The sequence below is a fragment of the Lissotriton helveticus genome, chromosome 2_1 (assembly GCF_964261635.1).
Source record: "Lissotriton helveticus chromosome 2_1, aLisHel1.1, whole genome shotgun sequence".
NCBI lineage: Eukaryota > Metazoa > Chordata > Amphibia > Caudata > Salamandridae > Lissotriton > Lissotriton helveticus.
In genome coordinates this window covers 319,114,833-319,259,011 of record NC_136059.1, presented here as the reverse complement: position 1 = coordinate 319,259,011, position 144,179 = coordinate 319,114,833, and positions in this window count along the sequence as shown.

Below are 144,179 nucleotides of genomic sequence, written 5' to 3'. Positions count from 1 at the left end.
CCATGAGTGTGGAAGGGTATGCTCAGACATGAGTCCCTTGCTCATTGCACCATCAGGATTCAAGCAAGCCGGGCCGAAGACGGCTGTAATGCCAGAAACCGGTCCCCGGAAGCTTGTTTCCTTTCCAGTGAAGAATTGGCTTGGTAGTTTGGTCTGCCCTGTTCCCATGATGCACTGGGCCAGGGACAGACTAATTTGCATATAGCCAGGTTCTGAACTGGGATGGTGCGGTGAGCTAAAAAACGGTGATGGATCAAGCCCTGATCTGTTGACTGGGTAGGAGTGTTCTGATTAACTCAGATACTCTGTCCATCACCACCCCCTTTTTGTAATTATTTTGGCCACCATGAGTGTGGAAGGGTATGCTCAGACATGAGTCCCTTGCTCATTGCACCATCAGGATTCAAGCAAGCCGGGCCGAAGACGGCTGTAATGCCAGAAACCGGTCCCCGGAAGCTTGTTTCCTTTCCAGTGAAGAATTGGCTTGGTAGTTTGGTCTGCCCTGTTCCCATGATGCACTGGGCCAGGGACAGACTAATTTGCATATAGCCAGGTTCTGAACTGGGATGGTGCAGTGAGCTAAAAAACGGTGATGGATCAAGCCCTGATCTGTTGACTGGGTAGGAGTGTTCTGATTAACTCAGATACTCTGTCCATCACCACCCCCTTTTTGTAATTATTTTGGCCACCATGAGTGTGGAAGGGTATGCTCAGACATGAGTCCCTTGCTCATTGCACCATCAGGATTCAAGCAAGCCGGGCCGAAGACGGCTGTAATGCCAGAAACCGGTCCCTGGAAGCTTGTTTCCTTTCCAGTGAAGAATTGGCTTGGTAGTTTGGTCTGCCCTGTTCCCATGATGCACTGGGCCAGGGACAGACTAATTTGCATATAGCCAGGTTCTGAACTGGGATGGTGCAGTGAGCTAAAAAACGGTGATGGATCAAGCCCTGATCTGTTGACTGGGTAGGAGTGTTCTGATTAACTCAGATACTCTGTCCATCACCACCCCCTTTTTGTAATTATTTTGGCCACCATGAGTGTGGAAGGGTATGCTCAGACATGAGTCCCTTGCTCATTGCACCATCAGGATTCAAGCAAGCAGGGCCGAAGACGGCTGTAATGCCAGAAACCGGTCCCCGGAAGCTTGTTTCCTTTCCAGTGAAGAATTGGCTTGGTAGTTTGGTCTGCCCTGTTCCCATGATGCACTGGGCCAGGGACAGACTAATTTGCATATAGCCAGGTTCTGAACTGGGATTGTGCAGTGAGCTAAAAAACGGTGATGGATCAAGCCCTGATCTGTTGACTGGGTAGGAGTGTTCTGATTAACTCAGATACTCTGTCCATCACCACCCCCTTTTTGTAATTATTTTGGCCACCATGAGTGTGGAAGGGTATGCTCAGACATGAGTCCCTTGCTCATTGCACCATCAGGATTCAAGCAAGCCGGGCCGAAGACGGCTGTAATGCCAGAAACCGGTCCCCGGAAGCTTGTTTCCTTTCCAGTGAAGAATTGGCTTGGTAGTTTGGTCTGCCCTGTTCCCATGATGCACTGGGCCAGGGACAGACTAATTTGCATATAGCCAGGTTCTGAACTGGGATGGTGCAGTGAGCTAAAAAACGGTGATGGATCAAGCCCTGATCTGTTGACTGGGTAGGAGTGTTCTGATTAACTCAGATACTCTGTCCATCACCACCCCCTTTTTGTAATTATTTTGGCCACCATGAGTGTGGAAGGGTATGCTCAGACATGAGTCCCTTGCTCATTGCACCATCAGGATTCAAGCAAGCCGGGCCGAAGACGGCTGTAATGCCAGAAATCGGTCCCCGGAAGCTTGTTTCCTTTCCAGTGAAGAATTGGCTTGGTATTTTGGTCTGCCCTGTTCCCATGATGCACTGGGCCAGGGACAGACTAATTTGCATATAGCCAGGTTCTGAACTGGGATGGTGCAGTGAGCTAAAAAACGGTGATGGATCAAGCCCTGATCTGTTGACTGGGTAGGAGTGTTCTGATTAACTCAGATACTCTGTCCATCACCACCCCCTTTTTGTAATTATTTCAACTGACAGGACGGGCATTGGAATATCTCGAATGACCTCCGCATTCTCTTCCACTGTGTACTGTCCCATCGAAGTATAGACCTCCTCGTAGTATCGGGAAAACTCATCCACTATAATCTGTGGATCCGTCGTGACACCCGAGCCCGCAAGCTGCAGCTCAGGCACCAGACGCGACCCCCAGTCACCCTTCTCCAACCACGCAATCAATTTCCCAGCCTTATCACCATGTTCATAAATTCTACTTTGTGTGTTAGCATGTTGCTCCCTCCCCCTATCACGGACCAGGTGTTTGTATTCGTCTCTGAGGAGACCGAGGCGGTGTACCGCCCCCGGGTTCCCCCTCAGTGGAGACCTCCCTTTCCAAGGCCGATAGCTCCGCCTCAATCCTGTCGATTTCCGCCCTACTCCTCTTTTTCTGCCCAGAAATTAGGGAGAGCACCTCCCCCCTGATTACAGTTTTGTAGGCATCCCAGAGGGAGCAGCCAGAGTCGACTGTCCCCGCGTTCTCTCGGAAGTAGCTATCCGTAACACGTACTATCTCCTTTTTGGTAGTAGGGTCTCTCAACCGCCAAACGCTAATTGTGGCTATCCTAGCCACATTACTTTGTCCAATTTTCAGTTGAAGCCAAATCGGCGAATGATCAGATACTCCTCTAGCCAGATGACTCACTTCCTGAACAAACATCGCCTGCGACGCAGGCACCAACACATGATCAATCCTGGAGAAAGAGTGATGTGCCGCAGACACATGTGTGTACTCCGAGTCACCGGGGTGCCGGAGTCTCCACCCATTATCCATGCCAGTTGCGGAGACAAAATCCGACAACCATCTACGAGAGGGCAACAACACACGGGAGGGGTACCTGTCCAGCTCACCATCCATCACAGCATTGAAGTCTCCCCCTAACACCATGATGCCGATGGGCAATGACAAAAACAACCTGCTCAGGTCGCGAAAGGTGTCTGTCTGCAGTGCGGGGGGAACGTATATTGGAGAAGTGTGGCACACCGGTTAGAAGCGGCAGACCCTGAAGCAGGGGTCGGCCCGAGACCAGGGTTCAATTCCCGACGCGGCAGGGTCTTGGGTCAATGTCCGCGGACTCGATAATTCTCGCTTAGATGCCTACGCTAACCATGGGTCCCACTCTGCAACTCTGGGCAATAGCTTGCTTAATCTCCACAACGGCCCCAGCAACGCCGGGGATGCCTGGCTTCACTTTGGGGTGCCCTCTCACATGGAAAGCCAGGACGGGTTCCCCAGCGGTATACAGCGCCAGGACACCACGTAACGAGGTAACAGTGCGCTTTACAAGTATACATACATTACAAAGGAACGTGATAGGCCTACCCTCCCAGAGCCCCAAGATGCCGACATATCGGCCTCGGTTATCAGACCAAGTCGCCTGTATAGTGAACGGAAAGGAGTTCTTCACTAAAATCCCTACCCCTCTAGAACCTGTGGTAAAACCCGCATGGGCCACCAATTTATACCCTCCCCAGTGCAGCTCCATACATCGCTTACCCATAAGATGGGTCTCCTGTAACAAAACCACATCTGGCGATCGTCGTCTGATTAGCTGCCCCACCATGTTATGTTATGTTATGTTAATGATTTTATAAGCGCAACAGCTGCCCCAGCAAAGAGGCGTCCCGGCGCTGCTAGATCAAAAAATGTACTGAACAACAAAGGCTAGCCAACCAGGTCATACATCCCTATGATGACAGAAACAAGAAGGTTTTGATGGCTTTCCGGAAGGCAAGCAAATTCTTCATTCCGCGGATGCCGACCGGCAAGGAGTTCCAGAGCTTGGCTGCCAAAACCCGGAAGGAGCGGCCACCAATACGGCAAAGTTTAGTCCGAGGTACAATCACTTGATGTTGTCCTAGTGAACGCAGACTACGCTGGGGAACATATGAAGTCAGGAGTGGACACAGGAGTTCTGGGCTCCCGGATTTAAGGATCTTGAACGCCATGCAGAGAGCTTTAAACTGGATTCGGGAATTAATCGGAAGCCAGTGCAGCTTTCTGATCGTAGCTCTGGCCGAACACCTACGAGGAAGTCCTACCAAGGTCCTTGCTGCCGAGTTTTGGACTCGCTGGAGACGCGCAATCTCTGCTTTATTTGCGCCCAGGAACAACACACTGGCGTAGTCCAGGCGTGATAGAATGGTGGCTTGGACAATGAGCTGACGCACCTTAGAGTCAAAGAACTTCAGAATAGGATTAAGGCCCCTTAACAAACCCACACAAGTAGCTGCCACTCTCTTAGTGTGAGTCTGAAAATTAAGCGAGGAGTCCATCCAGACGCCCAAGTTCTTAACTAGTGACTTAGACGCTGGCATAATGCCCAGCGAGGCCGGCCACCAGTGCTCATTCCAGAGGGTGGTGTTCTTCCCTACAAGCAGAACCTCTGTCTTGCCTGCATTAAGCTGCAGGCAGTTGTCAGTCATCCATTGGGCTACTGCTGCCATCCCGTCTCTGAACCTCATGGCCGATGCCGATGGCCCTTCAGCTAGGGTAATAACCAGCTGAGTATCGTCAGCATATGATACCAACGTGAGGTCCCACTCTTTTGCCACTGCCACAAGCGGCTGCACATAAAGATTAAATAGAGACGGGCTGAGTGCAGAACCATGAGGGACTCCCTGGCCGATGTAATGGGGCTGAGAAAGGTGCGGTGGTGCCGATACCCGGAAAGACCTATCTTTCAGAAATGATCGAAACCATTCTAAAGCTAGTCCAGTGATCCCAGCTACCTCCAGATGATGTAGCAAGATGTCATGAGACACCGTGTCAAAGGCAGCGCTGAGGTCTAACAGAATCAGCGCTGCACTCTGACCAGTGTCGAGAATCGTCCGGAGATGTTCGGTCGTGGCCAATAGGGCAGACTCAGTGCTGTGACCAGGCCTGAACCCATTTTGAGATGGATCTAGAATGCCGTTAAGATGCATGAACTGAGATAGCACATTATTCACATGGGCCTCCGCAATCTTGGCCACCCATGGGAGGAGGGAAATAGGTCTAAAGTTTTCCGGTTTTGACGGATCCAAGGTGGGCTTCTTAATGATAGGAGATACCCAAGCCTGCTTCCAGGCCATAGGAACACTGGCCATGGAAAAGGACAGGTTGAGTATGAAGCCCAGAGGCTGCTGGAAGAATGTCAGGGATTCAATGAATTGTGCCGGCCTCATAGGGTCCGACGGAGATCAAGATTTCACTCTCCTGCAAAGTTTTAACTAGCTCTTCACTAGTGATCTCTGGTATAGTTGTCAGGGTGGCACCCTCCACCTTAGTATTGGCGGAAGAGTGTTTGCTAGGGAATGTTGCGAGAATGACATACATTTTTTGCACCTTTTCCACAAAAAAAGTTATGCTGGATACAGTAGTTCTATTGCTCTGTAGTTCCTGGACAATTTTAAAAATACATTTGGTGGGGTTAGAACTAACTTTGATTTCTTCCGCATAGAATGTGGCGCCCACGGAACAGATTGCTTTGTGATAAAGCTTAAGTTTAGCCAGATAGGTCACTCTGTCCCCCTCTGTATAGTCCCTTCTCCATGCCCGCTCCGCTCTCTTGCAATCCTTTCTCATGGATCTCAAGGCATCATTATACCAAGGGTTAGAGGTAGATCTACGCCCCTTAGTCCATTTGGGCGGAATAAGGGCGTCCAGTCCCCCCACAATCCAATCGTGGAAGGTAGTGTATGCCGTATCAGGATCCGCCATGTCCCCACAGGGAAACATCCCTAGGGAGGCATGGAAGTCCTTCAATTTAAGTTTATGCCATGGCCTCTTAAAAACCCGATTCACCCCATTCACCTTAAATGGCTCAGCGACCTCCATACTGGCTTTGACCAGATAGTGATCTGTCCACCCCATAGGTTTGGGCGCATCAGTGTTCACTACCCGGATATTGGAGAACAGTGGGTCCAATATATGCCCTGCCAAATGCGTAGCGACTTGAATTAATGAGTCTAGCTGTAAGGCCGCTAGATCCGCCAGCAGATTCCGTATGGTCACGTTGTGAATCTGATCAAAATGGAGATTTTAATCCCCTAGAATCGTGAAGTTAGCCGATCCCACTACCAAGGAGCTAACCACCTCTAGCATAGACTCAATAAACTTAGACGCAGGTCCCGGGGGACGATAAATGTATAGTCCTGAAAGTGTAAAATGTGGGCTAATTACAATCCTGAAGCGGGCACATTCACAACCCCAAATGTCTTCCTTAGTGAAGGAACAGGGGTATTGTGCTTTATGAATTACCGCTATGCCGCCACCCCTCGAGACTCTATTTACAAGCTTGATCAGATAGCCTTCCGGGAGAGTGAGGTTGGGTAAACTAGTCATGTCATCCCGCAACCAGGTTTCACACAGAAAGAAGACATCAGGGGATTCTTCCACAATGAGTGTCTGTATCTCCAAATAATGCTTAACAAGCGATCTTACATTTAGTTGGAGGACAGTGAGCTGTACTTGTTTTTCAGACCCCGGGACTTGTCCCACCAGGCATGGCCTAGGTGCAGCGAAATTGCAATTATCGCATTTCAAACCTGTCTCCCCTAGTTTCGCCGGCAGTTCCCCGCAAATCTGGCCACATGGATTCAATGTTAACAGTGCCTCTTTATCATAGTAACGGTGATCCCGCAGACCTCGACAAGGGTACTGGCGAGAGGCGATGTCCTGGCGATGACGGGCGCAGACGGGCTTACCTTTGGCGCGCCTTCAGCGCGTCGCCGGCGCGCCCGCTGCGTCCGCATGCTGCGCGGACGCCTGACAGATGCCATTTATAGGGTAGAAAGAAGGGGGAGATGCGTCTCTGAACAACTAGAGCGCCACCACAAACTAATCCCAATATGGCGTCTAGGCCCGCGTGAATCCCTGGGCAGCACCTATTCGGCTACAGGGTTCACGGTGGTAGTGCGGGTATTAATGAGCCCCATGCAAGATAAATACAGGACAGTGCAGAACAGGCACGCTTGATCTTATCTCCCAAGCCATTCACATTCCAACTGAGGACGGATATACCCAAGCCCAACCTAACGGAAGCCATACTCATCCCCCGAGAATTCTGATGCATTCCGTGACACCCATAGCAGACACAGGTCATAAACAAAACACAAACCAACAATCAAAAAACCCCTAAACCCAACTCTCCAACCCCCCTCCCTACACCCCTGCATGCAATGTATGCACATCCCCAACTAGCAGTGTGCCTGTCTCCACAAGACTAACTACAAAATCTAAACATAGAAAACGGAGGATGACCTTACAACAGGCCACCAACCTCCACAATCCCAACCCGCGATCAAACCCCATCAAGAATGTTCAATAAAAATCCAAAAATGTTAAATATATCGATGGGGGAAAGAAATCGCCCCAGTCAAACCTGCACCCCCACCACCATAGTCAAATCGACACGAACAGAAAGAAAGTCACTGTTCCTCGTTTTCCGCCCGGGTGTCTCCCTCCGTATCTGGCACCTGAACACGGTCCAGCCAGTCCACAGCAGCCTCAGGATTGCCAAAAAACCAAGTTTTTCCGTCGTGCTCGATCCGAAGGCGGGCCGGGAACAGCATGGAGTACTTGATTTCCGAGGCCCGCAGCCACCTTTTAATTGCCATAAAACCCTGCCGTTGTTTCTGGACTGTCTGGGTGAAGTCAGGGAAAAAGAGCAAGGAAGCGTTCTCAAATGCCAGAGGTCCGGAGGATCTAGCCGTCTGCAGGATGGCGTCCCGATCCCGAAAATTCAGTATTCGTGCGATCATGGGACGAGGGAGCGCCCCTGTCTTCGGGCGTCCGCCGGGAACTCTGTGGGCTCTTTCCACCGTGAAAAAGTTACTAAGGCCCTTCGGTTTCAGGTGGTTCAGGATAAGATCCTCCACAAAGAGATCCGGGGCCTGTCCCTCCGACCTCTCCGGTACGCCTAGGATGCGGACATTATTGCGCCTCGCTCGTCCCTCATATTCATCCAGCTTTTGGTCACATTGAGTCCGAGACGCCTTCAGGTATCTCACCTCCCGCTGAAGTTCCGACACGTCATCTATGAGGCTCGATGTTTTAATCTCAAGTGTCTTGACCTTCTCCATGGTTTTGGTTAGGTCCGCACGGATGAGGCCCACCTCGATAGTCACCATGTCCAATTTGGAGTCCATCCTACCGAGGGAAGACTGGACCCCGGTGATCCCTGCCATCAGATCCTTCATCGTCGGGTCCTCTCCGGAGGGGTTACCCTCCTGGCCACCCGCTTGAGCGCACTTCTCGTCCACCGGGTAACCCTTGGAAAAACTGTACTTTTCCAGTCTATTGAACTGAACCAGTCTGGTAGCCCTCGATGTTTTCGGCGGTGGCTTTTCGGGGTCCCCTCTTGCCGCCATTCTCAACCCCTATCCGGACACCACCTCCGCCGATCGAACAAGGCCGAGCCAATGTGTCGCCAAGTCAATCAAAGCCTGTTGATCGCGGGTTGCTCATCCCGGCAGGGGAGCACAGTGTAAACAAGTCTGACAGGGGGACCCGGAGGCACCGCAGATGCGACACGACTTCCGTGGATCGGGTGCCACCGAGCACTTCCGGTCCCACTCGCCATTGTTGTTGAACTCCAGAGCGGGCAGTGTCACACGCGGGGTCCCGGTGTCGTTTCCAGAAGGCCCCAAAATTCCAGACGACGGTATTAGGTCATCGGAGCACCCAAATCATTCAAAATTTCACCTGAGCCACCAGGTCCCCCACCCGATGGTAGGGATGGGGCTCAGGATAATGTGCCGGATGGCAAGTCAGGATGTGGCGGCCGGTGGAGCCGATGCTCAAGCGGCCATCTTGGTCGCTGGCGCGGCTCCTCCCCCTTTTTCATTGGCTTTAAGCATAAATACTGCCTTATAATTGGTGCTTGTCTTCTTAGTCCCACCCCTGACGCCTATGTCATCATTTTGATCCTTCCGAGGCAGTGGCGGCTCTCCTATTGGGGCAAGGGGGCATTGCCCCGCTGCTTTCTCACGTTGCGAGAAGGCAGAAACATAAATAGTAATAACTTCCATTTGTTTCTGCCTTCTCGCACGGCGAGAAAGCAGAAGTGCCTGATTGGGGGTGGGCGGTCCTGCTCGAGGGCAGGGGGGAGTGGCTTGCCCACTGTTGTGCATACGGACTATTTGGGCAGCCTGAGGCCGCCCAAACAGTCAGTATTCACAACAGTGGGCAAGCCACCCCCCCTGCCCTCGAGCATGAGGGCCAGGGCTCGAGTCGGGGTACCACGCGGGTGGACGGCGTCCCCCCACTTATTTTTCCGGGGGGACACCGTCCCCCTGCCAAACAGCTGAACTTCACTCTTTGGCCTCTCTGGGACGAGGAGCTCGGCACCTTTTGTGACGTCACTTCCTGTCGTGACATCACTTCCGGTGACAGAGTCCCCCCACTTCTTTTTTTAGGACTTGTGCCCTGATGACGGCCCACTCTCCCTGCTTTCTCTATGTAGAGAAAATGACCGGCCTGTGGGACGCTCACCGATGCGGGTCACCCTCACAATGCTGCCATTGCAGCGTTGTGATTGGCGGAGGGGAGGGAGGGAGGAGGCTGCCTGCTGGCTCATGACGATGCAGGAAATGAATTCTGAAAAGGCAGGACGGCGGGAGTTGGAAGTCGGACTGTGGACCCATCCAGACTGCGGCGCAGGAAGGTAAGTTAAGTTTGATATTATTGTATATATATTTTTAATTAAACAAACTCTCCCCCGATCCTGAGACGACTCCATTTCCACCCCCTCCACCCACCCGTCAAGCCGGCCGTGACTGCATTCTTAACATCCATATGGACGAGATGTGACTCGTACTGTACACCCTGGAGTCCTTATTGGCCTAAGTAACACTTCCTATACAATGATTTACATACTTGCATTGATTTCATTGCTTCTGTATATGTGCGTGATTTAAAGCGCTCGGCCACTGTAAGTTACGATGAGTAGCGATATCTGTTCCACGTACGTCACTCGTGTACTCTGAATTCCTTTTTCAGCCCTAAAGTAGTCGCAGACCATGTTTGTTCTCTTTGTAAGTGTCCAGAAATAAGACATCACAGTGTCTATCAAGTGCAAACAACATGTGAATTTACTCTTTAAAAATAACAGTGTATTTATTAATTAATAGTTGCCAAACGTAATGCTTGTTTGAGTACAGGTTACATTTCTACTTTTTTCCTCCTCGATTTTGAAGCACAATGTGCTTTATAAAGGGTGACTCCGGGGAAGAATGTTCGATTCAAAATGTCTGCTGTGCTTTCAATTAAAAAATACCTTCCAGTGCCACTGACTGCCAATGTAATAAAGGAGAGAAGAAGGCTTTGCGTTGGCTCGGTTCAAGCGATTAGCACCTTTAAAGGACTACTGCGGCTGGCAACTGTGCAGAGATTTGTGGGAGGCACGTCTGTTTTCCGCGGTCAGCGCGACCCAGCACGGGAAGGCGCCAACCTTGACATGGTGGCAAGCAGGCCCTGAAATGAAGTTCTAAATTGATGACGTCTCTCAACACCGGTCCTGCTTTGTATTAGAAGTGCCATATGCAAAAGAGTCAAAGTTCAAATGCATCGAAAAGAGCGAGGATCATATGTAGACAAGTCATTTCCACTTAAAGTGCTTTCCTTTCAATCACTGATTTCAGTTTGAGGCTGAAAATGCTTCCATGCGCTTAAACTTAGCTGAAACGAATACATGAGAGAGAGGGGGCTAAGGAGAGATGAGGGCGCCACTGAAGGGTGATACAGAATCCGTGGAGGAGGTAATTGCGCGTGAGGGGAGGGGTGCTAATCCAGACTGTCGTCCAGGGCGCCACCAATGGAAAAGTCGTCATTGGGGTCACTGAACCCCGTGCATCCGAGCTCTGCATATGCTTATTCATTCCACACTTTTGCTTTTTGGGGATCTCTGTTCAGGCTTTACATCATTGCTCTCTTAACAATCCCTGTGGCTCATTTTCAGTTTTCGGGCCCGAGGCAGACCCAGCTCTGCCTGCCAGGCCTCGTGCTCACTTGCTGCACATCCTGCACGTGGCTGTGCACTTTACTGCCAGTAAACAGCTGGTTGACCCGCCCAGCCACAGGGTGTACAGCTTATTATTTCAAAGTGATGGAAGTGAAAAATAACATTAATTTGCCACCTCTTTTATGCATTCTTGCAATGCTCGTTTCTGCGCTTTGTAATAATAATTATAGCGCTCCCTTGCCAGGTTCTCAACTTGTAGACAGCTGCAAGTGTCATTCAGCTCACTGTGCTACCAGGGCACTTCTCTATTATCCAGACTGGAGCCTCTCTGCCTAGGAGGCGTGCGTTTATTTCCTTTCTACTCAGGCGATTGCGGGATGCCTGAATTTCTCTTTACTGCTGTCTGTGTTCTAGGTTTCAGGACAGTTGCGGGAAAGTTAGTACCAGGGTGGGTTTTGATTACCACCAGCTGCACTGTGATTGGTAGTGGCTATTTTAGCAGGAGGAAAGAAGAAACATGCTACGAAATATGAATCGAACATAATTCATAAACTGTAATGCGTAAGCAGTTTTACTTGGAACATAACGCCCGGAATGCATAACTAAGAGACGAAGACAAACGTAATAATAAAGCCACACTTCACACCAGCCTAATGTTCCCCTACAGTCAGTGCTGCTCTTGAAGCTACACGCAGTGCCGTCTCCTGACCCTAACACTGCTGTTAAACCCAAGCCCTGAATGTCAGTAAATAAAGACACCATATTTGTTATGTTATGTTAAATTGGCTCTTCTATAGCGCACGGCTACTCGGAGGAGTGTCCTGGCGCTTTGGCGAAGAGTGAAACAAGGAGAGGTACAGCATAACAGAGCTCCAAAAAAGACACAGATTACAGAGTGAAAAGCCAGGTCTTTAGCTCCTTTCTAAAGGCTAACAGATTGGTCATCAGTCTTAAGGATCGAGGGAGATCGTTCCAGCACCGAGGCGCAAGGTACCGAAAGGAGCGACCTCCGATTCGAGAGCGCCTGATGGAAGGAACCACGGCTTTGGCCTCGAAGGCAGACCTGAGAGCTCTTCTGGGGACATAGAAGGCTATCCGCTTACGGAGATAATTAGGACCAATTCGGTGGAGCGCCTTAAAAGCCAGAGTCAAGGTCTTAAACGTGACTCTCTTGGCAATCGGAAGCCAATGGAGTTGCTCCAAAAGCTCCGAGGCCCGCGCCCTCCGGGGCAGTCCAAAGATGGCTCTGGCCGCTGAGTTCTGCACAACCTGCAGACGGGCCATCAGATATTTAGGAAGGCCCAAATAGAGAGCATTCACGTAATCGAGGTGTGATCCTATCAGGGCCTGCACCGTAATTCTTTTGTGGTGAAAGGACAGCAAAGGGAGGAATTTCCGTAGAATCCTGAGGATGCCGAAACATTTCCCCGTCAGCCCGATGATCTGAGGTCTCAGGGAAAGGTCGACATCGCACAAGAAGCCAAGATTCTTCACCTTTACTGAAACCGTGCTAGGTGGAGACATATCACACGGCCACCATGACCTCCAGGCCGGGTCGGGAGGGCAGCCGAAGAAGAGCAACTCAGACTTGTCTGAGTTGCACTTCAAACTGTGTCCCTGAAACCACTCAAAAACGGCCTCCAGGCAATCCTGAATCCGCCCGCCGTCGAAATCTTCCCCCTTGCCACACGAGAAAAGAAGCTGGGTATCATCCGCGTAGGAGATGATCTGGGCACCAAAAGACTCCGCCACCGCCGCAAGAGGGGCCATATAGATATTAAAAAGGGTGGGGCTCAGGATGGACCCCTGAGGAACACCCACCTCGAGCGGCGGCATTTCGGCGGAGAACGGAGGTGCCCAGACCACTTGCCGGCGGTTGGTCAGAAACGACTTAAACCAATTCAACACCGACCCACGAAAGCCTATCTCCCAGAGTCTTAAAAGGAGACCGGCGTGGGGCACGGTGTCGACAGCCGCCGACAAGTCCAGCATGACCAAGATGGCTTTTCCCCCTCCATCCAGTATCTCACGAATGGCATCAGTGATCTCGAGGAGAGCCGTCTCCGTGCTAAAATTAGCCCGGAAGCCCGACTGAGAGTCGTGCAGAATGTTATTACTCTCTATAAAGGTGGAAATAGAGAGATGCACGTGCTTCTCGATCACTTTAGCCAGCGAAGGGAGGAGGGAGATTGGTCTATAGTTCGCATGTGCAAGGGGGTCTAGAGATGGTTTCTTCAGCAGCGGGAGGATAAGGGCGTGCTTCCAAGCATTAGGTACCTCTCCGGAAGACAGGGAGGCATTAAGCATAGGATTGAGCAGAGTGTTAACTGCCGGTGCAATTTTCCCCAAGCACTTAGCAGGGCAGGGGTCAAGCGGCGAGCCCGATTTAAGCCGAGAGAGCAGGTTCAAAGAGGAAGCATGGGAGATAGACGGAAAGTTCCAGAGCAAAGGACCCGCCACCTCTACAGCTGAAGGCCTAGATGCTGGGGGGTCGACCAAAGGAGAAGGTGCCGGGAAAGAACCCTGGATGAGTTTAATTTTATTGGTAAAAAATTCACCAAGTTGGCTAATCCAGGCTGCACTATGAGCATGAGTAGGTGTGCCGGATACAGGTGACACAAATTCCCGCACAACTTTAAAAATTTCCTTGCTCATGCATTCAGCGGCATCAATTCTGCGCTCTAAGTACACCTTTTTTGCCTCAAAGATGTGCTTATGATAGACACAGATAAGCTCCTTATATTTGCTCTTGTCTTCTAGATCATATCTCCGTCTCCAAGCCCTTTCAGCCCTCTTACAGTCTTGACGCATTGTGGCCAAGAGTGGCGTAAACCAAGGGGCCGATATCTGTCGACCCGCATCCTTTCTCGGCTTGCCTGGGGCAAACTCCTCCAGTCTCATGGACAGCCATTTCTGAAACAGTTCCAGGTCCTGTTCCAGGAAACCCGTGAGCTGGCAGGGATACCGACCAAGAGCATCGGCTAGCATGTCCGCCATGACTCGATGGAAAGGTCGGGACAGTCTTGTTGCGTCACTCACCCCTCTGGAGCCAGATGTGACTGCAGCTAAGATGCAGAATTTGATCAGATAATGGTCGGTCCACAGGACTGGCATAGGGGGAAATGCCTCTATGATCCTAGTAGAAAAAATCTGATCCAACACATGGCCTTTGACATGAGTAGGACTAGCCACATAAGGGATCATCCCAAATGGACACACAATGTCGGAAAGCTTGATGGTATCGGCGTCTAAGGGCTTATCCATGTGTAGATTAAAGTCTCCCAGAAGGATACAGTGCTCAGATCTGAGACACGGCACAGAAAGAGCAGCCTGCAGGTCATCGAAAAAGGTGCCCAGCGGGCCAGGAGCCCTGTAGATAATAATCCCTGAACAGGTTTGGCGGGGAGACAATTTAAGGGTGAAGCCAAGGGCCTCGCAACCAGCAATGGTCTCCACCGCGAAAGTCAGGCAGGGGATGCTGTTATCCACTATAATTGCTACTCCACCACCTCTGCCGTCATCTCTATCTCTCCTGAAGATGGTATAATTAGGAGGGATAGCAGCGGCAACATCGGGGGCGGAGCTATCACTCAGCCATGTCTCAGTGAGAAACAGACACAAGATTTTAGAGTCTGTTAACAAATTCCAGATGTCCGTGGAATGCTTGCTGAGTGATCTGGTGTTGAGCAGATAACAGGGGTACTGGAGGGAATTACATCCGGAAGCACCATCTTCCTTAGGGAGTAAATTCCATCCACAGCCCGAACAGCCCTTCTTAAGCGACCGACCGCCCGGGAAGACATGGTGGCAAGCAGGCGCAGAATGCCTGAGCGCAGATAACTCACTAGATGAATAACGTAACATAACAGCCTGTATCAGAAACAGTGCTGACACACAATATATTAAAAACACCAAACAAGATAAAAAGCCTACCACGCCGCCTCGCCGCCCTCCGAGACGCTGACGAGCGCAGACGGGCAGGACTCTGGCACGACTCAGGCACAGAAAAGGCACGCCCGCTGCGCGTCACCGCTGCGCGCCATGAGGCGAGCTTTAAATAGGCAGCTCCCCCAGTCCACGAGCGTGAGGACGCTCAAAGATGGCGCTCAGAGATACACACCACTGCAAGATGGCGCTCCCCGCCCTCTGCCTCCCCGGAACCGGACCCGCTCAACAGCGGTGGGTTTACAGATAATTAGAGTGCGGGTGAATGGCCAGCGACCCTGAGATTAAAACCAGGGGGAAGAGAAAATAAAATTAAAGTAAATAAAAAACGGGAAGTTAAAATCCAAAGTAGCGCTGAGAGAGCGCGCGTGGGCTGCAGCAAAGCGCTGCTGCAATCCTGACCTCAGGTCCAATTCGCCAGGCTGACCCTAAGGCGGCTCCGCCTTAAATAGGCAGCTCCCCCAGTCCACGAGCGTGAGGACGCTCAAAGATGGCGCTCAGAGATACACACCACTGCAAGATGGCGCTCCCCGCCCTCTGCCTCCCCGGAACCGGACCCGCTCAACAGCGGTGGGTTTACAGATAATTAGAGTGCGGGTGAGTGGCCAGCGTCCCTGAGATTAAAACCAGGGGGAAGAGAAAATAAAATTAAAGTAAATAAAAAACGGGAAGTTAAAATCCAAAGTAGCGCTGAGAGAGCGCGCGTGGGCTGCAGCAAAGCGCTGCTGCAATCCTGACCTCAGGTCCAATTCGCCAGCATTTATATTTATTTATTTACACAGGATTTGTAAAGCGCATGGCTGCCTCAGCGACGAGGCATCCCAGCGCAACCAGAAACCGGCAGAGAGAGACAGGGAGACTTACCAGCACCAAATATTAATGAGTGGGGAACAACCCTGTTTTTAGCGATTTCCGAAATGCCAGAAGATTGGGGGTGGCTCAAATGCTAGCTGGGAGGAAATTCCAAAGTTTGGCTACCAAGAAGCCCAACGAGCGACCACCAGCCCTTGCTTTCCTCACTCGAGGGACACAGACCAAACCATGGTGTGCGGAACGCAGAGCGCGCCTGGGCAAACAAGGCTTCAACAGGCCTGATAGCCCAATGGGGGCTTGATGACTCAGGATTTTGTGCGCACTGCACAGCACCTTAAACGGAATTCGGGCTTCAATCGGCAGCCAGTGCAATTTCAAAAGCACTTGTGCAACTGATTGAGATCTTGGAAGTGCCACTAGCATGCGTGCTGCCGCATTTTGGACCCTCTGTAGGCGTTTGATACATGCCTTATTAGAACCTAGATATAAGGCATTGCCATAGTCAAGCCTCGCAAGAATGGAGGCTTGCATGATGGTTTGGCGGACTCTAGGCGGAAAGAGACCAAGCAGAGGTCTCAATCCTCTCGGAAGCCCAAAACAAACAGCAGCAACAGCTCTTGTCTGCTTCTCAAATGTTAATCCGGAATCAAACCAAACACCCAAATTCTTTACCGACTCCTTCGGTAACCGGGCAGGTTTCAGATGCTCAGGCCACCACTGCTCAGACCAGAGCTCCTGGTCCTTCCCATATAGTAGAATCTTGGACTTGCTGGCATTTAGTTGAAGGCAATTAGCCTTCATCCAGTCTGAGATAATAGACAGATCCTCTTTGAAAGTCTCCAGGTTGGCGCGACATTTGTTTGAAAAAGCGATCACCAGCTGGGTGTCGTCTGCATACGACACCAGGGACAGCCCCCTGCCTCTGGCCACCTCTGCTAAGGGTCCCACATACAGGTTGAATAAAAGTGGACTCAGGATAGAGCCTTGAGGTACTCCCCTACACAGGGCATAATCCTGCGAATGGAATGGTGGCACAGATACTTGGAACGATCGCCCAGTCAGGAAGGATCGAATCCAGTCCCAGGCCTCATCTCTAACTCCAATTGCCCAAAGACGTTGAAGAAGGATCACATGGGACACCGTGTGGAAAGCGGCACTTAGATCCAACAGGACCAAGGCCGCAGAGTCACCTTCATCCAACCGACTTCGGATAGTTTCCATAACAGCGAGGAGAGCTGATTCAGTGCTGTGGCAGGGGCAAAACCCATGTTGGGAAGGGTCAAAGATAATATGCTCGTCAATGTATCTAGACAAGATGGAATTTACATGAGCCTCCACCACCTTCGCCATAAAAGGAAGCTGGGATATGGGGCGGTAATTACCAGGATCGTCCGGGTCAAGTGAGGGCTTCTTTAGTAGTGGAATGATTTTAGCATGCTTCCACGCCCTTGGAACAGAGGCTGATTTCAATGAAAGATTGACCAGTTCGGGAGCCACGGGGGCAATAAGTGGTTGGAGCTGGTGAAAATAAGTCACCACCATTAGATCAGCTGGCAAGCCCGACTTGATTTTTGCACTTAAAATCTCGAACTCCTGGGGCGACAGCAGTGGAAAAAATGTCAGGCCCTTATTCATCCTAGTATGTTATGTTATGTTATGTTATTGATATTTGTTATGCGCACAGCTGCTCCAGCGAAGGAGCGTCCTGGCGCAGTGACAAGGTAGGACATAACATAACAGGAACTAAACAGGTAAGACCACTAGGAAGACAGACTAAAATAAGAAAGTTTTAATAGCTTTCCGAAAAAGCATAAGGTCCTCCAGCAGGCGGATTTCAGCCGGAAGGGAATTCCAGATGGTTGCAGCTTTAACACTGAAAGAGCGTCCACCCGCCCGGCAGAGCCTGAATCTAGGGACCACAGCAAGAGCCTGGCCTTGAGAACGGAGGGTGCGTGTAGGTACGTAGAAGGACAGGAAATTCGACATGATTTGGGGGCCTATACCTTTCAGAATTTTAAAGGTCAAACAAAGGACCTTAAAATGAATTCGCTTCCTCACTGGAAGCCAGTGCAGGGAGCGGAGGACATTTGACACAGGACAAAATCTGGGCAGGCCAACAATTGCTCTAGCCGTAGCATTTTGTACCCGTTGTAAGCGGGTAATTTCTGTCAGGTTAGCCCCCACCAGGAGAGAGCTGGCATAATCCAGGCGGGAGATGACAGTGGCCTGGATTACCAGCTGCCTGGTTGGGGCATCAAAAAATTTAAGGACAGGTCTTAAACCCCTAAGGAGGCCAAAACAGCACGCCGCTGTTTTCTTAGTGTGGCCCACAAAGGTAAGACCAGCATCCAGCCAAACTCCCAGATTTTTCAGTTCCAATACCGGAGTTGGAGTTGGTCCCAATTCTGCCGGCCACCATTGATCACCCCATAATTCCACTCTCTTTCCGACAATCATAACCTCTGTCTTGGTGGCATTAAGCTGGAGACAGGGAACTGTCAACCAGCTGGCCACAGCCTTCAGTCCATTCTGGAACCTGGGGGCATCTTGTTCCGCATCTCCGCTGAGAGTAACCGCCAGCTGTGTGTCGTTGGCATATGAGACCAAGGTCAGGCCCCACTGCCTAGCGACCTCAGCCAGCGGTCTCACGTACAGATTGAACAACGTGGGACTCAGCGAGGATCCCTGCAGAACCCCCATGGCCAGCGGCTGGAAATTGGACTTGAAGGGAGGGATGGCCACACAGAAGGAACGACTGTCGAGGAAGGAGCGGAACCACTGCAGAGCCTGGCCCCCGACGCCAATCTCCTCGAGCCGGTGCAATAGGATGCTATGGGAGACCGTGTCAAAGGCGGCGCTGAGATCTAATAATATCAGCGCCGCCGTCTGACCAGCATCCAACCCCGCTCGTAGATGCTCTACCATCACGAGGAGGGCGGTCTCCGTGCTGTGCCCAGCACGGAAGCCATTCTGCGTGGGGTCAAGGGCATTAGTCCGGACAAGATGTTCTGACAGGGCCAGATTGACATGAGCCTCCGTTATCTTCGCCGGCCAGGGTAACAGTGAAATCGGGCGGTAACTTTCTGGCTTTGAGGGGTCCAAGGTGGGCTTCTTGATGATTGGGGAAACCACCGCCTGCTTCCATTTCGTTGGAACCACACCTGAATCCAGTGAGAGGTTGACTAAGGAACATACAGCAGAGCGTCCCAAGAAGGCCTGATCTCTAAAAAGAGCAGGTCTTACTGGATCCAACGGAGAGCCAGATTTGACCTGCAAGTTTGTCAAACCCCTCCGGAAGTAGGAGAGGAAAAGAATGCAAGGTAAGGTGGCTTGAAGCCCCATCTGAAACTCCCAGGTCAGTCCCTGTACTAGGGAAGACCCGGTAAATAGCCTGGACCTTTTCCAAAAAGTAAGAGGCCAGGGACTCACAATGGGAGGTAGACCCCAAATCCACAAAGGAAGTCCGCTTCGCCAAGAGATCTTTCACGGCCTTGAATATGGTCTTTGACGGGTTTAAGCTGTTACGGAATTCAGCGGCATAAAATGCCGCACGAGCCCGACAAATGGCCCGGTGGCAGATCTTGACGGAGGCAACATATGCGGCTTTCAAATCAGCCTCATAAGACTTCCGCCACGCTCTTTCCGTCCGTCTACAGGTTCCCTTCAAGGCACGTAGAGCACTGTCGTACCAGGGACTCGACTCTCTGGTGCTAATTTTACTCGAGACAATGGGAATCAGAGAGTCCAAGGCCCTGGAAATCCAAGTGCAAAAATGGTCATAGCCCGCTTCCACATCATTCAATGGGCCCAGCGGCTCTACCGCTAGGAGACGGTGAAGATCATCAAGCCTAAGTTTATTCCAGTGTCTCCTGGATACCCTTCTGACCGAGGGGATGGAGGGGATCACATGTAAAGGGCATTGGATGGTTGCCAAAAAATGATCTGTCCATCCTAGCGGGGAGATGGATATAACCTTAGTCTCAACCAGATTGGTAAAGAAGGGGTCCAATATATGTCCCCCTACATGAGTGGGCTGAGATACCTGCTGGGAGAGCTGAAGAGCCTCTAAGTCAGCCAGGATGCTGCGTACCGTCGGTTTAGTTGGAATATCGAAATGTAGGTTCAGATCACCCAAGATAGAATAATTAGCGCAGCCCATAGCTAATGTGCTGACAGCATCGGGGAATGAGTTTCTGAACACCACATCGCTACCCGGAGGACGGTAGACAACCATCCCAGAGAACGTAAACTGGGGGCTGACTGAGATCTTAAAAGAGGCGCTTTCACAACCGGCGATGTTGAGGCCGCTCCACACGCAGACAAAACAGGACCTGACTATAAGGGCTATACCCCCACCTCTCGATGATCTATTTAGGGTGTACATAGAATAATCAGGGGGGCAAGCTAGATTGATAATAGCTGCGTCCACATCCTGAAGCCAGGTTTCTGTAATAGCAAAAACATCGGGGGCTTCGTCATAGATCATAGATGTCTTGATGGTGTTTCGATACCGATCTGACATTCAGATTCAATACCCGCAAAAAGGGTGGCAAGCCCTTAACACGGGGGGCAGCTGGCGTGCCCCTCCGGAGGATAGACCCCGGGAGGTCGAGCACCCATCCATTACAAGGGCAATGGAACGGGCCGCAAAGAGGGTGAACAGGAGGGAACCTGCACCGATGAATGGCCTGGCCGATAGAGCATAAGCTCTCTCTGGAGTATGTGAGCATCGCGGCGCACGTAAAGATGTCTAGCCTACCACAAGCCACTTACCCGCAGCGCCCCGCACGGCCTTAGCGGCCACGCGAAGGCATGCCCGCTACGCGATCCCGCTACGCTAGGGGAGGAGCATTAAGTAGGCGTTCCCTCGCTGGCACATGCGCAGTAAAGCTCTGGCGGATGTTAGCGCCTCTACCCCACTCCAAGATGGCGGCCCACCCCAGGCACCGGTATCTTACCCTGCCAGCACAACATCCTCACTAGGGGGGTTCCCTATAGAGAGGCCCTGATCAACTCCACTTTCTTCACAAAGTGGATTGCTAAAACCTCACAGTGATTATTTGAAGCTACGGGGGAAATGTTAGTCGAACCTGCACTCTTCATGTTTTTAGGCAACAAGAAGATGGTTTTGGTCGGGTTGGAACTGGTCAAGATTTTATTAGCGACAAACTCTGCCCGTGTTTTGAGGAGGAGCTTGTGGTAATCCTTAACTGCCTCTTGATATATTGCTTTAGCAGACGGCTCATAGGAGTGGCGCCAGGCACGTTCCAACTGCTTGCACACCTTCTTTGCCTGCATTAGTAGATCTGTGAACCAAGGATTAGATGGCCCACGTCTCTTACCTCCCCATTTTGCTGGAATGCAACTATCCAGGCCAGCTACTAGCCAGTCATGAAAGCGCTCTTGCGCCTCCTTGATGTCTGCAGGGAGCTAAGGTCTGAACTCTGCCAACCGGGTGGTGAGCAACTCCTGATCTAACTTATGCCAGGGCCGTTTAGCCACAACTACAGGATGAACCACTTCAGCTCTACCCTGCCACAGCAGAGAGAATGGAATCACTGAGTGGTCAGTCCAAGTCAGCGGAACCGGGCGAAGAGTTATTAAGCACTCGAGGTTGGAAAAAATGGGATCAAGTAGGTGCCCAGCCACATGTGTGCCCTCCAAGACCAGTTGCGGCAGCTGAAAAGCTTCTAGGTCCGCTAAGAAGTTAGAAATCTCAACCTTTCCTTCAAGCTCGAGGTGGAGATTAAGATCTCCCAAGATAGTAAAGTTAGCTACTTTACTAGCTATTGGCCCGATTTTGTTCACTAGGTCTTCGCTGAAAATCCCAGACGGCCCAGGAGGTCTATAAATTAAAAGGCAGGACATAGTCAGATTGCAACTAAGCTTTATTCTAAATAGAGCACTCTCACAGCCCGCTATTTCCGCCTTCAACAGGCTGACAGCAAACGCCACTTTGGCTATTACCTTATACCTGCCTACCTCGACACCAAATGCTAAGCATTATGCCTAACTCTTGCTGTTATCGTGAGTCCACTGCTAACACTCACCCCATACTTTATACTAACATTCATTTTTAATTTTGGTATGGCTATGGTTGCATACATTTCACGCAGAAGGTGCCTGTATGTGGCTATGGTTGCGAACATTTTATGCAGTAGGGGGCCTGATGTATCAAAGGGTTTTACCCATTCTGTTTCTATGAGAAATTGTGTTCATATATAAGGCCCTTGGTGGTTGGATTTGGCTATGATTGCATACATTTCATGCAGAAGGTGCCTGTATGTGGCTGTGATTGCGAATATTTCATGCAGTAGGTGGCTCGTTGTGGCTATGGTTGCATACATTTCATACAGAAGGTGCCTGTATGTGGCTATGATTGCATACAATTGACGCAGAAGGTGCCTGTATGTGGCTCTGGTTGCATACATTTCAACCAGAAGGTGTCTGTATGTGGCTATAGTTGCATTCATTTCACGCAGAAGGTGCCTGTATGTGGCTGTGGTTGCATACAATTCACGCAGCAAGTGGCTGGATGTGGCTATGGTTGCATTCATTTCACGCAGAAGGTGCCTGTATGTGGCTGTGGTTGCATACATTTCACGCAGCAGGTGGCTGGATGTGGCTATGGTTGCATGCATTTCACGCAGAAGGTGGCATAAGAACAGTGATGGATTAAACCCAGATCGTTTGACTGGGTGTGAGTGTTTGATTGGTTCAGATGCTCCGTCCATCACCACCCCCTTTTGTACTGCTTTGTTTGCCATAAGTTGGCATGGTATGCTCAGACGTGAGTCCCTTGCTTACTTTGCCACTGGACTCAAGCAAGCCTGGCTGAAAACGGCTGAAATGCCAGAAACCAGTCCTAGGAAGCTTGTTTCCGGTCCAGGGAAGGCATGGCTTGGCAGTTCGGGCTTGACTGTTCCCATGAGGCACAGGGTCAGACTGATTTGCATATGGCCATGTCTGAACTCGGGTGGCAGAGTGGGCTAAAGAACGGTGATGGATTAAACCCGGATCTTTTGACTGGGTGTGAATGTTTGATTGGTTCAGATGCTCCGTCCATCACCACCCTCTTTTTTTCACTGCTTTGTTCGCCATAAGTTGGCAGGGTATGCTCAGACGTGAGTCCCTTGCTCACTTTGCCACTGGATTCAAGCAAGCCTGGCTGAAGACGGCTGAAATGCCAGAAAACGGTCCTAGGAAGCTTGTTTCCGGTCCAGGGAAGGCATGGCTTGGCAGTTCGGGCTTGACTGTTCCCATGAGGCACAGGGTCAGACTGATTTGCTTATGGCCATGTCTGAACTGGGGTGGCAGAGTGGACTAAAGAACGGTGATGGGTTAAACCCAGATCTTTTGACTGGGTATGAGTGTTTGATTGGTTCAGATGCTCCGTCCATCACCACCCCCTTTTGTACCGCTTTGTTCGCCATAAATTGGCAGGGTATGCTCAAACGTGAGTCCCTTGCTCACTTTGCCACTGGATTCAAGAAAGCCTGGCTGAAGACGGCTGAAATGCCAGAAACCGGTCCTAGGAAGCTTGTTTCCGGTCCAGGGAAGGCATGGCTTGGCAGTTCGGGCTTGACTGTTCCCATGAAGCACAGGGTCAGACTGATTTGCTTATGGCCATGTCTGAACTGGGGTGGCAGAGTGGGCTAAAGAACGGTGATGGATTACACCCAGATCATTTGACTGGGTGTGAGTGTTTGATTGGTTCAGATGCTCCGTCCATCACCACCCCCTTTTGTACCGCTTTGTTCGCCATAAGTTGGCAGGGTATGCTCAGACGTGAGTCCCTTGCTCACTTTGCCACTGGATTCAAGCAAGCTTGGCTGAAAACGGCTGAAATGCCAGACACCGGTCCTTGGAAGCTTGTTTCCGGTCCAGGGAAGGCATGACTTGGCAGTTCGGGCTGGACTGTTCCCATGAGGCACAGGGTCAGACTGATTTGCATATGGCCATATCTGAACTGGGGTGGCAGAGTGGGCTAAAGAACGGTGATGGATTAAACCCAGATCTTTTGACTGGGTGTGAGTGTTTGATTGGTTCAGATGCTCCGTCCATCGGCACCCCCTTCTGACCGCTTTGTTCGCCATAAGTTGGCAGGGTATGCTCAGACGTGAGTCCCTTGCTCACTTTGCCACTGGATTCAAGCAAGCCTGGCTGAAAACGGCTGAAATGCCAGACACCGGTCCTTGGAAGCTTGTTTCCGGTCCAGGGAAGGCATGACTTGGCAGTTCGGGCTGGACTGTTCCCATGAGGCACAGGGTCAGACTGATTTGCATATTGCCATGTCTGAACTGGGGTGGCAGAGTGGGCTAAAGAACAGTGATGGGTTAAACCCAGATCTTTTGACTGGGTGTGAGTGTTTGATTGGTTCAGATGCTCCGTCCATCGGCACCCCCTTTTGTACCGCTTTGTTCGCCATAAGTTGGCAGGGTATGCTCAGACGTGAGTCCCTTGCTCATGTTGCCACTGGATTCAAGCAAGCCTGGCTGAAGACGGCTGTAATGCCAGAAACCGGTCATAGGAAGCTTTTTTCCGGTCCAGGGAAGGCATGGCTTGGCAGTTCGGACTGGACTGTTGCCATGAGGCACAGGGTCAGACTGATTTGCATATGGCCATGTCTAAACTGGGGTGGCAGAGTGGGCTAAAGAACAGTGATGGATTAAACCCAGATCGTTTGACTGGGTCTGACTGTTTGATTGGTTCAGATGCTCCGTCCATCACCACCCCCATTTTTTACAGCTTTGTTTGCCATAAGTTGGCAAGGTATGCTCAGACGTGAGTCCCTTGCTTACTTTGCCACTGGACTTAAGCAAGCCTGGCTGAAAACGGCTGAAATGCCAGAAACCAGTCCTAGGAAGCTTGTTTCCGGTCCAGGGAAGGCATGGCTTGGCAGTTCGGGCTTGACTGTTCCCATGAGGCACAGGGTCAGACTGATTTGCATATGGCCATGTCTGAACTCGGGTGGCAGAGTGGGCTAAAGAACGGTGGTGGATTAAACCCGGATCTTTTGACTGGGTGTGAATGTTTGATTGGTTCAGATGCTCCGTCCATCACCACCCTCTTTTTTCACTGCTTTGTTCGCCATAAGTTATGTATATGGTTGCATATATTTAATGCAGAAGGTGCCTGTATGTGGCTATGGTTGCATACATTTCACGCAGAAGGTGCCTGTATGTGGCTATGGTTGCATTCATTTCACGCAGAAGGTGCCTGTATGTGGCTGCGGTTGCATACATTTCATGCAGCAGGTGGCTGGATGTGGCTATGGTTGCATACATTTCACGCAGAAGGTGACTGGATGTGGCTAGGGTTGCATACATTTCGCGCAGAAGGTTGCTGTATGTGGCTATGTTTGCATACATTTCACGCAGAAGGTGGCTGGATGTGGCTACGGTTGCATACATTTCACGCAGTAGGAGATTGAATGTGGCTATGGTTGCATACCTTTCATGCAGAAGGTAATTGGATGTGGCTATGGTTGCCTACATATCATGCAGAAGGTGGCTGTTGTGCCTATCGTTGCGAACATTTTATGCAGCCGGAGGTTGGATGTGGCTATGGTTGCATTCATTTCACGCAGAAGGTGCCTGTATGTGGCTGCGGTTGCATACATTTCATGCAGCAGGTGGCTGGATGTGGCTATGGTTGCATACATTTCACGCAGAAGGTGGCTGGATGTGGCTAGGGTTGCATACATTTCGCGGAGAAGGTTGCTGTATGTGGCTATGTTTGCATACATTTCACGCAGAAGGTGGCTGGATGTGGCTACGGTTGCATACATTTCACGCAGTAGGAGGTTGGATGTGGCTATGGTTGCATACCTTTCATGCAGAAGGTAATTGGATGTGGCTATGGTTGCCTACATATCACGCAGAAGGTGGCTGTTGTGCCTATGGTTGCGAACATTTTATGCAGCAGGAGGTTGGATGTGGCTATGGTTGCATACATTTCACGTAGCACGTGGTTGGTTGGATGTGGCTATGGTTGCATACTTTTCATGCAATAGGTGGTTGGCTGTGGCTATGGTTGAATACATTTCACGGTGGTTGGATTTGGCTATGGTTGCATACGTTTCACGGAGCAGATGGCTGGATGTGGCTATGGTTGCATTCATTTCACAAGTCAGGTGGCTGGATGTGGCTATAGTTGCATACATTTCACGGAGCAGGTGGTTGGTTGGATGTGGCTATGGTTGCATACGTTTCACGGAGCAGTTGGCTGGATGTGGCGATGGTTGCATACATTTCTTGCAGTCGGTAGCTGGATGTTATTATGTTTGCATACATTTCAAGTGCCGGACTGGCCATAGCGGGCACCGGGCGTTTCCCCGGTAGGCCGCTAGAGTGGGGGCCGGTTTTGGGTCCCTGGGGTGCCGTTTTTGTTACCGGGGGTCGGCAATGTCGGCCCCGGTAATAAAATCGTCCGAAACCGGCCGTCGCAAACTGCTCAGCTGCACTCACCCTGACCCCAGGGGGGGCCAGCTGAGCAGTTTGCCAGGGCCGGTTTCTGTTCTCAGTCCGGCCCTGAGTAGGTGGTCTGAAGACAGGCGCTGTGATTCCGATGCCGGCCTCACCCGGTGCAGATTTAGAAGAGACTCGGTACCCACTGAAAAATGTAGGCCCTGTGAGATGCGCCAGCCGCCGCTCCTTACCTTTCATACAGCTGTGTCTGCACCCGCCACAAAGACATGATGTTAGCAAAGCTTCCCTTTGCTCAGAGAGTGCCCTGGGCAAAACCAAATGTAGTGCCCCCTTCCACTAGGTCTCTTTAATTGTCTGTGTATCGAAAATTTGGAAGGAGTAGGAGAGAGGTGAAGGGGCAAGATTCAGGAGCGCCATGAAAAGTAGATAAAAAAACAACAGACAAGGGCAACAGCAGCCTTCATAAAAAGTGTTTAAACCCACTTTTCTTTGGACCTAAGCCGTAGGGAGAGTACCGCAGGGTGCTCCAGCCCCCCACTGGAGGTTGGAGCCCTGGGCGTGAGCCCAGCGTGCACGTTTAAAATAAAGAACAGCCCTGCATATTAGAGGCCCCGACCTGTTGAAAACCATGGGGCATATTACCTACAAGTGCGTTAGAAAACGCACATCGCACATCTTCATATCGCCGGATTTTGTCGCCGTGATAGCGCGCAATTATCAATGCGCATCACGTAGGCGAAATGAAATCCGGCGATAGTCGGCGATATGGCACATTAGCGCATGAAAACAAACGTTGTTTTCATGCGCTAATGTGTGCATTGATAATATGGGGGGTGGATTCAGCTTTATGATCCACACCCCCATGTTATCAATGCCCTAACACCTGGTCAGAGCAGGTGTTGGGAGACCTGCGATAAACGAGTTTATCGCAGGTCTGCCTCTCCCAACGCCTGCCTTGGTAATAGGGTGTTCCCACCTCCAACCACATTTTACATGTGGTTGGACGTGGGAACGCCCACTTTGCATGTCATTAGCGATGTTTGTCGCCGACATGCAAAGTGGGCTTGAGGCAGGCGTTAGAATGCCCTTGTGGATAGGGCTCTAGAAGTATCGCCGCTTTCTCGGTACAATTCGCCGAAAAAGCGGCGATACTTCCCCTTGCTAATATGCCCCCATGCGGTTTCTCAGCAGGGGAGCTTGTCTTGCCTCTTCTGAGAGTAACATATTATGTGGAAATATAGTTATAACAAACATAGCTACCTCTCACAAAAGCAGTCTGTCTTGACAAATTAACCTCCAAAATATAGAATTTGAGAACAGATCCATGGCTTGTACATAGGGTGACCAGACGTTCCAGATTTACCCCAGACAGTTTCAGTTTTCAGAGGACTGCCTTGCGCCCGACACTTTAAAACATTTTGAATGCATGTCCCGGTTTTTGTGATATATGTCAACTTACCCTTGAAAGCAGAATTGAAAGGTTTGCATGGCGTCACATAATTGATATTTTTGTTTCAGGCAGCACAGGAGGTCAGCTGCGTGCTCCCAGCAGAAGGGAGTCAGATTGGGACACAGGTCCTGCCATCGCTAAAGCTAAAAGTTATGTAAGCGTAGTATTGTATGTATTTAAATGAGACTAAGTTTACATCGTACCACCTCTTGCGCTGTCTGAAATACAACTAAATTATATTAGTAATTTCAGATAATTCTGCCTTGCGGGAGGAGACCATCGATGGTTCATTTGCTGATTCTTTACTCCCCAAATTATTTTGTGCTAGATTTAGTTATATTCTGGATGAAAAACGTAGGCAATTGCTGGAGCTCCTGGCTAGCCTGGAGAAGTGTTTGGCTGCAGTTTGTACCTGCCCCCACCCCGCCCCCCACCCCCGTTAGAAGTCAACAGGGGTGGGGGTCAAACAGCTCACGACTTTCCATCACTTCCCACACCCAATGGGCAGACTATAGGGGCATATTACCAAGGGTGGCAAAAGGCAATTATTGCCGGTTTAGCGGCCGTTTTCGGCCGCTAAGCGGCGATAATTCTATTGCTCTATTAGCAAGCTGTCGCTAACTGATGTTAGCGACAGCTTTTAGGCGATAGCGAGCGGTTTGCGGCGCGCTCTGCATGTCAGCGATATTTATCGCTAATGACATGCAAAGTGGGCGTACCCAACCTGTTAGCGACTGAAAGCAGTCGCTAACGTCGCTATCGCCTATTAGCAAGGCAGGCGTAGCGATAGAAATATTCCAGCTATCGCCAAAAACGAACGCCTGCTCAGACCAGTTCTTAGCCATGTTATCCAATGGAAGGTGGATAACATGGCTAGGAGCATTTCGTCGCTAATGCGTGAATATCGCTGTATTCTCAGCGATATTCACGCATTTCGCCGCTATCGCTGGATATTTTAGCACAATGGAGAAAAACGTTGCTAATAGCATGTTTTCTCCGCTAACATATCCAGCGATAGGCAGCGATAAAAAAATCATCGCTAAGCCTATTTAGCAATAAATATCTCTACTTGGTGGTAATATGCCCCTCAGTTCTTTCTTCAACTCGCAGTGTGGAGACAACAGTTCAGCAAGAGCAACAAAGAGCGGCTCAGCCTGATAAGCAAATTATTGGAGGGTCTGGAGTATCAGCTGCTGCCACGAATACCAAGCAGAAGAAAGCCTGGTCTAGTAACAACCAAGGAGCAAGATCAAAAACTCCCTTGATCGTAGCTATACAATCGGTCCCAGGGGTGTAATAAAGTATGTGCCCAACAAGGATCGACTGTACTTGCCACTCCCAGCTTGCCCCTATGTATAGGGTGACCAACCGTCCGTAAATTTCACGGACCGTCCGTAATTGGGACCTCACGTCCGTTGTCCGTGAGGATCCCTTTTACGGACGGCTTTTGTCCGTAATTTTGGCCTCTGGGGAACAGCACTGCTCCCCTGTGAGAATCCTCTACCCCTGATGGGGCGCCAAGCACTCCTCTGAATGCAAGAGCAGCCCCGCCCGCACATTGTCATTCTAAATGAGGCAGATTGCCACATACAGAATGACAACGGGCACGTCTGGATTGAAAAGCATGTGTGGGCCTCCTCCAGCCTCGGGCCTCTTTTCAGAAGGAAGACATGTAGGATAACACCCTTACTGCTGAGAATCCAGTTAATCAAAATAAGGTGGTGAAAGAAGTTTAAAAAAAAGCGTTATAGTTTTTTCACAGTATCCTCATTTTAGAACTGATGCATTTTTAATATTCTATTCAAGGAAGTTCCTGTTTGCTGTTTTTTTATTTTATGCAACTAACAACCATTGACAAAGCCTATAGTTCTGGCTTGTTGCAGCTGTAACATTACATGTTGAATTATATATCTGAATTTAATGACAGAAACAGCAAAATACCAGTCGGGCGGAACACTATGCTAAGCACAGATTTTTAGCTTAGGTGCTTTAAGCTACGCCCTTAATTACATCGAACACCCCCTTTGGAAAAACACCCCTGTTTTATCATCCCACTTAATGCCCTGGAAACACAATCCATGCCACAATCACCTCACGACCTGGCACTGTGCATCATGCATGACTCATGACGTCCAAGGTTTCAGATTGACTATGTCCAGGGGCATCCTCCCCTTTGCTTTAGGAACTACAGCGGGGGGGGTGTACGTTCCTGATGGGTCTCTTCTGTCTGCAACTCTGCAGACAAGGGCTCAGCTCGCAATTAATGTAAAAAGGTGGGTGAGAGAATAAGTGAAGGAATTGGTGGATGGCTGGATGGATTAGTGAAAGGGTGAATGGATGAATGAAAGGGTGAATGATGAGAGAAAGAATGGGTGGATGGATGAGTGAAATGATGGATGTATTGATGAATTGATAAGTGAAAGGATGACTGGATGGACAGATATGTGAAAGGCTGGATGTAAGGATGGATGAGTGAGTGAAAGGGAGTGTACATGGGCAAAAGGTTGGATTGATGAGTGAAAAGGTGGATGGATGAGAGAAAAGATGGATGGATGATTGAAAGGATGGATGAGTTATAGGGTCAATGGGTAGATTCATGAGTGGATGAGTAGATGGATAGTTGGGTGGATGGAAGGAAGGATGGATGGCTAAGTGAAAGGGTCGGTGGAGAGAGAGAGGGAGGATGGATGTGTGGATGACTGAAAGGGTGAATGTGTGGAAGGATGAGTGACTGGTTGGGTGGATGAGTAAGTGAAAGGGTGGCTGGATAGGTGAAAGTGTAAATGGTTGGATGGATGAGTGAATGGATGGATGGGTGGGTGGAAGAGTGGATGGATGAGTGTGTGGATAGATAGGATGAAAGGGTGGATGGATGGATAATGGATGGATGAGTAAAAGAGTGGATGGAGGGATGGATGAGTGAAATGATGGATGGAAGGATACATGATGATTATGTTTGCAAATGGTTGAATATGTTTGGATCTGGATTAGCTGCATCTTATGCTTGCCACTTTACATCTCACATTATCTATCCGGGCAGATCTTCCCAACCATTTCTCTCTCCAAACACGCCTGCTCAGGACCATGAATTGTAAACAAAATATCAGATTGGACAACCCAGTGCTGTAACCATATATAGATTATTATCATATGAAATACTACAAAAAGACCTGCACAGTTGATCAAAGCTGCATGCATACTGAAAAACCGTGAAGTATACGATTGTTTCAACCTAACTGTGCTTAATTTGTAAAATATTAAGTGCCAGGGCTCAGACAAGGAGGCCACTACAGCTTGCACCACCCATCGCCCTTGTCATCGCTGCCAAAACAACTACAAACCATCTCTCTTGCATGTAAATGCACCAATTCAGATTATTCTAGGTTCCCAAAGCTAAAGGAATGGCTGTGGAGGTAGGTATTAGCATTTTTAATGGGTATTGTATAACTCTGGGTGGGTCCCTCCACTCTGCCAGCAGATGTTGCGGGGATTTGCGTTCGACGCGATCCGCGGCGAACGCGTAGTAGGCCAAAAACTCAGCCTCCGTGGCGGAGTTAGCTGCTCCCTCCCCCTCCCAAAGCCCTTTAAAAATGTTTAAAAAGCCACTTACCTGTTGTCTGCTGCCTCCCTTGCCTGGCGGCTTCCCGTCCTGCTCCTCGTGTCTTCTGTAATAAAAAAAACACTACGTTCTACGTCTGACATGCATGCTCAAGCGCATCAGACGTAGAAGGTAGTGTTTTTTTTATTACAGAAGATGCGAGGAGCAGAACGGGGAGCGGCCAGGCAGTGGATGCGGCAGACAACAGGTAAGTGGCATTTTAAACATTTTTTAAGGACTTTGGGAGGGGGTGTAGCAGAGCGTAGCATATTTTCACAGAGTTTTTTGTAACTTCGTGGAAATACGCGTTGAGGCACTATGCCTGCTACGCCCAGGGTTCTTAAACAACCCTTGTTCTGCGCATCTCTAAATCAGATGAACAGCACCACCATGTGGTAGACTGTTTTGAGTATGGTGTTGACATTCAGGTGCCGTGGCAGAGCACCGGAAACCAATTAAGTGAGGGTGCTGAGCACCGGCTTAAATTAAGCACTGCAACCTAATATAAACTTATTTTGACTAGTGCTTAAATGGTTGTCTATTTACTTACTGATACTATTGCGCACCCTCCTCTGATGAGTCTGTAAAACACCTTTTGTCCAGATGTTTTGTCCTGAATTTTGACCTCCTGTCCTGAATTTTTGTCCTGAATTTTGACCCTTTGTCCTGAATTTTTACACTCACCGTCCTGAATTTGCACCCATGCCAGTTGGTCACCCTACCTATGTATTAGTCTTAACTGGCCTGGCATGCCTCCTTTGAGGGACTCACAAAGTGAAACCTGGGAGGAGCTTTGGAACAAGTGTATAGACTGGCTCAGTAAACATAAACATTTTAATCTCATAAACTGCAATGAAATACTGATGGCACTGATGGGGTGGGTATGTCGCTCTAAAAAAGACATTGAAGGGCACTGCATTGCCGCCAATTTCTGTAATCCACCGAGCATGCGTAATATATGCAAGTTCAACAGCAACAGCAAGTCCACAGATTAGTCCAGATCTGTACTCAACACTTTGGCAAATGTATCAGGAGATATGGGAGACACATGAAATATCTGTGGATGGCTTTGTATGTTATCACAATTTTGCAACTTCCTCTAGATCAGGTCGTGCAGTAGGCGGGCAGCTATATTGGTGAATATTAAAGCAGGAGGAAGCATGAAGACACTAGAGATTGTTGACAGTATTTTCCAGGTAGTGAGGTTCAAAAGAGGTTCAACAATATAATTTTTATCATAACAATTATCCTAATGTGTCCAATACTAAATTTCCAATTTTGTTTGAATATATATCTTCCCTAAAAAGTGCCACTGGTGATAATAGAAAGTTTGCTGTTGTTAGGTTTCGCCTAGGCAGCGAATGCGCTGTCTCAGGGAAAGATGCTGTATACACTATAGTGGGGAAGCTCCGCCCACTTTCCGCCCATACTTTTGATTGGCTTAAGTCATAATTCCTGCTTTGTGATTGGTGTTTGGCCTGTTAGCCCGGCCTCCTGACGTCTATGTCGTCAATTTTCTCCCTCCGAGGCTATCAGCCCCTTTACTGGAACACTGTTTGCTGCCCTGTGTCGTCCCCTCCGCCCCCTCCCGCAGTTCGCAGTTTTTTCACCCTCCCCTCACTCCCTCCACCCCTGTTTGTGCCTTCTTAAACTCCGAAGCTCCCATTTGTAATGCAATACATCTCAAGTAAATACGAGTTGTATTGCATTGCAAATGCTTTGTTTGAAAAGAGTGCGCAGTAACAAGCACGCCCACCTCGGGAAAAGGAAACCCAAAGACCGGAAATCAGGTGCCTTTCTCTCCAGCCCTGAGCACCGAGTCTTCTGATAAAATTGAAAGTGACAATAGCCGTTAGGACTCCAAGGGGAAGCGGTCTCATGATATGCGAGTTGATGTAGCAGTTGTTTCCACATAGTCAGTGAATGGGTTAAGGAGTCAAGCGGAGATGGGAGGTGCCTGCTCTGCTTCAGCTGCAGGCAAAGGAAGTTTACAAATGGGGTCGAACTGCCGCTGTAGCGGGTGCTCTTGCCATGAGAGTGCACCTCACCTGGTATGGCTCCCCCAGCTCCCCCCGCTGTCTCCTCTTTCCTCACACCACATATTTAACCCTTGAGAGGACGGCAGGGGGCCAAGGACCCCCCCGCCTGCTCCTGTCTCACCCCCCGGAGGAGGCGCAGACTCTATGGATGGATGGAGTGTGAGTCTGAGGGGCTGTAGTGAGCAGGTCTGACCCCCTCCAGCCGGGGCCCAGGCCAGGGGTCGGACCCGCCCTCGCACCCGAGGTACCAGCCTTACCTCATCCCCCCGACCGATCTCCAGCGGCAGTAGGAATGAGGAATAACCCGGCGGGTTCAGTGTCTCCCCTCGGCACATGCACGGTTATTCCATATTCTGGGCTTTAAATGCTCACAAAGCCCCCCCCCCCGCCGCCAGGAGATGTTCATGGCCCCGGCTGTGTGCCCAGGGATGCCCGAGACTCTGCCACCAGCATCTGCACATCAGCTCCCTGCCCGGGAGGAGCTGGAATCAGGTGAGAGCCATTACGGGCGGAGGGCACAGCATCATCTGCACAGGATCACACCCCCTGCTCTGGAGGAGCTGGGATCAGGTGAGAGCCATCACCGGGGGAGGGCACAGCATCATCTGCACAGGACTACACCCCCTGCCCTGGAAGAGCTGGGATCAGACACTGGATCGCAGCCCCGGCCCGTGGAGGGAGTTTCGGTGGGGCGGAAGGCGGGGCGGGGGAGGGGCAGGGTGGGGGATGCTAAAAACCGGAGTATGGATAATTGGAGGTAAGTAAACAATTTAATTAATAAAACAAATTTCGTAGCGCGCCCTGCATCGCAGAACATCAACATTCATAATGTGGAGAGCGCGGAGTCAGTCGCCCTGGCCGCGGTGCCACACCTCTTCCACTATATCTGCTCTATGCAAGTGCAACTCTGACTGCAGTTGCCCAAGCTACACTTGATTGGATGCTGCTGCTGCCTTTGTTGTAGCTGTAGTGTGTGAAGGAAGCTTGCAGTCTCTGGTCTTTATTTCCTTATTTAATTACTATGCGATCATCAAAGCCATTTTTTGACAGTGCTTGTGCATATCCTCGGCAGTCTTCGAAGACGGGGTCTTCAGTTACTGTATTCTAAGCCGGACTGTTCTCCCACCCTCCCACTTCCATTCCACTTCGCAACTGTACACACGCACATGAAACAGAAAAGAGCAAAATATAAATAAATAAAAACTACAGAATCCACGATATCCAAGAGTTTTCTTTATTTGCCTTATTTTGAGTTAGAAATGGCAAGTTCATAGACCATGTAATGTGCCCCTCAATGTAAAAAGAAAAAGGGGAAGCTAAGTGGAAGTGGTCATTAGGTGGCATCAAATGTTATGTTTCTTTGAAACAACCCTTAGTAAAGAGCACCCCATATAAGTACATTGATTTTTTCCTGTGTAAACCCACATAGATATTGAGGCGTGTTAGGCATATGTTTTTTATAATTTGCATTATCTTCGTGCCTCTTAAAAGCCCAAGCAAAGTATTTCCGTTTACCCAAGTTTTCTAAAATCGTCACTTTGGCATGCGGTGCAGATGTTAAATGGATAGAAATCTTAACTGGCCTTTGCTTTAAGGGGGAGTTGCTCTTATTTCTCTGAAAAAGGTAGTTTGAAGACAACAGTGTTTATCAGTGTATCTTTCACACAGTACTCCATTAGCTCCTGTCATCACTCTTGTGCTCAACTTAGATGCAAAACTACTCGGGTGATTCACAAATAGTTTTTACTTCTCTTGCGTTTTCTACACAACTTTCTTTTTAGGTCGAGCCTGCCAAAAAGTACAGCTGTTTTGTTGTGAAATACCTATTTGGGCTTACTGAGAGCATACATGGGCTTGGAGCCCTCCATGTTGAGATCTCCTGTCTTCCACCCCGTTGCTTTCTCGCCTGTGTGCTTCACCCCTGCTTACTCCACTTTTCTATCTCGCTTGTTGTTTCTTCTCCCCACCCTTGCCTCTGCAAACTCCTTCTCTGTTACCCGTTGCTTCTCCACCCCACCCAACCTCTCTGTGTTGCTCCACCCATCTGCACCCTCTGTGATACTAGCCCCTTCCACATCCTCTGTATTGCTCCCCACCCCTCACTTTATCGGAGATGCTGTACAGCACGACTTTAAAATATTGACTACGCCAAAAGTTCTCAAAGCTAGACCTGTTGGCTTTGCCAGTGTTTGTTTGTCTTGACTGTGCTGGTGAGTCTATTAAAATATATATTACGAGCCCTTTCTTGCTCTCCCGTATTGCCATCTGGTTGGGAATAACTGCACCACAGACAGGACCTGAAGATTTACATTTTCACAAGGGGATCCCGCGTGCATGTTTCTTTGTTCACCAAAATCCCTACTCATACGCTTCCAAAATTTCCAGCCATATTCCTGTTTCTCCCACCTATCAGCAGGCAGAGTAAAGTATTTTCATCTGATGCTCTGTTCTTTTAGAAAGTGGATTATTTCAATTCTGATTTTACTTTGACTTGATAAAAATAAACAAAATAACAATCCCACAGAGACCTGCCTATCCTGGCTTCAAGCTTTGCTATTAGTTTTTGACGGTTGATTCACACATGGTCTCTATCTCCCTTGTATGGAAATGTCATTCTGTGAGTTCATGTTAATTGTATTTTGGTATATAGCTAAAGTCACTGAGCATTAAACTTGTGAACATAGGCCCGCTACTGCATGGGAACCATAGACTTCATGAACAAAAGTTACATTTAAGTAATTGGGAAATAGGACAGGCACATCACCTCTTTTGGACCTGCGTATAGGTACCAGTGTGAGAGTTGCCTCACCTGTTCTATGATCCATTAAGCCCCACTCCTGAGCAGACCTTCTGGGCAAATGTACATGTGAGTATTTGTGGTTGAAAAGCAGGAGATTAAAGGACCTGGCTTCCATGATATCTGAGGACCTTTTCAAACACGATAAGGGTATTATTAAACTGCAGAGAGGTTGTTTCTTCATCAGGACTCAACTAAACTCTTTTTTGATTAGAATTTCACAGCCTAAGTCTTTCACAGGTTGATTAGTTGCTGGGGAATTGCCCTTCCGTTATTGGCCGAGTGCAACAACCTCCATGGTCCTGGTACATTGATACCAGAATTGCCTGATTTTGGTATGGTAGTCTGAAAAAAAGAAGCCTTTGACCAGTACAAATACATGGGAACATTTCAGTGAGAGAGGGGAGAGGGCTTCTTTTCCTCTGGTGTGGTATTTTATACTAGATCCCTCTTTGGGTGCTCCTCATTCTGTGCCTCGCACAGAGCTCAAGGCCAAGGGAAAGAGAGAAAAGAGCAGCAGGTTTGCAACACTGCTTTTCGGATCTTTACCCATCCTAAGGATGCATGTTTTTTCGACCTGTAAAGCAAGATACCGTCTTTAAAACTGTATGTTTTTTCCCTGGACCATCTCAGTATTTGCATGTTGCAGTTCTTGGAGAAATCCTTAGCACCTGCTATTTACAGCTCTTGACCACCTCGGAAATGCAATGTACAGGCACTGTATAAAAACTGTCATGGTAGTAACGTTCATCTTTTTGACACTTTTCTTTATTAGATTTCAAAGTATAAGGTAAACGTTTATGCATTCCATTAACAAGGGTAGAATACAAATATATAACCAGATGTTTATTACAGCGCCCAGCCCCACAGAACCAGTTCAAGCTGTGTAATAAATCTTTTGTATACACTACTAGTTTGTTTGATTGGCCAACAATAGAACAAAATGCGTTATCAGCCCTATCTATTCATGCCAGCGGCATGGCTCTCTAAGGGAGCATTATGTAGAGAAGGAGTCGTCACAAAGTGGACAAAGAGGAGGTTGGAGGGAGAATGGTTTGAATAGCTGTAAGTCTAAAACTTGGTCTTCATTGTCCAGCCGAAGAGACCAGATCACATTAAATTTGTCCATTTGGTCTTGGGTTTTATAAGGAAACTTTCTAGTATGTGGCATTTTGTATGATTATTTATAAGCATGTGTTCACATATATTCCCAGGTACTTGTGCCATAAGATCATCTATTATTAAGATTGAAGCACGAGCGGTCAAGCAAGACATCGTCATGGCTAAGTTCTTCCCACAATTGATTTTGTAACTTGAAAAACTCGCAGAGCTGTTGGTCAAGGAAAAAAGTCCTGGTAGCAAGGAGCGGGGTTCTGCTAGCCGGAGTTAGATGAACCCTTGAAGCAAGAGTCATTTTCTGTTGATAGTTGGGACCCACAAGACAGCCATTTCATGAAGCCACCATCTCCAGGGGTGCATAACTCTCAGAAGGACCAACGTACAGGGCCCGCACAGGTATCCCAAAGGTGCATACTGCTAAGTAGTCTTGGTGCTTCTCCATGGCTCTGCCCTCGCCCTCTCTGAGGCTGGAGTCAGATGACAAGACAACTACAAGTGGGCAAGGGTTCCCCTCCCGCCCTGTCTGAGCCACGCATGTGTCATTGGAATGCTTTTCATAATACACTAATATGGGGAAACCAATTGGCATGGCCAATGCTTGTTTGTTTATTGCTGGAGCCGCTGGATGCATCCATGCGAATCCCTTGTTAGGTTTTGATGATAAGTATTGTTCTTGTAGGAGAATTGCAGTAATAATAGATATTATTTATTTCATTATTGGAATCTTTGGAGGCATGCTTCACACTGATTTTTGTCATTAATATTTGTGTCTTATGAACTGTGGGTGCTATGAGTCATGTATGGTTTACGGGATCTGGTGCTTCTCAATGTGGGGGGGGGAGAGAGAGAGAGAGAGAGAGAGAAGAACATGTTATAGGAATTCATTAGGCTTTTTGTTGATGGTTCCAAGAGATCATCGTGCTTTGGCTGGCATTTCATAGGTAGAATATTCTTTACTTCTTGTGTTAACTGGTTGTAAGAAGTAAGGAGGTGTCATGGAATTCGGTATTTGCCTCTAGGAATGATTGCCATAGAATCCGAATGAGAAAGCCCGAAAGGTAATGGAGGAGTGGTCTACAGAAGCAGGGGTGTCAGGATCAATACCGGTGGAGGTCACGGGGTGGGACTTCTATATCATAAGTGTTAGTAGGGCTATATAAGTACTTTGCAACTCTCCTTGTTGTATTGCGTTCCTCAGCTTTGTTGTTTTGTTTCCCTTCTTAGTTCCCTCAGTTTGCTGACCTTTTTGCCTGAACTCTGACTTGCCGTCTGGATTACAGTTCGGTATTGTTTGATAATGAGTTGCCTGAACTCTAACTTGCTACTTCGATTACGATTTGGTTGTGAACGAAGAACGATTGCCTGAGCATTAACTTAGCTTTGGATTATGTTTTGGTATTGGTTTCTGTGCATGTTCTCTTTCTTCCGCCCTGAATTATAGGGTTGATTTCGTCCGTGGCGGCTTCTACTTAACGGACGTGGTGGGCAGGGGAATGACATTTTTTAAAAAATGACTTACTTGCGGGTCAGCCATTGCCTCTTGATCCTCTTCGGCTCTTCGGTTGACTCCAGGATTCCAGGAGCAGGAAGCACACGGGTTCCCAGACTCCCTTAGCCAATCACAGCCTTATGTGACAGCAGCGTTGTGAATGGTCTCAGCACCGTGGTGCAGCACTCAAACAGGAACTGGGAACCTGTGCATGTTCTCCACCCAGGCTGTGCAATACAGCCTGGTGGAGAACATGCTAAGTGCTCAAGACTGTTTGGCCGGCACAAGGGGGCCAGCCAAACCGTCATGCGTGGCGGGCAGCCAAACCGTCATGCACACTCAAGAGAGTGCCCACCACCCCTCCCCCTGTGACAGCCTGTCCTACCCCTAACCAGATGAGCCACGATGGAAAAATAAAATGATTATAACATTGGATTATTTTCATTTTATGTTTTATTTTTTTAACTGCTCACAGAGCAGTGGGGCAACACACTGCCGGTGGGTATCATCCCATGTTTCCCCCATTGCTGTTACAGGTTTCCTTCAACTGTGGCTTAAGCCCCCTGTGACTTGCAGCCTTCCTTTATAAAGCTGGCAAGCATAAAAACCAATAAATTTTTTTAAAGATCATTTAATGTTTTATTCAACATAGTAAAATCGTCTTTTTTCTCTCTCTCTTCAGTTACCCCTTCCCCCTAGGGTTTAGTTCTGCTATTCATCCTCTCTCACTCATAGGCGAAGTTATGTTTTGAAGGGCAGGAATGATTGTGTTCAGACTCTGTCAATCAAGGCACACGAATCCTGACATTGGGACTGTCAGACACTGAGTATGTCTTGTGTGCAGCCTGGTCTTTTTGCTCCCCCGTTTAATCTCAAATTTCCTGCCATATTTCAACTGTGTCTTGTGGGGTTCAGGATGTGGTGGTGGCCCTGTGGAAGCCACCAATATTTTTTCAGTTATTCTGCATTTTTCCTTCATTGCGCCTGCTCAGCTCTGGAGAGAATTAGGGGTCTTTGGAGGGCCCTGTGAATTTTACTTGATGTTTCTGTTTTATTTTTCCAAGTGTCATTTAGGGTCCAGTCAGTGGCAGTCTGGTCACATTTTACAGTGTGCCGGTTGGAACCCCGTCGTGGTGGTGGAGTCTTGTAGTGGCTGCATGTACTTTTCTAGATTGTCTGATTGTATTTTCCTTGAGCTTTCTGTCAGTTTTGTGCCATGTCTGTAGTACTACTTGAAGGTGTAGGGCCCCTAAGGCAGTCACAGATATTTCCTTTGATTGTTCTTGCCATTTCTTCTTGTATCCTCAGGGTCATGCGAGTGGTAGGGACCCTGGGATGACCACAGATATATTGTATTGTAGGTTTAGATTTTTTCTCTGGTGCCTGCTGGTGTCCTTAGAGCAGAAGCAGTGAAATTGGAGTGGACATATATACTTTCCTCAATGTTTCCGTGATTTTTTCCAGTATCTACTGGAATCCCAGGAGTAAAAGAGGCCTGTTTGGAGATAGTTTGATACATTTTATCTGCATTGTCAGGATGTCTGCTTTGGGTAAAGGAATGGCATGGGTCAGAAATATTCATTGATTTTATTAGCAGTGTTCATTGATCTCTGCTAGGTCCGAGGAGGGTAGAGTGCCTGTTGTGGCCACACATAATTGACTGGTTTCTATGCCATTTTGTAACGTAGCTGCATATATCCCAGGAGATGTACAGACTGTGGGATGGCAATCCTTATTTTTCTGCTAGAGTGTTTGTATGGGTCCCTTGAATAGTACAGGCTCTGAGGTGGCCCCAAATATTGTCCTCATATTTCCTGTAATTCCCCAGTGTGTCTGCAGGGAAACTAGCAGTTTCATGCGTTCTAGGGAGGATGTATACATTTTTATTGACTTTCAGGTCGTTTTTACAGGGTATCCGCAGAGTTCTGTTAATGATAGGGGTCCTGGTACAGTCACAAGTTTACAGATGGCATTTTCCTTTTACGTGCTCATAGGGCTGTCTTCCATGTAGGTGTGTTGAAGTGAGCAGTAAGTAGGTGATTGTCAGACATGTTAGAGACCAGAAAACTACAGCCAGATTTTATTAATGATAATACAGCTATAAACAAAATCAGTAATATAACTGCAAATCATTATATGATGTATTGCATCACCAATGCCCAAGTCTAACAGACAGCCTTCTTTCTTACCTATGTATCTGCTGGTAAAATGACATGGAACTCGTTTCCTAATACTCAAATTCTCCTGGAAAATCTTTGCTCAATTGATCATGGCCACTGGCACTACTACATCCAAAAAGACAACCTGTAATGTGGCACAGGATAAGATCTTGATCTCTACATTTGGGAACATTCCAAACATTGCGTACCTGGCGTGCCTAGTACCCGTGTCTAGCATGAAAGAGATACTTCTGAGTGAATGCCAGTGGGTGCTGTGACATCCAGCAAGTATCCAGCAAAGCGTATCGTCAGTTCTCCTCCTGCTATTGAGGTTGCATCAAGTCTAAGGAGGGCCTGGGGCACACAGGAAGGACCACAAATTGCACAACAATGGTGGTACATTTGGAAGCAGGGTGCTCGGCGACCGCTGAAGCAATGCACTGGTGCCCTCAGAGAATTTTGCTATTCTGTATTCTTTTGCCTAACATGAAGACCATTGGCTTCTTAGGGAATGAAAGGCATGGCACATTTTTCAATCTGTTAGCTTCTTTACCTCTGGGTCATTTCTATTTGAAGCAGCATAAAACCAGAATGTTGGTTCTTACCAGTTTGCACTCGGATTTCTTTCAGTGTGCACCCTTTTTTGTGTTGCACTCCTGGAAAGTCCATGCACCTGTCAAGTACTTGCTTGCTTTATTCTCTGCTTCATTCTATTATTCATTGGTGGCCATCCTCTTTTGGCACCATGCCAGCACCCAAGTCATTAGTCAAAAACTTGGGGGTCTGGATGGACTCCTCTCTCAGCTTCCAGACCCACACCAAGAGAGTGGCAGCCACTTGCGTGGGTCTGCTGAGGGGCCTTAATCCGATACCGAAGTTCTTTGACTCGAAAGTACGTCAGCTTATTGTCCAAGCTACCATTCTCTCACGTCTGGATTACGCCAGTGTGCTGTTCTTGGGTGCAAACAAAGCCGAGATAGCACATCTGCAGAGAGTTCAGAACTCGGCAGCAAGGACCTTGGTAGGGCTTCCCTGTAGATGCTCTGTTAGAGCCACGATCAGAAAGCTGCACTGGCTTCCAATTGACTCCCGAATCCAGTTCAAAGCTTTCTGTTTGGCGTTCAAGATTCTTAAATCCAGGTGCCCAGATCTCCTGTGTCCGCTTCTGACTCCATATGTGCCCCAGCGGAGTTTGCGCTCACTTGGACAACATCAAGTGATTGTACCTCGTACCAAACTATGCCGTATTGGTGGTCGCTCCTTCCGGGTATTGGGAGCCAAGCTTTGGAACTCCTTGCCGCTGGGCATCCGTGGTATGGAGAACTTGTCTACCTTCCGGAAAGCCGTCAAAACCTTTCTGTTTCCTCCCCCGTAGGGTTGCTGTCCCAGCATGGCCTGCCTCTTCGGTACTGCATTTGATCTACCAGCGCCGGGACGCCTCTTTGCTGGGGCAGCTGTCGCGCTTACACAAACTTTTAACATAACATAACATAACATAACATTCCAGTGTGCTCTGGCACTGACTTCCACAAATCCCATGGCAGTGGTTCTGTGACAAACCATAACCTTTTTGCTGTTTCCTCCCACTTTGTGGCCCCATTTCCCTAATAGATGCTGGTTTTCTGACTCCGATTGAACCCTGGGCTCTGCTAACCAAACCTAGGGCATGTGCTCTGTTAGACCTGGCAACATTGGCATGAGTCTCTCCTCCACTTTTTCTGTTTGCCTCCTCTGTTTACGATGTTTTTGCTGGAATATTGCTTTGGGCACTGTGCCACTGCTGATCAGTGCCACAGTGCAACTGCTCCCTATGTGAAATTGATATTGATTGGATTCCATGTTTGGCTTATTTGGTTTACTGTCAGTCCCTAGTAGAGTGCACCAGGAGTGCCAGGGCTTGTAAATACAAATGCTGCTAGTGGGATTGCCGCACGTATTGTGCCACCCACAGAAGCAGCCTGGTAAAAAATGTCTAAAGGTCTGCCTTTGCTAGACCTACGTGCAGTCTGGTACTGTCACGCGGGCTGCGCAAGTACACCTACTTGCCAGTCCCTAAACCTTCCCTTAACTTCATGTTAGTCACCCCTATGGGAGGCCCAAGGGCAGGGTGCATTGTAAGCATAAGGTAGGACAAGCCCTGATGTGTGTGGCATGTCCTAATAGTGAATTACAGCCATCTTCGTTTTTCACTATTGTAAGGTTACCTGCTCTCCATAAGTTAGAATGGGCTGCCAGGATTATTAAACGGTATAATCCTAGCGGGCTCGAGGAGCATGGTGCAATGTCGAGTTTGATATCCCTGAACTCAGAGTTTAATAACGCATCATTTGGGTGGATGGTTTTTAGACTCCGTGTTTGAAAATAGCACTTTTAGAAAGTGGCTATTTTCTTGTCTGACTGTCTACTGGTCTCTGCTGGTTTGGTGTGCGTGTGACAGGAGCTGGGTGGCTCCAGAGGTCTGAATGAGTCAGTGTGGGATGAGTGAGGCATTTGCATTGAGAGTAGGGTAGGAGTAGCTCCTGAGAGCCTGCTCTGCCTGACACAATGCTGGCTCCACCTCCTGCCGGGCGACTAATGGCCCTGCCCCTGCCATTGACTATGCTGGTTCCACCTCCTGCTGGGCGGCTGAAGACCCTGCCCTGCACAGTGAATAGGCCAGGTGCCTCGGCCTGGCAACACCCACAACAAACCCAGGATGGGGGGGAATTCCCCTGCATGGACAAAGGGATCAAAGCAGAAAAGGGGTATAAGAGAAGGACCCCTGAACCAAAGATTTAGATCACTTCTGACAAGGAAACCTGAACCAAGGACAAGAAGCCTGCTGATCCAAGGACATGCCTACCCCTTCTGGCAGTGTGCTGTATGTTGGGGGAATCCTGCAGTTACTTCTTTATTTTTGCCAAGGAACCAGGAGAGAGGAACTGAGTGTGTACTCTCAAGCTTTGCCAAGGAAATCTCCAAGGGCTGGAAGAGTGCCAGCCTCCTGTTGAAGTCACACGGTTAAAGGACTTCATCCTTTGCTAAAAGTGCCTGTTGCTGGAACCTGAAAGTCCAGCACCTCTGAAGAATCCAGCAATCTCGACGCCGACGGACGCCGCCGAATCCAGCTCGACATCATGAGTGCAGCTCCCGTGTCCCGCACCTTCGACGCCGGCCGCCGGGCCCGATCGACGCCAGTAGCGATGCCGCTACCGACCGCCTCGACACCGAGCCCTCTCGACGCCGTGAGCGCTGCTCACTCTTGCAACATCACCATAGACATCTACGATGACGCCGTATCCTGCTTCACCTCGTGAACGCTGCTCCTGCCTGACATCTGTCGACGCCGCTGCAGATCGCCCCGACTCTGAGGCCCGATCGACGTCGAAGACGCGACGCCGGACATCTCGACGCCGCTGATCATCGTGTGCTTCACTTTTCCAAGGTACTGTGTTGTGGGGGTCTGTTTCGACTCCGGGCTCGACGTAGCGCTCCTCGCGGTCGACGCCGAACCTTTGGATTACCTTTGCCTCGACGTCGTGTGACTCCTGTGGGGGTTACATTGTTGCCAAGAACTGTGATTTAAAGAAGAAGGGATGCTTTTGTTACTAAAGACTTTGTGCTAAGAAGAAACTAAACTCGAACTATTAGTTTTCCTTTCAAGAGTATTTATTAAGATTGTGGTATATTTTTGTCGTTATTTGGTCTTTTGCTAAGCCTTATATAAACATCCTTATTTTTATAATACTACTGTGTCGTGTCCATTTGTAGTGTATTCACTTTACTACTGTATGTGGTCATAAATGCTTAACGCGCTGCTTCTGAGATAAGCCTGTCTGCTTTGCCAAGCTACCAAGGGGGTGAGCAGGGGTTATCTAAGTGTGTGATCCCCTTGCCCTGACTAGAAAAGGTGTGTCCCTATTTGTCAGAAGTGTATACCTCTGCCAACTAGAGACAGCCGCTTCTAACATGCTCTGATTAAAACAACATGGTAATTAAGTATAATTAAAATTGGTACAAACAACCTTCCTGTAAGTCCCTAGTATATGGTACAGCATATAGGTTTAGAGGCACACTAGATTTAATGCACTTAAGTGTGTACTACTGTATTGCCTGCTTTCATTTTAACCCCTTGCATGCTGATGACGGCCCCCGGACGTCATGCATCACGGTGGCCATGTGCTGAGGACGGCTGGGGGCCATCATGATCCCGCCCACTCTTCAAAATGGCCTCACAGCGTGAAAATTCGTGCTGCATGCAAGGTGTTAAAGCCATTCCTGCCTTGCAGTCTCCTTTTGAAAGTCAATTATATACAAATTCGACTTTGGAATTAAAGGTACTTCCAAAGTCTTAAACTATGTTATTTCGGCATATAAGTCACACCTAAGGTCTCCCCTAAGTGCCCCATGAGTAGGGTGCCTTATAACTATAAGCTGGGACATTATAAAACATGTTTTATATGCCCTGGTGAGTGAAAAACTGCCAATTCCGTTCCCCCCATTGTAGCACAATGGCTGCATAGGCTAACATGGGAAGAGTTTATTAAATTATAACTATTGAAAGAAAGGAGCCACTAATTTACTTCAAAGTATCAAAAAGGTAGTTAAAATAAATCCAACACTAGCAACTGTTAGAATCATTATACCTATCACAGAAAATAACTTGCATTCCTGATGAGCCAAAAATCCATCCTTCCAGCAGCCCTTCTCTTATTGCCCAGCCTCTGCCAAGCTGCCTTAATGAGATGTGAAGTGGCCTGACTAGGATTTCTCTGTGAGAGGAGACATGCAATCTGCAGAGCAAAAGGCAGGATAGGGGTGGCGTAGCTAAACTGGTCTTCAAAGAGGGAATGACAGCTTAAGGCAGGCCAATGTCAACCCTCACATCCAGCACCTCCAGCCAGACAGGAGCCACTGTAATTAGATTAGAAGAGGGGATGTAAGGAAAGTGTTAGGGAAATTTAGCCACACCAGTGGGACGGTTTAGGTACATCTTAATCTCCAGGAAAACGTTTCTCCATTTTGGAGTTTGGATGAATAGTGTTTTCTGGGACAAAAATATGCAACAGTTTGGAGGAAGTTGTTATACATGAGGGTGGCACCCTGAACCCCAATGGTCAGGGGTGCCCCCCTGCGTGACACCCAGGAACACTGGATAAAAATGGAAGAGCTGCCTAGCAACTCAGACCCCTGCCTGAAACTACAAGGAGAAGAAGGACTGCCTTACTGGAACCCTGACCTGCAACCAGAGGACTGCACTCATATGGATTGCACCTGCTGCACACTTGGAACTACAGCCCTAAGGACTTTGCCTTGCATCCGAAAGTGGAAGGAGTGGGCTCCCTGAGATCAACAGGTTAAAAGAGCTCACCTACACTCCATCCCAACTAAGACGTCCCCAGTCTGGAGTCCGTTCAGTGAATTTTTAAGGATTTGGCAAGGTGCATTGTGGGAATTGTAGTACCAACATCCCAAGGAGCAGCTCAGAGATGCTAGGTAAGGTAAGGTAAGGTAAGTATACTTGTAAAGTGCACTGTTACTCCATCTCAGAGTGTCCTGGCGCTGTATACCGCTGGGGAACCCGTCCTGGCTTTCCCTGTGAGATGGTCCCTCCTGGGCACCTTCAAGGTGAAGCCAGGCATCCCCGGCATTGATGGGGCCGTTGTGGAGATTAAGCAAGCTAGACCCCTGGATTCGCATTGCGGTTGGCCTCAAAATATTACTTTGCCTGGTCAGGTGAGACCTGATGTTCCAAAGTGACGCTTTGGGCTTTTAAGCACCGGAAAATGTTTATTCGTTAAAAATTCATATCTCCGGTTCCATATATTGTTTTTTTGTCGTTTGATGTCTCTTTTTTTATAAAAAAAATAACCAATTGTAATAAATTGGTGTTGGATTTTTATTGTGTATTGTGACTTACTTTATTTAATGTATTGGTGTTTTTAAATGCTTCACACACCTGTCTCCTAAGTTTTGCCTGCCTGCTCATCGCTAGCTACAAAGGGTTGAGAAAGGGAATAATTTATTGAGACCTTGATTGACCCTTTTATTGTGGCCTTATTACCAGTGGGTGGTTCCTACTTTTAACTACACCAAAAGGTTCCAAGAAGGCAAAGCAACCAGTAGCACTATAGAGGTGAGTATAATGGCATTATTATATTCATATGCTCTGGTATTTCTCCGATTCTATTATTGCACATGTGTATTACTACTTATCAACACCTGTGTTTATCTCATATACTGTTGGTTACGTTCTTTAGGGAGACAGAGGGACTGTTATCTAATGTATCCCCTGTAGCACTACATTTTGTTAACTGGGCTACTAAGCTGTATTCCAATTTCCAAGCGAGGCAAGTGGACATAAGTTTCAGAAAAGACCGGCTGCCACGAGTGAAGATGGTGATGATGATGTACCTATGATTGTTATTGAGAGTAGTTCTACGCATGAGGAAGAAACCTTTGGATCAACAACAGTAGCTGCAATCTAGTACTCCAGCTAAATATTGACTGCAGAATAGCATGCTGCTAGAAAATCATGGACAAAATCAAAAAGACCAAAATATTGTGATGGTAAGTTAACATAGATAGGTATAGGTTTACCTTACTTAATTCCACACCTATGTACCTGGCCAATATATATGTCTTCAAAGAACATAGACGTTGAGTTAGAATACTGAATGTATGCTTACCTCTATTCACTTACCTTGCCAATATTTTGCTATTTGGGCCACAATATATTGGTAGTACGATGTTTCTGCTGTCAGTAGTTCGGCATAAAATCTTGCCATTCCTATTAGCTCAGTGACATCCGAGAGAAACTGAAAACCATGGTCACCTCAGACTAAACAAGCACATCAATAACATGGCTTAACATGACAATTATCCATTGTCCCTCACCTCTGAGATAACCCCCTTTTTACTGGAACAAGACCTTAAGAAAGACATCTAATCAACGGTTCTCTCCACTCTTTGCTATGGTGCATGTATTTTCGCTGGTATTCCCAAGATTCAGCTAGCCCTCTCTTAAAGCTACCCTTCATGCCTCGGAATGACCTACCTCCTGTACTTTCTACTTTAACCACATTGTTCTTATATTTTCAGCGCCTTGAGACCCTCACGGGTGAGTAGCACCCTCTATAAACCCCTGATTGATTGATTGATATTTATATGGGTCTCTCTGTGTTGTTTTGCCATTGAGAATAGAGGTACATAAAAAAGTCCATGCATATAACAGAAAATACTTCATCCTAATCATCTCACATCATGGCCAGGAAACTGCGGATTTGAGGGAAGCCTAGCCTGTTATGCAGCTCAGGCACTCTTCTCTTCCAGATATCTCCTTTTTATACAAATATACTTTGAATCGTACACTCACTGGTTGCACACCCAAAGTTTGGAATTCCGTACGCAACTTTATTGCTCCTTTAGCTGCTTAAAAAAATAACTCAAGTGATTCTCAGCCAACACCTTGTTCCCTCCTTTCTCTAGCATCAAGCTTCCACCACTGGATACTGTAAATAGTACTTTATCTGTACCTGGATGAACATCCAGTACTTTTGGCAATTTTTTCAGAGAAGAGGCCACATATCAGATATCAGATCCCCTGCTGTACAATCTTGATCTTGGTTTGTTTCGTTTCATAGGGTTTAGGGTGCTTGTGACCTGCATACACATTGTGTAAGATTATCAGATAATTTGTCTGTGTTTTTCTATTTTACCCTGAGTTGTGTAATGCAGCAACTGCATATCAAGTGCTCTGATGTTCTTGTATAATAAACCCATGAGTCTGGCACCTCCCTAACGCTCAATTGTTTCACAGCAGAAAGATAACTTCCAAGTCTGAGACTCCTTTTAGATTTACAGGATCGTGAAACACATTAGAGAATGCACTATCTGACACCAGATAATTGGACTAGGGTGGAACGTTATGTTGTTTGATTATTGACATTTGATGATATCTTGTTCTCTTGGGTTCGCTCGCATTTGCTGATGATCTTGCCTTAATAGATAAAACCCCAATAGGGCTGCAGAGGAAAATTGTTGCTCTAAAAGTATATAGTTACCACAAAGACATTTAATATAAATAACGAAAAACCACAAGTTATCTACGTTGCAAAAATGTAATGCATTTTCCTGGTGGTCAGCAGGTGTAAAACCAGACTTGTATTATTTGTGACTGACTTTTACCTCCAGTCTTTCATGGAAATCTCACTGGAGGGAGATACGTGCTCAGATCTCCAGTAGCTTGTCCTTTTTGTGCTTTGCTGGTAAAATTGTAGCTATGGCTAGGAAATTTTAAGGTTGGATGGTTGGTTAAAATATAGTGAAGTATAAGATATGGTAATGAAACAGTTATGTATATGGATGGCAAGCCTTGCTGTTAGAAATGGGATGCTCTAGTTGGCAGTGGGTTGCACCCTGTCCAGGTAGGGACCCTTATTCTAGTCAGGGTAAGGGAGTTACCCAAGATAACCCCTGCTCACCCCTTTCATAGCTTGGCACAAGCAGTCAGGCTTATGTGAAAATCATTAGTATATACTCCCACAGAGACACAGTGAAAACACTACCACATGACACAACACCAGTTTAGAACAATAACTAGTATTAATCTAAACAAAACAAGACCAAAATCCAACATGAATAAATCAAGGTATCACTTTTAAAAGGTTCAAAGTAGTTCAGTCCGTAGGAAACTATTGAAGCTTCACTTTTATCACAGAGTACCTGGGATGCGTCAAAATCAAGACTAAAACAGGCACTGGGGAAGTGAGGTGCCAGAAAGGCAAAATCGATGCATCGATTCCAGGGGAGGTGATGCATCAGTTCCTTACTGCCAGGGGAGGTGATGCGTTGGTTCCTTACTACAGCACAGGAGAGGTGAGTGTCAGTTCCTTACTGTCAGTGGAGGTGATGCATCAGTTCCTTAATGTCAGGGAAGGTGACGCATCAATCTCCGGACACGCGCCCTCGATAGCTTACTGCTGGGAAACATAGATGAAGAACTTGGTGCACAGGTACGATGTGTTTAAAATACAAACACGCTGGGTCGATGCAGCGGTGGCAAAACAGGTGCTGCGTGAATTTTCCAACCGCGAAGCAGGCGATGCATCAGTTTCTTCAGCCGCACAGCAGGGCCTGCTTTGAAGTCGTATCGGGTGCCGCAGACGTCAGTGACACAGTGTTCAGGACTCAGGATGCGGCAAACTGCACTGCGGTGCTGCATCAGGAAAAACAGGCGCTGGAGGTCGATGCTTGTATTTTCTTGCTTCATTGCAACAAAAGACACCTCCCAGTGCCCATAACTGGAATTGGCACCACTTGACAGGTCAGAACTCCCAGCACAGGAGTTATGGGGCTGCAGATGAAGTCTTTGATGGCCCTGGGACTTCTTAACAGGAGGCAAGCATACACAAGCATGTGGAAAACTTTGGCAAGCAGGATGTCGAAAGCAAAGTCCAGTCCTCTGACTGCCCAAGACAGAATCAGCAAGACATAGGCCAGCACAGCAGAGCAACAACATGAATGGCAGTTCCCATCCTTCAGCATACTGTTCTTCTTGGCAGAATGTCCTCTTAGTGCAGGAGTGTTCTGACGTTATGGTGTCACAGCTCCGGTACTTATACCATTTTCTGCATTCGAAATAGGCAAACCTCAAAGGAAAGTCTCTGTAATGCACAAGACCCTGCATTTACCTGACCTGGCTCCAGACAGACTATAGGGGGGTGGAATCAGCTCTGTGTGAGGACAGGCACAGCCCTATTCAGGTGTCAGTGACAATTCCTCACACCACTCTAGCTCAGGAAGACCCATCACCCTGGTGTTGGCCATCAGGATATGCAGGACACACCTCAGCTCCCGTTGCGTGAGTGTCTAAAGTGAATGCACAAACAGCCCAACTGTCAACCAAACCCAGACATGGATTCCACAGGCAGGCAGAGGCACAGAATGGTAAAGCAAGAAAACACCTACCTTCTCTAAGTGGCATTTTCAAACACGCAATTTAAAAAACACCTTCACTGAAAGATGTATTTTTAAATTGTGAGTTCAGGGATCCCAAACTCCAAATCTCTATCTCTTCCCAATTGAAAGTTACACTTGTAAGAGGTTACAAGGCATCTCCAATGATAACCTATGGAATAGATAATCCTTGCAATAGTGAAAAACGAAATTAGCATTATTTCTCTATCAGGACAGGCAAAACACACCTGTACATGTCCTACCATTGAAATATACTGCACCCTGCCCATGGGCCTACCTTGGGCCTACATTAGGGGTGCCATACATGTAGGGAAGGTTTGAGCCTGGCAAGTGAGTGCACTTGCCAGGTCGACATGGCAGTTTAAAACTGAGATAAACTGTAGAATGTGATGGCTGTGCACTGCTCTGTTAATCCAATCAGGTATACTTTGTATATCGTGCTCCTAGGAGTACTCCCCGCTCAGGAGTACAATAGAAATCTATGAAGGTAGCACCGACACGAGATGTGTGGGTGTCTCCTGGGGCACTGACTTAAGTGCTGAAAAAATCCAGCGAAAGTACTATAAATAAAGTTATCCTTAAAAAATGTTCTTGTGTATTTCCAAAGTATTTTATTCATACTTGTATGAAAATTCTTGTTTGTTCAAGTTTTCATTTTTCAATTTACATATTCAATTTTCCATATTAGATAAACCACAACAATCCTTCCAATGCATTTCGGCACTAGGCCTTCATCAGGGAAGTCGTGTTCTAACCAGGACTGCTTCCAACTACCACTGGAAGGATTGTTGTGGTTTATCTAATATGGAAAATTGAATATGTAAATTGAAAAATGAAAACTTGAACAAACAAGAATTTTCATACAAGTATGAATAAAATACTTTGGAAATACACAAGAAACATTTTTTAAGGATAACTTTATTTATAGTACTTTCGCTGGATTTTTTCAGCACTTAAGTCGGTGCCCCAGGAGACACCCACACATCTCGTGTCGGCGCTACCTTCATAGTTTAAAACTGAGCACACAGACTCTGCAGTGGGAGGTCTGAGACAGGGGTGCAGGGCTACTCAGGTGGGTGGCACAATCAGTGCAGCAGACCCACTAGTAGAATTTGATTTACAGGCTCTGGGCACACACAGTGCACTTTGCTATGGACTTACCAGTAATTCAAATATGTAAATCATGGATAACCAATCATAATCACAATTTGCACGTGGAGCACTTGCACTTTAGCACTGATAAGAAGGGTTAAAGTGCCCACAGTTTTAAAACCAGCAAAACAAAATACAGCACACAGTCAAAAACAGGAAGTCAGAAGCAAAAAACACAAACAGTAGAAAACATGCCAAAAATGCCAGGTCTAACACTTGCCATGGCAGCATATCTGCATAAGCAACCTCTATCTGGGCAATTCTACATTTTCACACTCAAGCATCATACATTCGAGGAAGTCATTTTAGGCATCAGAAAAAAAACACTATCAAGACTCTATTTCAAGGGAAAAATGTATAACCAAGGCCATCCACTGATCCATTTACATAATGCAAGGCTGAGCAAAATGTTGGCACTTGACCTCCTCCCATTTTCTTTGGTGGAAGGATGGAGGATTCTAGAAGTTGTACACACCATTGATCTAAAATAGTATTTTTAAATCCAGGCCTACTTGTTCACAATCACTGTGCCGAAGCTGCACAGGCCAGTACTAGCCAGTTGCAAGGTCAGTGGTCTGTTTACAGACTATATAGTTTACCCTTTTGGCCACTTCAAGGAGTTTGACTAAAAGCCAACAACTACCTGTACTTCCATGGAAGGCATTCTTCTGAATGTAACTATTATAAAGTTCTGAAATGACAAGAAGCACACTGCTATCAACATCCTGAAAGAATTCAATGGCAACGTTGTTAATTGGTATCAACCTAGGGATTTGAGTGCTGGTTGCATTGCCACTGCCAATGGCAGTAATATTGTCCTTGCCATTTGTTTATGGCAAATACTTCTACATGCTATGTTGCCCTTTGTAGTATATGCCCTAGTGCACAACGCCTTCCAAAAAGAAAGTAGATGTGCATCCAAAATAAAAATATAATGCATTGCGTAGTTCATTGTAAGCTCCAAAAGAGTTAAAAACATTCACAATTTGTTAGCCATTAAAAGTGCTGTTACAATATTCATTGCAGAAAGATAAGACAATACAATGTAAATTATCTTAATCACAGCATCAAAATCAGTGTTTAAATCTCTTACACAACCCAGCCTGTAACAGAAACATAAACACTATTGGTCACAATGATTTGTGTTACATACTATGAGTCACTCATTCACAGCAGGTGTGGGACTTTACCACATGACTAATTACCTTGCACGTTTGATGCACAAGGAACACACCACAGGATGCAGGCTATCTGTTTCAGAATTTGAACTCATTTGGAATTATTCTTTAAATGCCTGGAAATAGTGAGGGTGCTCCAGTGAGCTAATGGACTCCCCAAACAGTTTTTATTGCTGATTATAACCTTCTGGAACGTCACGCTCTGTATGCTTCAGTACCTGTGTGAACAGTACTCAGGCCCTAGCAATAAGACTAATGTTTACCCCCCTTGAGAATGCCACACAGGTCGTCAGTGGAACAATGTTGTCATGAGTAATGTCCTCCCACTTGTCCAGAGGCTGAAGGCCAGTGTATTTCTGTTGGAATAATTCATGAAGATAACTATGATGAAGCTGCTGGTTTTATTGGCAACTGACTCTAAATATATCAACAGCTGCACACATAGCTATCGGTCACTGTCAATAGCCAATGGCATGGAAAAATAGACTCAGCAGCAGTCTGTTATGTCCTGCAACCAAGATATCCTCGTTTTGAGATTGGGCGATCCCCTTCGACAGAAGGGTCATTCTAGAAGCTCAAAACATTTTCTGCTAAACAATTATGCTGTGCTGTAGAAAGCTCAACAGCATGTGGAGGTTATCTCAGACCAAAACATAAATTACATAACCTGAAGCTGTGGCCTCTCACAATGATGAAAGGCACATTATCACCTAACATTTTATTATGTACAGCCACCTTGACAGAGCACTGTAAAAAAAGAATGAACTAAAGTTAATGCTTGTATGTTAACACCTTCCAATATGCAATTTCCTCTATAAAACGTGTAAATGGGCGGACTATTGTGCTGAGGGTGGTTAAAAACATTTATATTTTATTTTCTAGCAGTAATTAAAACATTCAGACATTTTCTGGATTAATTGCATTGGTAGTAATCTACTTCAATTGTCAGTCACAGACTGTCATGAAGGCTGCTAGTGGTGGCTTCATAAACAAGCATTGTTAAATTCATTAGGTTTCGCTTATATGATTAATAATAAGCTATTTTTTGTTGTAAGTTGTAGATGGGGATTTGCTTTTTAAGAAAGGCAATATATTTTGCGGAAAGTAGTCCCGCACGTCGGAGCTTCAACACTGGGCCGCCATCAACTAAAGTACAAACAAATGCTGCCAGCCAGGGAAAGTTTAGTGTGCAGCCAGGGAAAAGTAAGTAAAAGCTCAATGAAATAATGAAAATGTAAGAGAAACAAAGAAATGTAGCCATGCATGCTGCCATGAAAAGAATTATTCAAATGCATCGGTGAAAGTAGTTCCTGCCATCAAAGTGGATGAGAAGCGCATGAGAATGAGTAATTCGGCCTTGGAATACTGATAAGAGAAACACACCCAAAAAAAGGAAATATAACGCTCAACCAATAGAAACAAAGGATAACTAAAGGGACAAGCCCATGGACGAATAAGAAGTGAATAAGAAGTGAAGGCGTGATGTAAGCCCCTTTTAAGACATATTAAATAAATAAATTTCATAAGCACAGCACAAGCGCTATGCAGGCGAAAACTATGAAATTAGCAATTCCTCCCCTTCCTGAACTAGAGTCTGTGTTTTCACTTAATATCAGCTTCACGTCTTTAGTTTTTTCCAAGACAAAGGAGGTCAAGCAGCATAAAATACCATTCTTGCCTGCCCATGCCCAACTGCTGTGCTGAATATTAAGACTAAGCAGATTATACTCATGTGAATAGTTATAGTACAAGAGATGTACAACATTGTGGATGATTGTGGAGAGAGTATCGAGGTCAAACAATATCGTGACCAGACTATCAAAATATTGAGAAGGTAACTCCCAGAGGGAGGTATAGATTTACTAGTCTTAACTCATCTATATATATATATATCAAAGTATGTAGATGTGGAGTGAGACTATACAAAAGTGTCCTCTCGGAATACTTTAAAACCTTTAACACTTCACCAAGCACAAACTCATACCTCAAACACCCATCATCCAGCTTAAGGGATCACTTCAGGCCAATTCTCACAATGTATTGGCACAGAAACCTACAGCTTGTACATCTGTAATCACAGTTTATTAAAAAAGTTATACAAAATTAAGAAACATTTCATACAAAATACAAACCAAAAAGGAAAAACAACATAATAATTTTATCAAGAGTGCAATAACAATAACAATATAAAATAATGTTGAAAACACAACACAAGAGTTAAAATAGACATTGATCTTTGTCATAAAGCACCATAACTGTCACTACAAATTGTACAAATGAACCCTGATGCACTGCAGTCCATCAACCTTTATGGTAGCATAAAATTAGAAGATTGATGGCAAACAAGCGTCAACGTGTTTCGAAAGGTCTATTCTGGTTGAACCCTCTTTTTCAAGACTATGGTTTAATGTACTCTTGTTGCATCAAGGCATCTATACCACAAACGAAAATATTCTAACCAGTGGATGGTTATAAAAAGATCTTATAAATGAAACTTATACTACATTAACCAGGATTTCTAAATTAAAAAAGAGAGAAGAGAAAGAAAAACAGCAGTTTATGTTACCAACAGTCAGCCTGAGTAAGTACAGAAAATATATACATACGTACCTGTTAATATTTTGTTCCTCGATTTTTTGCTCATGATATTGTGTGACCTTGATATTATATTCTTGATAATCCAAAAACACACAATTCTGCATGTGTGGAAGTACAGGAGGGGCAAAGAGCAACCAACAAGGACACTGTGGTTGTAGCAGTACTTGGAGTGAGGGTCTCATTTGCCCTCTTATAAAGGGGGTGTTGGTTGTGAGGGTGATTAGATAGGAAAAATAATTGAACTGAGTTTATGCAAGGATTATACATTCACTATATCTGTCTTATTTTCTTATATATGTTCGATTTCTTTGTGCACCAAAGGCCACTGACCGAAAGTGTAAACAAAATTGCATAAGCAAAGGTTTTATGCAACAAAGCATTAGAGAGAGAAGAGGTAGGAATATATCTTGGTGATTAAATATTGTATCAATGGGAAAATATTTTGTATGTAAGTATTTTAGATCTTTTCTTTCCAGGCTATTTCACTTCGACATCATACAATCAGAATTGTGGAGCATGGTGATACAATGTCATCATCATTGATTTATTTTTCATGACATTTTAACCCTAACCATCATTTTATTATGTGCACACGTTATTTTACAAATTGTTAAGAATTATTTTACTAGGCAGCTTGTTGTAGTGTCGTCCTCCACTACTCAGGAACTGTGCGAGAAGCTTTCTGTGTTTTTTTAAGGATAACGTTTTTAACATCCAACTAAATTTGGCTTTACCCTGTGCTAGTAGAGATGGTGGTTTTGGTTGATCCTGCCTCTGTCTTGAGGCTGGGCTTGTTACTTCAGTCTAGTCTTATTTCTTTAACTGAATCAAAATATGCAATTTGTGAAATGGAGTATAGTTTCCCCAGTGATCCCTATCCTGCAAACCTACTTATTTAGGCGGTGAAGGTAGTGAATCCGATTTTGAACAACTATTTAATGCATCCATATCTACAGCCACTGTCCCAGCAGACTGGAATCATGCTATGCTGGTCCCTCTTCTTAAGAAACCCACTACAGACCCAAGTACCTTGTCGAATTTTAGGCCCATAATTCTGATTCCAGCATTTGCTAAGATTCTGGAGAAGTTAATCAAAGAGCAGATTTAGTATCTGGAAACTAATAAGTTGCTGAACACCAGTCAATCAGGGACAGAACCTCCCTTCTCGAATTGTTCGTGACTATCAACCTTTCCTTAGACCAGGGTGGGAAGGTGGTGCAGATATTTTTTGATCTTTCTGAGGTGTTTGGTACAGTGCCTCATTACCTGCATCAGCATCATTTACACTCTTTTGGAGTGGGAGGGCACCATTAGATTGGATTAGATCTTTTCTTGAGAATAGAGTGCATTAAGTCTGGCTTCCCCCTTTTTCTCTGGCTCAAAGGTTTTCTCAATGGGGGTACCTCAGGGCTCCTCTTGCAGTTCACCTCTTTTTTTTTATAACCAACTTTATTGAAAGTTTTGCGACACTGCATACACCATCACAAGAAAAGAAACCTGTGCATGAGATATTACAGTGAGGTATGGCTTCATCATGGCATAATAACAGTAGTTAAACCAAAGGTGGTGATGGACGGAGAGTTGACAATACAAACACTCACCCCCAGTCAACTGATCTGGGTTTGATCCATCACCGTTCTTTAGCTCACTCTGCCACCCCAGTTCAGACATGGCCATATGCAAATCAGTCTGACCCTGTGCCTCATGGGAACAGTCCAGCCCGAACTGCCAAGCCATGTCTTTCCTGGGCCGGAATCAAGCTTCCCAGGACCGGTTTCTGGCATTACAGCCGTCTTCAGCCGGGCTTGCTTGGCTCCGGTGGCAAAGTGAGCAAGGGACTCACGTCTGAGCATACCCTGCCAACTTAGGGCGAACAAAGAAAAACCAAAGGTGGTGATGGACGGAGCGTTGACAATACAAACACTCACCCCCAGTCAACTGATCTGGGTTTAATCCATCACCGTTCTTTAGCTAACTCCGCCACCCCAGTTCAGACATGGCCATATACAAATCAGTCTGACCCTGTGCCTCAAGGGAACAGTCCAGCCCGAACTGCCAAGCCAAGTCTTTCCAGGACCGGAATCGAGCTTCTCAGGACCGGTTTCTGGCATTACAGCCGTCTTCAGCCGGGCTTGCTTGACTCCAGTGGCAAAGTGAGCAAGGGACTCACGTCTGAGCATACCCTGCCAACTTAGGGCGAACAAAGAAAAACCAAAGGTGGTGATGGATGGAGCGTTGAAATTACAAACACTCACCCCCAGTCAACTGTTCTCGGTTTCATCCATCACCGTTCTTTAGCTCACTACGCCACCCCAGTTCAGACATGGCCATATACAAATCAGCCTGACCCTGTGCCTCAAGGGAACAGTCCAGCCCGAACTGCCAAGCCATGTCTTTCCTGGACCGGAATCAAGCTTCCCAGGACCGGTTTCTGGTATTACAGCCGTCTTCAGCAGGGCTTGCTTGACTCTAGTGGCAAAGTGAGCAAGGGACTCACGTCTGAGCATACCCTGCCAACTTAGGGCGAACAAAGAAAAACCAAAGGTGGTGATGGATGGAGCGTTGAAATTACAAACACTCACCCCCAGTCAACTGTTCTCGGTTTCATCCATCACCGTTCTTTAGCTCATTCTGCCACCCCAGTTCAGACATGGCCACATGCAAATCAGTCTGATCCTGTGCCTCATGGGAACAGTCCAGCCCGAACTGCCAAGCCATGTCTTTCCTGGACCGGAATCAAGCTTCCCAGGACCGGTTTCTGCCATTACAGCCGTCTTCAGCCGCGCTTGCTTGACTCTAGTGGCAAAGTGAGCAAGGGACTCACGTCTGAGCATACCCTGCCAACTTAGGGCGAACAAAGAAAGACCAAAGGTGGTGATGGACGGATCGTTGACAATACAAACACTCACCCCCAGTCAACTGATCTGGGTTTAATCCATCACCGTTCTTTAGCTCATTCTGCCACCCCAGTTCAGACATGGCCATATGCAAATCAGTCTGACCCTGTGCCTCATGGGAACAGTCCAGCCCGAACAGCCAAGCCATGTCTTTCCTAGACCGGAATCAAGCTTCCAAGGACCGGTTTCTGGCATTACAGCCGTCTTCAGCCGGGCTTGCTTGACTCCGGTGGCAAAGTGAGCAAGGGACTCACGTCTGAGCATACCCTGCCAACTTAGGGCGAACAAAGAAAAACCAAAGGTGGTGATGGACGGAGCGTTGACAATACAAACACTCACCCCCAGTCAACTGATCTGGGTTTAATCCATCACCGTTCTTTAGCTAACTCCGCCACCCCAGTTCAGACATGGCCATATACAAATCAGTCTGACCCTGTGCCTCAAGGGAACAGTCCAGCCCGAACTGCCAAGCCAAGTCTTTCCAGGACCGGAATCGAGCTTCTCAGGACCGGTTTCTGGCATTACAGCCGTCTTCAGCCGGGCTTGCTTGACTCCAGTGGCAAAGTGAGCAAGGGACTCACGTCTGAGCATACCCTGCCAACTTAGGGCGAACAAAGAAAAACCAAAGGTGGTGATGGATGGAGAGTTGAAATTACAAACACTCACCCCCAGTCAACTGTTCTCGGTTTCATCCATCACCGTTCTTTAGCTCACTACGCCACCCCAGTTCAGACATGGCCATATACAAATCAGCCTGACCCTGTGCCTCAAGGGAACAGTCCAGCCCGAACTGCCAAGCCATGTCTTTCCTGGACCGGAATCAAGCTTCCCAGGACCGGTTTCTGGTATTACAGCCGTCTTCAGCCGGGCTTGCTTGACTCTAGTGGCAAAGTGAGCAAGGGACTCACGTCTGAGCATACCCTGCCAACTTAGGGCGAACAAAGAAAAACCAAAGGTGGTGATGGATGGAGCGTTGAAATTACAAACACTCACCCCCAGTCAACTGTTCTCGGTTTCATCCATCACCGTTCTTTAGCTCATTCTGCCACCCCAGTTCAGACATGGCCACATGCAAATCAGTCTGATCCTGTGCCTCATGGGAACAGTCCAGCCCGAACTGCCAAGCCATGTCTTTCCTGGACCGGAATCAAGCTTCCCAGGACCGGTTTCTGGCATTACAGCCGTCTTCAGCCGCGCTTGCTTGACTCCAGTGGCAAAGTGAGCAAGGGACTCACGTCTGAGCATACCCTGCCAACTTAGGGCGAACAAAGAAAGACCAAAGGTGGTGATGGACGGATCGTTGACAATACAAACACTCACCCCCAGTCAACTGATCTGGGTTTAATCCATCACCGTTCTTTAGCTCATTCTGCCACCCCAGTTCAGACATGGCCATATGCAAATCAGTCTGACCCTGTGCCTCATGGGAACAGTCCAGCCCGAACAGCCAAGCCATGTCTTTCCTAGACCGGAATCAAGCTTCCAAGGACCGGTTTCTGGCATTACAGCCGTCTTCAGCAGGGCTTGCTTGACTCCAGTGGCAAAGTGAGCAAGGGACTCATGTCTGAGCATACCCTGCCAACTTAGGGCGAACAAAGAAAACCAAAGGTGGTGATGGACGGAGCGTTGACAATACAAACACTCACCCCAGTCAACTGATCTGGGTTTAATCCATCACCGTTCTTTAGCTCACTCCGCCACCCCAGTTCAGACATGGCCATATGCAAATCAGTCTGACCCTGTGCCTCATGGGAACAGTCCGGCCCGAACTGCCAAGCCATGTCTTTCCTGGACCTGAATCAAGCTTCCCAGGACCGGTTTCTGGCATTACAGCCGTCTTCAGCCGGACTTTCTTGACTCCAGTGGCAGAGTGAACAAGGGACTCACGTCTGAGCATACCCTGCCAACTTAGGGCGAACAAAGAAAAACCAAAGGTGGTGATGGACGGAGAGTTGACAATACAAACACTCACCCTCAGTCAACTGATCTGGGTTTAATCCATCACCGTTCCTTAGCTCACTCCGCCACCCCAGTTCAGACATGGCCATATGCAAATCAGTCCGACCCTGTGCCTCATGGTAACAGTCCAGCCCGAACTGCCAAGCCATGTCTTTCCTGGATAGGAATCAAGCTTCCCAGGACCGGTTTCTGGCATTACAGCCGTCTTCAGCCGGGCTTGCCTGACTCCAGTGGCAAAGTGAGCAAGGGACTCATGTCTGAGCATACCCTGCCAACTTAGGGCGAACAAAGAAAAACCAAAGGTGGTGAAGGACGGAGCGTTGACAATACAAACACTCACCCCCAGTCAACTGATCTGGGTTTAATCCATCACCGTTCTTTAGCTCACTCTACCACCCCAGTTCAGACATGGCCATATGCAAATCAGTCTGACCCTGTGCCTCATGGGAACAGTCCAGCCCGAACTTCCAAGCCATGTCTTTCCTGGACCGGAATCACGCTTCCCAGGACCAGTTTCTGGCATTACAGCCGTCTTCAGCCGGGCTTGCTTGACTCCAGTGTCAAAGTGAGCAAGGGACTCACGTCTGAGCATACCCTGCCAACTTAGGGCGAACAAAGAAAAACCAAAGGTGGTGATGGACGGAGCGTTGACAATACAAACACTCACCCCCAGTCAACTGATCTGGGTTTAATCCATCACCGTTCTTTAGCTCACTACGCCACCCCAGTTCAGACATGGCCATATACAAATCAGTCTGACCCTGTGCCTCATGGGAACAGTCCAGCCCGAACTGCCGAGCCATGTCTTTCCTGGACCGGAATCAAGCTTCCCAGGACCGGTTTCTGGCATTACAGCCGTCTTCAGCCAGGCTTGCTTGACTCCAGTGGCAAAGTGAGCAAGTGACTCACGTCTGAGCATACCCTGCCAACTTAGGGCGAACAAAGAAAAACCAAAGGTGGTGATGGATGGAGCGTTGACAATACAAACACTCACCCCCAGTCAACTGTTCTCGGTTTCATCCATCACCGTTCTTTAGCTCACTCCGCCACCCCAGTTCAGACATGGCCATATGCAAATCAGTCTGACCCTTTGCCTCATGGGAACGGTCCAGCCCGAACTGCCAAGCCATGTCTTTCCTGGACCGGAATCAAGCTTCCCAGGACCGGTTTCTGGCATTACAGTCGTCTTCAGCCGGGCTTGCTTGACTCTAGTGGCAAAGTGAGCAAGGGACTCACGTCTGAGCATACCCTGCCAACTTAGGGCGAACAAAGAAAGACCAAAGGTGGTGATGGACGGAGCGTTGACAATACAAACACTCACCCCCAGTCAACTGATCTGGGTTTAATCCATCACCGTTCTTTAGCTCATTCTGCCACCCCAGTTCAGACATGGCCACATGCAAATCAGTCTGACCCTGTGCCTCATGGGAACAGTCCAGCCCGAACTGCCAAGCCATGTCTTTCCTGGACCGGAATCAAGCTTCCCAGGACCGGTTTCTGGCATTACAGCCGTCTTCAGCCGCGCTTGCTTGACTCCAGTGGCAAAGTGAGCAAGGGACTCACGTCTGAGCATACCCTGCCAACGTAGGGCGAACAAAGAAAAACCAAAGGTGGTGATGGACGGAGCGTTGACAATACAAACACTCTTCCCCAGTCAACTGATCTGGATTTAATCCATCACCGTTCTTTAGCTCACTCTGCCACCCCAGTTCAGGTATGGCCATATGCAAATCAGTCTGACCCTGTGCCTCATGGGAACAGTCCAGCCCGAACTGCCAAGCCATGTCTTTCCTGGGCCGGAATCAAGCTTCCCAGGACCGGTTTCTGGCATTACAGCCGTCTTCAGCCGGGCTTGCTTGACTCCAGTGGCAAAGTGAGCAAGGGACTCACATCTGAGCATACCCTGCCAACTTAGGGCGAACAAAGAAAAACCATAGGTGGTGATGGACGGAGCGTTGCCAATACAAACACTCACCCCCAGTCAACTGATATGGGTTTAATCCATCACCGTTGTTTAGCTCACTCCGCCACCCCAGTTCAGACATGGCCATATGCAAATCAGTTTGACCCTGTGCCTCATGGGAACAATCCAGCCCGAACAGCCAAGCCATGTCTTTCCTAGCCCGGAATCAAGCTTCCAAGGACCGGTTTCTGGCATTACAGCCGTCTTCAGCCGGGCTTGCTTGACTCCAGTGGCAAAGTGAGCAAGGGACTCATGTCTGAGCATACCCTGCCAACTTAGGGCGAACAAAGAAAAACCAAAGTTGGTGATGGACGGAGCGTTGACAATACAAACACTCACCCCAGTCAACTGATCTGGGTTTAATCCATCGCCGTTCTTTAGCTCACTCCGCCACCCCAGTTCAGACATGGCCATATGCAAATAAGTCTAACCCTGTGCCTCATGGGAACAGTCCGGCCCGAACTGCCAAGCCATGTCTTTCCTGGACCTGAATCAAGCTTCCCAGGACCGGTTTCTGGCGTTACAGCCGTCTTCAGCCGGACTTGCTTGACTCCAGTGGCAAAGTGAACAAGGAACTCACGTCTGAGCATACCCTGCCAACTTAGGGCGAACAAAGAAAAACCAAAGGTGGTGATGGACGGAGCGTTGACAATACAAACACTCACCCTCAGTCAACTGATCTGGGTTTAATCCATCACCGTTCTTTAGCTCACTCCGCCACCCCAGTTCAGACATGGCCATATGCAAATCAGTCCGACCCTGTGCCTCATGGTAACAGTCCAGCCCGAACTGCCAAGCCATGTCTTTCCTGGACCGGAATCAAGCTTCCCAGGACCGGTTTCTGGCATTACAGCCGTCTTCAGCCGGGCTTGCTTGACTCCGGTGGCAAAGTGAGCAAGGGACTCACGTCTGAGCATACCCTGCCAACTTAGGGCGAACAAAGAAAAACCAAAGGTGGTGATGGACGGAGCGTTGACAATACAAACACTCACCCCCAGTCAACTGATCTGGGTTTAATCCATCACCGTTCTTTAGCTAACTCCGCCACCCCAGTTCAGACATGGCCATATACAAATCAGTCTGACCCTGTGCCTCAAGGGAACAGTCCAGCCCGAACTGCCAAGCCAAGTCTTTCCAGGACCGGAATCGAGCTTCTCAGGACCGGTTTCTGGCATTACAGCCGTCTTCAGCCGGGCTTGCTTGACTCCAGTGGCAAAGTGAGCAAGGGACTCACGTCTGAGCATACCCTGCCAACTTAGGGCGAACAAAGAAAAACCAAAGGTGGTGATGGATAGAGCGTTGAATTTACAAACACTCACCCCCAGTCAACTGTTCTCGGTTTCATCCATCACCGTTCTTTAGCTCACTACGCCACCCCAGTTCAGACATGGCCATATACAAATCAGCCTGACCCTGTGCCTCAAGGGAACAGTCCAGCCCGAACTGCCAAGCCATGTCTTTCCTGGACCGGAATCAAGCTTCCCAGGACCGGTTTCTGGTATTACAGCCGTCTTCAGCCGGGCTTGCTTGACTCTAGTGGCAAAGTGAGCAAGGGACTCACGTCTGAGCATACCCTGCCAACTTAGGGCGAACAAAGAAAAACCAAAGGTGGTGATGGATGGAGCGTTGAAATTACAAACACTCACCCCCAGTCAACTGTTCTCGGTTTCATCCATCACCGTTCTTTAGCTCATTCTGCCACCCCAGTTCAGACATGGCCACATGCAAATCAGTCTGATCCTGTGCCTCATGGGAACAGTCCAGCCCGAACTGCCAAGCCATGTCTTTCCTGGACCGGAATCAAGCTTCCCAGGACCGGTTTCTGGCATTACAGCCGTCTTCAGCCGCGCTTGCTTGACTCCAGTGGCAAAGTGAGCAAGGGACTCACGTCTGAGCATACCCTGCCAACTTAGGGCGAACAAAGAAAGACCAAAGGTGGTGATGGACGGATCGTTGACAATACAAACACTCACCCCCAGTCAACTGATCTGGGTTTAATCCATCACCGTTCTTTAGCTCATTCTGCCACCCCAGTTCAGACATGGCCATATGCAAATCAGTCTGACCCTGTGCCTCATGGGAACAGTCCAGCCCGAACAGCCAAGCCATGTCTTTCCTAGACCGGAATCAAGCTTCCAAGGACCGGTTTCTGGCATTACAGCCGTCTTCAGCAGGGCTTGCTTGACTCCAGTGGCAAAGTGAGCAAGGGACTCATGTCTGAGCATACCCTGCCAACTTAGGGCGAACAAAGAAAACCAAAGGTGGTGATGGACGGAGCGTTGACAATACAAACACTCACCCCAGTCAACTGATCTGGGTTTAATCCATCACCGTTCTTTAGCTCACTCCGCCACCCCAGTTCAGACATGGCCATATGCAAATCAGTCTGACCCTGTGCCTCATGGGAACAGTCCGGCCCGAACTGCCAAGCCATGTCTTTCCTGGACCTGAATCAAGCTTCCCAGGACCGGTTTCTGGCATTACAGCCGTCTTCAGCCGGACTTTCTTGACTCCAGTGGCAGAGTGAACAAGGGACTCACGTCTGAGCATACCCTGCCAACTTAGGGCGAACAAAGAAAAACCAAAGGTGGTGATGGACGGAGAGTTGACAATACAAACACTCACCCTCAGTCAACTGATCTGGGTTTAATCCATCACCGTTCCTTAGCTCACTCCGCCACCCCAGTTCAGACATGGCCATATGCAAATCAGTCCGACCCTGTGCCTCATGGTAACAGTCCAGCCCGAACTGCCAAGCCATGTCTTTCCTGGATAGGAATCAAGCTTCCCAGGACCGGTTTCTGGCATTACAGCCGTCTTCAGCCGGGCTTGCCTGACTCCAGTGGCAAAGTGAGCAAGGGACTCATGTCTGAGCATACCCTGCCAACTTAGGGCGAACAAAGAAAAACCAAAGGTGGTGAAGGACGGAGCGTTGACAATACAAACACTCACCCCCAGTCAACTGATCTGGGTTTAATCCATCACCGTTCTTTAGCTCACTCTACCACCCCAGTTCAGACATGGCCATATGCAAATCAGTCTGACCCTGTGCCTCATGGGAACAGTCCAGCCCGAACTTCCAAGCCATGTCTTTCCTGGACCGGAATCACGCTTCCCAGGACCAGTTTCTGGCATTACAGCCGTCTTCAGCCGGGCTTGCTTGACTCCAGTGTCAAAGTGAGCAAGGGACTCACGTCTGAGCATACCCTGCCAACTTAGGGCGAACAAAGAAAAACCAAAGGTGGTGATGGACGGAGCGTTGACAATACAAACACTCACCCCCAGTCAACTGATCTGGGTTTAATCCATCACCGTTCTTTAGCTCACTACGCCACCCCAGTTCAGACATGGCCATATACAAATCAGTCTGACCCTGTGCCTCATGGGAACAGTCCAGCCCGAACTGCCGAGCCATGTCTTTCCTGGACCGGAATCAAGCTTCCCAGGACCGGTTTCTGGCATTACAGCCGTCTTCAGCCAGGCTTGCTTGACTCCAGTGGCAAAGTGAGCAAGTGACTCACGTCTGAGCATACCCTGCCAACTTAGGGCGAACAAAGAAAAACCAAAGGTGGTGATGGATGGAGCGTTGACAATACAAACACTCACCCCCAGTCAACTGTTTTCGGTTTCATCCATCACCGTTCTTTAGCTCACTCCGCCACCCCAGTTCAGACATGGCCATATGCAAATCAGTCTGACCCTTTGCCTCATGGGAACGGTCCAGCCCGAACTGCCAAGCCATGTCTTTCCTGGACCGGAATCAAGCTTCCCAGGACCGGTTTCTGGCATTACAGTCGTCTTCAGCCGGGCTTGCTTGACTCCAGTGGCAAAGTGAGCAAGGGACTCACGTCTGAGCATACCCTGCCAACTTAGGGCGAACAAAGAAAGACCAAAGGTGGTGATGGACGGAGCGTTGACAATACAAACACTCACCCCCAGTCAACTGATCTGGGTTTAATCCATCACCGTTCTTTAGCTCATTCTGCCACCCCAGTTCAGACATGGCCACATGCAAATCAGTCTGACCCTGTGCCTCATGGGAACAGTCCAGCCCGAACTGCCAAGCCATGTCTTTCCTGGACCGGAATCAAGCTTCCCAGGACCGGTTTCTGGCATTACAGCCGTCTTCAGCCGCGCTTGCTTGACTCCAGTGGCAAAGTGAGCAAGGGACTCACGTCTGAGCATACCCTGCCAACGTAGGGCGAACAAAGAAAAACCAAAGGTGGTGATGGACGGAGCGTTGACAATACAAACACTCTTCCCCAGTCAACTGATCTGGATTTAATCCATCACCGTTCTTTAGCTCACTCCGCCACCCCAGTTCAGGTATGGCCATATGCAAATCAGTCTGACCCTGTGCCTCATGGGAACAGTCCAGCCCGAACTGCCAAGCCATGTCTTTCCTGGGCCGGAATCAAGCTTCCCAGGACCGGTTTCTGGCATTACAGCCGTCTTCAGCCGGGCTTGCTTGACTCCAGTGGCAAAGTGAGCAAGGGACTCACATCTGAGCATACCCTGCCAACTTAGGGCGAACAAAGAAAAACCATAGGTGGTGATGGACGGAGCGTTGCCAATACAAACACTCACCCCCAGTCAACTGATATGGGTTTAATCCATCACCGTTGTTTAGCTCACTCCGCCACCCCAGTTCAGACATGGCCATATGCAAATCAGTTTGACCCTGTGCCTCATGGGAACAATCCAGCCCGAACAGCCAAGCCATGTCTTTCCTAGCCCGGAATCAAGCTTCCAAGGACCGGTTTCTGGCATTACAGCCGTCTTCAGCCGGGCTTGCTTGACTCCAGTGGCAAAGTGAGCAAGGGACTCATGTCTGAGCATACCCTGCCAACTTAGGGCGAACAAAGAAAAACCAAAGTTGGTGATGGACGGAGCGTTGACAATACAAACACTCACCCCAGTCAACTGATCTGGGTTTAATCCATCGCCGTTCTTTAGCTCACTCCGCCACCCCAGTTCAGACATGGCCATATGCAAATAAGTCTAACCCTGTGCCTCATGGGAACAGTCCGGCCCGAACTGCCAAGCCATGTCTTTCCTGGACCTGAATCAAGCTTCCCAGGACCGGTTTCTGGCGTTACAGCCGTCTTCAGCCGGACTTGCTTGACTCCAGTGGCAAAGTGAACAAGGAACTCACGTCTGAGCATACCCTGCCAACTTAGGGCGAACAAAGAAAAACCAAAGGTGGTGATGGACGGAGCGTTGACAATACAAACACTCACCCTCAGTCAACTGATCTGGGTTTAATCCATCACCGTTCTTTAGCTCACTCCGCCACCCCAGTTCAGACATGGCCATATGCAAATCAGTCCGACCCTGTGCCTCATGGTAACAGTCCAGCCCGAACTGCCAAGCCATGTCTTTCCTGGACCGGAATCAAGCTTCCCAGGACCGGTTTCTGGCATTACAGCCGTCTTCAGCCGGGCTTGCTTGACTCCGGTGGCAAAGTGAGCAAGGGACTCACGTCTGAGCATACCCTGCCAACTTAGGGCGAACAAAGAAAAACCAAAGGTGGTGATGGACGGAGCGTTGACAATACAAACACTCACCCCCAGTCAACTGATCTGGGTTTAATCCATCACCGTTCTTTAGCTAACTCCGCCACCCCAGTTCAGACATGGCCATATACAAATCAGTCTGACCCTGTGCCTCAAGGGAACAGTCCAGCCCGAACTGCCAAGCCAAGTCTTTCCAGGACCGGAATCGAGCTTCTCAGGACCGGTTTCTGGCATTACAGCCGTCTTCAGCCGGGCTTGCTTGACTCCAGTGGCAAAGTGAGCAAGGGACTCACGTCTGAGCATACCCTGCCAACTTAGGGCGAACAAAGAAAAACCAAAGGTGGTGATGGATGGAGCGTTGAATTTACAAACACTCACCCCCAGTCAACTGTTCTCGGTTTCATCCATCACCGTTCTTTAGCTCACTACGCCACCCCAGTTCAGACATGGCCATATACAAATCAGCCTGACCCTGTGCCTCAAGGGAACAGTCCAGCCCGAACTGCCAAGCCATGTCTTTCCTGGACCGGAATCAAGCTTCCCAGGACCGGTTTCTGGTATTACAGCCGTCTTCAGCCGGGCTTGCTTGACTCTAGTGGCAAAGTGAGCAAGGGACTCACGTCTGAGCATACCCTGCCAACTTAGGGCGAACAAAGAAAAACCAAAGGTGGTGATGGATGGAGCGTTGAAATTACAAACACTCACCCCCAGTCAACTGTTCTCGGTTTCATCCATCACCGTTCTTTAGCTCATTCTGCCACCCCAGTTCAGACATGGCCACATGCAAATCAGTCTGATCCTGTGCCTCATGGGAACAGTCCAGCCCGAACTGCCAAGCCATGTCTTTCCTGGACCGGAATCAAGCTTCCCAGGACCGGTTTCTGGCATTACAGCCGTCTTCAGCCGCGCTTGCTTGACTCCAGTGGCAAAGTGAGCAAGGGACTCACGTCTGAGCATACCCTGCCAACTTAGGGCGAACAAAGAAAGACCAAAGGTGGTGATGGACGGATCGTTGACAATACAAACACTCACCCCCAGTCAACTGATCTGGGTTTAATCCATCACCGTTCTTTAGCTCATTCTGCCACCCCAGTTCAGACATGGCCATATGCAAATCAGTCTGACCCTGTGCCTCATGGGAACAGTCCAGCCCGAACAGCCAAGCCATGTCTTTCCTAGACCGGAATCAAGCTTCCAAGGACCGGTTTCTGGCATTACAGCCGTCTTCAGCCGGGCTTGCTTGACTCCAGTGGCAAAGTGAGCAAGGGACTCATGTCTGAGCATACCCTGCCAACTTAGGGCGAACAAAGAAAACCAAAGGTGGTGATGGACGGAGCGTTGACAATACAAACACTCATCCCAGTCAACTGATCTGGGTTTAATCCATCACCGTTCTTTAGCTCACTCCGCCACCCCAGTTCAGACATGGCCATATGCAAATCAGTCTGACCCTGTGCCTCATGGGAACAGTCCGGCCCGAACTGCCAAGCCATGTCTTTCCTGGACCTGAATCAAGCTTCCCAGGACCGGTTTCTGGCATTACAGCCGTCTTCAGCCGGACTTTCTTGACTCCAGTGGCAGGGTGAACAAGGGACTCACGTCTGAGCATACCCTGCCAACTTAGGGCGAACAAAGAAAAACCAAAGGTGGTGATGGACGGAGAGTTGACAATACAAACACTCACCCTCAGTCAACTGATCTGGGTTTAATCCATCACCGTTCCTTAGCTCACTCCGCCACCCCAGTTCAGACATGGCCATATGCAAATCAGTCCGACCCTGTGCCTCATGGTAAAAGTCCAGCCCGAACTGCCAAGCCATGTCTTTCCTGGATAGGAATCAAGCTTCCCAGGACCGGTTTCTGGCATTACAGCCGTCTTCAGCCGGGCTTGCCTGACTCCAGTGGCAAAGTGAGCAAGGGACTCATGTCTGAGCATACCCTGCCAACTTAGGGCGAACAAAGAAAAACCAAAGGTGGTGAAGGACGGAGCGTTGACAATACAAACACTCACCCCCAGTCAACTGATCTGGGTTTAATCCATCACCGTTCTTTAGCTCACTCTACCACCCCAGTTCAGACATGGCCATATGCAAATCAGTCTGACCCTGTGCCTCATGGGAACAGTCCAGCCCGAACTTCCAAGCCATGTCTTTCCTGGACCGGAATCACGCTTCCCAGGACCAGTTTCTGGCATTACAGCCGTCTTCAGCCGGGCTTGCTTGACTCCAGTGTCAAAGTGAGCAAGGGACTCACGTCTGAGCATACCCTGCCAACTTAGGGCGAACAAAGAAAAACCAAAGGTGGTGATGGACGGAGCGTTGACAATACAAACACTCACCCCCAGTCAACTGATCTGGGTTTAATCCATCACCGTTCTTTAGCTCACTACGCCACCCCAGTTCAGACATGGCCATATACAAATCAGTCTGACCCTGTGCCTCATGGGAACAGTCCAGCCCGAACTGCCGAGCCATGTCTTTCCTGGACCGGAATCAAGCTTCCCAGGACCGGTTTCTGGCATTACAGCCGTCTTCAGCCAGGCTTGCTTGACTCCAGTGGCAAAGTGAGCAAGTGACTCACGTCTGAGCATACCCTGCCAACTTAGGGCGAACAAAGAAAAACCAAAGGTGGTGATGGATGGAGCGTTGACAATACAAACACTCACCCCCAGTCAACTGTTCTCGGTTTCATCCATCACCGTTCTTTAGCTCACTCCGCCACCCCAGTTCAGACATGGCCATATGCAAATCAGTCTGACCCTTTGCCTCAGGGGAACGGTCCAGCCCGAACTGCCAAGCCATGTCTTTCCTGGACCGGAATCAAGCTTCCCAGGACCGGTTTCTGGCATTACAGTCGTCTTCAGCCGGGCTTGCTTGACTCCAGTGGCAAAGTGAGCAAGGGACTCACGTCTGAGCATACCCTGCCAACTTAGGGGGAACAAAGAAAGACCAAAGGTGGTGATGGACGGAGCGTTGACAATACAAACACTCACCCCCAGTCAACTGATCTGGGTTTAATCCATCACCGTTCTTTAGCTCATTCTGCCACCCCAGTTCAGACATGGCCACATGCAAATCAGTCTGACCCTGTGCCTCATGGGAACAGTCCAGCCCGAACTGCCAAGCCATGTCTTTCCTGGACCGGAATCAAGCTTCCCAGGACCGGTTTCTGGCATTACAGCCGTCTTCAGCCGCGCTTGCTTGACTCCAGTGGCAAAGTGAGCAAGGGACTCACGTCTGAGCATACCCTGCCAACGTAGGGCGAACAAAGAAAAACCAAAGGTGGTGATGGACGGAGCGTTGACAATACAAACACTCTTCCCCAGTCAACTGATCTGGATTTAATCCATCACCGTTCTTTAGCTCACTCCGCCACCCCAGTTCAGGTATGGCCATATGCAAATCAGTCTGACCCTGTGCCTCATGGGAACAGTCCAGCCCGAACTGCCAAGCCATGTCTTTCCTGGGCCGGAATCAAGCTTCCCAGGACCGGTTTCTGGCATTACAGCCGTCTTCAGCCGGGCTTGCTTGACTCCAGTGGCAAAGTGAGCAAGGGACTCACATCTGAGCATACCCTGCCAACTTAGGGCGAACAAAGAAAAACCATAGGTGGTGATGGACGGAGCGTTGCCAATACAAACACTCACCCCCAGTCAACTGATATGGGTTTAATCCATCACCGTTGTTTAGCTCACTCCGCCACCCCAGTTCAGACATGGCCATATGCAAATCAGTTTGACCCTGTGCCTCATGGGAACAATCCAGCCCGAACAGCCAAGCCATGTCTTTCCTAGACCGGAATCAAGCTTCCAAGGACCGGTTTCTGGCATTACAGCCGTCTTCAGCCGGGCTTGCTTGACTCCAGTGGCAAAGTGAGCAAGGGACTCATGTCTGAGCATACCCTGCCAACTTAGGGCGAACAAAGAAAAACCAAAGGTGGTGATGGACGGAGCGTTGACAATACAAACACTCACCCCAGTCAACTGATCTGGGTTTAATCCATCGCCGTTCTTTAGCTCACTCCGCCACCCCAGTTCAGACATGGCCATATGCAAATAAGTCTAACCCTGTGCCTCATGGGAACAGTCCGGCCCGAACTGCCAAGCCATGTCTTTCCTGGACCTGAATCAAGCTTCCCAGGACCGGTTTCTGGCGTTACAGCCGTCTTCAGCCGGACTTGCTTGACTCCAGTGGCAAAGTGAACAAGGAACTCACGTCTGAGCATACCCTGCCAACTTAGGGCGAACAAAGAAAAACCAAAGGTGGTGATGGACGGAGCGTTGACAATACAAACACTCACCCTCAGTCAACTGATCTGGGTTTAATCCATCACCGTTCTTTAGCTCACTCCGCCACCCCAGTTCAGACATGGCCATATGCAAATCAGTCCGACCCTGTGCCTCATGGTAACAGTCCAGCCCGAACTGCCAAGCCATGTCTTTCCTGGATAGGAATCAAGCTTCCCAGGACCGGTTACTGGCATTACAGCCGTCTTCAGCCGGGCTTGCCTGACTCCAGTGGCAAAGTGAGCAAGGGACTCATGTCTGAGCATACCCTGCCAACTTAGGGTGAACAAAGAAAAACCAAAGGTGGTGATGGACGGAGCGTTGACAATACAAACACTCACCCCCAGTCAACTGATCTGGGTTTAACCCATCACCGTTCTTTAGATCACTCCGCCACCCCAGTTCAGACATGGCCATATGCAAATCAGTCTGACCCTGTGCCTCATGGGAACAGTCCAGCCCGAACTGCCAAGCCATGTCTTTTCTGGACCGGAATCAAGCTTCCCAGGACTGGTTTCTGGCATTACAGCCGTCTTCAGCCGGGCTTGCTTGACTCCAGTGGCAAAGTGAGCAAGGGACTCACGTCTGAGCATACCCTGCCAACTTAGGGCGAACAAAGAAAAACCAAAGGTGGTGATGGATGGAGCGTTGAAATTACAAACACTCACCCCCAGTCAACTGTTCTCGGTTTCATCCATCACCGTTCTTTAGCTCACTACGCCACCCCAGTTCAGACATGGCCATATACAAATCAGCCTGACCCTGTGCCTCAAGGGAACAGTCCAGCCCGAACTGCCAAGCCATGTCTTTCCTGGACCGGAATCAAGCTTCCCAGGACCGGTTTCTGGTATTACAGCCGTCTTCAGCCGGGCTTGCTTGACTCTAGTGGCAAAGTGAGCAAGGGACTCACGTCTGAGCATACCCTGCCAACTTAGGGCGAACAAAGAAAAACCAAAGGTGGTGATGGATGGAGCGTTGAAATTACAAACACTCACCCCCAGTCAACTGTTCTCGGTTTCATCCATCACCGTTCTTTAGCTCATTCTGCCACCCCAGTTCAGACATGGCCACATGCAAATCAGTCTGATCCTGTGCCTCATGGGAACAGTCCAGCCCGAACTGCCAAGCCATGTCTTTCCTGGACCGGAATCAAGCTTCCCAGGACCGGTTTCTGGCATTACAGCCGTCTTCAGCCGCGCTTGCTTGACTCCAGTGGCAAAGTGAGCAAGGGACTCACGTCTGAGCATACCCTGCCAACTTAGGGCGAACAAAGAAAGACCAAAGGTGGTGATGGACGGATCGTTGACAATACAAACACTCACCCCCAGTCAACTGATCTGGGTTTAATCCATCACCGTTCTTTAGCTCATTCTGCCACCCCAGTTCAGACATGGCCATATGCAAATCAGTCTGACCCTGTGCCTCATGGGAACAGTCCAGCCCGAACAGCCAAGCCATGTCTTTCCTAGACCGGAATCAAGCTTCCAAGGACCGGTTTCTGGCATTACAGCCGTCTTCAGCAGGGCTTGCTTGACTCCAGTGGCAAAGTGAGCAAGGGACTCATGTCTGAGCATACCCTGCCAACTTAGGGCGAACAAAGAAAACCAAAGGTGGTGATGGACGGAGCGTTGACAATACAAACACTCACCCCAGTCAACTGATCTGGGTTTAATCCATCACCGTTCTTTAGCTCACTCCTCCACCCCAGTTCAGACATGGCCATATGCAAATCAGTCTGACCCTGTGCCTCATGGGAACAGTCCGGCCCGAACTGCCAAGCCATGTCTTTCCTGGACCTGAATCAAGCTTCCCAGGACCGGTTTCTGGCATTACAGCCGTCTTCAGCCGGACTTTCTTGACTCCAGTGGCAGAGTGAACAAGGGACTCACGTCTGAGCATACCCTGCCAACTTAGGGCGAACAAAGAAAAACCAAAGGTGATGATGGACGGAGAGTTGACAATACAAACACTCACCCTCAGTCAACTGATCTGGGTTTAATCCATCACCGTTCCTTAGCTCACTCCGCCACCCCAGTTCAGACATGGCCATATGCAAATCAGTCCGACCCTGTGCCTCATGGTAACAGTCCAGCCCGAACTGCCAAGCCATGTCTTTCCTGGATAGGAATCAAGCTTCCCAGGACCGGTTTCTGGCATTACAGCCGTCTTCAGCCGGGCTTGCCTGACTCCAGTGGCAAAGTGAGCAAGGGACTCATGTCTGAGCATACCCTGCCAACTTAGGGCGAACAAAGAAAAACCAAAGGTGGTGAAGGACGGAGCGTTGACAATACAAACACTCACCCCCAGTCAACTGATCTGGGTTTAATCCATCACCGTTCTTTAGCTCACTCTACCACCCCAGTTCAGACATGGCCATATGCAAATCAGTCTGACCCTGTGCCTCATGGGAACAGTCCAGCCCGAACTTCCAAGCCATGTCTTTCCTGGACCGGAATCACGCTTCCCAGGACCAGTTTCTGGCATTACAGCCGTCTTCAGCCGGGCTTGCTTGACTCCAGTGTCAAAGTGAGCAAGGGACTCACGTCTGAGCATACCCTGCCAACTTAGGGCGAACAAAGAAAAACCAAAGGTGGTGATGGACGGAGCGTTGACAATACAAACACTCACCCCCAGTCAACTGATCTGGGTTTAATCCATCACCGTTCTTTAGCTCACTACGCCACCCCAGTTCAGACATGGCCATATACAAATCAGTCTGACCCTGTGCCTCATGGGAACAGTCCAGCCCGAACTGCCGAGCCATGTCTTTCCTGGACCGGAATCAAGCTTCCCAGGACCGGTTTCTGGCATTACAGCCGTCTTCAGCCAGGCTTGCTTGACTCCAGTGGCAAAGTGAGCAAGTGACTCACGTCTGAGCATACCCTGCCAACTTAGGGCGAACAAAGAAAAACCAAAGGTGGTGATGGATGGAGCGTTGACAATACAAACACTCACCCCCAGTCAACTGTTCTCGGTTTCATCCATCACCGTTCTTTAGCTCACTCCGCCACCCCAGTTCAGACATGGCCATATGCAAATCAGTCTGACCCTTTGCCTCATGGGAACGGTCCAGCCCGAACTGCCAAGCCATGTCTTTCCTGGACCGGAATCAAGCTTCCCAGGACCGGTTTCTGGCATTACAGTCGTCTTCAGCCGGGCTTGCTTGACTCCAGTGGCAAAGTGAGCAAGGGACTCACGTCTGAGCATACCCTGCCAACTTAGGGCGAACAAAGAAAGACCAAAGGTGGTGATGGACGGAGCGTTGACAATACAAACACTCACCCCCAGTCAACTGATCTGGGTTTAATCCATCACCGTTCTTTAGCTCATTCTGCCACCCCAGTTCAGACATGGCCACATGCAAATCAGTCTGACCCTGTGCCTCATGGGAACAGTCCAGCCCGAACTGCCAAGCCATGTCTTTCCTGGACCGGAATCAAGCTTCCCAGGACCGGTTTCTGGCATTACAGCCGTCTTCAGCCGCGCTTGCTTGACTCCAGTGTCAAAGTGAGCAAGGGACTCACGTCTGAGCATACCCTGCCAACTTAGGGCGAACAAAGAAAAACCAAAGGTGGTGATGGACGGAGCGTTGACAATACAAACACTCACCCCCAGTCAACTGATCTGGGTTTAATCCATCACCGTTCTTTAGCTCACTACGCCACCCCAGTTCAGACATGGCCATATACAAATCAGTCTGACCCTGTGCCTCATGGGAACAGTCCAGCCCGAACTGCCGAGCCATGTCTTTCCTGGACCGGAATCAAGCTTCCCAGGACCGGTTTCTGGCATTACAGCCGTCTTCAGCCGGGCTTGCCTGACTCCAGTGGCAAAGTGAGCAAGGGACTCATGTCTGAGCATACCCTGCCAACTTAGGGCGAACAAAGAAAAACCAAAGGTGGTGAAGGACGGAGCGTTGACAATACAAACACTCACCCCCAGTCAACTGATCTGGGTTTAATCCATCACCGTTCTTTAGCTCACTCTACCACCCCAGTTCAGACATGGCCATATGCAAATCAGTCTGACCCTGTGCCTCATGGGAACAGTCCAGCCCGAACTTCCAAGCCATGTCTTTCCTGGACCGGAATCACGCTTCCCAGGACCAGTTTCTGGCATTACAGCCGTCTTCAGCCGGGCTTGCTTGACTCCAGTGTCAAAGTGAGCAAGGGACTCACGTCTGAGCATACCCTGCCAACTTAGGGCGAACAAAGAAAAACCAAAGGTGGTGATGGACGGAGCGTTGACAATACAAACACTCACCCCCAGTCAACTGATCTGGGTTTAATCCATCACCGTTCTTTAGCTCACTACGCCACCCCAGTTCAGACATGGCCATATACAAATCAGTCTGACCCTGTGCCTCATGGGAACAGTCCAGCCCGAACTGCCGAGCCATGTCTTTCCTGGACCGGAATCAAGCTTCCCAGGACCGGTTTCTGGCATTACAGCCGTCTTCAGCCAGGCTTGCTTGACTCCAGTGGCAAAGTGAGCAAGTGACTCACGTCTGAGCATACCCTGCCAACTTAGGGCGAACAAAGAAAAACCAAAGGTGGTGATGGATGGAGCGTTGACAATACAAACACTCACCCCCAGTCAACTGTTCTCGGTTTCATCCATCACCGTTCTTTAGCTCACTCCGCCACCCCAGTTCAGACATGGCCATATGCAAATCAGTCTGACCCTTTGCCTCATGGGAACGGTCCAGCCCGAACTGCCAAGCCATGTCTTTCCTGGACCGGAATCAAGCTTCCCAGGACCGGTTTCTGGCATTACAGTCGTCTTCAGCCGGGCTTGCTTGACTCCAGTGGCAAAGTGAGCAAGGGACTCACGTCTGAGCATACCCTGCCAACTTAGGGCGAACAAAGAAAGACCAAAGGTGGTGATGGACGGAGCGTTGACAATACAAACACTCACCCCCAGTCAACTGATCTGGGTTTAATCCATCACCGTTCTTTAGCTCATTCTGCCACCCCAGTTCAGACATGGCCACATGCAAATCAGTCTGACCCTGTGCCTCATGGGAACAGTCCAGCCCGAACTGCCAAGCCATGTCTTTCCTGGACCGGAATCAAGCTTCCCAGGACCGGTTTCTGGCATTACAGCCGTCTTCAGCCGCGCTTGCTTGACTCCAGTGGCAAAGTGAGCAAGGGACTCACGTCTGAGCATACCCTGCCAACGTAGGGCGAACAAAGAAAAACCAAAGGTGGTGATGGACGGAGCGTTGACAATACAAACACTCTTCCCCAGTCAACTGATCTGGATTTAATCCATCACCGTTCTTTAGCTCACTCCGCCACCCCAGTTCAGGTATGGCCATATGCAAATCAGTCTGACCCTGTGCCTCATGGGAACAGTCCAGCCCGAACTGCCAAGCCATGTCTTTCCTGGGCCGGAATCAAGCTTCCCAGGACCGGTTTCTGGCATTACAGCCGTCTTCAGCCGGGCTTGCTTGACTCCAGTGGCAAAGTGAGCAAGGGACTCACATCTGAGCATACCCTGCCAACTTAGGGCGAACAAAGAAAAACCATAGGTGGTGATGGACGGAGCGTTGCCAATACAAACACTCACCCCCAGTCAACTGATATGGGTTTAATCCATCACCGTTGTTTAGCTCACTCCGCCACCCCAGTTCAGATATGGCCATATGCAAATCAGTTTGACCCTGTGCCTCATGGGAACAATCCAGCCCGAACAGCCAAGCCATGTCTTTCCTAGCCCGGAATCAAGCTTCCAAGGACCGGTTTCTGGCATTACAGCCGTCTTCAGCCGGGCTTGCTTGACTCCAGTGGCAAAGTGAGCAAGGGACTCATGTCTGAGCATACCCTGCCAACTTAGGGCGAACAAAGAAAAACCAAAGTTGGTGATGGACGGAGCGTTGACAATACAAACACTCACCCCAGTCAACTGATCTGGGTTTAATCCATCGCCGTTCTTTAGCTCACTCCGCCACCCCAGTTCAGACATGGCCATATGCAAATAAGTCTAACCCTGTGCCTCATGGGAACAGTCCGGCCCGAACTGCCAAGCCATGTCTTTCCTGGACCTGAATCAAGCTTCCCAGGACCGGTTTCTGGCGTTACAGCCGTCTTCAGCCGGACTTGCTTGACTCCAGTGGCAAAGTGAACAAGGAACTCACGTCTGAGCATACCCTGCCAACTTAGGGCGAACAAAGAAAAACCAAAGGTGGTGATGGACGGAGCGTTGACAATACAAACACTCACCCTCAGTCAACTGATCTGGGTTTAATCCATCACCGTTCTTTAGCTCACTCCGCCACCCCAGTTCAGACATGGCCATATGCAAATCAGTCCGACCCTGTGCCTCATGGTAACAGTCCAGCCCGAACTGCCAAGCCATGTCTTTCCTGGACCGGAATCAAGCTTCCCAGGACCGGTTTCTGGCATTACAGCCGTCTTCAGCCGGGCTTGCTTGACTCCGGTGGCAAAGTGAGCAAGGGACTCACGTCTGAGCATACCCTGCCAACTTAGGGCGAACAAAGAAAAACCAAAGGTGGTGATGGACGGAGCGTTGACAATACAAACACTCACCCCCAGTCAACTGATCTGGGTTTAATCCATCACCGTTCTTTAGCTAACTCCGCCACCCCAGTTCAGACATGGCCATATACAAATCAGTCTGACCCTGTGCCTCAAGGGAACAGTCCAGCCCGAACTGCCAAGCCAAGTCTTTCCAGGACCGGAATCGAGCTTCTCAGGACCGGTTTCTGGCATTACAGCCGTCTTCAGCCGGGCTTGCTTGACTCCAGTGGCAAAGTGAGCAAGGGACTCACGTCTGAGCATACCCTGCCAACTTAGGGCGAACAAAGAAAAACCAAAGGTGGTGATGGATGGAGCGTTGAATTTACAAACACTCACCCCCAGTCAACTGTTCTCGGTTTCATCCATCACCGTTCTTTAGCTCACTACGCCACCCCAGTTCAGACATGGCCATATACAAATCAGCCTGACCCTGTGCCTCAAGGGAACAGTCCAGCCCGAACTGCCAAGCCATGTCTTTCCTGGACCGGAATCAAGCTTCCCAGGACCGGTTTCTGGTATTACAGCCGTCTTCAGCCGGGCTTGCTTGACTCTAGTGGCAAAGTGAGCAAGGGACTCACGTCTGAGCATACCCTGCCAACTTAGGGCGAACAAAGAAAAACCAAAGGTGGTGATGGATGGAGCGTTGAAATTACAAACACTCACCCCCAGTCAACTGTTCTCGGTTTCATCCATCACCGTTCTTTAGCTCATTCTGCCACCCCAGTTCAGACATGGCCACATGCAAATCAGTCTGATCCTGTGCCTCATGGGAACAGTCCAGCCCGAACTGCCAAGCCATGTCTTTCCTGGACCGGAATCAAGCTTCCCAGGACCGGTTTCTGGCATTACAGCCGTCTTCAGCCGCGCTTGCTTGACTCCAGTGGCAAAGTGAGCAAGGGACTCACGTCTGAGCATACCCTGCCAACTTAGGGCGAACAAAGAAAGACCAAAGGTGGTGATGGACGGATCGTTGACAATACAAACACTCACCCCCAGTCAACTGATCTGGGTTTAATCCATCACCGTTCTTTAGCTCATTCTGCCACCCCAGTTCAGACATGGCCATATGCAAATCAGTCTGACCCTGTGCCTCATGGGAACAGTCCAGCCCGAACAGCCAAGCCATGTCTTTCCTAGACCGGAATCAAGCTTCCAAGGACCGGTTTCTGGCATTACAGCCGTCTTCAGCCGGGCTTGCTTGACTCCAGTGGCAAAGTGAGCAAGGGACTCATGTCTGAGCATACCCTGCCAACTTAGGGCGAACAAAGAAAACCAAAGGTGGTGATGGACGGAGCGTTGACAATACAAACACTCACCCCAGTCAACTGATCTGGGTTTAATCCATCACCGTTCTTTAGCTCACTCCGCCACCCCAGTTCAGACATGGCCATATGCAAATCAGTCTGACCCTGTGCCTCATGGGAACAGCCCGGCCCGAACTGCCAAGCCATGTCTTTCCTGGACCTGAATCAAGCTTCCCAGGACCGGTTTCTGGCATTACAGCCGTCTTCAGCCGGACTTTCTTGACTCCAGTGGCAGAGTGAACAAGGGACTCACGTCTGAGCATACCCTGCCAACTTAGGGCGAACAAAGAAAAACCAAAGGTGGTGATGGACGGAGAGTTGACAATACAAACACTCACCCTCAGTCAACTGATCTGGGTTTAATCCATCACCGTTCCTTAGCTCACTCCGCCACCCCAGTTCAGACATGGCCATATGCAAATCAGTCCGACCCTGTGCCTCATGGTAACAGTCCAGCCCGAACTGCCAAGCCATGTCTTTCCTGGATAGGAATCAAGCTTCCCAGGACCGGTTTCTGGCATTACAGCCGTCTTCAGCCGGGCTTGCCTGACTCCAGTGGCAAAGTGAGCAAGGGACTCATGTCTGAGCATACCCTGCCAACTTAGGGCGAACAAAGAAAAACCAAAGGTGGTGAAGGACGGAGCGTTGACAATACAAACACTCACCCCCAGTCAACTGATCTGGGTTTAATCCATCACCGTTCTTTAGCTCACTCTACCACCCCAGTTCAGACATGGCCATATGCAAATCAGTCTGACCCTGTGCCTCATGGGAACAGTCCAGCCCGAACTTCCAAGCCATGTCTTTCCTGGACCGGAATCACGCTTCCCAGGACCAGTTTCTGGCATTACAGCCGTCTTCAGCCGGGCTTGCTTGACTCCAGTGTCAAAGTGAGCAAGGGACTCACGTCTGAGCATACCCTGCCAACTTAGGGCGAACAAAGAAAAACCAAAGGTGGTGATGGACGGAGCGTTGACAATACAAACACTCACCCCCAGTCAACTGATCTGGGTTTAATCCATCACCATTCTTTAGCTCACTACGCCACCCCAGTTCAGACATGGCCATATACAAATCAGTCTGACCCTGTGCCTCATGGGAACAGTCCAGCCCGAACTGCCGAGCCATGTCTTTCCTGGACCGGAATCAAGCTTCCCAGGACCGGTTTCTGGCATTACAGCCGTCTTCAGCCAGGCTTGCTTGACTCCAGTGGCAAAGTGAGCAAGTGACTCACGTCTGAGCATACCCTGCCAACTTAGGGCGAACAAAGAAAAACCAAAGGTGGTGATGGATGGAGCGTTGACAATACAAACACTCACCCCCAGTCAACTGTTCTCGGTTTCATCCATCACCGTTCTTTAGCTCACTCCGCCACCCCAGTTCAGACATGGCCATATGCAAATCAGTCTGACCCTTTGCCTCATGGGAACGGTCCAGCCCGAACTGCCAAGCCATGTCTTTCCTGGACCGGAATCAAGCTTCCCAGGACCGGTTTCTGGCATTACAGTCGTCTTCAGCCGGGCTTGCTTGACTCCAGTGGCAAAGTGAGCAAGGGACTCACGTCTGAGCATACCCTGCCAACTTAAGGGGAACAAAGAAAGACCAAAGGTGGTGATGGACGGAGCGTTGACAATACAAACACTCACCCCCAGTCAACTGATCTGGGTTTAATCCATCACCGTTCTTTAGCTCATTCTGCCACCCCAGTTCAGACATGGCCACATGCAAATCAGTCTGACCCTGTGCCTCATGGGAACAGTCCAGCCCGAACTGCCAAGCCATGTCTTTCCTGGACCGGAATCAAGCTTCCCAGGACCGGTTTCTGGCATTACAGCCGTCTTCAGCCGCGCTTGCTTGACTCCAGTGGCAAAGTGAGCAAGGGACTCACGTCTGAGCATACCCTGCCAACGTAGGGCGAACAAAGAAAAACCAAAGGTGGTGATGGACGGAGCGTTGACAATACAAACACTCTTCCCCAGTCAACTGATCTGGATTTAATCCATCACCGTTCTTTAGCTCACTCCGCCACCCCAGTTCAGGTATGGCCATATGCAAATCAGTCTGACCCTGTGCCTCATGGGAACAGTCCAGCCCGAACTGCCAAGCCATGTCTTTCCTGGGCCGGAATCAAGCTTCTCAGGACCGGTTTCTGGCATTACAGCCGTCTTCAGCCGGGCTTGCTTGACTCCAGTGGCAAAGTGAGCAAGGGACTCACATCTGAGCATACCCTGCCAACTTAGGGCGAACAAAGAAAAACCATAGGTGGTGATGGACGGAGCGTTGCCAATACAAACACTCACCCCCAGTCAACTGATATGGGTTTAATCCATCACCGTTGTTTAGCTCACTCCGCCACCCCAGTTCAGACATGGCCATGTGCTAATCAGTTTGACCCTGTGCCTCATGGGAACAATCCAGCCCGAACAGCCAAGCCATGTCTTTCCTAGACCGGAATCAAGCTTCCAAGGACCGGTTTCTGGCATTACAGCCGTCTTCAGCCGGGCTTGCTTGACTCCAGTGGCAAAGTGAGCAAGGGACTCATGTCTGAGCATACCCTGCCAACTTAGGGCGAACAAAGAAAAACCAAAGGTGGTGATGGACGGAGCGTTGACAATACAAACACTCACCCCAGTCAATTGATCTGGGTTTAATCCATCGCCGTTCTTTAGCTCACTCCGCCACCCCAGTTCAGACATGGCCATATGCAAATAAGTCTAACCCTGTGCCTCATGGGAACAGTCCGGCCCGAACTGCCAAGCCATGTCTTTCCTGGACCTGAATCAAGCTTCCCAGGACCGGTTTCTGGCGTTACAGCCGTCTTCAGCCGGACTTGCTTGACTCCAGTGGCAAAGTGAACAAGGAACTCACGTCTGAGCATACCCTGCCAACTTAGGGCGAACAAAGAAAAACCAAAGGTGGTGATGGACGGAGCGTTGACAATACAAACACTCACCCTCAGTCAACTGATCTGGGTTTAATCCATCACCGTTCTTTAGCTCACTCCGCCACCCCAGTTCAGACATGGCCATATGCAAATCAGTCCGACCCTGTGCCTCATGGTAACAGTCCAGCCCGAACTGCCAAGCCATGTCTTTCCTGGATAGGAATCAAGCTTCCCAGGACCGGTTACTGGCATTACAGCCGTCTTCAGCCGGGCTTGCCTGACTCCAGTGGCAAAGTGAGCAAGGGACTCATGTCTGAGCATACCCTGCCAACTTAGGGTGAACAAAGAAAAACCAAAGGTGGTGATGGACGGAGCGTTGACAATACAAACACTCACCCCCAGTCAACTGATCTGGGTTTAACCCATCACCGTTCTTTAGCTCACTCCGCCACCCCAGTTCAGACATGGCCATATGCAAATCAGTCTGACCCTGTGCCTCATGGGAACAGTCCAGCCCGAACTGCCAAGCCATGTCTTTTCTGGACCGGAATCAAGCTTCCCAGGACTGGTTTCTGGCATTACAGCCGTCTTCAGCCGGGCTTGCTTGACTCCAGTGGCAAAGTGAGCAAGGGACTCACGTCTGAACATACCCTGCCAACTTAGGGCGAACAAAGAAAAACCAAAGGTGGTGATGGACGGAGCGTTGACAATACAAACACTCACCCCCAGTCAACTGATCTGAGTTTAACCCATCACCGTTCTTTAGCTCACTCCGCCACCCCAGTTCAGACATGGCCATATGCAAATCAGTCTGACCCTGTGTCTCATGGGAACAGTCCAGCCCGAACTGCCAAGCCATGTCTTTCCTGGACCGGAATCAAGCTTCCCAGGACCGGTTTCTGGCATTACAGCCGTCTTCAGCCTGGCTTGCTTGACTCCAGTGGCAAAGTGAGCAAGGGACTCACGTCTGAGCATACCCTGCCAACTTAGGGCGAACAAAGAAAAACCAAAGGTGGTGATGGACGGAGCGTTGACAATACAAACACTCACCCCCAGTCAACTGATCTGGGTTAACCCATCACCGTTCTTTAGCTCACTCCGCCACCCCAGTTCAGACATGGCCATATGCAAATCAGTCTGACCCTGTGCCTCATGGGAACAGTCCAGCCCAAACTGCCAAGCCATGTCTTTCCTGGACCGGAATCAAGCTTCCCAGGACCGGTTTCTGGCATTACAGCCGTCTTCAGCCGGGCTTGCTTGACTCCAGTGGCAAAGTGAGCAAGGGACTCACGTCTGAGCATACCCTGCCAACTTAGGGCGAACAAAGAAAAAACAAAGGTGGTGATGGACGGAGCGTTGACGATACAAACACTCACCCCCAGTCAACTGATCTGGGTTTAATCCATCACCGTTCTTTAGCTCACTCCGCCACCCCAGTTCAGACATGGCCATATGTAAATCAGTCTGACCCTGTGCCTTATGGGAACAGTCCAGCCCGAACTGCCAAGCCATGTCTTTCCTGGACCGGAATCAAGCTTCCCAGGACCGGTTTCTGGCATTACAGCCGTCTTCAGCCGGGCTTGCTTGACTCCAGTGGCAAAGTGAGCAAGGGACTAACGTCTGAGCATACCCTGCCAACTTAGGGCGAACAAAGAAAAAACAAAGGTGGTGATGGACGGAGCGTTGACAATACAAACACTCACCCCCAGTCAACTGATCTGGGTTTAATCCATCACCGTTCTTTAGCTCACTCCGCCACCCCAGTTCAGACATGGCCATATGCAAATCAGTCTGACCCTGTGCCTCATGGGAACAGTCCAGCCCGAACTGCCAAGCCATGTCTTTCCTGGACCGGAATCAAGCTTCCCAGGACCGGTTTCTGGCATTACAGCCGTCTTCAGCCGGGCTTGCTTGACTCCAGTGGCAAAGTGTGCAAGGGACTCACGTCTGAGCATACCCTGCCAACTTAGGGCGAACAAAGAAAATCCAAAGGTGGTGATTGACGGAGCATTGACAATACAAACACTCACCCCCAGTCAACTGATCTGGGTTTAATCCATCACCGTTGTTTAGCTCACTCCGCCACCCCAGTTCAGACATGGCCATATGCAAATCAGTTTGACCCTGTGCCTCATGGGAACAGTCCAGCCCGAACAGCCAAGCCATGTCTTTCCTAGACCGGAATCAAGCTTCCAAGGACCGGTTTCTGGCATTACAGCCGTCTTCAGCCGGACTTGCTTGACTCCAGTGGCAAAGTGAACAAGGGACTCACGTCTGAGCATACCCTGCCAACTTAGGGCGAACAAAGAAAAACCAAAGGTGGTGATGGACGGAGCGTTGACAATACAAACACTCACCCCCAGTCAACTGATCTGGGTTTAACCTATCACCGTTCTTTAGCTCACTCCGCCACCCCAGTTCAGACATGGCCATATGCAAATCAGTCTGACCCTGTGCCTCATGGGAACAGTCCAGCCCGAACTGCCAAGCCATGTCTTTCCTGGACCGGAATCAAGCTTCCCAGGACCGGTTTCTGGCATTACAGCCGTCTTCAGCCGGGCTTGCTTGACTCCAGTGGCAAAGTGAGCAAGGGACTCACGTCTGAGCATACTCTGCCAACTTAGGGCGAACAAAGAAAAACCAAAGGTGGTGATGGACGGAGCGTTGACAATACAAACACTCACCCCCAGTCAACTGATCTGGGTTTAACCCATCACCGTTCTTTAGCTCACTCCGCCACCCCAGTTCAGACATGGTTATATGCAAATCAGTCTGACCCTGTGCCTCATGGGAACAGTCCAGCCCGAACTGCCAAGCCATGTCTTTCCTGGACCGGAATCAAGCTTCCCAGGACCGGTTTCTGGCATTACAGCCGTCTTCAGCCGGGCTTGCTTGACTCCAGTGGCAAAGTGAGCAAGAGCCTCACGTCTGAGCATACCCTGCCAACTTAGGGCGAACAAAGAAAAAACAAAGGTGGTGATGGACGGAGCGTTGACGATACAAACACTCACCCCCAGTCAACTGATCTGGGTTTAATCCATCACCGTTCTTTAGCTCACTCCGCCACCCCAGTTCAGACATGGCCATATGTAAATCAGTCTGACCCTGTGCCTCATGGGAACAGTCCAGCCCGAACTGCCAAGCCATGTCTTTCCTGGACCAGAATCAAGCTTCCCAGGACCGGTTTCTGTCATTACAGCCGTCTTCAGCCGGGCTTGCTTGACTCCAGTGGCAAAGTGAGCAAGGGACTCACGTCTGAGCATACCCTGCCAACTTAGGGCGAACAAAGAAAAACCAAAGGTGGTGATGGACGGAGTTTTGACAATACAAACACTCACCCCCAGTCAACTGATCTGGGTTTAATCCATCACCGTTCTTTAGCTCACTCCGCCACCCCAGTTCAGACATGGCCATATGCAAATCAGTCCGACCCTGTGCCTCATGGTAACAGTCCAGCCCGAACTGCCAAGCCATGTCTTTCCTGGACCGGAATCAAGCTTCCCAGGACCGGTTTCTGGCATTACAGCCGTCTTCAGCCGGGCTTGCTTGACTCCGGTGGCAAAGTGAGCAAGGGACTCACGTCTGAGCATACCCTGCCAACTTAGGGCGAACAAAGAAAAACCAAAGGTGGTGATGGACGGAGCATTGACAATACAAACACTCACCCCCAGTCAACTGATCTGGGTTTAATCCATCACCGTTGTTTAGCTCACTCCGCCACCCCAGTTCAGACATGGCCATATGCAAATCAGTTTGACCCTGTGCCTCATGGGAACAGTCCAGCCCGAACAGCCAAGCCATGTCTTTCCTAGACCGGAATCAAGCTTCCAAGGACCGGTTTCTGGCATTACAGCCGTCTTCAGCCGGACTTGCTTGACTCCAGTGGCAAAGTGAACAAGGGACTCACGTCTGAGCATACCCTGCCAACTTAGGGCGAACAAAGAAAAACCAAAGGTGGTGATGGACGGAGCGTTGACAATACAAACACTCACCCCCAGTCAACTGATCTGGGTTTAACCTATCACCGTTCTTTAGCTCACTCCGCCACCCCAGTTCAGACATGGCCATATGCAAATCAGTCTGACCCTGTGCCTCATGGGAACAGTCCAGCCCGAACTGCCAAGCCATGTCTTTCCTGGACCGGAATCAAGCTTCCAAGGACCGGTTTCTGGCATTACAGCCGTCTTCAGCCGGACTTGCTTGACTCCAGTGGCAAAGTGAACAAGGGACTCACGTCTGAGCATACCCTGCCAACTTAGGGCGAACAAAGAAAAACCAAAGGTGGTGATGGACGGAGCGTTGACAATACAAACACTCACCCCCAGTCAACTGATCTGGGTTTAACCTATCACCGTTCTTTAGCTCACTCCGCCACCCCAGTTCAGACATGGCCATATGCAAATCAGTCTGACCCTGTGCCTCATGGGAACAGTCCAGCCCGAACTGCCAAGCCATGTCTTTCCTGGACCGGAATCAAGCTTCCCAGGACCGGTTTCTGGCATTACAGCCGTCTTCAGCCGGGCTTGCTTGACTCCAGTGGCAAAGTGAGCAAGGGACTCACGTCTGAGCATACTCTGCCAACTTAGGGCGAACAAAGAAAAACCAAAGGTGGTGATGGACGGAGCGTTGACAATACAAACACTCACCCCCAGTCAACTGATCTGGGTTTAACCCATCACCGTTCTTTAGCTCACTCCGCCACCCCAGTTCAGACATGGTTATATGCAAATCAGTCTGACCCTGTGCCTCATGGGAACAGTCCAGCCCGAACTGCCAAGCCATGTCTTTCCTGGACCGGAATCAAGCTTCCCAGGACCGGTTTCTGGCATTACAGCCGTCTTCAGCCGGGCTTGCTTGACTCCAGTGGCAAAGTGAGCAAGAGACTCACGTCTGAGCATACCCTGCCAACTTAGGGCGAACAAAGAAAAAACAAAGGTGGTGATGGACGGAGCGTTGACGATACAAACACTCACCCCCAGTCAACTGATCTGGGTTTAATCCATCACCGTTCTTTAGCTCACTCCGCCACCCCAGTTCAGACATGGCCATATGTAAATCAGTCTGACCCTGTGCCTCATGGGAACAGTCCAGCCCGAACTGCCAAGCCATGTCTTTCCTGGACCAGAATCAAGCTTCCCAGGACCGGTTTCTGTCATTACAGCCGTCTTCAGCCGGGCTTGCTTGACTCCAGTGGCAAAGTGAGCAAGGGACTCACGTCTGAGCATACCCTGCCAACTTAGGGCGAACAAAGAAAAACCAAAGGTGGTGATGGACGGAGTTTTGACAATACAAACACTCAGCCCCAGTCAACTGATCTGGGTTTAATCCATCACCGTTCTTTAGCTCACTCCGCCACCCCAGTTCAGACATGGCCATATGCAAATCAGTCTGACCCTGTGCCTCATGGGAACAGTCCAGCCCGAACAGCCAAGCCATGTCTTTCCTGGACTGGAATCAAGCTTCCCAGGACCGGTTTCTGGCATTACAGCCGTCTTCAGCCGGGCTTGCTTGACTTCAGTGGCAAAGTGTGCAAGGGACTCACGTCTGAGCATACCCTGCCAACTTAGGGCGAACAAAGAAAATCCAAAGGTGGTGATGGACGGAGCATTGACAATACAAACACTCACCCCCAGTCAACTGATCTGGGTTTAATCCATCACCGTTCTTTAGCTCACTCCGCCACCCCAGTTCAGACATGGTCCCCGGAAGCTTGTTTCCGGTCCAGGGAAGGCATGGCTTGGCAGTTCGGGCTGGACTGTTCCCATGAGGCACAGGGTCAGACTGATTTGCATATAGCCATGTCTGAACTGGGGTGGCAGAGTGGGCTAAAGAACGGTGATGGATTAAACCCAGATCTTTTGACTGGGTGTGAGTGTTTGATTGGCTCAGATGCTCTGTCGATCACCACCCCCTTTTGTACCGCTTTGGCCACCACAAGTGTGGCAGGGTATGCTCAGACGTGAGTCCCTTGCTCACTTTGCCACTGGATTCAAGCAAGTCGGGCTGAAGACGGCTGTAATGCCAGAAACCGGTCCCCGGAATCTTGTTTCCGGTCCAGGAAAGGCATGGCTTGGCAGTTCGGGCTGGACTGTTCCCATGAGGCACAGGGTCAGACTGATTTGCATATAGCCATATCTGAACTGGGGTGGCAGAGTGGGCTAAAGAACAGTGATGGATTAAACCTAGATCTTTTCACTGGGTGTCAGTGTTTGATTGGCTCAGATGCTCCGTCCATCACCACCCCCTTTTGTACTGCTTTGGCCGCCACAAGTGTGGCAGGGTATGCTCAGACGTGAGTCCCTTGCTCACTTTGCCACTGGATTCAAGCAAGCCGGGCTGAAGACGGCTGTAATGCCAGAAACCGGTCCCCGGAAGCTTGTTTCCGGTCCAGGGAAGGCATGGCTTGGCAGTTCGGGCTGGACTGTTCCCATGAGGCACAGGGTCAGACTGATTTGCATATAGCCATGTCTGAACTGGGGTGGCAGAGTGGGCTAAAGAATGGTGATGGATTAAACCCAGATCTTTTGACTGGGTTCGAGTGCTTGATTGGCTCAGATGCTCCATCATCACCACCCCCTTTTGTGCCGCTTTGGCCGCCACAAGTGTGGCAGGGTATGCTCAGACGTGAGTCCCTTGCTCACTTTGCCACTGGATTCAAGCAAGCCGGGCTGAAGACGGCTTTAATGCCAGAAACCGGTCCCAGGAAGCTTGTTTCCGGTCCAGGGAAGGCATGGCTTGGCAGTTCGGGCTGGACTGTTCCCATGAGGCACAGGGTCAAACTGATTTGCATATAGCCATGTCTGATCTGGGGTGACAGAGTGGGCTAAAGAACGGTGATGGATTAAACCCAGATCTTTTGACTGGGTGCGAGTGCTTGATTGGCTCAGATGCTCCGTCCATCACCACCCCCTTATGTACCGCATAATAACAGTAGTTCACATCCCTAGACCACAGTAGCTATGTGCTGCAGTGGGATTTAATTTGCATGGAGATATTTGAATTGGACCATCGGCAGCCGTGAGGAGATTATCAATTCCCGGGGGAAGATTTTGGCCTCGAGTGGCTTGTATGTGGGCAGCGGGATGTCTGGGAGGCAATGGGCTCATAAGGTAACTGAAAAAATTAAAAAAATGTGAATTGGCAATTGCATATCGATCCTTCATATCCTAAAAAGACCTTAGGTGTTCCCCCTTATATACATCTCCCAGATAGGAGATCCCAATTCGATCCCAGGGGGCAAAGCCTCCCAAGGTAGATAGATGATTGAGCAAAGTACCCAGCCACAGAGGCTTCATCTCAGTGAGATGGCGATCCCAACGGGTACATCGGAGAGCTGCCCTCCATCAGGTATATATACACCTATATACAAAACGGCAGTGTTGAAGGCAAACACACCCCATACAAGAGATCTGGAAGACCATCGAGACTCACTGAATGGATTTCTAGGCAATATGCTGGGTGATCCCAACCCCCAGTGAACCACTCATTAATTGTAACAAGATGTGCTGCCAAATAATAAAGATAAATGTCTGACAGTCCAAGACCGCCATCAAAGGGGGATGGGCAAACCAATTGGAAAGCTACCTTGTGTCAACCTACTGCCTATACAACGTTTGTGATGTTAGAGGTCAAGGAGAGGAACCATTTGCGAGGGATAGGATGGGATTCTTTTTTAAGACATATATAGTGTGGTAAACAACACAGGGGATTTAGTGGGAGTGTGGCCCAAAGGATGAAAACTCGATCGAGCGTTTGAACAAGTCCCCAAAAATTGAGAGCCCAAGCTTGGTCTGGGAGTGGGGACATGTGCAGTCCCAGGTATTTAAAAGAATTGCGACAAGTGAGAATATTCAGGCACCAAAGCAGCCCCATCGTTTGTCCCTTTTCCTCCACCAGACTGGATTTCCTTTTGTTAATCCAACGACCTGATGCGTCATCATACAGATGAAGGAGATGTAGACACCGGGGTTCCTAGAGCCAAATGTCATCTGCATATAGTGCAATTACAGTCTTCAAAACCCTTCTCCTACCACCAGCTCCATATCTGGGTGTCACAGTATATATGATGCGCCAGGATTCTATTGCGAAAGTGAATAATAACGGGAAAAGCGGACAGCCCTGGCACATACCCCTTTGAATAGGAAAGGAAGGAGATAGAACACCATTCACCCGGACCTGGGCAGTAGGGTTCCAGTAAAGGAGGCAGACCATTCGACGAAACGCATCTCCCAAAACTCCCCACAACAGGACAGGGTCCATATTGTCTTCTAAGTCCGTATCAAAGGCCTTAGTGAAATCTACAAGTACAAGGGCCAGCGATCCATCTAGGTCCTGTATATGGGATAAGGCGGAGTGTACCATTTGAATGCAATGGCATGTGCTTCGGCCCAGCATAAATTCACACTGATCTGGATTAATAAGATAGGGTAGAGCCGAAGTGATGTGAGTTGACAGGGATTTCGCATAGATCTTAATATCAGCGTTAATGAGGGAAATGGGGTGGTAAGTGGAGCATTGTTTCCTAGGAAGGCCCTCCGTAGAAAGGACCACTATAGTGGCACAGTCCACCTAGAAAAACCCTGCTGTATCGCAGTTGTGTACAAATGTAATCATTATTTATAATATTCAATAGGGTAACCATCAGCCCTGCCATCTTCCCAGACTGCAGCGCTGACACAGCAGAGTTCTCGACAATGAGGGTGCGATCGATCTTTTGAGTTAAGGAGTCTGTAATGCACGGCAGTGGGATGCTGTTTAAAATCGGATTTGTTACTAACGGTAAAGGCAGAGGTGACCAGAGTGCAAAGTTCAGTAAAAATCAACCAAAGAAAGAGCAATATCAGACAGTTCTTCCTGAAGGTGCCCACACGAATCTTGGACCGCAGGGTCACCAAATAACATAGCAATTTGCCGGACTGATCGCTAGACTTATACACTCTCTGTCCCAAGCATTGTTTCGCCTCGTCGAGGGAAATCTGTCATAATTCAGTGCGGGCTACAGCCAGGAGTGTACCACTGTCATCTGTGTCATGACCATGTAGGTCAGCCTCCAAGTGCAGTATCCGACCCTCCAGGTCAGTATTCAGTGTTAATCTGTCTGCCTCACAGGGGTGTACATAACCCTTGAGATCAGTGGCGGACGGTGACATTTGCAAGTGGTGAGGCGTAAATTGTCGTGACAACTGTCTGAACGCAAATAGCAATTCAGAATTTCGCTCTGAGTTAATGAAACTGTGATATGAGCACGGGTTATTCTGAAATAAATAGAAGCTATGGTATACTGTCTGTAGGACCTACAGTATAGCTGTCAGCAGCATATGTTACGACAGATCCAGTCCATGAAATGGCGCTGGGAAGAGGCCCCTACTAGGGATACAGTAGGGTTCTAGTAAGAGGGTAAGAAGTAGCACAGTGCTGGTAAATCAAGGAATAAACCGGGTGCAGCAAGAACTTCCCTGAAAGATATGGAAGCGTGTTGGATGTGTGTACATTATCCTGTAACTTCTGAGAATTGCAGTGTAACTCACTCGAGGCGAGGACATATCAATTACATTCTTTTGAGAATTATTTTTTGGTTTTTGGTATGACCCATGGGTTTTTGTCAATAGTATGTGAGACGTGGATTGAACATGCTAACAAAGAATGGAGGGAAAGTTGACAAATTAAGATGGAAAATATAGTGCTACAAGTCCTTTCATTTTAAAACAAAATGCAACCTCACACTTCAGTCACAGAATGTTATCTGCAAAAGAGTATGTGAGACTTTTAGGAAACGTATTCCTCTATTTAGGCTGTCAAAGGAAGTCTAATAGGTGAGGGTTTCTCTTTCAGCCGCGAGAACACGGAAATTGAAAGCATTGATATGTAGCGTTGCCAATGCCAAGGCGACAGTCAGATATAATAAATCTGCCTTTCCAGGCTGTTGCCGCCTGCTGCTAAATCCGATATGAATGAAGGCTCGCCATCCCCTCGTTCCAAGACATGCCCTATCCGACAGTCTATTGCACGTTGTCTTGTCGAGACCCCTCCTCCTCGGAACCCTTCTTCAAAGTTCACACCCTTGATTGAAAGGTATATTTAATATACCTTCTTAGATACATAATGGCGCCGCCGCCGCCCACCCTTGCATTTTAAATCTCTGAGAGGAAAATGAAAATATATGCGCAGATATTAAAAAAGTACTGCTGATTCATGACGAGGCCTTTCGCTTTCGCATTTACAGTACCATCTGCTGCTGCGTTTCTGTCAGACTGCTTTTACGGTCTTGAATTCATTCTTTGTAACAATTTACAAATCCCTTCCTGCTTTGATGCTTTCAGAAATGTCTGTGCCCAGAAATTACCGCACATATTGTTTTTATTTACTGTAATTAGTTTGAAAAGTAAATTTACATAGGACCCAGTAAGTATGATGCCATTGCCACCCACCACCACACACGCACACCGGTCTGTCCGCAGCTCCGCATACACCACACACGCATTCAGTGAGTCAACTGAACTACTTACGTGCTTTCATCAGAACTGTCTGACGACACAGACTCTCATCTCTCACACTTCGTCACCAAGAAGATAATGACTGCACATGCACGACGAGTCATGAGGTCTGACCTGACGAGGTCTACGCGCTCACCTCACTCTCCTCGTGACTCTCAGCCACCCACAGACGCGCGGCGGCACCACCATCCTCGTGTGCGGTAAGTCAGCCAATCCTGGCGCAGCATTAACATCGTCACTGCACCAGGATTGGCTAAAGAGCAGGGCTAATACTGCCCATAATGAGACCCGGCTCCCTCGGGTCTCTGCCTGTGTGAGTGCTAGAAGAGATTCGGTATATGTCATGGTAAAATTCAAAGAGCATGAGGACAACTTTACCTGGCCTTTAACTCCAATCGTTGCAGCGCCACTGATTACATTTCTCAAAACAAAGACAACCATATAGTTCCCGCCAGCAACTCTGCAACACAATCCATTCAACTGGAAGTAAGAAATTAATTAAATCGGCAACGCCACAAGCTGCTCCCAAATTAAATGCACATGCGCGGCCGACCGCGGATGCGCATTTCTCGCGAGAAATGCGCATGCGCGAGCGGCCGCGCATGCGCATTAGTATCCAAGACGGCGGCGCCGGCGGCGCGATGACGAGATGGAGCCCCGGGGACGTAGCGGACAAGGTAAGTGATTTTATATAATTCATTTTTAAGCTAATTTAAGCATTTAGGGAGGGCGGGAGGGAGGCGGGTGGCGCGTAGTGGGGCTACGCGGAGTGCGTGGGTGGGCGTAGTTTTTTGCCCACTTCGCGTAGCTTCGCGAAGCCCCACTACGCCCACTACGCCCAGGGTTAGGTAGGACCAGGGCAATCACGACCTGGATCAGTGCAGTTTGGGATAGAAGCCTGCTTATTTTCCTGATCTTGCATAATTCTTCGAAGCAGGTGGAAATCACGTGCCAATGTGCGTTTGAGGGACAGATCATTGCTTATGGTGACCCCAAGACTTTTTACTGAAGTGGCGGGGTTAGGGGGGGCCTAGGTTGTTTGGCCAGTAGTGTGGGTCCCAGTGGGTTTGTGCTGCACCTATCAGAATAAGTTCAGTTTTGCTGGGGTTAAGTTTTAAATGGTTGTGATCCATCCATGAGCGGATGAATTTCATTGTGTCTTTGAAGTCAGAGATTGACTGGGGGGAGTTGTCGATCTGGAATATGAGTTGGAGATCGTCGGCATAATTGAACATGGTGATTCTTCTCTCCTTGAGGGCACTTATTAGTGGGTGAAGGTAGATGTTGAACAAGTGGGGGTAGAGGGATGAGCCCTGTGGAACCCCACAAGTAGTTGTTAGCTTGGGTGCAGTAAACGGGCCGGAGTGGACAGCCTGGGAGCGGTTGTTCAGAAAAGATTTGAAACAGCAGAGAGCTGGGCCTCTGATGCCAGCCTCTTCGACCCTGTCGGCCAGGATCCTGTGGTCGACCGTATCAAAGGCCGGCGAGAGGTCGAGCAATACCAGGGCCTGTGGTGTACCTGTGTCTGCTTTTTCACGAAGGGAGTCGAGTACAGCTAGCATCACAGTTTCGTTTGAGTGTGCTGAGCGAAATCCGGCTTGACAGGGGTCGAGGAATCCTGTCTGTTCCAGATAGTTAGATAGGCATCTGGCCACATGAGCTTCCAGTAGCTTGGCCATTAAGGGGAGCAGAGAAATGGGGCGGTGGTTGACTGGCAGTTGTGGGTCTGCGCCAGGTTTTTTGAGGAGAGGGACTACAATAGCTTCCTCAGCGACGGTTGGGCTGTGCTGATGACGGAACCGCTCCGTCATCAGTACAGCCCTGGGGGGGAGCGCTGGCACTCCCCCCCTGGGGCATTGATCTTGTGCTTTTTAGAAGGGGTGGCAGCAGAAGACTTTCCGCTGCCACCCCCTGGCCCCGCCACGCTTCCTGGTGACATCAGCGCGCACAGCGCGCGCCGACGTCATCAGGAAGCGCTGGACGCGCTGGAATCCATTTCATTCCAGCGCGTCCAGGAGACAGGTTAGTGTTTGCTGCTCCGGTGGGGCGGGGGGGCAGTTTTTCGGTGCCTTGAGGCATCGGGGGGGGGGGACTGTGTTTCCTCTCCCCTGATGTCCCAACGCAGGGCATTCCTGGTGCACGATCGTGCACAGGGTCGCGATCGTGCACCAGGAATGCCCCACTAGACACCAGGGATTGCGTGTGTGTGTTTGTTTGTGTGTAGGAAGCGACCCCTTGGGCAATGGTCACTTCCTTTGGGGGCCAAATTATTTTTTAGACTTTTCTGCCCCCCCCCCCCCAGGGGTAGATCGGCTGTTTTTTTGGCCGATCTGCACCCAGGGGGGACAGAAAAGCCCACTAGACACCAGGGATTTGATTTTAATTGTAAAGGAAGCGACCCCTTGGGGAAGGGTCGCTTCCTAGTGGCCCTTATTTTTTTTTAGACTTTTCTGCCCCCCCAGGGGTCAGATCGGCAGTTTTTTGGGCCGCATCTGGACCCGGGGGGGGGAGAAAAGCCCACTAGACACCAGGGATTTAATTATATTTATAAAGGAAGCGCCCCCTTGGGCAAGGGTCGCTTCCTTCGGGGGACAAATTATTTTTCAGACTTTTCTGCCCCCCCTGGGGCAGATCGGCCGTTTTTTTGGCCGATCTGCACGCAGGGGGGTGTGGGGGGGCAGAAAAGCCCACTAGACACCAGGGATTTGATTATAATTATAAAGGAAGCGACCCCTTGGGGAAGGGTCGCTTCCTAGTGGCCCATAATTTTTTTTAGACTTGTCTGCCCGCCGTTTTTTGGGCCGCATCTGGACCCAGGGGGGCAGAAAAGCCCACTAGACACCAGGGTTTTTATTATACTTATAAAGGAAGCGACCCCTCGGGCAATATAAATATTGTAGACTGTTCTGCCCCCACTGGGGGCAGATTGGCTGTTTGTTTTACCGTTTCTGAACTCAGGTGGGGATAGAAAAGCCCACTAGACTTCAGGGATTGTTTTTTTTTATAGGGAGCGACCCCTTGGCCAAGGGTTTCTTCCTTGGGCCCATTTGTTTTCAAAAGTATGTTCTGTCGTGTCTTTGTTTGGCCTCTCTGCCCTCCGTAGGGTTGCTTCCAGGGGGCCCACTTTTATAATGATTTATATTCTGTCCCCCATGGGGACAGACACCCATTTGTGACCTACCCTGTGACATAGCCTGTTGTAATGTGTGTTGTTTTTGTTTCTTCTAATGTGTATTGTTTTATTTTCTCTTTAGATTGTTGCAGTGTGCGGTTCCGTTACTGGTGGTTCTGTTGTTCTGCTGTTTCTGTAGTTGCATGTGTTTGGTAAGAGACCTCTTTTTTGTTCAATTGTAATATAATTGTTTATTTTGCAAAGTGTGTAGTAATACGAGTATGTTTGGTTTCTGTTTTTTGTGATTGTAAAACATGTTTTGCATTTGTTTTTGATGTGTACTTCTGTAGATGTAAGTTTTTATTTTCTTCTTTCTAGTGGGATATCGTTGCCTATTTGCTGTGTCTTTGCAGAGTAGGTGCTGGTGAGTGTAGTTGTCTCTTGTAAGTGAATTGTATATTTTTTTAAATATAGATATTTGTGATAAAGGCTTACATTTTTTAACTTACTTTGCACAGTGTTGGGGTTGTTGAGTTGTTTATGCTGACTCCTTTATTTGTAAGGATAATGGCTAGCCGCTGGATTACAGCTCAGCAAGTTGTTGGAATGCTTTTTGATTCTTCCTCTGACCATGGTCCAGAGACTGACTCTGATTCTGAGCCAGAGGTGGGAGGTGAAGATTCAGGTAGTGAGTTTTCTCTACACATGGCTTCATCTGATGATGAAGACACTCTGAGTGCTGATGAAGCTACGTTTGATGTGGATGAAGTGCCTGTGATTGCGGAGGACATTGCTGTGCCAATAGTGCAGCAAGAGACATCTGGGCTGCAGCCTGGGGCTGCTAGACTTCCAGTTGGTGTAGTGAGACAAGAGGCAGCTGGGCGGCAGCCTGCGGCTGCAAGACTTGACGTTGAAAGTTCTGACATCTGGGTTGCACCAGGCATGGTGCAGCCGGCATTGCCTGAATTTACTGGTGTTCCAGGGTGTAGGGTGAACACAGAAAACTTTTTGCCTATTGATTTGTTCAAGTTGTTTATGGATGATGTGTTTTTGGCAGAGATTGTAGAGCAGACTAATTTGTATGCTGAACTTTTTTTGAGGGTAAACAGTGCCAGCCTTAAGCCCCACGCTAGAGCTACCCGGCGGACAAATTTGGAGCAGAGGAAAACGTTTTTGGGTTTAACTTTTTTGATGGGCTTGCTTAGGAAACCATCAATGGCTTCATATTGGTCTACTAGTCCCTTGATGGCAACAGCTATATTTCCGGCAGTCATGAGTCGTGATAGGTATTTGCTTCTGCTTCGGATGATGCATTTTGTTGACAATAGTTCTGCTTTGGCACGAGATCACCCTGATTGTGACCGTCTTTTCAAGATTCGGCCTGTCATTGATCATTTTGTTGATCGATTTCCTGAGATCTTTTATCCTGGGAAAGAAATTTCAGTGGATGAGTCTTTGCTGTTGTTCAAGGGCTGCTTGGTTTTTCGGCAATACATTCCTAGTAAGAGGGCAAGCTATAGAATTAAGATTTATATGCTGTGTGACAGTGAGACTGGATATGTCTCTAATTTCAGGGTGTACACTGGTAAGGAATCAAGGATTAACCCCCCTGGTTGTCCGTCGACTTTTGGAGTGACTGAGAAAATTGTGTGGGAAGTTGGTCGTGGATTTTTTAACAAAGGCCATCATTTGTATGTCGATAACTTCTACACTGGTGTGCGGTTGTTCAGGGAATTGGCCAAAGTGGACACTGTTGCTTGTGGCACAATCCGCTCAAACTGTAAAGGTTTCCCAAAAGAACTTGTTTGTCGAATGCTTGCTCGGGGACAGTGCAGTGCATTGCGTTGTGAGGAGCTTCTAGCTGTGACGTTTTCAGACAGGAGAGATGTCTACATGTTGACTTCCATACATGATGAAAGCACTGAACTGGTGACTGTTTGGGGTCAGGTTGCTGAAGTGCGCAAACCTGTGTGCATTTTAGACTATAATAGGCACATGGGTGGTGTTGACAGAGTAGATCAGAGGTTGAAACCGTATGCTGCTCTTCGTAAGGCTTACATTTGGTGCAAGAAGATGGCTATCCATCTTTTCCACTTGGCAACCTTTAATGCTTTTGTTGTGTTCCAGAAATCTTGTCCCCAGTCAAAGATGACTTTTGTAAAGTTTCAGGAGTCTGTAATAGGCAGCCTTGTTTTAGTGGAACAGGCAAGTGTTCCTAGAGTTGGAGTGGTGGAGGATGTTGCCAGATTGAAAGATCGCCACTTTCCTGATCAAATTCCTCCCACAACCTCAAAAGACTTTCCCAGTCGGAGATGTAGAGTCTGTTGGCGAAGAGGTTTGTGGAAGGAGGTTCGTATGTACTGCCCCGACTGCCCTTCAAACCCCGGGCTGTGTGTACCTGCTTGTTTTAGATTGTACCACACGCAAAATAATTTTTGGGAGCATCCATGAGTGGTAAAGTGAACTGGTTGGTCTTTATTCTTGAAAACATATTGTTCAGTTTCAAAGTTGGCATTTGTGTAGTCTTTTTAGATTTAGTTGTTGTGTTAGTAGATTTGTATCAATTTGCAATATGTTTTCGTTTTTTCTTTTATAAAAAAAAAAACTAAAGTATGATGTTGGTTTGCGTGTAGTGTCCATTGTCTGACGGTGTGCATGGTTTGGCGCTTGGCTGCCGGTGTCTGTGGACTGGTGCTTGTCTGGCGGTGTCTGTGGACTGGTGCTTGGCTGGCGGTGTGCGTGGTCTGGTGTTTGGTTTTCGGTGTGCGTGCTCTTGCGCTTGCCTGGTGTTGTGTTTGGATTTGTCCTTGGCTGGCGGTGTGTGTGGAGTGGCGCTTGGCTGGTGGTGTGCGTGGAGTGATACTTGGCTGTCTGTGCACGGAGTGGTGCTTGGCTGGCGGTGTATGTGGAGTGGTGCTTGGCTGGATGGTGTGCGTGGAGTGGTACTTGGCTGTCTGTGCACGGAGTGGTGCTTGGCTGGCGGTGTGTGTGGAGTGGCGCTTGGCTGGATGGTGTGCGTGGAGTGGTACTCGGCTGTCTGTGCACAGAGTGGTGCTTGGCTGGCGGTGTGTGTGGAGTGGTGCTTGGCTGGATGGTGTGCGTGGAGTGGTACTTGGCTGTCTGTGCACGGAGTGGTGCTTGGCTGGCAGTGTGTGTGGAGTGGCGCTTGGCTTGCGGTGTGCGTGGAGTGGTACTTGGCTGTCTGTGCATGGAGTGGTGCTTGGCTGGCGGTGTGTGTGGAGTGGCGCTTGGCTGGTGGTGTGCGTGGAGTGGTACTTAGCTGTCTGTGCACGGAGTGGTGCTTGGCTGGCGGTGTGAGTGGAGTGGTTCTTGGCTGGATGGTGTGCGTGGAGTGGTACTTGGCTGTCTGTGCACGGAGTGGTGCTTGGCTGACGGTGTGTGTGGAGTGGCGCTTGGCTGGATGGTGTGCGTGGAGTGGTACTTGGCTGTCTGTGCACGGAGTGGTGCTTGGCTGGCGGTGTGTGTGGAGTGGCGCTTGGCTTGTGGTGTGCGTGGAGTGGTGCTTGGCTGGTGGTGTGTGTGGAGTGGTACTTGGCTGTCGGTGCACGCTGAGTGGTGTTTGGCTGGCGGTGTGCATGGTCTGGTGCTTGGATGGTGGTGTGGGTGGACTGGCGCTCGGCTGGCGGTGTGTGAGTAGTTACTTTCTGTTGGTTACTACACACACTGCTAGTTGAGTGACACTCCACGCAGTCCATCATTTTGTGTAGTTGCAGTGTCAGAAATGTGGGCGTGTGAAAGTGATGGGCCCTTGAATGGCGCTGTCTGCTGGTGTGAGTGTTGTAATGTGATGGGTCCGCGGCTGGCGGTGTGAATGTTTTGTATGTGTCACACGTACGAAAGGTGTATGAATGGCCTGTAAAGAGGTTGGTGCCTTGACGTGGCTTTACAGCTCACGAGCTGTGAGTCAGTGGTTCAGTTTATCATACTTTTAATTATACGCAGTGTATTTCATTTTTGTGAAATTACTTGCAAATTGTATGTCCTGAATCATCACTCACCCTCGTGCCAAATCCAACCAGTATGTGTGTGTGCTTGCGGATTAGATGGCTGTGCAGTAATATTTTTATTTTTTCTCTTTCTGAAGTAGGGTGTACCTTGTCCCTTACTGTGAATGTTGTAATGTGTTGCTTTTTCCTTCCGGATGGTGTCAATGGTCTGGTGTGTATCAGGTATGGCCTGTAAAACGGTTGGTGCCTTGTCGTGGCTTTACAGCTCACGAGTTGCGAGTCACTGGTTCGGTTTTTATGCATTTATTTATTGACAGAGCATTTCATTTTGTTGAAATATCGTGTTAATAACATTTTATGTACTGAACCATCACTCGCCCTCGTGCCAAATCCAACCTGTATGTGTGTGTCTTTGAGGAATAGATAGCCGTGCTTGAATGTTCGACTTTTGAGTAACTCCGTTAAGGTGTACATTCTAGCTATAAATAACTTACTAAATGTAGATATTATTGTTAAACCATGGGAGTATATGGTCATGTCTTTCTGGTGAATTCTATTGTTTTTTTTATCCACAATCTCTTGTAAACTTGAAATTGTCTGTCGCAATTTCCATGCAATATTGTCAGAAGAATCGCACACTCTCAAATTGAAAACTTAATTCATTCAAAACAATTTGGTTTTGCAAGGGGGTTCCCATGAGTTTTTGGCCCGGGTCTCGGCGGGCATCTTTGGATACTACCAAACCCAAACAGTTCTGAAAACTAGACACCCGGGGGAGTCCAGGGAGGTATGGCATGCGTGGGTCCCCCAATGTTTTCCTACCCAAAAAGCCCTGCAAACCTTACATTTAGGTAAAAAAAAACACTTTTCCATAAATTTTTGCATGGGATCTCCGTGCCGGCACAAATGTCCTACCACCCAGCGTTCCCCTTGATCTCCCGAGTAAAATGATACATCACTTGTGTGGGTGGGCCAAAGGCCTGTGACTAAGGTGAGGTGCTTAATTTGTCAATCCTAAATACTACAATTTTTAAAAATTCATTGTTAGCCTGTTCTGCTTTGGGGCACCCACACAAGTGAGGTATCATTTTACTCGGGAGAACAAGGGGAACGCTGGGTGGTATGACATTTTTTCCGGCACGGAGATCCCCCAAAAAATCAAGGTAGTTTTGCTATAGGTTATTTTAAATTCTCCACCGTACGATTTGGACCTTTTCCTGTTGCAGCCACTATGCCTACCCACACAAGTGAGGTGCCATTTTTATCGGGAGACCTGGGGGAGCGCTGGGTGGGAGGAAATTTGTGTGAGCCCAGTGATGCCACGCTTTCCCACACAAAAATGTGTGAAAAATCTGATTTTTTTCAGCTACAATCGAGATTTGCAAGGGATTCTGGGTAAAGGAACGTTGGAGGATCCATGCAAGCCATACCTCCTTGGAAGCCCCTGGGTGTCTACTGTTCAGAAATGTGTGGGTTTGGTAGGTTTCCCTAGATGGCCGTCTAGCACGGGCCAAAAACCGAGGTAACCCCTCTTGCAAAAGCTGGTGGTTTAAAACTTTCCACCACAGAAACGTGAGGAAAATGCATTTTGTTTGTCAATTTTTTAGCTTTGCAAGGGATTCTGGGTAACAGAACCTGGTGGTAGGCAGTCGAGTCACCACATCATGAATTCCCCTGGGTGTCTAGTTTTCAGAAATGTATAGGTTTGCTAGGTTTCCCTAGGTGCCGACAGAGCTAGGGGTCAAAAACAAAAGGTAGGCTCTTTACCAAAAAAGGGTACGATTTCACTGCGAAATTGAGGTGGAAACATGTTAGGTTTTGCGCTGTTTCCTGTCGCAGGCACTAGGCAGACCCAGGCAAGTGAGGTACCATTTTTTACGGGAGTCCTGGGGGAACGCTGGGTGGGTGGAAATTTCTTGATCCACACAGATTCCAGAACTTTCCACCACAGAAATGTCAGGAAAATGCGTTTTTTTTGTCAATTTCTTAGCTTTGCAAGGGATTCTGGGTAACAGAACCTGGTGGTAGGCAGTCGAGTCACCACATGATGAATTCCCCTGGGTGTCTAGTTTTCAGAAATGTATAGGTTTGCTAGGTTTCCCTAGGTGCCGACAGAGCTAGGGGTCAAAAACAAAAGGTAGGCTCTTTACCAAAAAAGGGTACGATTTCACTGCGAAATTGAGGTGGAAACATGTTAGGTTTTGCGCTGTTTCCTGTCGCAGGCACTAGGCAGACCCAGGCAAGTGAGGTACCATTTTTTACGGGAGTCCTGGGGGAACGCTGGGTGGGTGGAAATTTCTTGATCCACACAGATTCCAGAACTTTCCACCAAAGAAATGTCAGGAAAATGCGTTTTTTTTGTCAATTTCTTAGCTTTGCAAGGGATTCTGGGTAACAGAACCTGGTGGTAGGCAGTCGAGTCACCCCATCCTGAATTCCCCTGGGTGTCTAGTTTTTAACAATGTATAGGTTAGCTAGGTTTCTCTAGGTGCCGGCAGAGCTAGGGGTCAAAAACAAAAGGTAGGCTCTTTGCCAAAAAAGGGCACGATTTCACTGCGAAATTGAGGTGCAAACATGTTACGTTTTGCGCTGTTTCCTGTCGCAGGCACTAGGCAGACCCAGGCAAGTGAAGTACCATTTTTTTGGGGAGACCTGGGGGAACGCTGGGTGGGTGGAAATTTGTTGATCCACGCAGATTCCAGAACTTTCCACCACAGAAATGTCAGGAAAATGTGTTTTTTTGTCAATTTCTTAGCTTTGCAAGGGATTCTGGGTAACAGAACCTGGTGGTAGGCAGTCGAGTCACCCCATCCTGAATTTCCCTGGGTGTCTAGTTTTTAAAAATGTATAGGTTTATAAGTTTTCCCTAGGTGCCGGCAGAGCTAGGGTTCAAAAACAAAAGGTAGGCTCTTTGCCAAAAAAGGGCACATTTTCACTGAAAAATTGCGGTGCGACCACGATGCGTTTTGCGCTGTTTCCTGTCGCAGGCACTAGGCAGACCCAGGCAAGTGAAGTACCATTTTGTGGGTGGAAATTTGTTGATCCACGCAGATTCCAGAACTTTCCACCACAGAAATGTCAGGAAAATGTGTTTTTTTGTCAATTTCTTAGCTTTGCAAGGGATTCTGGGTAACAGAACCTGGTGGTAGGCAGTCGAGAAACCCCATCCTGAATTATTTCCCTGGGTGTCTAGTTTTCAAAAATGTATAGGTTTACTAGGTTTCCCTAGGTGCCGGCAGAGCTAGGGTTCAAAAACGAAAGGTAGGCTCTTTGCCAAAAAAGGGCACATTTTCAAGGAAAAATTGCGGTGCGACCACGTTGCGTTTTGCGCTGTTTCCTGTCGCAGGCACTAGGCAGACCCAGGCAAGTGAGGTACCATTTTTTTCGGGAGACCTGGGAGAACGCTGGAAGGGTGGAAATTTGTTGATCCACGCAGATTCCAGAACTTTCCACCACAGAAATGTCAGGAAAATGCATTTTGTTTGTCAATTTCTTAGCTTTGCAAGGGATTCTGGGTAACAGAACCTGGTGGTAGGCAGTCGAGTCACCCCATCCTGAATTACCCTGGGTGTCTAGTTTTCAAAAATGTATAGGTTTGCTAGGTTTCTCTAGGTGCCGGCAGAGCTAGGGGTCAAAAACAAAAGGTAGGCTTTTTGCCAAAAAAGGGCACGATTTCACTGCGAAATTGAGGTGCAAACATGTTACGTTTTGCGCTGTTTCCTGTCGCAGGCACTAAGCATACCCAGGCAAGTGAGGTACCATTTTTTTCGGGAGAGCTGGGGGAACGCTGGGTAGGTGGAAATTTGTTGATCCAAGCAGATTCCAGAACTTTCCACCACAGAAATGTCAGGAAAATGCATTTTGTTTGTCAATTTCTTAGCTTTGCAAGGGATTCTGGGTAACAGAACCTGGTGGTAGGCAGTCGATTCACCCCATCCTGAATTTCCCTGGGTGTCTAGTTTTCAAAAATGTATAGCTTTGCTAGGTTTCCCTAGGTGCCGGCAGAGCTAGAGTTCAAAAACTAAAGGTGGGCTCTTTGCCAAAATAGGGCACATTTTCACTGAAAAATTGCGGTACAACCACGTTGCATTTTGCGCTGTTTCCTGTCGCAGGCACTAGGCAGACCCAGGCAAGTGAGGTACCATTTTTTTGGGGAGACCCGGGAGAGCGCTGGTTGGGTGGAAATTTGTTGATCCACACAGATTCCAGAACTTTCCACCACAGAAATATGAGGAAAATGCATTTTTTGTCAATTTCTTAGATTTGCAAGGGATTTTGGGTAACAGAACCTGGTGGTAGGCAGTCGAGTCACCCCATCCTAAATTCCCCTGGGTGTCTAGTTTTTAAAAATGTATAGGTTTGCTAGGTTTCCCTAGGTGCCGACAGAGCTAGGGTTCAAAAACAAAAGGTAGGCTCTGTGCCAAAAAAAGGGCATGATTTAACTGCGAAACTGAGGTGCAAACATGTTATGTTTTGCGCTGTTTCCTGTCGCAGGCACTAGGCAGACCCAGGTAAGTGAGGTACCATTTTTTACGGGAGTCCTGGGGGAACGCTGGGTGGGTGGAAATTTGTTGATCCACACAGATTCCAGAACTTTCCACCACAGAAATGTCATGAAAATGCGTTTTTTTTTGTCAATTTCTTAGCTTTGCAAGGGATTCTGGGTAACAGAACCTGGTGGTAGGCAGTCGAGTCACCCCATCCTGAATTCCCCTGGGTGTCTAGTTTTTAACAATGTATAGGTTTGCTAGGTTTCCCTAGGTGCTGGCAGAGCTAGGGGTCAAAAACAAAAGGTAGGCTCTTTGCCAAAAAAGGGCACGATTTCACTGCGAAATTGAGGTGCAAACATGTTACGTTTTGCGCTGTTTCCTGTCGCAGGCACTAGGCAGACCCAGGCAAGTGAAGTACCATTTTTTTCGGGAGACCTGGGGGAACGCTGGGTGGGTGGAAATTTGTTGATCCACGCAGATTCCAGAACTTTCCACCACAGAAATGTCAGGAAAATGTGTTTTTTTGTCAATTTCTTAGCTTTGCAAGGGATTCTGGGTAACAGAACCTGGTGGTAGGCAGTCGAGTCACCCCATCCTGAATTTCCCCGGGTGTCTAGTTTTCAAAAATGTATAGGTTTACTAGGTTTCCCTAGGTGCCGGCAGAGCTAGGGTTCAAAAACGAAAGGTAGGCTTTTTGCCAAAAAAGGGCACATTTTCAAGGAAAAATTGCGGTGCGACCACGTTGCGTTTTGCGCTGTTTCCTGTCGCAGGCACTAGGCAGACCCAGGCAAGTGAGGTACCATTTTTTACGGGAGTCCTGGGGGAACACTGGGTGGGTGGAAATTTCTTGATCCACACAGATTCCAGAACTTTCCACCACAGAAATGTCAGGAAAATTTGTTTTTTTTGTCAATTTCTTAGGTTTGCAAGGGATTCTGGGTAACAGAACCTGGTGGTAGGCAGTCGAGTCACCCCATCCTGAATTTCCCTGGGTGTCTAGTTTTAAACAATGTATAGGTTAGCTAGGTTTCTCTAGGTGCCGGCAGAGCTAGGGGTCAAAAACAAAAGGTAGGCTCTTTGCCAAAAAAGGGCACGATTTCACTGCGAAATTGAGGTGCAAACATGTTACGTTTTGCGCTGTTTCCTGTCGCAGGCACTAGGCAGACCCAGGCAAGTGAAGTCCCATTTTTTTTTGGGAGACCTGGGGGAACGCTGGGTGGGTGGAAATTTGTTGATCCACGCAGATTCCAGAACTTTCCACCACAGAAATGTCAGGAAAATGTGTTTTTTGTCAATTTCTTAGCTTTGCAAGGGATTCTGGGTAACAGAACCTGGTGGTAGGCAGTCGAGTCACCCCATCCTGAATTTCCCTGGGTGTCTAGTTTTTAAAAATGTATAGGTTTATAAGGTTTCCCTAGGTGCCGGCAGAGCTAGGGTTCAAAAACAAAAGGTAGGCTCTTTGCCAAAAAAGGGCACATTTTCACTGAAAAATTGCGGTGCGACCACGATGCGTTTTGCGCTGTTTCCTGTCGCAGGCACTAGGCATACCCAGGCAAGTGAAGTACCATTTTGTGGGTGGAAATTTGTTGATCCACGCAGATTCCAGAACTTTCCACCACAGAAATGTCAGGAAAATGTGTTTTTTTGTCAATTTCTTAGCTTTGCAAGGGATTCTGGGTAACAGAACCTGGTGGTAGGCAGTCGAGAAACCCCATCCTGAATTATTTCCCTGGGTGTCTAGTTTTCAAAAATGTATAGGTTTACTAGGTTTCCCTAGGTGCCGGCAGAGCTAGGGTTCAAAAACAAAAGGTAGGCTCCTTGCCAAAAAAAGGGCATGATTTCACTGCGAAACTGAGGTGCAAACATGTTACGTTTTGCGCTGTTTCCTGTCGCAGGCACTAGGCAGACCCAGGCAAGTGAGGTACCATTTTTTTCGGGAGACCTGGGAGAACGCTGGAAGGGTGGACATTTGTTGATCCACGCAGATTCCAGAACTTTCCACCACAGAAATGTCAGGAAAATGCATTTTGTTTGTCAATTTCTTAGCTTTGCAAGGGATTCTGGGTAACAGAACCTGGTGGTAGGCAGTCGAGTCACCCCATCCTGAATTACCCTGGGTGTCTAGTTTTCAAAAATGTATAGGTTTGCTAGGTTTCTCTAGGTGCCGGCAGAGCTAGGGGTCAAAAACAAAAGGTAGGCTTTTTGCCAAAAAAGGGCACGATTTCACTGCGAAATTGAGGTGCAAACATGTTACATTTTGCGCTGTTTCCTGTCGCAGGCACTAAGCATACCCAGGCAAGTGAGGTACCATTTTTTTCGGGAGAGCTGGGGGAACGCTGGGTAGGTGGAAATTTGTTGATCCAAGCAGATTCCAGAACTTTCCACCACAGAAATGTCAGGAAAATGCATTTTGTTTGTCAATTTCTTAGATTTGCAAGGGATTCTGGGTAACAGAACCTGGTGGTAGGCAGTCGATTCACCCCATCCTGAATTTCCCTGGGTGTCTAGTTTTCAAAAATGTATAGCTTTGCTAGGTTTCCCTAGGTGCCGGCAGAGCTAGAGTTCAAAAACTAAAGGTGGGCTCTTTGCCAAAATAGGGCACATTTTCACTGAAAAATTGCGGTACAACCACGTTGCATTTTGCGCTGTTTCCTGTCGCAGGCACTAGGCAGACCCAGGCAAGTGAGGTACCATTTTTTTTGGGAGACCCGGGAGAGCGCTGGTTGGGTGGAAATTTGTTGATCCACACAGATTCCAGAACTTTCCACCACAGAAATATGAGGAAAATGCATTTTGTTTGTCAATTTCTTAGATTTGCAAGGGATTTTGGGTAACAGAACCTGGTGGTAGGCAGTCGAGTCACCCCATCCTAAATTCCCCTGGGTGTCTAGTTTTTAAAAATGTATAGGTTTGCTAGGTTTCCCTAGGTGCCAACAGAGCTAGGGTTCAAAAACTAAAGGTAGGCTCTTTGCCAAAAAAAGGGCATGATTTCACTGCGAAACTGAGGTGCAAACATGTTACGTTTTGCGCTGTTTCCTGTCGCAGGCACTAGGCAGACCCAGGTAAGTGAGGTACCATTTTTTACGGGAGTCCTGGGGGAACGCTGGGTGGGTGGAAATTTGTTGATCCACACAGATTCCAGAACTTTCCACCACAGAAATATCATGAAAATGCGTTTTTTTTGTCAATTTCTTAGCTTTGCAAGGGATTCTGGGTAACAGAACCTGGTGGTAGGCAGTCGAGTCACCCCATCCTGAATTACCCTGGGTGTCTAGTTTTTAACAATGTATAGGTTTGCTAGGTTTCCCTAGGTGCTGGCAGAGCTAGGGGTCAAAAACAAAAGGTAGGCTCTTTGCCAAAAAAGGGCACGATTTCACTGCGAAATTGAGGTGCAAACATGTTACGTTTTGCGCTGTTTCCTGTCGCAGGCACTAGGCAGACCCAGGCAAGTGAAGTACCATTTTTTTCGGGAGACCTGGGGGAACGCTGGGTGGGTGGAAATTTGTTGATCCACGCAGATTCCAGAACTTTCCACCACAGAAATGTCAGGAAAATGTGTTTTTTTGTCAATTTCTTAGCTTTGCAAGGGATTCTGGGTAACAGAACCTGGTGGTAGGCAGTCGAGTCACCCCATCCTGAATTTCCCTGGGTGTCTAGTTTTCAAAAATGTATAGGTTTACTAGGTTTCCCTAGGTGCCGGCAGAGCTAGGGTTCAAAAACGAAAGGTAGGCTCTTTGCCAAAAAAGGGCACATTTTCAAGGAAAAATTGCGGTGCGACCACGTTGCGTTTTGCGCTGTTTCCTGTCGCAGGCACTAGGCAGACCCAGGCAAGTGAGGTACCATTTTTTACGGGAGTCCTGGGGGAACGCTGGGTGGGTGGAAATTTCTTGATCCACACAGATTCCAGAACTTTCCACCACAGAAATGTCAGGAAAATGTGTTTTTTTTGTCAATTTCTTAGCTTTGCAAGGGATTCTGGGTAACAGAACCTGGTGGTAGGCAGTCGAGTCACCCCATCCTGAATTTCCCTGGGTGTCTAGTTTTAAACAATGTATAGGTTAGCTAGGTTTCTCTAGGTGCCGGCAGAGCTAGGGGTCAAAAACAAAAGGTAGGCTCTTTGCCAAAAAAGGGCACGATTTCACTGCGAAATTGAGGTGCAAACATGTTACGTTTTGCGCTGTTTCCTGTCGCAGGCACTAGGCAGACCCAGGCAAGTGAAGTCCCATTTTTTTGGGAGACCTGGGGGAACGCTGGGTGGGTGGAAATTTGTTGATCCACGCAGATTCCAGAACTTTCCACCACAGAAATGTCAGGAAAATGTGTTTTTTTGTCAATTTCTTAGCTTTGCAAGGGATTCTGGGTAACAGAACCTGGTGGTAGGCAGTCGAGTCACCCCATCCTGAATTTCCCTGGGTATCTAGTTTTTAAAAATGTATAGGTTTATAAGGTTTCCCTAGGTGCCGGCAGAGCTAGGGTTCAAAAACGAAAGGTAGGCTCTTTGCCAAAAAAGGGCACATTTTCACTGAAAAATTGCGGTGCGACCACGATGCGTTTTGCGCTGTTTCCTGTCGCAGGCACTAGGCAGACCCAGGCAAGTGAAGTACCATTTTGTGGGTGGAAATTTGTTGATCCACGCAGATTCCAGAACTTTCCACCACAGAAATGTCAGGAAAATGTGTTTTTTTGTCAATTTCTTAGCTTTGCAAGGGATTCTGGGTAACAGAACCTGGTGGTAGGCAGTCGAGAAACCCCATCCTGAATTATTTCCCTGGGTGTCTAGTTTTCAAAAATGTATAGGTTTACTAGGTTTCCCTAGGTGCCGGCAGAGCTAGGGTTAAAAAACGAAAGGTAGGCTCTTTTCCAAAAAAGGGCACATTTTCACTGAAAAATTGCGGTGCGACCACGTTGCGTTTTGCGCTGTTTCCTGTCGCAGGCACTAGGCAGACCCAGGCAAGTGAGGTACCATTTTTTTCGGGAGACCTGGGAGAACGCTGGAAGGGTGGAAAATCGTTGATCCACGCAGATTCCAGAACTTTCCACCACAGAAATGTCAGGAAAATGCATTTTGTTTGTCAATTTCTTAGCTTTGCAAGGGATTCTGGGTAACAGAACCTGGTGGTAGGCAGTCGAGTCACCCCATCCTGAATTACCCTGGGTGTCTAGTTTTCAAAAATGTATAGGTTTGCTAGGTTTCTCTAGGTGCCGGCAGAGCTAGGGGTCAAAAACAAAAGGTAGGCTTTTTGCCAAAAAAGGGCACGATTTCACTGCGAAATTGAGGTGCAAACATGTTACGTTTTGCGCTGTTTCCTGTCGCAGGCACTAAGCATACCCAGGCAAGTGAGGTACCATTTTTTTCGGGAGAGCTGGGGGAACGCTGGGTAGGTGGAAATTTGTTGATCCAAGCAGATTCCAGAACTTTCCACCACAGAAATGTCAGGAAAATGTGTTTTTTTGTCAATTTCTTAGCTTTGCAAGGGATTCTGGGTAACAGAACCTGGTGGTAGGCAGTCGATTCACCCCATCCTGAATTTCCCTGGGTGTCTAGTTTTCAAAAATGTATAGCTTTGCTAGGTTTCCCTAGGTGCCGGCAGAGCTAGAGTTCAAAAACTAAAGGTGGGCTCTTTGCCAAAATAGGGCACATTTTCACTGAAAAATTGCGGTACAACCACGTTGCATTTTGCGCTGTTTCCTGTCGCAGGCACTAGGCAGACCCAGGCAAGCTAGGTACCATTTTTTTGGGGAGACCCGGGAGAACGCTGGTTGGGTGGAAATTTGTTGATTCACACAGATTCCAGAACTTTCCACCACAGAAATATGAGGAAAATGCCTTTTTTTTGTCAATTTCTTAGATTTGCAAGGGATTTTGGGTAACAGAACCTGGTGGTAGGCAGTCGAGTCACCCCATCCTAAATTCCCCTGGGTGTCTAGTTTTTAAAAATGTATAGGTTTGCTAGGTTTCCCTAGGTGCCGGCAGAGCTAGGGTTCAAAAACAAAAGGTAGGCTCTTTGCCAAAAAAAGGGGATGATTTCACTGCGAAACTGAGGTGCAAACATGTTACGTTTTGCGCTGTTTCCTGTCGCAGGCACTAGGCAGACCCAGGTAAGTGAGGTACCATTTTTTACGGGAGTCCTGGGGGAAGGCTGGGTGGGTGGAAATTTGTTGATCCACACAGATTCCAGAACTTTCCACCACAGAAATGTCATGAAAATGCGTTTTTTTGGTCAATTTCTTAGCTTTGCAAGGGATTCTGGGTAACAGAACCTGGTGGTAGGCAGTCGAGTCACCCCATCCTGAATTCCCCTGGGTGTCTAGTTTTTAACAATGTATAGGTTTGCTAGGTTTCCCTAGGTGCTGGCAGAGCTAGGGGTCAAAAACAAAAGGTAGGCTCTTTGCCAAAAAAGGGCACGATTTCACTGCGAAATTGAGGTGCAAACATGTTACGTTTTGCGCTGTTTCCTGTCGCAGGCACTAGGCAGACCCAGGCAAGTGAAGTACCATTTTTTTTGGGAGACCTGGGGGAACGCTGGGTGGGTGGAAATTTGTTGATCCACGTAGATTCCAGAACTTTCCACCACAGAAATGTCAGGAAAATGTGTTTTTTTGTCAATTTCTTAGTTTTGCAAGGGATTCTGGGTAACAGAACCTGGTGGTAGGCAGTCGAGTCACCCCATCCTGAATTTCCCTGGGTGTCTAGTTTTCAAAAATGTATAGGTTTACTAGGTTTCCCTAGGTGCCGGCAGAGCTAGGGTTCAAAAACGAAAGGTAGGCTCTTTGCCAAAAAAGGGCACATTTTCAAGGAAAAATTGCGGTGCGACCACGTTGCGTTTTGCGCTGTTTCCTGTCGCAGGCACTAGGCAGACCCAGGCAAGTGAAGTACCATTTTTTTCGGGAGACCTGGGGGAACGCTGGGTAGGTGGAAATTTGTTGATCCACGCAGATTCCAGAACTTTCCACCACAGAAATGTCAGGAAAATGTGTTTTTTTGTCAATTTCTTAGCTTTGCAAGGGATTCTGGGTAACAGAACCTGGTGGTAGGCAGTCTTGTCACCCCATCCTGAATTTTATGGCACGACACGGAGGCCATATTATGCAAATCTCCTTTATTACCACAGCTCAGCAGCAACAATGGAATAGAACTTTGTGAATATTCTAAAGAGAAGACTAGTCCCTCTCTGACCAGGCATCTTCCTTCTTTGTTGCTGCTGCTCAGAAAGATAAGTACTACCTTTCCAAGCTTAGTACCTTAACTTATGATTTAACGCTACCTATGGTGTATGCTGAATGCTTGAATGCTTAAGAGTTGATACCATGTTAATATGACGTTATTATTGTTATTATTAATTATGGGCACGTTTTTTGTCTGTTCTCGCATGATTTAATTACTTCTTATCAGTAATGCCCTATCAGCAGTGACTCTTACAGTCCAGCGGAAACTTCCCCTTCTCTCCGCTAATGACCCCACTCCGCTCTTATCCTAAATCGCTTTAGCCCTTAATGGGTTGCTCTACCGAGCGGAGATCGTTGTACGGCCTTCCCATACCAACATTCTCGACCGCGCCACCCCTTTCTCTCAAGCGGTGCCGTTTGAGCTTGGGATACGAACCGGGCAACCCCCCCTTCCTCATAAGGGCCGTTTACTTTCAAAGGATCACACACGCTGAACTGAACAGCCTCGCGCTGCTCCCTACCTTCATTCCTCTCGCGCCGTCTCCGCGCACACATTACTCAAGCATGACCCGGCTTGGACGATGACGTGCTTTAGAGGAAAGCACCTTAGCGGGAGCCACGCACGCCGCAATCTGCGTGGCAACCATTTTGTACCCCTAACAACCATTCCCTTCGGCATTTCACGAGCGACAACGGCTTCTCCTCAACGACCTGCTATCTCTTTAGGACAACACCCTAACTCCGCGATTTTAATCGGTAATTTTTCCGATTAACTAGTTCTTTTCCCTCCATAAACGCTATACCAAAAAAAAAAAAAAAAAGGGGCAGAGGCATACCTACCTATTTACAAGGGAATACCTACCAAAGGGGCACAATTACTAACATGTCTACATCCCCGTCTCTAGACCAGAAGCTAGAGGAACTTGTCAATAAGGCCCTAGAGAAAGCCCTAGGCTCAATTGATGACGCCATCAACAAAAAATTGGACTCCCTTTCCAATTTACCCTCTACTAGTAAGACCAATGGGGTACCTAAAAGCAATAAAAAAAGGGCTATTATCACGACCCAGTACAAAAAGAGCGCAAAGAAGCTAAAGAGCTCTATCTCTACAGGCCCTAGGGGCGCTGACCAGACTGGTGCCTCGGGCACCCCAGATGGGCAAGATATAGGCCCAGAATTCCCTATCCACATCAACAGCGACGAAAGCTGTGATGAAGAAATTGAACTATCATGCTCATCAGGATTTAATACAGATGTGGAGGATGAGAACGCTAGACAAAGCGGAAGCTTAGAAGGAGCCTCTAAGGCCTCAGGTTCTAGCAGTATGCCTCTAGACCCATTCGGGGAAGAAATGTTTGATCCCCTCCTAATTAAACACCCACTCTCTCCAGAATGGACCCCCTCCCAGCATATCGTTGACTACCTGTCATTCTGGCTCAGGAGGGAAATACCCCAAGAAGTCAGATCTAGACTCAGATCTGAATGCCCACGCCCATCCCTACCAAATAAGATCGCTATGACCCCAGAATTAGACCCTAAGGTTGTGGCCTTTATAGCCAAAAACAACAGGGACCCAAGGAAAGGTCTAGACAAAGGACTAAAATCATGTCAGGACCGCCTTCTTGATGTAATAGGACCCCTTACCAAAATATTCGAAATGACAGAATCGGCTTACGTAGGGAATAACCAAATCGATGTCAAGGAGCTACGAGAATGGGTGCAAAGAGCGATATGCCTGGTGGGCAATGCCAATACCGCCATCTCCACAGAAAGGAGAAAAGGAGTCCTATTCAAAATAGACCCTAAACTCATTGAACTAGCCAAGAAAGACGGAGGCGCTGACTCTCAAGGTCTCCTCTTTGGTGAGGACTTCATAAAAGAAATGGCCAAGTATGTGAGCGCCTTCAGCTCGATTCAAAAATCGCAAAAAGAGATTAAAAAAGTATTCAACGATAGAGTTTTTGCCAGGGCCGGGAGAATACGGGGTCGTTTCCCCGGCCGCGGAACTCAACCTTCGAGACCCTTCAATACCCGTGGAGGAAGATTCTCCAACAACTATGGCTCCCAGTTCCTTCCGCAAAGACAGAGAAACCGAGGACGCACCTTCAGAGGCGAACGGAGACAACGTTCCTTTTCCTCAGGTAAGAACCTTAAAAGACCATTCAGATACCCCTCCAAGGGTGGGAGGGAGACTACGCCAATTCGCTGGGAACTGGAACTTAGTAACACAGGACAGCTGGGTCTTAGATACAGTAAAGGGTTACAAAATAGACTTTCTGGGTATCCCCTTTCAAACACGTCGCCCCCACGAGATCACCTTCTCTCCCAAAGACCGAGACCTAGTCTCCAAAGAAGTACAAGAACTGTTACAAAAAGGGGCAATAACCGAAGCGGAAACAAGAGGCTTCCTCAGCAATGTTTTTCTAGTGGAGAAGAAGAACAAAGAACAGAGACCCGTAATAAACCTAAAAGACTTGAATCGTTGGGTAGTTTACCAACACTTCAAAATGGAGGGTATACACCTCCTGAGAGACATTTTACGGAAAGGGGACTGGCTCACGAGGTTAGACCTGAAAGACGCTTACTTAACAATCCCCATCTGGGAACCCCACCAGAAATTCCTCCAATTCACTTGGTTAGGAAAACTCTACCAGTTCTGCAGCCTCCCGTTCGGCCTATCGTCCGCCCCCTGGTGTTTCACCAAGGTACTACGCCCCGTAACCGCCTGGCTCAGGGGGAGAGGGGTAAGACTGATCATATACCTAGACGACATCCTTATAATGGCCCAATCGAAAGAGACCGCATCCCTCCACACCAACCTTACAATTCAAATTTTGGAACATCTGGGTTTCATCATAAATACCAAGAAATCTTGTGTTATTCCCAACCAACAAACAGAGTTCCTAGGCTTTACGGTAGACACTCTCAAGGCGGAACTGAAGTTACCCTCCGAAAAAGTCAGGAAAATGAGGAAGGAATTGAGGAAGGCTCTTGCGAAAAAGACCTTCCCCCTGAGAGTACTGGCAAGAATCGTTGGCCTCCTCTCCTCGACAATCCAAGCCATCTTCCCGGGACCCCTCCATTATCGGGCACTCCAAAGACTAAAGGCGAATGCTCTAAGATCGAACCATTCATATTCCCATATGATTTCCCTAGATCAGGAATCGAGGACGGAACTCCTTTGGTGGCTCAGGAATGCGGAAGCATGGAACGGCAGAGCCATTTTCGGGGAACAGCCGGATCTGATAATAGAATCAGATGCGAGCTTGGTAGGATGGGGAGCGAGATGTGGGAAATACTCCACAGGGGGTCGTTGGACCACTCAAGAAAAGAGATTGCATATCAACTGCTTAGAATTACTGGCAGGTTCATTTGCGATTCGCTGTTTTACACCCAAAACAGCGAAATGCTGTGTGACATTACGCATGGACAATGTTTCAGCAGTCCGTTACGTCAACAAGCTGGGCGGTCCACATTCCAAGGGCCTAACGGACCTTGCGAAGAGTTTTTGGGGATATTGCTTGAACAAAGGTATTTCGGTAGTAGCGGAACATATTCCGGGTCTGAGCAACGGTGTTGCAGACTGGTACTCCAGGAATTTCAAAGATTCGAGCAACTGGAGACTAGACAGACAAATTTTTCTGACTATTCAATCAATTTGGGGTCCTTTCAGGACAGACCTTTTTGCAGATCGCCTGAACACACAACTGAAGGAATTCTTCAGTTGGAGGCCGGACCCTCTAGCTCGGGAAGTAGATGCCTTTTTACAAGACTGGAAAGGTCTGAAACCTTATGCCTTCCCGCCGTTTGCCTTGCTTCCTCGACTTCTTCTTCATGCTCGACGCTACACCGAGACTATGACCGTGATAACTCCTCTCTGGAGGTCCCAGGCCTGGTTCCCAGTCGTCCTGGAAATGAGCATAGACTTCCCAATTCTAATACCCTCCTTCAGGGAAATACTCTCGGGCCCAGAGGGAGACGCCCATCCCCTCGTGGATCAGGGCCTTCTAACTCTGACGGCCTGGAGGATTTCAGGAGACAATGGCAAATCCCTGGGCTTTCGCCGAATGCTTTCAGACTCATTTCCGAGTCATGGGCTCAAGGTACAAGGAAAGCATATCGACTGGCATGGAACAAATGGGTTCGCTGGTGTCTTCAACGAGATCACGATCCCGTTTCAGTTGATCTAGTTCACGTTATCAACTACCTGTCTGAACTCTTTACTTCTGGACTCTCTTATAGAACCGTTAATGTCTATAGATCCGCAATTTCTGCAGGGCACTCCCTCATTGATGGTCTCTCCGTTGGACAGAACTTACTCACTAAGAAGATCATGAGAAGCATGAGAGTCATTAATCCTCCAACCGCTAAATATACCGCTCTTTGGGACGTAACACTGGTACTCCGAACCTTATCATCCTGGGGGGAGAACTCTTCCCTTTCTTTAAAACGTATCTCTTTCAAACTTACTGTTTTATTATGTCTGGTATCTTTCAGAAGAACCTCCGACGTCAAAGCTCTAGATATTTCTAGCAGATCCTTTCAACCAGAGGGTGTATGCTTCTACCTTAAGAGAAGAACTAAAACTTTATCTTCCTCTATCTTCTATCCTTTCTTTCCTCAGAATGAGAGACTCTGCGTAGTTAAATGCCTGAAAGAGTATGAGAGGAGGACTGCTAGTCTAAGATCAAATGAAACTCAGTTACTGATTTCTTTTAGATCTCCCCATAAAGGAGTTTCTTCTCCAACTCTAGCCAGATGGGTGAAAGGAGTTATGTGCGAAAGTGGTGTGAACACCTCTATATTTGGAGCGCATTCCCTTAGGGGCGCTTCTGCTTCTAAAGCCTATTTTCTTGGTGGTGGTTTGCAAGAAATCCTTAAGGCGGCAGACTGGTCTAATGATACTATGTTTAGATCTTGCTACTTTAGACCAATCTCTAATGTGATTGATAATGTTCTTAATGCACTTTGAACTTGCATAATATGGCCTCCGTGTCGTGCCATAAAATTTAGATTTTTCACAGCCTGCTGGGCAGAAAATCTGGATTTTATTAAGGACACGGAGGCTAATATTATCCCGCCTCTATTTCTTAATATGATTCGTAACCCACCCTTTTTTGTTTGAACAATATCTGGAAAATGTATTCTTCTTATTTCAGATTAATAACCTACTGGATTAGAAGCTGAAAATGTTATTCGTTGGAATTCTGATGCTGAAAGCTTATTTGTTGGAATCCTGTTCCTCAATCTTTTCTTCACGTTGATCACCTTTCTTCGCAGCCTGACAAGAAGGAAGATGCCTGGTCAGAGAGGGACTAGTCTTCTCTTTAGAATATTCACAAAGTTCTATTCCATTGTTGCTGCTGAGCTGTGGTAATAAAGGAGATTTGCATAATATTAGCCTCCGTGTCCTTAATAAAATCCAGATTTTCTGCCCAGCAGGCTGTGAAAAATCTAAATTATTTCCCTGGGTGTCTAGTTTTCAGAAATGTATAGGTTTGCTAGGTTTCCCTAGGTGCCGACAGAGCTAGGGGTCAAAAACAAAAGGTAGGCTCTTTACCAAAAAAGGGTACGATTTCACTGCGAAATTGAGGTGGAAACATGTTAGGTTTTGCGCTGTTTCCTGTCGCAGGCACTAGGCAGACCCAGGCAAGTGAGGTACCATTTTTTACGGGAGTCCTGGGGGAACGCTGGGTGGGTGGAAATTTCTTGATCCACACAGATTCCAGAACTTTCCACCACAGAAATGTCAGGAAAATGCGTTTTTTTTGTCAATTTCTTAGCTTTGCAAGGGATTCTGGGTAACAGAACCTGGTGGTAGGCAGTCGAGTCACCACATGATGAATTCCCCTGGGTGTCTAGTTTTCAGAAATGTATAGGTTTGCTAGGTTTCCCTAGGTGCCGACAGAGCTAGGGGTCAAAAACAAAAGGTAGGCTCTTTACCAAAAAAGGGTACGATTTCACTGCGAAATTGAGGTGGAAACATGTTAGGTTTTGCGCTGTTTCCTGTCGCAGGCACTAGGCAGACCCAGGCAAGTGAGGTACCATTTTTTACGGGAGTCCTGGGGGAACGCTGGGTGGGTGGAAATTTCTTGATCCACACAGATTCCAGAACTTTCCACCAAAGAAATGTCAGGAAAATGCGTTTTTTTTGTCAATTTCTTAGCTTTGCAAGGGATTCTGGGTAACAGAACCTGGTGGTAGGCAGTCGAGTCACCCCATCCTGAATTCCCCTGGGTGTCTAGTTTTTAACAATGTATAGGTTAGCTAGGTTTCTCTAGGTGCCGGCAGAGCTAGGGGTCAAAAACAAAAGGTAGGCTCTTTGCCAAAAAAGGGCACGATTTCACTGCGAAATTGAGGTGCAAACATGTTACGTTTTGCGCTGTTTCCTGTCGCAGGCACTAGGCAGACCCAGGCAAGTGAAGTACCATTTTTTTGGGGAGACCTGGGGGAACGCTGGGTGGGTGGAAATTTGTTGATCCACGCAGATTCCAGAACTTTCCACCACAGAAATGTCAGGAAAATGTGTTTTTTTGTCAATTTCTTAGCTTTGCAAGGGATTCTGGGTAACAGAACCTGGTGGTAGGCAGTCGAGTCACCCCATCCTGAATTTCCCTGGGTGTCTAGTTTTTAAAAATGTATAGGTTTATAAGTTTTCCCTAGGTGCCGGCAGAGCTAGGGTTCAAAAACAAAAGGTAGGCTCTTTGCCAAAAAAGGGCACATTTTCACTGAAAAATTGCGGTGCGACCACGATGCGTTTTGCGCTGTTTCCTGTCGCAGGCACTAGGCAGACCCAGGCAAGTGAAGTACCATTTTGTGGGTGGAAATTTGTTGATCCACGCAGATTCCAGAACTTTCCACCACAGAAATGTCAGGAAAATGTGTTTTTTTGTCAATTTCTTAGCTTTGCAAGGGATTCTGGGTAACAGAACCTGGTGGTAGGCAGTCGAGAAACCCCATCCTGAATTATTTCCCTGGGTGTCTAGTTTTCAAAAATGTATAGGTTTACTAGGTTTCCCTAGGTGCCGGCAGAGCTAGGGTTCAAAAACGAAAGGTAGGCTCTTTGCCAAAAAAGGGCACATTTTCAAGGAAAAATTGCGGTGCGACCACGTTGCGTTTTGCGCTGTTTCCTGTCGCAGGCACTAGGCAGACCCAGGCAAGTGAGGTACCATTTTTTTTGGGAGACCTGGGAGAACGCTGGAAGGGTGGAAATTTGTTGATCCACGCAGATTCCAGAACTTTCCACCACAGAAATGTCAGGAAAATGCATTTTGTTTGTCAATTTCTTAGCTTTGCAAGGGATTCTGGGTAACAGAACCTGGTGGTAGGCAGTCGAGTCACCCCATCCTGAATTACCCTGGGTGTCTAGTTTTCAAAAATGTATAGGTTTGCTAGGTTTCTCTAGGTGCCGGCAGAGCTAGGGGTCAAAAACAAAAGGTAGGCTTTTTGCCAAAAAAGGGCACGATTTCACTGCGAAATTGAGGTGCAAACATGTTACGTTTTGCGCTGTTTCCTGTCGCAGGCACTAAGCATACCCAGGCAAGTGAGGTACCATTTTTTTCGGGAGAGCTGGGGGAACGCTGGGTAGGTGGAAATTTGTTGATCCAAGCAGATTCCAGAACTTTCCACCACAGAAATGTCAGGAAAATGCATTTTGTTTGTCAATTTCTTAGCTTTGCAAGGGATTCTGGGTAACAGAACCTGGTGGTAGGCAGTCGATTCACCCCATCCTGAGTTTCCCTGGGTGTCTAGTTTTCAAAAATGTATAGCTTTGCTAGGTTTCCCTAGGTGCCGGCAGAGCTAGAGTTCAAAAACTAAAGGTGGGCTCTTTGCCAAAATAGGGCACATTTTCACTGAAAAATTGCGGTACAACCACGTTGCATTTTGCGCTGTTTCCTGTCGCAGGCACTAGGCAGACCCAGGCAAGTGAGGTACCATTTTTTTTGGGAGACCCGGGAGAGCGCTGGTTGGGTGGAAATTTGTTGATCCACACAGATTCCAGAACTTTCCACCACAGAAATATGAGGAAAATGCATTTTTTTTGTCAATTTTTTAGATTTGCAAGGGATTTTGGGTAACAGAACCTGGTGGTAGGCAGTCGAGTCACCCCATCCTAAATTCCCCTGGGTGTCTAGTTTTTAAAAATGTATAGGTTTGCTAGGTTTCCCTAGGTGCCGACAGAGCTAGGGTTCAAAAACAAAAGGTAGGCTCTGTGCCAAAAAAAGGGCATGATTTAACTGCGAAACTGAGGTGCAAACATGTTATGTTTTGCGCTGTTTCCTGTCGCAGGCACTAGGCAGACCCAGGTAAGTGAGGTACCATTTTTTACGGGAGTCCTGGGGGAACGCTGGGTGGGTGGAAATTTGTTGATCCACACAGATTCCAGAACTTTCCACCACAGAAATGTCATGAAAATGCGTTTTTTTTGTCAATTTCTTAGCTTTGCAAGGGATTCTGGGTAACAGAACCTGGTGGTAGGCAGTCGAGTCACCCCATCCTGAATTCCCCTGGGTGTCTAGTTTTTAACAATGTATAGGTTTGCTAGGTTTCCCTAGGTGCTGGCAGAGCTAGGGGTCAAAAACAAAAGGTAGGCTCTTTGCCAAAAAAGGGCACGATTTCACTGCGAAATTGAGGTGCAAACATGTTACGTTTTGCGCTGTTTCCTGTCGCAGGCACTAGGCAGACCCAGGCAAGTGAAGTACCATTTTTTTCGGGAGACCTGGGGGAACGCTGGGTGGGTGGAAATTTGTTGATCCACGCAGATTCCAGAACTTTCCACCACAGAAATGTCAGGAAAATGTGTTTTTTTGTCAATTTCTTAGCTTTGCAAGGGATTCTGGGTAACAGAACCTGGTGGTAGGCAGTCGAGTCACCCCATCCTGAATTTCCCCGGGTGTCTAGTTTTCAAAAATGTATAGGTTTACTAGGTTTCCCTAGGTGCCGGCAGAGCTAGGGTTCAAAAACGAAAGGTAGGCTTTTTGCCAAAAAAGGGCACATTTTCAAGGAAAAATTGCGGTGCGACCACGTTGCGTTTTGCGCTGTTTCCTGTCGCAGGCACTAGGCAGACCCAGGCAAGTGAGGTACCATTTTTTACGGGAGTCCTAGGGGAACACTGGGTGGGTGGAAATTTCTTGATCCACACAGATTCCAGAACTTTCCACCACAGAAATGTCAGGAAAATTTGTTTTTTTTGTCAATTTCTTAGGTTTGCAAGGGATTCTGGGTAACAGAACCTGGTGGTAGGCAGTCGAGTCACCCCATCCTGAATTTCCCTGGGTGTCTAGTTTTAAACAATGTATAGGTTAGCTAGGTTTCTCTAGGTGCCGGCAGAGCTAGGGGTCAAAAACAAAAGGTAGGCTCTTTGCCAAAAAAGGGCACGATTTCACTGCGAAATTGAGGTGCAAACATGTTACGTTTTGCGCTGTTTCCTGTCGCAGGCACTAGGCAGACCCAGGCAAGTGAAGTCCCATTTTTTTTGGGAGACCTGGGGGAACGCTGGGTGGGTGGAAATTTGTTGATCCACGCAGATTCCAGAACTTTCCACCACAGAAATGTCAGGAAAATGTGTTTTTTGTCAATTTCTTAGCTTTGCAAGGGATTCTGGGTAACAGAACCTGGTGGTAGGCAGTCGAGTCACCCCATCCTGAATTTCCCTGGGTGTCTAGTTTTTAAAAATGTATAGGTTTATAAGGTTTCCCTAGGTGCCGGCAGAGCTAGGGTTCAAAAACGAAAGGTAGGCTCTTTGCCAAAAAAGGGCACATTTTCACTGAAAAATTGCGGTGCGACCACGATGCGTTTTGCGCTGTTTCCTGTCGCAGGCACTAGGCAGACCCAGGCAAGTGAAGTACCATTTTGTGGGTGGAAATTTGTTGATCCACGCAGATTCCAGAACTTTCCACCACAGAAATGTCAGGAAAATGTGTTTTTTTGTCAATTTCTTAGCTTTGCAAGGGATTCTGGGTAACAGAACCTGGTGGTAGGCAGTCGAGAAACCCCATCCTGAATTATTTCCCTGGGTGTCTAGTTTTCAAAAATGTATAGGTTTACTAGGTTTCCCTAGGTGCCGGCAGAGCTAGGGTTCAAAAACAAAAGGTAGGCTCTTTGCCAAAAAAAGGGCATGATTTCACTGCGAAACTGAGGTGCAAACATGTTACGTTTTGCGCTGTTTCCTGTCGCAGGCACTAGGCAGACCCAGGCAAGTGAGGTACCATTTTTTTCGGGAGACCTGGGAGAACGCTGGAAGGGTGGACATTTGTTGATCCACGCAGATTCCAGAACTTTCCACCACAGAAATGTCAGGAAAATGCATTTTGTTTGTCAATTTCTTAGCTTTGCAAGGGATTCTGGGTAACAGAACCTGGTGGTAGGCAGTCGAGTCACCCCATCCTGAATTACCCTGGGTGTCTAGTTTTCAAAAATGTATAGGTTTGCTAGGTTTCTCTAGGTGCCGGCAGAGCTAGGGGTCAAAAACAAAAGGTAGGCTTTTTGCCAAAAAAGGGCACGATTTCACTGCGAAATTGAGGTGCAAACATGTTACGTTTTGCGCTGTTTCCTGTCGCAGGCACTAAGCATACCCAGGCAAGTGAGGTACCATTTTTTTCGGGAGAGCTGGGGGAACGCTGGGTAGGTGGAAATTTGTTGATCCAAGCAGATTCCAGAACTTTCCACCACAGAAATGTCAGGAAAATGTGTTTTTTTGTCAATTTCTTAGCTTTGCAAGGGATTCTGGGTAACAGAACCTGGTGGTAGGCAGTCGATTCACCCCATCCTGAATTTCCCTGGGTGTCTAGTTTTCAAAAATGTATAGCTTTGCTAGGTTTCCCTAGGTGCCGGCAGAGCTAGAGTTCAAAAACTAAAGGTGGGCTCTTTGCCAAAATAGGGCACATTTTCACTGAAAAATTGCGGTACAACCACGTTGCATTTTGCGCTGTTTCCTGTCGCAGGCACTAGGCAGACCCAGGCAAGCTAGGTACCATTTTTTTGGGGAGACCCGGGAGAACGCTGGTTGGGTGGAAATTTGTTGATTCACACAGATTCCAGAACTTTCCACCACAGAAATATGAGGAAAATGCCTTTTTTTTGTCAATTTCTTAGATTTGCAAGGGATTTTGGGTAACAGAACCTGGTGGTAGGCAGTCGAGTCACCCCATCCTAAATTCCCCTGGGTGTCTAGTTTTTAAAAATGTATAGGTTTGCTAGGTTTCCCTAGGTGCCGGCAGAGCTAGGGTTCAAAAACAAAAGGTAGGCTCTTTGCCAAAAAAAGGGGATGATTTCACTGCGAAACTGAGGTGCAAACATGTTACGTTTTGCGCTGTTTCCTGTCGCAGGCACTAGGCAGACCCAGGTAAGTGAGGTACCATTTTTTACGGGAGTCCTGGGGGAAGGCTGGGTGGGTGGAAATTTGTTGATCCACACAGATTCCAGAACTTTCCACCACAGAAATGTCATGAAAATGCGTTTTTTTGGTCAATTTCTTAGCTTTGCAAGGGATTCTGGGTAACAGAACCTGGTGGTAGGCAGTCGAGTCACCCCATCCTGAATTCCCCTGGGTGTCTAGTTTTTAACAATGTATAGGTTTGCTAGGTTTCCCTAGGTGCTGGCAGAGCTAGGGGTCAAAAACAAAAGGTAGGCTCTTTGCCAAAAAAGGGCACGATTTCACTGCGAAATTGAGGTGCAAACATGTTACGTTTTGCGCTGTTTCCTGTCGCAGGCACTAAGCATACCCAGGCAAGTGAGGTACCATTTTTTTCGGGAGAGCTGGGGGAACGCTGGGTAGGTGGAAATTTGTTGATCCAAGCAGATTCCAGAACTTTCCACCACAGAAATGTCAGGAAAATGCATTTTGTTTGTCAATTTCTTAGATTTGCAAGGGATTCTGGGTAACAGAACCTGGTGGTAGGCAGTCGATTCACCCCATCCTGAATTTCCCTGGGTGTCTAGTTTTCAAAAATGTATAGCTTTGCTAGGTTTCCCTAGGTGCCGGCAGAGCTAGAGTTCAAAAACTAAAGGTGGGCTCTTTGCCAAAATAGGGCACATTTTCACTGAAAAATTGCGGTACAACCACGTTGCATTTTGCGCTGTTTCCTGTCGCAGGCACTAGGCAGACCCAGGCAAGTGAGGTACCATTTTTTTTGGGAGACCCGGGAGAGCGCTGGTTGGGTGGAAATTTGTTGATCCACACAGATTCCAGAACTTTCCACCACAGAAATATGAGGAAAATGCATTTTGTTTGTCAATTTCTTAGATTTGCAAGGGATTTTGGGTAACAGAACCTGGTGGTAGGCAGTCGAGTCACCCCATCCTAAATTCCCCTGGGTGTCTAGTTTTTAAAAATGTATAGGTTTGCTAGGTTTCCCTAGGTGCCAACAGAGCTAGGGTTCAAAAACTAAAGGTAGGCTCTTTGCCAAAAAAAGGGCATGATTTCACTGCGAAACTGAGGTGCAAACATGTTACGTTTTGCGCTGTTTCCTGTCGCAGGCACTAGGCAGACCCAGGTAAGTGAGGTACCATTTTTTACGGGAGTCCTGGGGGAACGCTGGGTGGGTGGAAATTTGTTGATCCACACAGATTCCAGAACTTTCCACCACAGAAATATCATGAAAATGCGTTTTTTTTGTCAATTTCTTAGCTTTGCAAGGGATTCTGGGTAACAGAACCTGGTGGTAGGCAGTCGAGTCACCCCATCCTGAATTACCCTGGGTGTCTAGTTTTTAACAATGTATAGGTTTGCTAGGTTTCCCTAGGTGCTGGCAGAGCTAGGGGTCAAAAACAAAAGGTAGGCTCTTTGCCAAAAAAGGGCACGATTTCACTGCGAAATTGAGGTGCAAACATGTTACGTTTTGCGCTGTTTCCTGTCGCAGGCACTAGGCAGACCCAGGCAAGTGAAGTACCATTTTTTTCGGGAGACCTGGGGGAACGCTGGGTGGGTGGAAATTTGTTGATCCACGCAGATTCCAGAACTTTCCACCACAGAAATGTCAGGAAAATGTGTTTTTTTGTCAATTTCTTAGCTTTGCAAGGGATTCTGGGTAACAGAACCTGGTGGTAGGCAGTCGAGTCACCCCATCCTGAATTTCCCTGGGTGTCTAGTTTTCAAAAATGTATAGGTTTACTAGGTTTCCCTAGGTGCCGGCAGAGCTAGGGTTCAAAAACGAAAGGTAGGCTCTTTGCCAAAAAAGGGCACATTTTCAAGGAAAAATTGCGGTGCGACCACGTTGCGTTTTGCGCTGTTTCCTGTCGCAGGCACTAGGCAGACCCAGGCAAGTGAGGTACCATTTTTTACGGGAGTCCTGGGGGAACGCTGGGTGGGTGGAAATTTCTTGATCCACACAGATTCCAGAACTTTCCACCACAGAAATGTCAGGAAAATGTGTTTTTTTTGTCAATTTCTTAGCTTTGCAAGGGATTCTGGGTAACAGAACCTGGTGGTAGGCAGTCGAGTCACCCCATCCTGAATTTCCCTGGGTGTCTAGTTTTAAACAATGTATAGGTTAGCTAGGTTTCTCTAGGTGCCGGCAGAGCTAGGGGTCAAAAACAAAAGGTAGGCTCTTTGCCAAAAAAGGGCACGATTTCACTGCGAAATTGAGGTGCAAACATGTTACGTTTTGCGCTGTTTCCTGTCGCAGGCACTAGGCAGACCCAGGCAAGTGAAGTCCCATTTTTTTGGGAGACCTGGGGGAACGCTGGGTGGGTGGAAATTTGTTGATCCACGCAGATTCCAGAACTTTCCACCACAGAAATGTCAGGAAAATGTGTTTTTTTGTCAATTTCTTAGCTTTGCAAGGGATTCTGGGTAACAGAACCTGGTGGTAGGCAGTCGAGTCACCCCATCCTGAATTTCCCTGGGTATCTAGTTTTTAAAAATGTATAGGTTTATAAGGTTTCCCTAGGTGCCGGCAGAGCTAGGGTTCAAAAACGAAAGGTAGGCTCTTTGCCAAAAAAGGGCACATTTTCACTGAAAAATTGCGGTGCGACCACGATGCGTTTTGCGCTGTTTCCTGTCGCAGGCACTAGGCAGACCCAGGCAAGTGAAGTACCATTTTGTGGGTGGAAATTTGTTGATCCACGCAGATTCCAGAACTTTCCACCACAGAAATGTCAGGAAAATGTGTTTTTTTGTCAATTTCTTAGCTTTGCAAGGGATTCTGGGTAACAGAACCTGGTGGTAGGCAGTCGAGAAACCCCATCCTGAATTATTTCCCTGGGTGTCTAGTTTTCAAAAATGTATAGGTTTACTAGGTTTCCCTAGGTGCCGGCAGAGCTAGGGTTAAAAAACGAAAGGTAGGCTCTTTTCCAAAAAAGGGCACATTTTCACTGAAAAATTGCGGTGCGACCACGTTGCGTTTTGCGCTGTTTCCTGTCGCAGGCACTAGGCAGACCCAGGCAAGTGAGGTACCATTTTTTTCGGGAGACCTGGGAGAACGCTGGAAGGGTGGAAAATCGTTGATCCACGCAGATTCCAGAACTTTCCACCACAGAAATGTCAGGAAAATGCATTTTGTTTGTCAATTTCTTAGCTTTGCAAGGGATTCTGGGTAACAGAACCTGGTGGTAGGCAGTCGAGTCACCCCATCCTGAATTACCCTGGGTGTCTAGTTTTCAAAAATGTATAGGTTTGCTAGGTTTCTCTAGGTGCCGGCAGAGCTAGGGGTCAAAAACAAAAGGTAGGCTTTTTGCCAAAAAAGGGCACGATTTCACTGCGAAATTGAGGTGCAAACATGTTACGTTTTGCGCTGTTTCCTGTCGCAGGCACTAAGCATACCCAGGCAAGTGAGGTACCATTTTTTTCGGGAGAGCTGGGGGAACGCTGGGTAGGTGGAAATTTGTTGATCCAAGCAGATTCCAGAACTTTCCACCACAGAAATGTCAGGAAAATGTGTTTTTTTGTCAATTTCTTAGCTTTGCAAGGGATTCTGGGTAACAGAACCTGGTGGTAGGCAGTCGATTCACCCCATCCTGAATTTCCCTGGGTGTCTAGTTTTCAAAAATGTATAGCTTTGCTAGGTTTCCCTAGGTGCCGGCAGAGCTAGAGTTCAAAAACTAAAGGTGGGCTCTTTGCCAAAATAGGGCACATTTTCACTGAAAAATTGCGGTACAACCACGTTGCATTTTGCGCTGTTTCCTGTCGCAGGCACTAGGCAGACCCAGGCAAGCTAGGTACCATTTTTTTGGGGAGACCCGGGAGAACGCTGGTTGGGTGGAAATTTGTTGATTCACACAGATTCCAGAACTTTCCACCACAGAAATATGAGGAAAATGCCTTTTTTTTGTCAATTTCTTAGATTTGCAAGGGATTTTGGGTAACAGAACCTGGTGGTAGGCAGTCGAGTCACCCCATCCTAAATTCCCCTGGGTGTCTAGTTTTTAAAAATGTATAGGTTTGCTAGGTTTCCCTAGGTGCCGGCAGAGCTAGGGTTCAAAAACAAAAGGTAGGCTCTTTGCCAAAAAAAGGGGATGATTTCACTGCGAAACTGAGGTGCAAACATGTTACGTTTTGCGCTGTTTCCTGTCGCAGGCACTAGGCAGACCCAGGTAAGTGAGGTACCATTTTTTACGGGAGTCCTGGGGGAAGGCTGGGTGGGTGGAAATTTGTTGATCCACACAGATTCCAGAACTTTCCACCACAGAAATGTCATGAAAATGCGTTTTTTTGGTCAATTTCTTAGCTTTGCAAGGGATTCTGGGTAACAGAACCTGGTGGTAGGCAGTCGAGTCACCCCATCCTGAATTCCCCTGGGTGTCTAGTTTTTAACAATGTATAGGTTTGCTAGGTTTCCCTAGGTGCTGGCAGAGCTAGGGGTCAAAAACAAAAGGTAGGCTCTTTGCCAAAAAAGGGCACGATTTCACTGCGAAATTGAGGTGCAAACATGTTACGTTTTGCGCTGTTTCCTGTCGCAGGCACTAGGCAGACCCAGGCAAGTGAAGTACCATTTTTTTTGGGAGACCTGGGGGAACGCTGGGTGGGTGGAAATTTGTTGATCCACGTAGATTCCAGAACTTTCCACCACAGAAATGTCAGGAAAATGTGTTTTTTTGTCAATTTCTTAGTTTTGCAAGGGATTCTGGGTAACAGAACCTGGTGGTAGGCAGTCGAGTCACCCCATCCTGAATTTCCCTGGGTGTCTAGTTTTCAAAAATGTATAGGTTTACTAGGTTTCCCTAGGTGCCGGCAGAGCTAGGGTTCAAAAACGAAAGGTAGGCTCTTTGCCAAAAAAGGGCACATTTTCAAGGAAAAATTGCGGTGCGACCACGTTGCGTTTTGCGCTGTTTCCTGTCGCAGGCACTAGGCAGACCCAGGCAAGTGAAGTACCATTTTTTTCGGGAGACCTGGGGGAACGCTGGGTAGGTGGAAATTTGTTGATCCACGCAGATTCCAGAACTTTCCACCACAGAAATGTCAGGAAAATGTGTTTTTTTGTCAATTTCTTAGCTTTGCAAGGGATTCTGGGTAACAGAACCTGGTGGTAGGCAGTCTTGTCACCCCATCCTGAATTATTTCCCTGGGTGTCTAGTTTTCAGAAATGTATAGGTTTGCTAGGTTTCCCTAGGTGCCGACAGAGCTAGGGGTCAAAAACAAAAGGTAGGCTCTTTACCAAAAAAGGGTACGATTTCACTGCGAAATTGAGGTGGAAACATGTTAGGTTTTGCGCTGTTTCCTGTCGCAGGCACTAGGCAGACCCAGGCAAGTGAGGTACCATTTTTTACGGGAGTCCTGGGGGAACGCTGGGTGGGTGGAAATTTCTTGATCCACACAGATTCCAGAACTTTCCACCACAGAAATGTCAGGAAAATGCGTTTTTTTTGTCAATTTCTTAGCTTTGCAAGGGATTCTGGGTAACAGAACCTGGTGGTAGGCAGTCGAGTCACCACATGATGAATTCCCCTGGGTGTCTAGTTTTCAGAAATGTATAGGTTTGCTAGGTTTCCCTAGGTGCCGACAGAGCTAGGGGTCAAAAACAAAAGGTAGGCTCTTTACCAAAAAAGGGTACGATTTCACTGCGAAATTGAGGTGGAAACATGTTAGGTTTTGCGCTGTTTCCTGTCGCAGGCACTAGGCAGACCCAGGCAAGTGAGGTACCATTTTTTACGGGAGTCCTGGGGGAACGCTGGGTGGGTGGAAATTTCTTGATCCACACAGATTCCAGAACTTTCCACCAAAGAAATGTCAGGAAAATGCGTTTTTTTTGTCAATTTCTTAGCTTTGCAAGGGATTCTGGGTAACAGAACCTGGTGGTAGGCAGTCGAGTCACCCCATCCTGAATTCCCCTGGGTGTCTAGTTTTTAACAATGTATAGGTTAGCTAGGTTTCTCTAGGTGCCGGCAGAGCTAGGGGTCAAAAACAAAAGGTAGGCTCTTTGCCAAAAAAGGGCACGATTTCACTGCGAAATTGAGGTGCAAACATGTTACGTTTTGCGCTGTTTCCTGTCGCAGGCACTAGGCAGACCCAGGCAAGTGAAGTACCATTTTTTTGGGGAGACCTGGGGGAACGCTGGGTGGGTGGAAATTTGTTGATCCACGCAGATTCCAGAACTTTCCACCACAGAAATGTCAGGAAAATGTGTTTTTTTGTCAATTTCTTAGCTTTGCAAGGGATTCTGGGTAACAGAACCTGGTGGTAGGCAGTCGAGTCACCCCATCCTGAATTTCCCTGGGTGTCTAGTTTTTAAAAATGTATAGGTTTATAAGTTTTCCCTAGGTGCCGGCAGAGCTAGGGTTCAAAAACAAAAGGTAGGCTCTTTGCCAAAAAAGGGCACATTTTCACTGAAAAATTGCGGTGCGACCACGATGCGTTTTGCGCTGTTTCCTGTCGCAGGCACTAGGCAGACCCAGGCAAGTGAAGTACCATTTTGTGGGTGGAAATTTGTTGATCCACGCAGATTCCAGAACTTTCCACCACAGAAATGTCAGGAAAATGTGTTTTTTTGTCAATTTCTTAGCTTTGCAAGGGATTCTGGGTAACAGAACCTGGTGGTAGGCAGTCGAGAAACCCCATCCTGAATTATTTCCCTGGGTGTCTAGTTTTCAAAAATGTATAGGTTTACTAGGTTTCCCTAGGTGCCGGCAGAGCTAGGGTTCAAAAACGAAAGGTAGGCTCTTTGCCAAAAAAGGGCACATTTTCAAGGAAAAATTGCGGTGCGACCACGTTGCGTTTTGCGCTGTTTCCTGTCGCAGGCACTAGGCAGACCCAGGCAAGTGAGGTACCATTTTTTTTGGGAGACCTGGGAGAACGCTGGAAGGGTGGAAATTTGTTGATCCACGCAGATTCCAGAACTTTCCACCACAGAAATGTCAGGAAAATGCATTTTGTTTGTCAATTTCTTAGCTTTGCAAGGGATTCTGGGTAACAGAACCTGGTGGTAGGCAGTCGAGTCACCCCATCCTGAATTACCCTGGGTGTCTAGTTTTCAAAAATGTATAGGTTTGCTAGGTTTCTCTAGGTGCCGGCAGAGCTAGGGGTCAAAAACAAAAGGTAGGCTTTTTGCCAAAAAAGGGCACGATTTCACTGCGAAATTGAGGTGCAAACATGTTACGTTTTGCGCTGTTTCCTGTCGCAGGCACTAAGCATACCCAGGCAAGTGAGGTACCATTTTTTTCGGGAGAGCTGGGGGAACGCTGGGTAGGTGGAAATTTGTTGATCCAAGCAGATTCCAGAACTTTCCACCACAGAAATGTCAGGAAAATGCATTTTGTTTGTCAATTTCTTAGCTTTGCAAGGGATTCTGGGTAACAGAACCTGGTGGTAGGCAGTCGATTCACCCCATCCTGAGTTTCCCTGGGTGTCTAGTTTTCAAAAATGTATAGCTTTGCTAGGTTTCCCTAGGTGCCGGCAGAGCTAGAGTTCAAAAACTAAAGGTGGGCTCTTTGCCAAAATAGGGCACATTTTCACTGAAAAATTGCGGTACAACCACGTTGCATTTTGCGCTGTTTCCTGTCGCAGGCACTAGGCAGACCCAGGCAAGTGAGGTACCATTTTTTTTGGGAGACCCGGGAGAGCGCTGGTTGGGTGGAAATTTGTTGATCCACACAGATTCCAGAACTTTCCACCACAGAAATATGAGGAAAATGCATTTTTTTTGTCAATTTTTTAGATTTGCAAGGGATTTTGGGTAACAGAACCTGGTGGTAGGCAGTCGAGTCACCCCATCCTAAATTCCCCTGGGTGTCTAGTTTTTAAAAATGTATAGGTTTGCTAGGTTTCCCTAGGTGCCGACAGAGCTAGGGTTCAAAAACAAAAGGTAGGCTCTGTGCCAAAAAAAGGGCATGATTTAACTGCGAAACTGAGGTGCAAACATGTTATGTTTTGCGCTGTTTCCTGTCGCAGGCACTAGGCAGACCCAGGTAAGTGAGGTACCATTTTTTACGGGAGTCCTGGGGGAACGCTGGGTGGGTGGAAATTTGTTGATCCACACAGATTCCAGAACTTTCCACCACAGAAATGTCATGAAAATGCGTTTTTTTTGTCAATTTCTTAGCTTTGCAAGGGATTCTGGGTAACAGAACCTGGTGGTAGGCAGTCGAGTCACCCCATCCTGAATTCCCCTGGGTGTCTAGTTTTTAACAATGTATAGGTTTGCTAGGTTTCCCTAGGTGCTGGCAGAGCTAGGGGTCAAAAACAAAAGGTAGGCTCTTTGCCAAAAAAGGGCACGATTTCACTGCGAAATTGAGGTGCAAACATGTTACGTTTTGCGCTGTTTCCTGTCGCAGGCACTAGGCAGACCCAGGCAAGTGAAGTACCATTTTTTTCGGGAGACCTGGGGGAACGCTGGGTGGGTGGAAATTTGTTGATCCACGCAGATTCCAGAACTTTCCACCACAGAAATGTCAGGAAAATGTGTTTTTTTGTCAATTTCTTAGCTTTGCAAGGGATTCTGGGTAACAGAACCTGGTGGTAGGCAGTCGAGTCACCCCATCCTGAATTTCCCCGGGTGTCTAGTTTTCAAAAATGTATAGGTTTACTAGGTTTCCCTAGGTGCCGGCAGAGCTAGGGTTCAAAAACGAAAGGTAGGCTTTTTGCCAAAAAAGGGCACATTTTCAAGGAAAAATTGCGGTGCGACCACGTTGCGTTTTGCGCTGTTTCCTGTCGCAGGCACTAGGCAGACCCAGGCAAGTGAGGTACCATTTTTTACGGGAGTCCTAGGGGAACACTGGGTGGGTGGAAATTTCTTGATCCACACAGATTCCAGAACTTTCCACCACAGAAATGTCAGGAAAATTTGTTTTTTTTGTCAATTTCTTAGGTTTGCAAGGGATTCTGGGTAACAGAACCTGGTGGTAGGCAGTCGAGTCACCCCATCCTGAATTTCCCTGGGTGTCTAGTTTTAAACAATGTATAGGTTAGCTAGGTTTCTCTAGGTGCCGGCAGAGCTAGGGGTCAAAAACAAAAGGTAGGCTCTTTGCCAAAAAAGGGCACGATTTCACTGCGAAATTGAGGTGCAAACATGTTACGTTTTGCGCTGTTTCCTGTCGCAGGCACTAGGCAGACCCAGGCAAGTGAAGTCCCATTTTTTTTGGGAGACCTGGGGGAACGCTGGGTGGGTGGAAATTTGTTGATCCACGCAGATTCCAGAACTTTCCACCACAGAAATGTCAGGAAAATGTGTTTTTTGTCAATTTCTTAGCTTTGCAAGGGATTCTGGGTAACAGAACCTGGTGGTAGGCAGTCGAGTCACCCCATCCTGAATTTCCCTGGGTGTCTAGTTTTTAAAAATGTATAGGTTTATAAGGTTTCCCTAGGTGCCGGCAGAGCTAGGGTTCAAAAACGAAAGGTAGGCTCTTTGCCAAAAAAGGGCACATTTTCACTGAAAAATTGCGGTGCGACCACGATGCGTTTTGCGCTGTTTCCTGTCGCAGGCACTAGGCAGACCCAGGCAAGTGAAGTACCATTTTGTGGGTGGAAATTTGTTGATCCACGCAGATTCCAGAACTTTCCACCACAGAAATGTCAGGAAAATGTGTTTTTTTGTCAATTTCTTAGCTTTGCAAGGGATTCTGGGTAACAGAACCTGGTGGTAGGCAGTCGAGAAACCCCATCCTGAATTATTTCCCTGGGTGTCTAGTTTTCAAAAATGTATAGGTTTACTAGGTTTCCCTAGGTGCCGGCAGAGCTAGGGTTCAAAAACAAAAGGTAGGCTCTTTGCCAAAAAAAGGGCATGATTTCACTGCGAAACTGAGGTGCAAACATGTTACGTTTTGCGCTGTTTCCTGTCGCAGGCACTAGGCAGACCCAGGCAAGTGAGGTACCATTTTTTTCGGGAGACCTGGGAGAACGCTGGAAGGGTGGACATTTGTTGATCCACGCAGATTCCAGAACTTTCCACCACAGAAATGTCAGGAAAATGCATTTTGTTTGTCAATTTCTTAGCTTTGCAAGGGATTCTGGGTAACAGAACCTGGTGGTAGGCAGTCGAGTCACCCCATCCTGAATTACCCTGGGTGTCTAGTTTTCAAAAATGTATAGGTTTGCTAGGTTTCTCTAGGTGCCGGCAGAGCTAGGGGTCAAAAACAAAAGGTAGGCTTTTTGCCAAAAAAGGGCACGATTTCACTGCGAAATTGAGGTGCAAACATGTTACATTTTGCGCTGTTTCCTGTCGCAGGCACTAAGCATACCCAGGCAAGTGAGGTACCATTTTTTTCGGGAGAGCTGGGGGAACGCTGGGTAGGTGGAAATTTGTTGATCCAAGCAGATTCCAGAACTTTCCACCACAGAAATGTCAGGAAAATGCATTTTGTTTGTCAATTTCTTAGATTTGCAAGGGATTCTGGGTAACAGAACCTGGTGGTAGGCAGTCGATTCACCCCATCCTGAATTTCCCTGGGTGTCTAGTTTTCAAAAATGTATAGCTTTGCTAGGTTTCCCTAGGTGCCGGCAGAGCTAGAGTTCAAAAACTAAAGGTGGGCTCTTTGCCAAAATAGGGCACATTTTCACTGAAAAATTGCGGTACAACCACGTTGCATTTTGCGCTGTTTCCTGTCGCAGGCACTAGGCAGACCCAGGCAAGTGAGGTACCATTTTTTTTGGGAGACCCGGGAGAGCGCTGGTTGGGTGGAAATTTGTTGATCCACACAGATTCCAGAACTTTCCACCACAGAAATATGAGGAAAATGCATTTTTTTTGTCAATTTCTTAGATTTGCAAGGGATTTTGGGTAACAGAACCTGGTGGTAGGCAGTCGAGTCACCCCATCCTAAATTCCCCTGGGTGTCTAGTTTTTAAAAATGTATAGGTTTGCTAGGTTTCCCTAGGTGCCAACAGAGCTAGGGTTCAAAAACAAAAGGTAGGCTCTTTGCCAAAAAAAGGGCATGATTTCACTGCGAAACTGAGGTGCAAACATGTTACGTTTTGCGCTGTTTCCTGTCGCAGGCACTAGGCAGACCCAGGTAAGTGAGGTACCATTTTTTACGGGAGTCCTGGGGGAACGCTGGGTGGGTGGAAATTTGTTGATCCACACAGATTCCAGAACTTTCCACCACAGAAATATCATGAAAATGCGTTTTTTTTGTCAATTTCTTAGCTTTGCAAGGGATTCTGGGTAACAGAACCTGGTGGTAGGCAGTCGAGTCACCCCATCCTGAATTTCCCTGGGTGTCTAGTTTTAAACAATGTATAGGTTAGCTAGGTTTCTCTAGGTGCCGGCAGAGCTAGGGGTCAAAAACAAAAGGTAGGCTCTTTGCCAAAAAAGGGCACGATTTCACTGCGAAATTGAGGTGCAAACATGTTACGTTTTGCGCTGTTTCCTGTCGCAGGCACTAAGCATACCCAGGCAAGTGAGGTACCATTTTTTTCGGGAGAGCTGGGGGAACGCTGGGTAGGTGGAAATTTGTTGATCCAAGCAGATTCCAGAACTTTCCACCACAGAAATGTCAGGAAAATGTGTTTTTTTGTCAATTTCTTAGCTTTGCAAGGGATTCTGGGTAACAGAACCTGGTGGTAGGCAGTCGATTCACCCCATCCTGAATTTCCCTGGGTGTCTAGTTTTCAAAAATGTATAGCTTTGCTAGGTTTCCCTAGATGCCGGCAGAGCTAGAGTTCAAAAACTAAAGGTGGGCTCTTTGCCAAAATAGGGCACATTTTCACTGAAAAATTGCGGTACAACCACGTTGCATTTTGCGCTGTTTCCTGTCGCAGGCACTAGGCAGACCCAGGCAAGCTAGGTACCATTTTTTTGGGGAGACCCGGGAGAACGCTGGTTGGGTGGAAATTTGTTGATTCACACAGATTCCAGAACTTTCCACCACAGAAATATGAGGAAAATGCCTTTTTTTTGTCAATTTCTTAGATTTGCAAGGGATTTTGGGTAACAGAACCTGGTGGTAGGCAGTCGAGTCACCCCATCCTAAATTCCCCTGGGTGTCTAGTTTTTAAAAATGTATAGGTTTGCTAGGTTTCCCTAGGTGCCGGCAGAGCTAGGGTTCAAAAACAAAAGGTAGGCTCTTTGCCAAAAAAGGGCACGATTTCACTGCGAAATTGAGGTGCAAACATGTTACGTTTTGCGCTGTTTCCTGTCGCAGGCACTAGGCAGACCCAGGCAAGTGAAGTACCATTTTTTTTGGGAGACCTGGGGGAACGCTGGGTGGGTGGAAATTTGTTGATCCACGTAGATTCCAGAACTTTCCACCACAGAAATGTCAGGAAAATGTGTTTTTTTGTCAATTTCTTAGTTTTGCAAGGGATTCTGGGTAACAGAACCTGGTGGTAGGCAGTCGAGTCACCCCATCCTGAATTTCCCTGGGTGTCTAGTTTTCAAAAATGTATAGGTTTACTAGGTTTCCCTAGGTGCCGGCAGAGCTAGGGTTCAAAAACGAAAGGTAGGCTCTTTGCCAAAAAAGGGCACATTTTCAAGGAAAAATTGCGGTGCGACCACGTTGCGTTTTGCGCTGTTTCCTGTCGCAGGCACTAGGCAGACCCAGGCAAGTGAAGTACCATTTTTTTCGGGAGACCTGGGGGAACGCTGGGTAGGTGGAAATTTGTTGATCCACGCAGATTCCAGAACTTTCCACCACAGAAATGTCAGGAAAATGTGTTTTTTTGTCAATTTCTTAGCTTTGCAAGGGATTCTGGGTAACAGAACCTGGTGGTAGGCAGTCTTGTCACCCCATCCTGAATTATTTCCCTGGGTGTCTAGTTTTCAGAAATGTATAGGTTTGCTAGGTTTCCCTAGGTGCCGACAGAGCTAGGGGTCAAAAACAAAAGGTAGGCTCTTTACCAAAAAAGGGTACGATTTCACTGCGAAATTGAGGTGGAAACATGTTAGGTTTTGCGCTGTTTCCTGTCGCAGGCACTAGGCAGACCCAGGCAAGTGAGGTACCATTTTTTACGGGAGTCCTGGGGGAACGCTGGGTGGGTGGAAATTTCTTGATCCACACAGATTCCAGAACTTTCCACCACAGAAATGTCAGGAAAATGCGTTTTTTTTGTCAATTTCTTAGCTTTGCAAGGGATTCTGGGTAACAGAACCTGGTGGTAGGCAGTCGAGTCACCACATGATGAATTCCCCTGGGTGTCTAGTTTTCAGAAATGTATAGGTTTGCTAGGTTTCCCTAGGTGCCGACAGAGCTAGGGGTCAAAAACAAAAGGTAGGCTCTTTACCAAAAAAGGGTACGATTTCACTGCGAAATTGAGGTGGAAACATGTTAGGTTTTGCGCTGTTTCCTGTCGCAGGCACTAGGCAGACCCAGGCAAGTGAGGTACCATTTTTTACGGGAGTCCTGGGGGAACGCTGGGTGGGTGGAAATTTCTTGATCCACACAGATTCCAGAACTTTCCACCAAAGAAATGTCAGGAAAATGCGTTTTTTTTGTCAATTTCTTAGCTTTGCAAGGGATTCTGGGTAACAGAACCTGGTGGTAGGCAGTCGAGTCACCCCATCCTGAATTCCCCTGGGTGTCTAGTTTTTAACAATGTATAGGTTAGCTAGGTTTCTCTAGGTGCCGGCAGAGCTAGGGGTCAAAAACAAAAGGTAGGCTCTTTGCCAAAAAAGGGCACGATTTCACTGCGAAATTGAGGTGCAAACATGTTACGTTTTGCGCTGTTTCCTGTCGCAGGCACTAGGCAGACCCAGGCAAGTGAAGTACCATTTTTTTGGGGAGACCTGGGGGAACGCTGGGTGGGTGGAAATTTGTTGATCCACGCAGATTCCAGAACTTTCCACCACAGAAATGTCAGGAAAATGTGTTTTTTTGTCAATTTCTTAGCTTTGCAAGGGATTCTGGGTAACAGAACCTGGTGGTAGGCAGTCGAGTCACCCCATCCTGAATTTCCCTGGGTGTCTAGTTTTTAAAAATGTATAGGTTTATAAGTTTTCCCTAGGTGCCGGCAGAGCTAGGGTTCAAAAACAAAAGGTAGGCTCTTTGCCAAAAAAGGGCACATTTTCACTGAAAAATTGCGGTGCGACCACGATGCGTTTTGCGCTGTTTCCTGTCGCAGGCACTAGGCAGACCCAGGCAAGTGAAGTACCATTTTGTGGGTGGAAATTTGTTGATCCACGCAGATTCCAGAACTTTCCACCACAGAAATGTCAGGAAAATGTGTTTTTTTGTCAATTTCTTAGCTTTGCAAGGGATTCTGGGTAACAGAACCTGGTGGTAGGCAGTCGAGAAACCCCATCCTGAATTATTTCCCTGGGTGTCTAGTTTTCAAAAATGTATAGGTTTACTAGGTTTCCCTAGGTGCCGGCAGAGCTAGGGTTCAAAAACGAAAGGTAGGCTCTTTGCCAAAAAAGGGCACATTTTCAAGGAAAAATTGCGGTGCGACCACGTTGCGTTTTGCGCTGTTTCCTGTCGCAGGCACTAGGCAGACCCAGGCAAGTGAGGTACCATTTTTTTCGGGAGACCTGGGAGAACGCTGGAAGGGTGGAAATTTGTTGATCCACGCAGATTCCAGAACTTTCCACCACAGAAATGTCAGGAAAATGCATTTTGTTTGTCAATTTCTTAGCTTTGCAAGGGATTCTGGGTAACAGAACCTGGTGGTAGGCAGTCGAGTCACCCCATCCTGAATTACCCTGGGTGTCTAGTTTTCGAAAATGTATAGGTTTGCTAGGTTTCTCTAGGTGCCGGCAGAGCTAGGGGTCAAAAACAAAAGGTAGGCTTTTTGCCAAAAAAGGGCACGATTTCACTGCGAAATTGAGGTGCAAACATGTTACGTTTTGCGCTGTTTCCTGTCGCAGGCACTAAGCATACCCAGGCAAGTGAGGTACCATTTTTTTCGGGAGAGCTGGGGGAACGCTGGGTAGGTGGAAATTTGTTGATCCAAGCAGATTCCAGAACTTTCCACCACAGAAATGTCAGGAAAATGCATTTTGTTTGTCAATTTCTTAGCTTTGCAAGGGATTCTGGGTAACAGAACCTGGTGGTAGGCAGTCGATTCACCCCATCCTGAATTTCCCTGGGTGTCTAGTTTTCAAAAATGTATAGCTTTGCTAGGTTTCCCTAGGTGCCGGCAGAGCTAGAGTTCAAAAACTAAAGGTGGGCTCTTTGCCAAAATAGGGCACATTTTCACTGAAAAATTGCGGTACAACCACGTTGCATTTTGCGCTGTTTCCTGTCGCAGGCACTAGGCAGACCCAGGCAAGTGAGGTACCATTTTTTTTGGGAGACCCGGGAGAGCGCTGGTTGGGTGGAAATTTGTTGATCCACACAGATTCCAGAACTTTCCACCACAGAAATATGAGGAAAATGCATTTTTTTTGTCAATTTCTTAGATTTGCAAGGGATTTTGGGTAACAGAACCTGGTGGTAGGCAGTCGAGTCACCCCATCCTAAATTCCCCTGGGTGTCTAGTTTTTAAAAATGTATAGGTTTGCTAGGTTTCCCTAGGTGCCGACAGAGCTAGGGTTCAAAAACAAAAGGTAGGCTCTGTGCCAAAAAAAGGGCATGATTTAACTGCGAAACTGAGGTGCAAACATGTTATGTTTTGCGCTGTTTCCTGTCGCAGGCACTAGGCAGACCCAGGTAAGTGAGGTACCATTTTTTACGGGAGTCCTGGGGGAACGCTGGGTGGGTGGAAATTTGTTGATCCACACAGATTCCAGAACTTTCCACCACAGAAATGTCATGAAAATGCGTTTTTTTTGTCAATTTCTTAGCTTTGCAAGGGATTCTGGGTAACAGAACCTGGTGGTAGGCAGTCGAGTCACCCCATCCTGAATTCCCCTGGGTGTCTAGTTTTTAACAATGTATAGGTTTGCTAGGTTTCCCTAGGTGCTGGCAGAGCTAGGGGTCAAAAACAAAAGGTAGGCTCTTTGCCAAAAAAGGGCACGATTTCACTGCGAAATTGAGGTGCAAACATGTTACGTTTTGCGCTGTTTCCTGTCGCAGGCACTAGGCAGACCCAGGCAAGTGAAGTACCATTTTTTTCGGGAGACCTGGGGGAACGCTGGGTGGGTGGAAATTTGTTGATCCACGCAGATTCCAGAACTTTCCACCACAGAAATGTCAGGAAAATGTGTTTTTTTGTCAATTTCTTAGCTTTGCAAGGGATTCTGGGTAACAGAACCTGGTGGTAGGCAGTCGAGTCACCCCATCCTGAATTTCCCCGGGTGTCTAGTTTTCAAAAATGTATAGGTTTACTAGGTTTCCCTAGGTGCCGGCAGAGCTAGGGTTCAAAAACGAAAGGTAGGCTTTTTGCCAAAAAAGGGCACATTTTCAAGGAAAAATTGCGGTGCGACCACGTTGCGTTTTGCGCTGTTTCCTGTCGCAGGCACTAGGCAGACCCAGGCAAGTGAGGTACCATTTTTTACGGGAGTCCTAGGGGAACACTGGGTGGGTGGAAATTTTTTGATCCACACAGATTCCAGAACTTTCCACCACAGAAATGTCAGGAAAATTTGTTTTTTTTGTCAATTTCTTAGGTTTGCAAGGGATTCTGGGTAACAGAACCTGGTGGTAGGCAGTCGAGTCACCCCATCCTGAATTTCCCTGGGTGTCTAGTTTTAAACAATGTATAGGTTAGCTAGGTTTCTCTAGGTGCCGGCAGAGCTAGGGGTCAAAAACAAAAGGTAGGCTCTTTGCCAAAAAAGGGCACGATTTCACTGCGAAATTGAGGTGCAAACATGTTACGTTTTGCGCTGTTTCCTGTCGCAGGCACTAGGCAGACCCAGGCAAGTGAAGTCCCATTTTTTTTGGGAGACCTGGGGGAACGCTGGGTGGGTGGAAATTTGTTGATCCACGCAGATTCCAGAACTTTCCACCACAGAAATGTCAGGAAAATGTGTTTTTTGTCAATTTCTTAGCTTTGCAAGGGATTCTGGGTAACAGAACCTGGTGGTAGGCAGTCGAGTCACCCCATCCTGAATTTCCCTGGGTGTCTAGTTTTTAAAAATGTATAGGTTTATAAGGTTTCCCTAGGTGCCGGCAGAGCTAGGGTTCAAAAACGAAAGGTAGGCTCTTTGCCAAAAAAGGGCACATTTTCACTGAAAAATTGCGGTGCGACCACGATGCGTTTTGCGCTGTTTCCTGTCGCAGGCACTAGGCAGACCCAGGCAAGTGAAGTACCATTTTGTGGGTGGAAATTTGTTGATCCACGCAGATTCCAGAACTTTCCACCACAGAAATGTCAGGAAAATGTGTTTTTTTGTCAATTTCTTAGCTTTGCAAGGGATTCTGGGTAACAGAACCTGGTGGTAGGCAGTCGAGAAACCCCATCCTGAATTATTTCCCTGGGTGTCTAGTTTTCAAAAATGTATAGGTTTACTAGGTTTCCCTAGGTGCCGGCAGAGCTAGGGTTCAAAAACAAAAGGTAGGCTCTTTGCCAAAAAAAGGGCATGATTTCACTGCGAAACTGAGGTGCAAACATGTTACGTTTTGCGCTGTTTCCTGTCGCAGGCACTAGGCAGACCCAGGCAAGTGAGGTACCATTTTTTTCGGGAGACCTGGGAGAACGCTGGAAGGGTGGACATTTGTTGATCCACGCAGATTCCAGAACTTTCCACCACAGAAATGTCAGGAAAATGCATTTTGTTTGTCAATTTCTTAGCTTTGCAAGGGATTCTGGGTAACAGAACCTGGTGGTAGGCAGTCGAGTCACCCCATCCTGAATTACCCTGGGTGTCTAGTTTTAAAAAATGTATAGGTTTGCTAGGTTTCTCTAGGTGCCGGCAGAGCTAGGGGTCAAAAACAAAAGGTAGGCTTTTTGCCAAAAAAGGGCACGATTTCACTGCGAAATTGAGGTGCAAACATGTTACATTTTGCGCTGTTTCCTGTCGCAGGCACTAAGCATACCCAGGCAAGTGAGGTACCATTTTTTTCGGGAGAGCTGGGGGAACGCTGGGTAGGTGGAAATTTGTTGATCCAAGCAGATTCCAGAACTTTCCACCACAGAAATGTCAGGAAAATGCATTTTGTTTGTCAATTTCTTAGATTTGCAAGGGATTCTGGGTAACAGAACCTGGTGGTAGGCAGTCGATTCACCCCATCCTGAATTTCCCTGGGTGTCTAGTTTTCAAAAATGTATAGCTTTGCTAGGTTTCCCTAGGTGCCGGCAGAGCTAGAGTTCAAAAACTAAAGGTGGGCTCTTTGCCAAAATAGGGCACATTTTCACTGAAAAATTGCGGTACAACCACGTTGCATTTTGCGCTGTTTCCTGTCGCAGGCACTAGGCAGACCCAGGCAAGTGAGGTACCATTTTTTTTGGGAGACCCGGGAGAGCGCTGGTTGGGTGGAAATTTGTTGATCCACACAGATTCCAGAACTTTCCACCACAGAAATATGAGGAAAATGCATTTTTTTTGTCAATTTCTTAGATTTGCAAGGGATTTTGGGTAACAGAACCTGGTGGTAGGCAGTCGAGTCACCCCATCCTAAATTCCCCTGGGTGTCTAGTTTTTAAAAATGTATAGGTTTGCTAGGTTTCCCTAGGTGCCAACAGAGCTAGGGTTCAAAAACAAAAGGTAGGCTCTTTGCCAAAAAAAGGGCATGATTTCACTGCGAAACTGAGGTGCAAACATGTTACGTTTTGCGCTGTTTCCTGTCGCAGGCACTAGGCAGACCCAGGTAAGTGAGGTACCATTTTTTACGGGAGTCCTGGGGGAACGCTGGGTGGGTGGAAATTTGTTGATCCACACAGATTCCAGAACTTTCCACCACAGAAATATCATGAAAATGCGTTTTTTTTGTCAATTTCTTAGCTTTGCAAGGGATTCTGGGTAACAGAACCTGGTGGTAGGCAGTCGAGTCACCCCATCCTGAATTTCCCTGGGTGTCTAGTTTTAAACAATGTATAGGTTAGCTAGGTTTCTCTAGGTGCCGGCAGAGCTAGGGGTCAAAAACAAAAGGTAGGCTCTTTGCCAAAAAAGGGCACGATTTCACTGCGAAATTGAGGTGCAAACATGTTACGTTTTGCGCTGTTTCCTGTCGCAGGCACTAGGCAGACCCAGGCAAGTGAAGTCCCATTTTTTTGGGAGACCTGGGGGAACGCTGGGTGGGTGGAAATTTGTTGATCCACGCAGATTCCAGAACTTTCCACCACAGAAATGTCAGGAAAATGTGTTTTTTTGTCAATTTCTTAGGTTTGCAAGGGATTCTGGGTAACAGAACCTGGTGGTAGGCAGTCGAGTCACCCCATCCTGAATTTCCCTGGGTATCTAGTTTTTAAAAATGTATAGGTTTATAAGGTTTCCCTAGGTGCCGGCAGAGCTAGGGTTCAAAAACGAAAGGTAGGCTCTTTGCCAAAAAAGGGCACATTTTCACTGAAAAATTGCGGTGCGACCACGATGCGTTTTGCGCTGTTTCCTGTCGCAGGCACTAGGCAGACCCAGGCAAGTGAAGTACCATTTTGTGGGTGGAAATTTGTTGATCCACGCAGATTCCAGAACTTTCCACCACAGAAATGTCAGGAAAATGTGTTTTTTTGTCAATTTCTTAGCTTTGCAAGGGATTCTGGGTAACAGAACCTGGTGGTAGGCAGTCGAGAAACCCCATCCTGAATTATTTCCCTGGGTGTCTAGTTTTCAAAAATGTATAGGTTTACTAGGTTTCCCTAGGTGCCGGCAGAGCTAGGGTTAAAAAACGAAAGGTAGGCTCTTTTCCAAAAAAGGGCACATTTTCACTGAAAAATTGCGGTGCGACCACGTTGCGTTTTGCGCTGTTTCCTGTCGCAGGCACTAGGCAGACCCAGGCAAGTGAGGTACCATTTTTTTCGGGAGACCTGGGAGAACGCTGGAAGGGTGGAAATTCATTGATCCACGCAGATTCCAGAACTTTCCACCACAGAAATGTCAGGAAAATGCATTTTGTTTGTCAATTTCTTAGCTTTGCAAGGGATTCTGGGTAACAGAACCTGGTGGTAGGCAGTCGAATCACCCCATCCTGAATTACCCTGGGTGTCTAGTTTTCAAAAATGTATAGGTTTGCTAGGTTTCTCTAGGTGCCGGCAGAGCTAGGGGTCAAAAACAAAAGGTAGGCTTTTTGCCAAAAAAGGGCACGATTTCACTGCGAAATTGAGGTGCAAACATGTTACGTTTTGCGCTGTTTCCTGTCGCAGGCACTAAGCATACCCAGGCAAGTGAGGTACCAATTTTTTTCGGGAGAGCTGGGGGAACGCTGGGTAGGTGGAAATTTGTTGATCCAAGCAGATTCCAGAACTTTCCACCACAGAAATGTCAGGAAAATGTGTTTTTTTGTCAATTTCTTAGCTTTGCAAGGGATTCTGGGTAACAGAACCTGGTGGTAGGCAGTCGATTCACCCCATCCTGAATTTCCCTGGGTGTCTAGTTTTCAAAAATGTATAGCTTTGCTAGGTTTCCCTAGGTGCCGGCAGAGCTAGAGTTCAAAAACTAAAGGTGGGCTCTTTGCCAAAATAGGGCACATTTTCACTGAAAAATTGCGGTACAACCACGTTGCATTTTGCGCTG